At 37.9% G+C, this 144,179-nt stretch overlaps 2 long non-coding RNA genes across 2 annotated transcripts; both read left to right on the plus strand.

Moving 5' to 3' along the window:
- Nucleotides 1–21,709: 21,709 nt before the first annotated feature.
- LOC309628367 lies at nucleotides 21,710–80,351 on the plus strand. The gene is made up of 3 exons (XR_014244457.1): nucleotides 21,710–22,385; nucleotides 51,782–51,990; nucleotides 77,404–80,351. It is a non-coding gene; the product is annotated as an uncharacterized lncRNA (long non-coding RNA).
- A 47,254-nt stretch (nucleotides 80,352–127,605) lies between these two features.
- Nucleotides 127,606–137,232, plus strand: LOC309628377. The gene is made up of 2 exons (XR_014244467.1): nucleotides 127,606–134,808; nucleotides 134,841–137,232. It is a non-coding gene; the product is annotated as an uncharacterized lncRNA (long non-coding RNA).
- The last annotated feature ends 6,947 nt before the right edge of the window (nucleotides 137,233–144,179 follow it).

A 144,179-nucleotide genomic window follows, 5' to 3' on the forward strand; every position in this document is an offset into this window, starting at 1 on the left:
ATGAGGTATCTGAAAAAAAAAAAAAAACAGAATTCAAAGATGTACCATTGGGACAAAAAGCTGAAAGTGTTATTATTGTATGAATGAGAAACATTAATAATAAGAATTATGTAATAATAAACACAGCATAGCACAATAAGCCTAGATATTGTAGGGGAAAATCAGCCAGAGCATAATTAGACATAAGACATATTTAGAAGGCTGGGGCCTGAGAACAACCTGACAGCGTGTCCTAACTTGGGAGAGAGAGGGCAGGGATTTTATAGAGTATCAGCGAAAGGGGTTAGCTGAACCGCAGCTGCTTTGGGACTATTTGCTCAAAAATAGTCTCTTAAAATGCTCTCACAGCTTGATAACCACTGACCGGTAATTTGATTTAGCAAGAAGGGAGGGGAGGAACCCATGGGGGAGATGGGATCATATGACAGCAACAGTAGAAAATTTCAGTTCTTCAGGTTTTCTTATGTTGTCAGTCATACTTTACCACATGTGCTCATGCATTTGTATATGTCTGTCCAGAACAACGTTCATGCCTGTCTCTATTGGCCCTGCCCTCTATCCTCGACCTTAGACTCTATTCTTTCTTTACATCTTCCTCTCCCTGATCCATCCCCGCTTCCCTCTGCATCCCAAACTCCCTCTAAAATAACTAACGCACCAGTCCAGCTAATTGCGTGCTATGTGGGTGGAGGCCTGAAAAGTGAGCAAACACATGAAAAATCCCTTGAACAAGGAGGCCCTTTCCTTTGTGAATGTGACACCTTTCTTAACTTCGGAAAAAGTGACAGAATTTTATTAATTTCGATCATTTAAAATATGCAGTTCCTTCCAGTTCTAAAATGCATAGGTCCCGGGGATGGAATGTCCATGAGGGTGACTATAGTTAATAAGATTGGGTTATATATTTGAAAGTAGCTGAGAGAGTAGATCTTAAAAGTTCTCGTCACAAGAAAAAAAACTGTAACTATGTATGGTGATGCATGGTAACTATTGTGGTGATCATTTTGCAACTTATACAAATATCAAATCATTATGTTGTAAACCTGAAACGAATATAACATTATGTGTCAATTATCTCTCAATAAAAAAGAATAAAAATAAAATAAAATATGTAGCTCTTTACATGGAAAAATGAATTCTACATTATTCAGTTTGTTTTCCTTGACATCTCAGAAGCTCTTAATAATTTAAGTATCATGATCTCCTTCCTTCATATAATTTAAAAGCATATAATTGCTTTTTTAAAAATTACAAATATAAACCTTAAAAACAATTTTTTTAAAAATTCTAGTGAAACATGTTATGTACTAGGTAGGGAAAAGGACAAGGTTCACTCCATTTTTCTTACTTGTGGAAGGAAGAACTAAGTAAATCCATACATTAGTGAGGTTATTTAGGATGGCAGTGACTGCACTTTTCCTACAGATGACAAGTGGCCCAACTAAGATTTATTTACAATCTCTCTGACCCAAAGCCCCAGATTTTAATTTTATCCCTCATCCCACCTCCCAAATAGTCAACATTTATCTTCCTGATATGTACCCAGGGTCCTTTCCACTTGTTTTGCTCAGTGGGATTTGATTGATTGGTTTGGTTGTTTCCAATGGAGAGGAATCCTATCCTAGCAGTTAAGCCTGCATTACAGCACTGGGGCTGCCAGAAGCCTAACAATCTGTTTTTACATGAATATGTTTATGGACTCCTAGAGACTAGTAAAAAAGAGATGGAACTTAGCATAGAACCTCTTTAATCATACATCCACAGCTTGGGTACTGCTTTCTCCTTGCTCTGCCCCGTCCACAACCATTTTCGGGGTCTATTTGTGGAAAGAAAGCAGTGCTTAGGAGCTTTAGTATTTTTACCACAGCACCATGTGAAGCCAGGTTGCCTAAAATACTTTCTACTAGCTTAAACTAGCAGTCTCTGGAGACTCAAGTCTAGCATAAATATATTTTTTAAAGAAGGACTAAAAGATAAGAAGTCACATTATTTTGGAAAGTGTTATCGTTTTAAGAAGACAGCTTCATTTCTTAAAACGTACTTATGCTGTGGAGATCACTGATTTGTTTAGGAGGAAGATAGTTTCTATTTTCTTCCTATGAAAGATGCATTTTCCAAAATGTTTTACAAAAATGAAATTTTGAGCTACTAAATATGAAACTCTGGATCAAGCATGTTGTCATTACCGCTAAGATTCCTGTGGTTTTCATGGTTAGCCTTTGGCATCCACAGTTATGGAAACTCTGAAGTCCTAATTTTGGAAAATATGGGTGGGGTATTTTAGTCTAGTTGTGTTAAGCAATATTCTTGTCTTTATCAAAGCTTAAGCCTCAAAATATGTCTTTGCCATTTTGAAAGAACTTGGAACCCAGTGGAAGAAATAAATTACTTTAGATTTTATACTATGTATAAAGGAAGAAAGAGTTTACTAATTGGTATTTTAGCTGCTTCCATATTTAAATTGGAAAATCAAATAGGAGCTAAACCTCCTCTGTACAGCAGTATATACAATCTTCTTCAAGGCAAAAAGGTTAAGAGGTTTCTCGGGTACAGCTCATATTTGAATCAGAGCCCAGTTTAAAGTCTGCAGCAAAGGCAATTGTCACATCCTACCCTTTAATGAGATGCACTGAGATTAGAGTTTGCACTGAGATGTATTGGGATTAGGGCTGGGCTATGTGGTGGATTGCAAAGATGACCTCCAATCAGCCAATACTTTATGCAGCCCCATTTAAATGTTACTTTGCCTTTCTTCTCATCAAGAGATAAAGCTTGTTTCTTTACGCCTTGAACGTGGGCTTGGCCACAAGACTTGCTTCAGGCAACGGGACAGGAAAAAATACGATGCAAGGACTTGAAAGGTGATTTCACATTACACCGTTCCCCCTTGCTGCTCTTTGAAGCCAGATACCATGTGAATAAACTCAAGAGAATATTGAGAAAATTGGAGAATAAGAAACTCAGTCTAGGAGGACTGAGACATACCAGCGGACAGCCAACTCCTGCTGACCTGGAGACTTTACCGTGCTCTGCCCCCAGAAAAGGGAGGGATACACTGTGTCCCGGTAAATAGACTCCTGTTTTCAAAGTAAGATGTTAAAGCTGTTTAATTTTCCTCACCTTACATGAGGTAAGAAGAAAATCAGAATTTGCATAAAGTGCAGACCACTGCACACTGTCCTGAGAAAACTGGGCTAGACTTATGCAAAAACACGGTACAAGTTCAGGATCAAGAGGTGGCTTTCCAGGAGAAGCCTGTTTGCCATTGATAGGACTTCACTTGCCATGTGACTATTCTTGTTCTTTTTACAATCACGCATCATGCTTTTTTAAAACCTTATTTAATTCCCAAGAACACTGTGCATTCTATTTACATTCATATTTGTATTTGAATTACACGTTTCATAAAGCCAAGGGAGACTGGGTATCCAAAGGCTTTCTTATTCTGTGATCACAAAAGAAGTCAGGAGGCTATTAATGTACTGATAAACTGCCTCTATACAAGTCTCTGTTTTTGAAAGTACAAAAATGGGTACCAAAAATCATTTACCTCACACCCTATTACAGTGATATTTAGAAAATATGATGTTTAGATAAGTCAGTATGTAATAAAGAAGATGAAGGAGCAGTATAATTCTTAAAGAAGCTTAAAAATCACAGAGGATAAAACTATATCATATTTCAAAATGCAGAGGTGTTTGTACAATTCTACAAAATCATGGATAATGATACAAAATAATGAGATAGTAATAAACTTTTCAGTAAGGGCTATGATATTCTTCTTTTTGTGTATAATTTTATTTTTTTAATTACTGAGGATTAATAGTAAAGGAAGACAAAGTTTTTTAGATCAAGAGAACATGATTGACTCTACTTAACCTCTAAGGCTCTTAGTTTTTCTTTTCTTAAATATGGATTATACTACATTTTAATGTTAATATAAAAATGTTTACTTTTATGCAGTAATCTCAGCAAGAGACCTGTAACGTACTGTGAGCACTCAATCTAAGTGAATTCTCTGTACTTCTTAAATATAAAACAGCATCAACTTACTAGGGTTGAATAATGTCTTAAATATGATTAATCATGACAATATACTTTATACTTATAAAGAGTAATTGGTAATCAGTCAAATGTACATTGCAAGCAACACAGTGAAGAACTGAAGAAGAGTATTCAGAATCATTTAGATAAACAACCCTTATAATTTAGAAACAGGAGCTATTGAGATTCCAGTTCTCCTGACGTGGGATAAGAATTAATCATTCTGTGCCTCAGGATCACAACCTGTCTTAGTTCATCTTCCAAGGGACTTGAGACAGTTCAGCTGACATCCAGCTGCAATCATAAAATTACCTGTTTCAGAGAGACCAAGAGAAACCATGATGCTTCATTGATTTTCTGCAAAATACTGAGCCTGTAGTAATTACTACATGAACTTATGTATTTCTAGGAAAGATCCAGGCAGGAAAGCAATTAATCAAGGCACTGTCCACCTGAATCAGAGTTACCATTTGATAACTCTTTTACTTTATGGAGGTAACAGTAGGAGAATTACAGGTATGTCATGATGAAGATGATGAGGGGGAGGAGGATACTGTAGATAATTGAATACTTTGAATAGCACGCTTTGACTAATTACTTAGCATTTAGCTATTTTGTCAAGGCTTCTTTACTAAGCAAATGAACAGAAATAAAGATTACAAGAGAAATATTGATTCTATTTACTACAATGAGTTCTTAATCATTTTGGTAGTATATTATTCTAGACAATTTCATATAATTTAATTTTGGTCTTTCTTGTTATGTAAAAAATGTAATTCCTAAAAAGAATTCTATTAGACAAAACTTTATTACAAATCTGGATTGTGTACTAGGATTAAAATTGACAGAAGTGTATTATGCTCTACAAGTCTGTTCTTATACTATCAAGATATTTTATTAAGCCAGACAGGAAACATTTTCAATGAGGCCAAATCATTTATTTCCACTCTATTTTAATTATTTAAACATTTTAAGGCATGTGTTCCGTAGTGTGATATGGTAAGAAGTTCGCTTTATCTCAATGGTTCTTCCTTAAGACCCTTAGCCTGATCTAATTTTCCGACAAACCCAAACTGAGGGACATTCTACGAAATATCTAAGCAGCACTCCTCAAATGTCAAGTTCATTAAATACAAGGAAAGCCTGAGAAACCAGCACAGACCACAGAAGACTAAGATATGACCCTAACTGCAATGTGATATCCTGGATTCGATCCTGGGATGTAAAGAGGATATTAGTGGAAAAACTAGTGAAATCCAAATAAAGTGCACAGTTGGTTCATAATAATGTATCAATGTGAGCTTTTGATTGTGACAAAAGTGCCGGCTGTGGAAATGTAAGCTGATGACATCTCTGGAAGGCCAGGTGAGAGGGATTCAGGAGCTCTGCCTACTATCTTTGAAAGCTTTCAGTGAATCTAAAATTCCAAAATAAAAAGTTTACTAAAAAGTTCTACAGACTGTTATTTTGGATACACATATTTTTGCCTAAATGTGCATTTAGTTTCCTAATATGGAAATAAAAACCTTTGTTGCAATGCACAATGGAATGAGTATGGAGAATCCTAATTTTGCTCATGAGGCAAGGAAGGGCCCCGTTTTCAGCTTGTGACCTTGGGGACACCTGGAATGTGTGTCAAAGGCAGTCAGTTGTACTCAAAGGTCCGTTTCCCCCTTGCGTGTGATCCGTTCCCTCTTGCGTGTTATGTCTGCCTGGTACTTAGCCGGGAACATGGCTTCTCAGAATGAGGACCACGTAGTTCGGGGTCCCTGCAGGAGGAATGGTCTGGATTTGGAGATGGGAGTGGACTTGGTCTATGTGACTCCCAGCAAAGCATGTCCTCAAAAGTAAGGGTTCACCTTCCTTTGCCGTTTCCTCCTTCCCCTTGGCTGGCATGTACACGTCATGTCTAGGGTTCAAGAAGCTACTGGACAATGATGGGGGAGCCACATGTTAAAAATGGGTGGACAGAAGAAAACCAAGTGAACAACATGTCAGAGGTCTTTGTTTCCCTGAGGCCACCAAGAACCAATCTAGTCCTCAGCTTCCAAACTGCAGATTCCATTTTTGTAAGAGTGAAATAAATTCCCATCTTGTGTAAGTGTGTAATTTGGATTTTCTGTTCCTCCTGGCTGAAATTAATCATAAATAATATGAACTTCGCTTTATTTTCTTTAAGTATAATATTTTGGAATACCTAGTATTTACAAATCTTAACACTTTTTGGAAACAAGAGACTGTGTGACTTCTAGACATATTCTGAAAATATTTTAATCCTAAACATTCAAAAATTTTAATCAAAAGCGTTCTTTTCTCATTTGGTTTTATCAAAATATCTTGCTAGTGTTTTATTCTAATGTCACCTAGAAACGTATTTGATTTATATTCTAACTGTATTCTAATACTCTCTCGAACACAATCACACATACATCACAGACCACATGTCCAAACCCCTCCCGTACTTTCTCATATAGAAAATAAGAATAACATTTTCTTCAACTCAAAGTATAAATCAAATGATTCCAAAGTTTGGCAAATTACGGTTGGCCCTAGTTAGTGTCTACTCATTGCTTTAGCTGATGGTCTTTATATCAACATCCTGAGCAGCACTTATTTATCCTAGACATTATTTTATATTAAAAGCTGAGGCAGATTTTGGAAATACATTTCAGAAGCAAATTTCTGCCTTTTCATTTTAGGCCTGAATGAAGTTAACAAAGCCTTCTGTGGACTCTGGCTAATTCACTTACAATTGGCCCCCTTTCCCCACATCCTTTGTTTCTGTTGTGAATTGGGCATTCATGGAGCTCCCCCGTCTCGCTGTGGAAGAGCTCTGCTGCCGTGTAGAGTAGGTGTCAGCACAAACGCCAGCAGCCCTCAGCTCTCCACCGACAACTGCACGTGTGCAGTGACCCCTCGGGGTGAACGCTGCACTCCTTTCCCTCTGGGAAATACACCAGCATGTGAACGAGAACGGTACACGCTAGAGGAATAGCTTTTCATCTACTCTAATTGACTTTTCTAAAAATAAATCTTTTATCTATACCTAGATATTTCAATCATTGATGCCAGCAAACTTCTTGTGACACGACTGTGGCTTGTAACCCCTTAGGTGAAAATTGCTGATAGGTGGTTCATCAAGGTCCTCTCTATACATGGACACCCAACTTCAAAAGCTGATTACTGAAAACATCTCTTTATCTCAGGAAGATGGTAAAACCACCTAATTACATTCTACCAGTTCATAGCACTGCACAGATACATGTACAGCACTCGTCAAGCTTGTTCTTCCTCCCTTCCTTCCTTCCTCCTTTCCTTCCTTCTTTCCTTCCTTTCTTCCTTCCTTCCTTCCTTTCTCACTCTAAAAATAAATATTGAGAGACTACTATATGCAGGGCCCTAGGTGACTGAGAGACAAAGCAGACAAAATTCACTGCCCTTTTGGGATACAGAAAATAAAAAAAGTACACACAATAAATAAATAAAGTGTGTATTAACTGAGAAAATGAATGCTAAGGATAAAAGGGAAACAATGGGACCTGTAAACAGGAGTAATGGCACCTTCTTTCTTAATAGGTTTATGGTGAATGAAAGAATACATTATATAAAGCATGGTTTTATACAAATGCTTACAGTTATATCAGTATGAGGTGGAAATCTTTGAGTGATTTATAAATAAATGTATATATTTCCAAGGTGGAAAAACTCAATCATTAAGATTTTTTTTTTTAACATCTTTATTGAAGTATAATTGCCTTACAATGGTGTGTTAGCTTCTGCTTTATAACAAAGTGAATCAGTTATACATATACAATATGTTCCCATTTCTCTTCCCTCTTGCATCTCCCTCCCTCCCACCCTCCCCATCCAACCCCTCTAGGTGGTCACAAAGCACCGAGCTGATCTCCCTGTGCTAATCATTAAGATTTTTATCTTCTATAATTGTTAAAGTCATCAGAGGACCTTATAAAAATATTGTGTTTATATTTGTATTTAAATATTTGAATTTGAAGGAAGCAGTACAGTTAAGTGATAAGTGAAAGCAAGCAAATATATGTGAGCTAATTTTAATAGATAATTTTCTTCTATTGATCTATTTAACAGTTAACATTTGTTTTGGCCATCTTTTTGATTATCTAATTATTAAACTGACTTTTAAACAGTAAACCTCTACTGGAAGATACTTACTTGTTGTCACCATTTTAAAAATAGCATAAAATTTTAAAGCTATAATTCTAAAGAGTTATGGGTTTTTCAGGGATTATTAAAATAATAGGACCAAAAATAATAACTTTATAAAATTCAGACTTTTTTTTAAGAGAGTTTAAGATTCACAACAAAATAGAGAAGATAATGAGATTTCCTACTTGCCCCTTGCCCCCAAACATGCATAGCTTTTTCCAGTATCAATATCCCTACTGGATGGTACATTTGTTACAAATGTCAAACCTTCATTGACACATCATAGTCACCCATACAAAGTCCATATTTACATTATAGTTCCCTCTTGGTGTTATATTTCTATCATCCTTATGGTATCATACGGAGTATTTTCACTGCCTTAAAAATGCTCTGTGCTCTGCCTGTTCATCACTTTTCCACCCAACACCTGGCACCACTGATCCTTTTACTGTCTTCATAGTTTTGCCCTTCCAGAGTGTCATATGGTTGGAATTAAATGGTATGTAACTTTTTGAAACTAACTTCTTTCTCCTGGTCACATGCATTTAAGGTTCCTCCATGTCTTTCCATAACTTGATAGATCATTTTTTGTTGCTGAATGATACTCCATTTTATGGATATATCACAGTTTATTGAAATTTTCACCTATTGAAAGACGTCTTGGTTGCTTCCAAGTTTTGCCAATTATGAATAAAGAAGCTCTAAACATCCACACTCAGGTTTTAGGGTAGACGTACATTTTCATCTACTTTGGGGAATACCAAGGAGTATGATTGCTGAATTGTATTAAGAGTATTCTTAGTTTTATAAGAAATCGACACATTATCTTCCTAAGTAGCTGTACCATTTAACATTCCCACAAGCATGAATGAGAGCCCCTGTTGCTTCAAATCCTCACCAGCATTTGGTGCTGTCAGTATCCAGGTTGTGGCCATTCTCATAGGTGTATGGTAGGATCTCACTGCTGTTTTAATTTGCATTTCCCTAATGACACATGATACGAAGCCTCTTTTCATATGCTTATTTTCAAATAGTTTATCTTTTTTGGTGAGGTATCTATTCAGATTTTAATTTTAATGAAGTCCTGCTTATCCATTATTTCATTCATGGATCATGTCTTTAGTGTCATATCTAAAAAGTCATTGACATGCCCAACTTATCTAGGTTTTCTCCTATGTTCTACAGGCATTCTATGTTTTTACATTTTACTTTTAAGTCTGTGATCCATTTTGAGTTAATGTTTGCGAAGGGCGTATGGCTCGTGTTTAGATACTTTTTTTTTTTTTTTTTGCACATGTGGATATCCACTTGTTCCAGCACTATTTGTTAAAAAGACTATCTTTGCTTTATTGTATATGTTTTGCTCTTTTTTCAAAGATCAGTTGATTGTATGGATGTGGGTCTATTTCTGGGCTGTCTATTCTATTCCATTGATCTATTTGACTTTCCTTTCACCAGTACCACACTGTATTGATGACTATGTCTTTACAGAAAGTCTTGAAGTGGGCTAGTGTCAGTCATCCAACTTTGTTTTTCTCCTTCAACATTTTGCTGCTGTTCTGGATCTTCTGCCTCTCCGTGTAAACTTCAGAATAAGTGTGTTTATAGCCATAAAATAACTTACGGGGATTTTGATTGGTGTTACATTGAATATATAGAGCAAGTTGAGAAGAACTGACATCTTAATGATATTCTCTTCCTATCCATGAACATAAAATATCTACCCATTTATTTAGTTCTTTGATTCTGTTCATCAAAGTGTGTAGTTTCCTCATATAGATCTTGTATATATTTTGTTAGATTTATGCCTAAGTATTTCATTTCTTTGGATGTTAATGTGAATGGTATTGTGTTTCTAATTTTAAATTCGACTTGTTCATTTCTGGAATATAGGAAAGTGATTGACTTTTGCTCATTGACTTTGTATCCTGCAACACTGCTATAATCACTTATTAGTCCCAGGAGTTTTCAGGTCTATTCTTTCAGATTTTCTACATGGATGATCACATTGTTGGCAAGGATACTTCCTTTCTTACCTCTCAATCTGTATAACCCTTTTTTTTCCTTTTTTTTGTCTCATTGCATTAGTGAGGACTTACAGTACAGTGTTGGAAAGGGGTGGTGAGAGAGGACATCTTTGCCTTGGTCCTGAGCTTAATGGAAAACTTTGAGTTTCTCTCCAATAATTATCATGGTGCTCATTCTTTTTTTTTTTTAACATCTTTATTGGAGTACAATTGCTTTACAATGGTGTGCTTTAGTTTCTGCTTTAGAACAAAGTGAATCAGCTATACATATACATATATCCCCATATCTCCTCCCTCTTGTATCTCCCTCCCACTCTCCCTATCCAACCCCTCTAGGTGGACACAAAGCACCAAGATGATCTCCCTGTGCTATGCAGCTGCTTCCCACTAGCTATCTATTTTACATTTGGTAGTGTATATATATCCATGTCACTCTCTCACTTCTTCCCAGCTTACCCTTCCCCCTCCCCATGTCCTCAAGTCTATTTATTCCTGTCCTGCCCCTAGGTTCTTCATAACCACTTTTTTTTTTAGATGCCATATATATGTGTTAGCATACGGTATTTATTTTTCTCTTTCTGACTTACTTCACTCTGTATGACAGTCTCTAGGTCCATCCACCTCACTACAAAAAATTCAATTCCATTTCTTTTTATGGCTGAGTAATATTCCATTGTATATATGTGCCACATCTTCTTTATCCATTCATCTGTCTATGGACACTTAGGTTGCTTCCATGTCCTGGCGATTGTAAATAGAGCTGCAATGAACATTGTGGTACATGACTCTTTTTGAATTATGGTTTTCTCAGGGTATATGCCCAGTAGTGGGATTGCTGGGTTGTATGATAGTTCTATTTTTAGTTTTTTAAGGAACCTCCATACTGTTCTGCATAGTGGTTGTATCAATTTACATACCCACCAAGAGTGAAAGAGGGTTCCCTTTTCTCCACACCCTCTTCAGCATTTATTGTTTATAGATTTTTTGATGATGGCCATTCTGACTGATGTGAGGTGATACTTAATTGCACTTTTGATTTGCATTTCTCTAATGATTAGTGATGTTGAGCATCCTTTCATGTGTTTGTTGGCAATCTGTATATTTTCTTTGGAGAAATGTCTAATTAAGTCTTCTGCGCATTTGTGGATTGGGTTGTTTGTTTTTTTGATATTGAGCTGCATGAGATGCTTGTATATTTTGGAGATTAATCCTTTGTCCATTGATTTGTTTGCAAATATTTTCTCCCATTCTGAGGGTTGTCTTTTCGTCTTTTTTATGGTTTCCTTTGCTGTGCAAAAGCTGTTAAGTTTCATTAGGTCCCACTTGTTTATTTTTGTTTTTATTTCCATTTCTCTAGGACATGGTCAAAAAGGATCTTGCTGTGATTTATGTCATAGAGTGTTCTGCCTATGTTTTCCGCTAAGAGTTTTATAGTGTCTAGCCTTACATTTAGGTCTTTAATCCATTTGGAGCTTATTTTTGTGTATGGTATTAGGGAGTGTTCTAATTTCATTCTTTTACATGTAGCTGTCCAGTTTTCCAAGGACCACTTATTGAAGAGGCTGTCTTTTCTCCGTTGTATACTCTTGCCTCCTTTTTCAAAAATAAGGTGACCATATGTGTATAGGTTTATCTCTGGGCTTTCTATCTTGTTCCATTGATCTATATTTTTGTTTTTGTGCCAGTACCACACTGTCTTGATGACAGTAGCTTTGTAGTATAGTCTGAGATCAGGGAGCTTGATTTCTCCAGCTCCGTTTTTGCTTCTCAAGATTGATTTGTCTATTCGGGGTCTTTTGTGTTTCCATACAAATTGTGAAATTTTTTGTTCTAGTTTTGTCATAAATGCCATTGGTAGTTTGACAGGGATTTCACTGAATCTGTAGAGTGCTTTAGGTAGTATACTCATTTTCACAATGTTGATTCTTCCAATCCAAGAACATGGTATATCCTCCATCTGTTTGTATCATCTTTAATTTCTTTCATCAGTGTCTTATAGTTTTCTGCATACAGGTCTTTTGGCTCCTAAGGTATGTTTATTCCTAGGTATTTTATTCTTATTGTTGCAGTGGTAAATGGGAGTTTTTCCTTAATTTCTCTTTCAGATTTTCATCATTAGTGTATAGGAATGCAAGAGATTTCTGTGCATTAATTTTGTATCCTGCTACTTTACCAAATTCATTGATTAGCTCTAGTAGATTTCTGGTAACCTCTTTAGGATTCTCTATGTATAGTATCATGTCATCTGCAAACAGTGACAGCTTTACTTCTTTTCTGATTTGGATTCCATTTTCTTCTTTTTCTTCTCTGATTGCTGTGACTAAAACTTCCAAAACTATGTTGAATAATAGTGGTGCGGGTGGACAACCTTGTCTTTTCCTGATCTTAGAGGAAATGTTTTCAGTTTTTCACCATTGAAAATGATGTTGGCTGTGGGTTTGTCATATATGGCATTTATTATGTGGAGGTAAGTTCCCTCTATGCCTACTTTCTGGAGGGCTTTTATCATAAATAGGTGTTGAATTTTGTCAAAAGCTTTCTCTGCATCTATTGAGATGATCATATGGTTTTACTCCTTCAATTTGTTAATATGGCTTATCACATTGATTGATTTGCGTATAATGAAGAATCCTCGCATTCCTGGTCTAAACACTTAAGCATGGTGTATGATCCTTTTAATGTGCTGTTGGACTCTGTTTGCTAGTATTTTGTTGAGGATTTTTGCATCTGTGTTCATCAGTGATATTGGCCTGTAGTTTCCTTCCTTGTGACAACTTTGTCTGGTTTGGGTATCAACATGATCATGACCTCATAGAATGAGTTTGGGAGTGTTCCTCTGTCTGCTATATTTTGGAAGAGTTTGAGAAGGATAGGTGTTAGCTCTTCTCTAAATGTTTGATAGAATTCGCCTCTGGAGCCATCTGGTCCTGGGCTTTTGTTTGTTAGAAGATTTTTAATCACAGTCTCAAGTTCAGTGTTTGTGATTGGTCTGTGTATATTTTCTATTTCTTCCTGGTTCAGCCTCGGAAGGTTGTGATTTTCTAAGAATTTGTCCATTTCTTCTGGGTTGTTCATTTTATTGGCATTTAGTTTCTTGTAGTAATCTCTCATGTTCCTTTGTATTTCTGCAGTGTCAGTTGTTACTTCTCCTTTTTCATTTCTAATTCTGTTGGTTTGAGTCTTCTCCCTTTTTCTCTTGATGAGTCTGGCTAATGGTTTATCAATTTTGTTTATCTTCTCAAAGAACCAGTTTTTAGTTTCATTGATCTTTGCTATCGTTTCCTTCATCTCTTTTTCATTTGTTTCTGATCTGATCTTTATGATTTCTTTCCTTCTGCTGGCTTTGGGGTTTTTTTGGTTTTTCTTTCTCTAATTGCTTTAGGTGTAAGGTTAGGTAGTTTATTTGAGGTGTTTCTTTTTTCTTGAGGTAAGATTGTATTGATATAAACTTCCCTCTTAGAACTGCTTTTGCTGCATCCTATAGGTCTTGGGTTGTCATGTTTTCATTGTCATTTGTTTCTAGGTATTTTTTGATTTCCTCTTTGATTTCTTCAGTGATCTCTTGGTTATTAAGTAGTGTATTGTTTAGCCTCCATTTGTTTGTATTTTTTACAGTTTTTTTCCCCTGTAATTGATATCTAGTCTCATAGCATTGTGCTTGGAAAAGATACTTGATACGTTTTCAATTTTCTTAAATTTACCAGGGCTTGATTTGTGACCCAAGATATGATCTGTCCTGGAGAATGTTCCATGAGCACTTGAGAAGAGAGTGTATTCTGCTGTTTTTGGATGGAATGTCCTATAAATATCAATTAAGTCCATCTTGTTTAATGTATCATTTAAAGTTTGTGTTTCCTTATTTATTTTCATTTTGGATGATCTGTCCATTGGTGACAGTGGGGTTTTAAAGTCCCCTATTATGATTGTGTTACTGTCGATTTTCCCTTTTATGGCTGTTAACATTTGCCTTATGTATTGAGGTGCTCCTATGTTGGGTGCATAAAGATTTACAATTGTTGTATCTTCTTCTTGGATTGATCCCTTGATCATTATGTAGCGTCCTTCTTTGTCTCTTGCAATAGTCTTTATTTTAAAGTCTATTTTGTCTGATAGGAGAATTGCTACTCCAGCTTTCTTTTGATTTCTATTTGCATGGAATACCTTTTTCCATCCCCTCACTTTCAGTCTGTATGTGTCCCTAGGTCTGAAGTGGGTCTCTTGTAGACAGCATATATACAGGTCTTGTTTTTGTATCCATTCAGCCAGTCTATGTCTTTTGGTTGGAGCATTTAATCCATTTACATTTAAGGTAATTATCGATATGTATGTTCCTATTACCATTTTCTTAATTGTTTTGGGTTTGTTATTGTAGGTCTCCTCCTTCTCTTGTGTTTCCTGCCTAGAGAAGTTCCTTTAGCATTTGTTGTAAAGCTGGTTTGATGGTGCTGAATTCTCTTACCTTTTGCTTGTCTGAAAGGTTTTAATTTCTCTGTCGAATCTGAATGATATCCTTGCTGGGTAGAGTAATCTTGGTTGTAGGTTTTTCCCTTTCATCACTTTAAATATGTCTTGCCACTCCCTTCTGGCTTGCAGAGTTTCTGCTGAAAGATCAGCTGTTAACCTTATGGGGATTCCCTTTTATGTTATTTGTTGCTTTTAATATTTTTTGCTTGTATTTAATTTTTGATAGCTTGATTAATATGTGTCTTGGTGTGTTTCTCCTTGGATTTATCCTGTATGGGACTCTCTATGATTCCTGGACTTGATTAACTATTTCCTTTCCCATATTAGGGAAGTTTTTGACTATATTCTCTTCTTCAAATATTTTCTCAGACCCTTTCTTTTTCTCTTCTTCTTCTGGGACCCCTATAATTCAAATGTTGGTGCTTTTATTGTTGTCCCAGCGGTCTCTATGACTGTCCTCAATTCTTTTCATTCTTTTTTCTTTATTCTGCTCTGCAGTAGTTATTTCCACTATTTTATCTTCCAGGTCACTTACCCGTTCTTCTGCCTCAGTTATTCTGCTATAGATCCCTTCTAGAGTATTTTAAATTTCATTTATTGTGTTTTTCATCATTGCTTGGTTCCTCTTTAGTTCTTCTATGTTCCTGTTAAATGTTTCTTGCCTTTTGTCTATTCTATTTCCAAGATTTTGGATCATCTTTACTATCATTACTCTGAATTCTTTTTCAGGTAGACTGCCTATTTCCTCTTCATTTGTTTGGTCTGGTGGGTTTTTACCTTGCTCCTTCATCTGCTGTGTGTTTCTCTGTCTTCTCATTTTGCTTAACGTACTGTGTTTGGGGTCTCCTTTTCATGGGTTACAGGTTCATAGTTCCCGTTGTTTTTGGTGTCTGCCCCCAGTGGCTAAGGTTGGTCCAATGGGTTGTGTAGGCTTCCTGGTGGAGGGGACTGGTGTCTCTGTTCTGGTGGAAGAGGCTGGATCTTGTCTTTCTGGTGGACAGGACTGCATCTGGTGATGTGTTTTGGGGTGTCTGTGAACTTATCATGATTTTAGGCAGCCTCTTTGCTAATGGGTGGGGTTGTGTTCCTGTCTTGCTAGTTGTTTGGCATAGGGTGTCCACCACAGGAGCTTGCTGGTCATTGAGTAGAGCCCTGTCTTAGCATTGAGATGGAGATCTCTGGGAGAGCTCTCACCGTTTGATATTACGTGGAGCTGGGAGGTCTCTGGGGGATCAGTGTCCTGAACTCGGCTCTCCCACCTCAGAGGCACAGGCCTGACACCCGTTCGGAGCACCAAGACCCTGTTAGCCACACGGCCAGGTACGTGGGAAGTTTCTTGCCTTTTGGGAAGTCTGAGGTCTTCTGCCAGCGTTCAGTAGGTGTTCTGTAGGAGTTGTTCCACATGTAGATGTATTTCTGATCAATCTGTGGGGAGGAAGGTGATCTCCATGTCTTACTCCTCCGCCATCTTGAAGGTCTCCCTCTAGGCAAAGCCTTCAAAGCTCTGACTCCTCCACTCCTGCCCAGATACCATTGATGTCACGGGATTCCCACTATCTCATTGGTTGACATTTCCTCTCCCTGTTCGTGCGTGGGAAGGAGGGAGAGCTGTGGTCCCTGCGGGTCAGGGAAGCGGTTTCTGTGGTGACTGCAGATTGGCTGCACCCGAAGAGCCCATCATGGTGCTCATTCTTAAACTTTTAAGTGCAAAGAATGATTTCTATCCAAATTGATGATTCTTGCATTTGCAGAATCATATTCAGGTAGTTAACTCTATCTAAATGCAGTGATATGTTTAAAAAATACTTTTACATTAAAAAATAATAATATAGCACAAGAATTGACAGAAAGTTAAATTAGGGCCACGATCAGTAACTGCTGATACTAAAATTGAGTCTAAAACACAGAGTAGAGGTGCTACAAAATGTGAACTCAGACTCTAAGTTCCATGAAGAAAAGAACTATTGCTGGGATTCACTGATAGAAATCCTAGAACGTATATGTACTTTATAGCCTAGGATGAATTACTTATTGTATGTGTGAATGAACAAATAAGTGTCCTGGGTGGTAGATAGCAATTTTGCTTTCATTTTCCTTCCTGGAGAAACTATCCACAAAAAAAGAACTTCTTCCCAGAGAAGCTTAGTTGTATTGACTAAAGTAGTAAAGGGAAGAATCATTCCTACAGGCCACAGCTAATTGTTTCTTAGGAAAATTAAGGAATAAAAGGACAGAAGTGAGCAGTTTTTTGAAGTTCCATTATTTCACAAAAGTCAGTTCACCATAATTAAAGTTCTGAAGACTATATCATGTTTTTGATATTGTAAAAAGACATTCTCTGGCTGAGCCAAAGGGCCCTGGTAAGAAGACAAAGGCTTTGGAAAGAAGTAGTTTTGAGTGTACCTTGGTTGCCCCAGACCTGCAGGAGAAGCTCAGATTACTGCTGCCCATGCACCCTGGTATCACCTCTAATGAGGGAAGTTGCTACCAGCACCCAGAAACAGTGTTATGTTCTTGTTATCTTAGGTTTCCATGTGAGAAATGCTTATTTCACATACACACGGGTAGAGAATTATTTGCATGTATCAACTGTCAAATTTACAAAATAATGAACTGTGTTAATTGAAGTTGAAAGTATTAGAACCAAATCATCTTGCCTTGTTTACAGTGGAAAATAAAGTTTAACAAGGAGACATATATTACATTGTATATGTAACAAAACATAAAAATCAATATAATTGTATTTAGTATTAGTCGATCTTCAAGAATAGCCTTGATTTCTACTTTTATTTTTTCTTGGTACAATTGTATATCCGTTCAAATTTCTAAGGTTCCTAAGTCAGGATGGTCATCCCTTCTTGCTGGGCTTCAAGCTGAAACTATATAATAATAGCAAACATTGTACTATGTTACCTAAAGAATATTATAATAAGGATTTAAGTTATGCAGTACAGTTTAACATTAGTACTGGAACTGAGAAAATGGGAGATCAAAGTGGACCAATGGAATTATCAATAAAGTTTTATAGACTCTTTTTACTATCAGTCAAAAATTGAAGGAATTTCTACTTATTAACTTCTTATGGCATTGATACACTTTGATTTATATTTAAAGCCTGTATTTAATTTCTATCAACTAAATGTAGACTTCAAACTTGTAATTTCCCCATAAGTAAGCTTTCTAATGAAATTAATCATCCTGTTTCTTTAATTATAAAGATCTGATGGAATTTCACACATGTTATCACAGTGGGACTTGCAAATATGCAAATATTAAGAATGTATATGTACTTTTTGACCCATTACCTAATTTGACACCATTAATTGAGTACTTCTGTGGTCGCAGTCTGAGAATGATCTCAGTAAAATTGTCTGAAACACTCCACAAGAGGTGTTATAAGTCTAGGATTCCCATTCCCATCATTAATTTTCAGATTATTTATTTCACATGAAAAGAATACTAAAGGCTTTCAAAATGCATATTATACTTTTAAATGTGCTCACTTTTATTAAACAGCCCTGAACAATTCTATAGTTAAATCTTTATTAAGTAAATATCATTTTCCCCAGAAAATTGACATTGCACTTAAACGTTGTCATATTTTTAAAATATCTCTTTAAATGATTGATATTCACAGAAGTTGGAGGCTTCTAGTGGTTTGTAAATTTGGTTGACGATCCAAGTAAGAAGGAGTGGGAACAAAAACACGTCAGAGAAAATGTAGAGCAGAAGCTGAAAACCTATCAGGAAACAAAACATCAATTACATGCAGGTCTCAAAATTTAGGGTCACTAGGTAATAAAAATGGAGGGTCGAATTTTACCGAATGAAATGGAGGAATGCATTCAGCAAGTGACCTGATTAAATTCACAGACCATATTGATTTCAAATTTTATTTTTTAAATATCTAGATGTAAATTAAAAATTACACTTTGAGATTTGTGTTTATTTCTTCTTGCTTTTTAAACAATGGTTTGAGTATCATCAGGTAAATGCAGTTGGGGCCTTTTAGAGAAAATTGCTGTTTGACAAGAAATAACTTGGCAGTTTCATTACATTCGAATGTGTTGTCCATCCACCCAACCGCACCTTCAAACGTGTTAGGGAGTCGGCTTCCTGCGTTGCCTTAACCCTAGATAAAGTGAGGTCGGTACAAGTAGGAAAGAAAATTTTGTTTCATGCAGACAATTTTACTTAACATTTAATGCATCAGTAAATTTAATTTAAGATAGCCTTCCATGCAAAATATACTGAATGTCTTACGTGTTGGAGACATTTAGAAGTTTCAGTGATTTATTTTGTGCTGACACCAGAAATTCAATGCATAAATTTATGAGATTGAAACATGTGCTGTGTTAGTCTAGCCAAACCCTTTCCCAGCAAGGGCTTTCAACCCTGGATACATGTCAGAAACTCACTTAGAATTTTAAGATACCTAATGCCCATTCCCAGGCTCCAAAACAGAGCAATTCCATGAAAATCACTTTTTGTTAAGGACCTCAGGTGCACCCGGGATGGCAAACCATTCACCTGAGAAATGAACTGAAGTGACAGCCTTCTCTACCATCTTTCTTCACCCAGAGCAGTGATTTTCAACTGGGGACAGTTGTGTCCCTCAGGGGACAGTTGGCAAAGTCTGGAAACATTCTTGGTTGTTACAGTTTGGGGGCATGGTCGGCATCTGGAAGGGAGAGGCCAATACTGTGGCTGAACATCCTACAAGGCACAGTCGCATGCAGGAAGAATTGACTTGGACCAGAACATCAATAGGCTGAAAAATCACCAAGGCTGAAAAGTCACTAGTTTCTCATGACCTGGGAGACCGAAGACCAAATCTATGTATCTATAATAATTTTTAAAATACCTGCTATTTATTTTCTCACTCTAAAAACTCTAAGAAACAATAAGAAAAAGAGAATTTCCCCTTTACTTTTGACTTTAATTTGCTGTTTCTACTGATGCTTATCTTCCCTGCTGAAAGCGGCTCTTTTGTCCCTTTCCTCTTTACCCATTTCTGTCCCCCTCTAACCTTAAAAACCTAATTATAGGAATGAGATCATTGGGCAATTTAACCTAACTCTTGACTTACACTCTCCTGAATGCACACCATGTCTTGCCTAACCTGTTGATTCCTTTCCTAGATAGAAAGAAGGAAGAAAGAAGAATTCAGTAGTTAAAGAATGAGTAGCTCTCCACCCCCAACTGCCCCCTTAGCAATCTTGCAGGCAGATCACGTGGGCAAGATGACATCTGAAGAACGTCAGCCAGCCTGCACACAATGGGGAAGGATGCAGAACCCAACCTCCTGCCTCATTGATTCACTGAGATTCTTCCCCCATTTCTCCCTTGGAACACCGTCCTGGCTGAGCAGAATCTTCAGAGTTGGTCTCTGGACACGAGTCCGCCTTCTCCCCAGGCTGCCAGCTTTTCTGATTAAAGCATCTTTCTTTTCTATTGACACTTGCGTCTCGAATTATTGGCTTTTGAGCAGCGAGCAGCCTAACCTGAGTTCAATAGCAAGGAGAACAGCCAGTCTGAAAGTGGATGGATACGAAAAAAGTTGCAGGCAACTCCGCCCTCCCTTCCTCCCTTCCTTCCCTCATTTCTTCCTTTCTTCCTTCCTTCATTGTTTTTGAATATTTAACCATTACTTATATGTTGCCAAAGCAATTGCATTGTTAGGTTAAATAATAACTACAATTTTAAAAAAAAGAAACCAAGCAACCATGATGGAGAGAGCTGAATACAGACTGCACTATTGATTACCTGCCCGTAGATCCTTATTGTGATCTTGTATAGGTAGCCAAGAAAAGAATACACTTTCAGAGGAAAGCACATTTTAGCACTGATATGAAAAAAATAAATAAATGAAAATAAATAAATAAATATATAAATAGCCATCTAATTATGAAAAAATGTACTAATTTTTTTTTTACATAATAAGCTTGTCAAAAAATAGATAAATTATAAGTTACCGCTGTGAGGCAGTTTCAGGTAGGAGATGAGAGAAGCTGGTCAGACATGAAATAATTCGAACTTGAAAGGAAGGTCAGGGTTAGAGAATTTAGATGCTGTTTGCTTGGTGGGAAAGAATTGCCTTCAGTGAAGACAGTGTAAGGAAGAGCAGAAAAGATGAGAAAACAGCTTTGGTAAAGGGACAATTTTTATGTTAAAAAAATGAACATCAAGTCTATACACAAAGGGAAAACACTAATCAAAATTTGTACAATTATTTGATGTTTTAGTTGATGAGTAGAATTCAAGCCAAATGGGTATATTTCCTCCATCGTCAGATATTTTATCACAGGGAGGAAAAGAGGCAGTTTAAATTATCTAGATATTTATTTTACCCCTATTGTATTAAATTAGCATTCCTAAAGCCTCAATGGTCTTTTGCTTGTAGAGTGAAGTAAGTCAGAAAGAGAAAAACAAATACCGTATGCTAACACATATATATGGAATCTAAAAAAAAAATTGGTCTGATAAACCAAGGGGCAGGACAGGAATAAAGACGCAGATGTACAGAATGGACTTGAGGACACGGGGAGGGGGAAGGGTAAGCTGGGATGAAGTGAGAGAGTGGCATGGACATATATACACTACCAAATGTAAAATAGATAGCTAGTGGGAAGCAGCCGCATAGCACAGGGAGATCAGCTCGGTGCTTTGTGACCACCTAGAGGGGTGGGATAGGGAGGGTGGGAGGGAGACGCAAGAGGGAAGAGATATGGGGATATATGTATACGTATAACTGATTCACTTTGTTATACAGCAGAAATTAACACACCATTGTAAAGCAGTTAGACGCCAATAAAGATGTTAATAATAATAATATGACCCCAGTTTCCTTCAGTAAAGGGAATTGTAGACTTGACCTCCTAGTGATTAATTACAAACCCGAGGTAACTCAGGGTCTCAGAGCTTCCATGAGGACCTGCGGTTGGACAGGACCAGCCATGTCCAGGGCTGGCGCCAGATTTCCAGGCACTCAGCTGTCAGCAGGCTCACACCCCATCAGGGGTAAATGTTAATTGGTGCAACTCTATGTTGCTCATACACTTAGGCTAAAACTTTTCTTAAAGATCTTTGTTTCTATGTCATAATTGCCCTGCTCTTGGGACTGTGCTTTGCCTTGTTTTCTGGTTTGAACCCTTTGCTGAGGCTGCAGACCCGTGCTGGCTCCCAGCCCCAAGCAGCTCTCGTTGCCCCCTCCTCCCTGCAACACAGCCTCTGGTCTCTGAAGCGGCCAGCGGAGGAGAGTGAGGTACATGCAGTGAGCGATAGTAATGAACTCAAGCTCTCCAGGTGAGTGAGTGAGTGAAAACACAACATCTAAAGAACAAACACTTGGTAAAGTAGTCCGTGATTCTTGACCCCAAACTAAGTCTTTTCTAGATCATAAGAGAACAAGGCAGCTTTCATCATTTGGATCTTGCATGTAAAAAACAGAATGAAATATTCACAATGATGCAAGTTGGCTTTGAAATTAGCAAGCCTTGGCTGACACCAGTCAGCAAATTGGCACATTCACTGGAAATGATGTTCAACGCAGCTCACCGGAGGACTGGGGAAAGCAGGTCCGGCTTCTCTGACAGAATACACGGCAGCGCTGCCTTTGGAATTCACGTTCACGCTTGACATTCTAAACTTGGAGATGTGCAGAAAGATGTGAGTGCCCTACATTCAAATTTAATTAATTTATTTCTTTGTATGAGCTGATTGATCTAATAACAAGTCTACTTACCTCAGATTTTAAAATAGCCCATGGATTGCCTCGTTTCACGCCGTGAAGTACTTCAGGGTGGAGTCTCAAAGAAACTTAAATCCATGCATCTTACGGTTGGGGGTAGCTCACTAGGAAGATGCTGATAGAACAGCTATGGGCCAGAAGGAAGATGAGGCTGGTCTTTGGCTCAGGGCTTCCTCCACACAGCCTTTTACTCTCCCCAACTGTCACCATCCCGATCTGCAGACTTCCGTAACACCGGGCAATTAAATAACAAGTGGGCCTTAGAACAGTAAAATTCTGGAGATCCTCCTTCTATAGCCATCCTCAAAGAAATATACATTTAAAGATGAGAATTTCAAGTTAAAATTATGGGGGCAAGCTTCAGGGGGATGCAGCTGAGGGAGGTGAGGTCTCTTATTGTTGATTAGTAGGACCAGCTTATATTTAGATTGATAGAATATTGCAGTCGGTATAGTCAAAATTATGAGTCACGTGTGTAGCGCCACCAATTGCAAATACATTTCTGTTCCAACGCTTTCTTAATTCAGCACAATAATGTTTGTGTCATGATGCTGCACTCCCAGGAAATTACTATTCTTATTATCACTGCAAGTAAACATTTCATATTCAATGTTGAATCCCTAACTCAACACACCACTCAAATTTTTAAAGCTTTGATTTCAAAACTTGGATTACAGCATCAAACAATTATTGGAATTAACTGTTTTTTTCTATTTTAAGCATCATATGATAATAATATAAAACTGGCATCTTTTACATTTTTGAAATTCTTCTTCTGTTAATGGAACCAACTATCCCTTCCCTGTTTGTAAATGCATAAAGAAAACTTGCAATAAAATATGAGCTGAGTTTAGAACAGCCAATTGTTTTAAGTGAAACGTCACCTTTACAGGATGATATGTGAATGCAGGTGTCTCACCTTCCATCATGGTATTAATACAACTCCTAAGTTTTGAAGTTAGAGCTGACATTTTTTCAGCAGTATTTTGTCTTTGGTTTTATATGCGGTCCATGACACAACCTTGATGATGGATATTAAATATCCACAAATATTTTTGCAGGTTACATGCTTATCCTCATCTTCCTTGAGGACTGAAAACTGAGTTTACAAATTCTTCTTATGCTTGCAATTTTGTTTTTGAGTTCATTACTGTGGAAAGGTTTATTCGACTGGAATTGAATGAAAACAGGATGAACACAGAATGAACACAGGATGAACACAGAATGAACACAGGATGGGGACACACGAGGACCAAAGAGACCATTCTAGACACTGGGAGGGGGAAGGGTAAGCTGGGATGAAATGAGAGAGTAACATGGACATATATACACTACCAAATGTAAAATAGATAGCTAGTGGGAAGCAGCCGTATAGCACAGGGAGATCAGCTGGGTGCTCTGTGACCACCTAGAGGGGTGAGATAGGGAGGGTGGGAGAGAGACGCAAGAGGGAGGAGATATGAGGATATATGTATATGTATAGCTGATTCATTTTGTTATACAGCAGAAACTAACACACCCCTGTAAAACAATTATACTCCAATAAAGATGTTAAAAAAAAATAATAGAGTAAGGCTTCCTAGAGGAAATGAGTTGCCTCATGATCTTTATTAACTTTCATTTTTAAGGTATAAGAAAGATAGAAATAATTAACTAATCCAATATTTCTCTCAAATATGGTTTTGTTTAGGGCCCTAACTTTTAAAACATGCCTTTACAAAACAAAACAAGAAAGAAAAGAACAAAACTCTTCCGAGGATATGCCCAGGAACTACTGTCAAGTCTCAAAATGAAAGATGGAAGAGACCAAGTTCCTTTATTAATATTGTGTGATCTCAAAAAGTGTGTCAAAGTGCCTTCATTTCGAAAGTGAAATATTTGTCATCTTTCATTAAACTTGATGCTGCCCATTTTGGAGTACCTAAGAAGTGATGTGCTGGGCCTTTTGCCTAATTCCTACTCCTGTTCCTGCAACTTTATGGGTTTTTAAAATGAAAGTTAAAATCATGGAACTAGTTGAATTAACCCCTTAATTTTCATAACTTCAGTCAATCTTTTTTTTTAAGTCTTATGTCCAGAATTGTGCGTACAGGTGATTTGCACTACAAAAATCACACCACAGTACACCCTACAACTCCCCTGATGGTTAAAAGAAACACAAAAATGTAGAAGACAGCAATTCTTAGAAACTTGGATCCTGCTGATATGCTGCATTTATCTTTTATAACACCCACAGTCTCTTTACCATAATTAAATCATACTGCCACTACATTTTCTTTTTGAATTAAGCAATTGTTTTAGGGTAAGATATTCATTTTTTGCTGAAAGTTGCATTTAGAGAGAAATCATTAAAAACAGCCTAGTTCTTAAAGACACATAATTTGTTCAGGCAAAATATGCCAGAATATAAGACTTTAGGAGAATGGCCCATGCATATGCAACAAATAATCATTGGACAGAGTTAGAAATTTCAAGAGAACTAGCTGTCAACCTTTGAAATATTTCTTCTGCTCAAATTCACTTATTCATTCGTTGATTCATTGTTAAAAATGAACAAAACTGGTATTTATAGAATGCTCTGCCTTAAGGACGACTCAGAACAATGTTGACATTGCCACAAAATTCAAGAAAGGTTGAACCTGAAGTGTCACCAAGTGTGACTAAGTTTCACATGCAAACATGCTTTGAACAGTGAGAGAGATGTCATAACTAATATTTTAGCCAAATATCATGGATTGGTGATTTTTTTACTTTAGTAACAATTTATACATTAATTTTTTCCATAAAATACTTGATCTTCACATTAATATGAGTTAGCTGGACTTCTACCTCAATCCTTTGGAAGCTATCTTCTTATTTTACTTTACTTGTAATAAGAAAATTCCTTTTTCATGTAGGTATGTTCAAATCATCTTCTACTTTTCAGTGCCCTGTGTGAAAAAAAAAAAGGGTAGATGTAAAGTTTAAGTGTCTTTGAATGCCTATAGAAAACGACGGCGCATAGGCAAATGTGCTGTTTACACCCTTCCACGCATCTACGAGTGAGGGTTTGGTTCATTTTTAACAACGACAATTCTCTTAGAAGTGGACATGGTATCGTCAGATGAGGGTGACTGACCTCCCACCAGAAGAGTGCGTGTTTTGTTTTTCCAGTAGAGTGGATGAGTTTGCAGATTCACATCTACACTCTGTCTTGTTTCTCCCTATGACCAGTGACACATGTGTAAGAGTTAACCATGAACTTGAGACATGAAAGATACAGCAATGGCAAAAAGCCAAACTAACCAGCCAACAAAGAGATCAAACCTGTGATCTGGCCCTTATTAGCACCACGCTCAAAGCAAGTGAGCTAATCATTCACAGACTAATTGGGTCCAGACGACATTAGTTAGCTTGTCTTTAAGTTTCTCCTAGCTTAGCCTCATGTATGGGTAAGCCATTAGTAAATGCTATCCTATCACAACGTATTTAAGTACAATATTTTTTAACCAAATATTTGTAATTTTTCTTGTTCCCAAACTTGTATGTTGCAAATTTTCCATATGTTAATAGTCATAAACTTATTTTAAATATTTAAATATGAATATTTTCATTTCTGGGAAACTCATGGACACAAGCAGTTTTAAAAAAGCTTACTATTCGTTTTATGAAAACAAGTAAGGATAAGTGACCATTACTTGGGAAATCAACCAAACAATGTCCCCTGTGTTAGACTTTCCCACTGAAAGTACCATATTTTCAGGACATGAGCTGTCCCAGAGCAACCCTACAATATTACTTACAATATTATACAATGAGGAAAACTAATACAATTGAGCAGGGCAGAGACTTCATCTTTGGGGAGAAAATGACTTTATGTATTTATGTATGTATGCATACATTTATTTTTTTAAATGCAAACATTTATTTTTAGGAAAATAATTAGAAAATTCATGAGGTGAGAAATGTAGAGCCTAAAAGGAATAAAGTTCAAATTTTTTAACAAATGTACAGGAGTTCCTGGTATGAAGAGAAGATCTGGCCACTTGGCAAGAATACAGAGCAAGAGATGGAAAAATTACCTGAGGACTTTTTAACAGCAGGACAGTATAATATTAAATTTTAAAGATGTTGTTTTCTGGTGTTATAATGTGAGCTCTAATACAATGGTCTTAAGCTCTGGCAGACAGTTTTACAGAGATCCCTTATTGAAATATAACGCATGTTTGTGGGAATATTCATGATGATGATGATGATGATGATATTTATGTTATGTTATCATGATGAAATTAAGGTTAAATAATAATCTACTATTATTAAGTGCTCACTAGATGTCAGGCATTGTTTTGACTGCCTTAAATCATCAATCCTCATATAGCCCTTGAGATGGTAGAATTTTTATATCTCTTTTACAAATGAAGAAACTGAGACATAAAAAAGGTTAAAATGCATGTTTTTTGTTTGTTTTATTTTTCCAAATATCATTTTTTTATTTTGGAAGATTCACCATCTTGTGAGTCTTTTTAAATTTTTTGTAAATTAAAGTATTGTTGATTTACAATGTTGCATTAGTTTCAGGTGTACAGGAAAGTGATTCATTTATGCATACATATATATCTATCTTTTTCAGATTCTTTTCCCTTATAGGTTATTACAATATACTGAGTAGAGCTCCCTGTGCTATACAGTAGGTCCTTGTTGGTTATCTATTTTATATACAGTAGTGTGTATATGTTAATCCCAAACTCCTAATTTATTCCTCCCCTCCCTTTCCCCTTTGGTAACATAAGTTTGTTTTCTACAACTGTGAGTCTTTCTGTTTTGTGTATAATTTCATGTATATCATTTTTTAAAGTTTCAATAAGTGATATCATATGATATTTGTTTTCCTCTGACTTACTTCACTTAGTATGACAATCTCTAGGTCCATCTATTTTGCTGCAAATGGCATCATTTCATTCCTTTTTATGGCTGAGTAGTATTCCATTGTATAAATATACCACAAGTCTTTGAAAGACAAGGCTTTAGTTCCTCTACAGAAAGCAAACGTTTACACCCCATTGATTTAGGTACTAAAAGGCACTGAGGTTTAGCAGATGAAAGGCTCCAGCCAGGATGTTGAATCCCCAGCAAGCAATGAAAAGAGGCAGGACTTCTCAAAATCCTTTCATGGTTGCATGTTCACAGGGCCATCTATTAACCGGCAGGTCTGATTTCTGTCACTTTACTTCCTGTCTTGGTTCCTGGGTCTCAAGGTTACCCAGAGGTACAGCGATTCTCTAAATTGATAGCCACGTAATCCATTTTCTGCTTTGGTTATTTGACTAATATGGCTTTGGTAGGAATGAATGAAAAGCCACAAGGGACTGTTAAAGAAAGTAATTGTGCAGAAGCAGAAGATGGGAGCTGACTTTGAACAGCGATTTGTCAAAGAAAAAATGATGTGTGAAAAAGAAGCAAAACAACAAGAAGAAAAGATTGAAAAAATGAAAATCGAAGATGTGAAAATTATGCTATTAAAAAGCAGGCAGAGATCCCGCAAGAGTCTTGGATAACGATCCCAGGTTGCCAGCGCGGGTTGGAAGCTGCATATACTGACCTTCTGCAGTTATTAGAAAGTGAAAAAGACTTGGAAGAAGCTGAGGAAGATAAGGAGGTGCATTTAGTACTGGATTCAGTGAAGTTAGAAGCCTGAAGTTTTTCTATATAGGGTGTTTTTTTGCATTAAGTCCTGGGATCCATTCCACAATTCTTTATTTTGGGGAACTCATAGATATTTCCAGGGCACCAGGGTTGATGCGCCAGCTGGTACGGCACAGCTCTGGGGTGCCCCCATGGTGGCTCGTGGCCGGGACCACCACGGTTGGCTGCATTGCACTGTGACGTTTCAGTGTCATGCCACTCGTGGGATATCTTAAATGTCACTGCTGAGCAGGCCATGGATTCCTTAGCATGTGGGAGAGAACTCACTTGACAGTGTCTCTAACTTATATATAGGTTACCTGCATGAGGTCAGAAACTGGACTCCTTCTAATCGAGGCATTTATCGGAGAAGAAATTGATTCAGTAGTGATACCGACCAGAGTTCTTGGCCTCCTTGATCAATAGAAATTGACTAGAGGCCAGAGGAGAAATTGAGGCAAGGCTGTCCTGGGGCCCCTGGTGCAGCACGAGGGAAGGAGAACAAAGGACAGTCTCCCTTGCTGGCTGGCTCCCTGAGGGGGGGGCGAGCTGGTTCCTTATAAGGGGTGAGGGCAGGGGTGTGTCCAGGGCTGGGGTCGGAGGGGCGGCTTAGGTGATCTGCCCGCCCCTTAGGTGGTGCTGAGTGCAGGCGGCGTGTGCAGCTCCCTGCTTTTGCTCCTGAACCCCTGCTTTTGCTCCCGGCTCTTCAGAAGTGGCAGTTGTTTTGTTGTTCTCTTTGTATCTTCTTGTCCATAATTTGCCCCAACTGCTCATGCATGCAGTTATTTTTACTCCCTCACGGTTTCTTTGTATCTGTTGCTAGAGGAGACATATGTCCAGGTACAAACATGGCAGCAAAGGGTCCCAGGTCCCAGCCTGTCTCAATAGCATTTATATTTAAAGTGAAAATAAAGCAACAGTACAGATGAACATGACCCCATGAGACTGACTGTTCATAATCACAATTCGTATCTCCACATCTTCAGTTACAAGTGGGTACTTTTAGGTCTACCCGACCTCCTCTGAAGAACTTTGTGCCTTGTTTCATCATTGTGTGTTGTGTGTTTTTGGTTTGAGTGAGACGGGAGGGGCAGGAAGCATTTGGGGAAGAGTCAGGAACTACCCTCAATCATCCCACCCCAGTCCTTGAACAGACGAATGTCCTTAAGTTGCTAAAAGCAAGCACAACTGCCTGTGGGTAGCAACGAGGGTGCCTGGATGTGGCCTCAGGTGCGTGAAGCGGAGGATCCCTGTTTCCTCCCCATCGTGAGCAAAGCGTCTGCTTCCAGGCAGAACCTGCCCTGCACCTGCAGCTCCCTGCCCTTGTCTTGCTCAGCTCCTAGCCCACGAGTCCCGGGACGCACTGCTTCCCCTGGGACAACTCTTTGATTGACAGCTATGGAAAATAGTGCCATTCTGCCATAGGTTCGTCTGCAAACATTGTGTTCTATAACCGCAAACAATTCTGCAAAACGAAAACCTGTTGTTTCATTTACAGCTGTCTTTTTGTGCAGAGATCTTATAATACCCCTTTCAAAATTTTCCTCTTCTGTCAAGGATAATTCTGAGACCATTTTATAGTAGTGAAACACTGTGGTTTTTTTGTTTTGTTTTGTTTGTTTGTTTTGTTTTTCCATTTTGAACTGGATGTTTGTTCTCTGATGATACTTCCTGGCCTCAAAAGCCTAAAGAAAATCACAGGGAATAAAATAGAGCTCTCTTCCTTTGATGTCTATCCAAGAGCATGGAAAAACTATCACTTCTTTCACCGAAAATTCCTTTAATTTATTCCCTTGACTGCTAAGAGATGACAAAGCATTCAGCCTCTAAAATGGAATCAAACAGTATAATAAAAAACCAAAAGAAGTATTCTGAGAAATACTCTTTAAAGCTTCACCATGGTTACAAATGTAAGATTAAGTTTTTGTGTCAAAAAAATAGTACAATAAAGAACAGATAGAATTTTTTCATAATTCAGGCCAAAAATATTTAGCCTGTAGTGTATTTTAAGTTTTCTTGATGATTCCTCATTATAGTTTTAATTCTATGTTATAAAATTAGGCATACTATAACTTTGAACTTGCTTCAATATATAAATTCTATCTCTTTTATAAAACAAATCATCTAAATTTCCCAATTTAGAGTGGTTTAATTTAAATAATAGTTAAAATATGATAACAGCGTATGTTTGTGTAGTTGAAGGGAGGTTATACAACCTGTAACACAAGAGGTGCCGTGTGAATGATAACCCCGCCCACCAAACATCCCACTGCCCCCGCCTTTCTCTTGCAACTATTTGCTTATAGATAAAAATAATATTCCCGGAATATTATGTATAGTACTCTGTTACTCTCTTGTTGATCATCAGAGTATTTAAGTACATTTAAGTACATGGCATCTGCCTGAGGTTTAGATACAAGTTGGGGCAAACAAGAGTCTGGCCAAAAATGCAGAAAAAGACCTGGGGAGTGAGATTCCATAAAGAATTTTGAAAGCTCTGATATAAACCTAGAAAACCAGAAACTCACATGCATATGCAGGGCTGTGGGTTTGCCCAGAAAATGCCTAAGAGGATTCCAGTCTCTCACCTCTGGGCGACCTTGAGGCCCTGCACAAGGAGGAAGTTAAGGTTAAGTCAGAGTGGTAAACAACCTGAGTACTGAGGCCCCTGCCCACCACACGCACACATACACACACACACGCCCTCAGCAGAGATTGGAAGACGTATAATTTCAAAGCATTTCAGGAAATATCTGTACACAAATTCACTGACCAGAGTAAACCATGCAGAGATTTCTGTGTACGCTGATTCTTTTTGTTGACCCTATGGGTAATTATCTCTCAAATTGGAGTCATCCAATGGGAGAAAATGTATTATAAAATTTTATCTAACTTTAGTGGCGGTGATCAGTGAAACTACCTTGGTCCCCAAAGGCATTTAGATCAGTCTTTTTTTTTTTTTTTCTCTTTAAACATCTTTATTGGAGTATAATTGCTTTACAATGGTGTGTTAGTTTCTGCTTTATAACAAAGTGAATCAGTTATACATATACATATGTCCCCATATCTCATATCTCATAGATCAGTCTTAATTCACTGGTTTGGGCTGTTATGAGACAATTGTCTGAGACTTTGGCCTTACAGTTCCAGGTAGAGGCCATGCAGGCACCAATACATCCTGCTGTACCTGAAATAATGCCTCAGGCCAGGTAAAAGGTGCATACAGCTGCTACAGGAAACTGGCCTGATGGTTGGTTCCGTTGGTTGGTCCATGAACTTGGAGGTCGTCACTGCAGGTGGGCCTCATTCTGCTGTTTGGAGTTCTGTTGATAGTGCAGGACATAATTAAATGCTGCACTGGAAAAAATGGAACAAATTTGGTCTCACACACTGTAAGTAAATTAATTAGAGTGGGTGACGGGGGTATACTCATGGGAAAATTCAGCAGAAGCCAAGAAAATATAGAAACCATGGATGAACATCATTTTGAGATGATTCATGGTGGGTCTCTCATGTTTCTGTATATCTTACAAGGAGGCACACTGGTTACCTTTGTTCCAGACTATCTTTTCAAGGATGTTTTTTATAACAAATGGCCTTACAAGATAGAGCTAGTACTTCCCTCTGGAGCAAATGGAAGGTTTTTATACTGTCCATGTAACAAAGACAATGTGTCCATCTGAGACAATAGATCAGCAGGTTTCCTGCATGCTGTAGAAGATTTGGACTCCTCGGCTAAGACGCAAACTCATTACTTCTGTGTCACCTGCCAGGTCTCTCTCCATCACTCCTCTGGGGAAACGGGAATCAACACAGTATTTTTCTCATGGAACTCGTGGGTCCATGAGTAATAAAATCCTTTGTATCTAACTCAGAAATCTCCTATATTCTGTCAGTATCTATGAAATATAACAAATAACTTCTCAGTTTGTAACTAAAGTCTGACTTTTACAAGTTCTTGGCAAACAGATGAAACCCAAGAAAATTAGTAAATTGTTTTGAGAAATACTTAGCAAGTTTTCAAGAAAGACATACATTCATAATAAATCCAAACCGAAGTCACCTTATGGAAACAAAAAAGGAAAGCAGAGCAGCTTTACATCTGTTAATAAGGAAATACCTGTGGAATAGGGTACATGCTGCCAAAAATATAGTATTTGGGTTCTTGTGGCATCTAACCTGCCAATAATAAATAGTAAACTACATTTTCAACCAAAAATTACAAATCGCATTTATCTCATCTAAACTTTAAAATAAAATGTACTATTCTTTTATGAAAATAAACTTTCATCTAAAATTACAAAATAAATATACAAAAATCACTAAATGGGTAAAAAGTACAAAGGAGATAAGTAATCTTTACATAATATAAATATTCTAATTCTCTTTGACAAAAGCAGTTTACAAAAACCTTACTTTTTTTTTTTAAAGACTTTAGAGCATTTTAGTGTATGGCAAAATTGAGAGGAAGTTGGAGAGTGCCTATACACACTAAACACATTTTTAAATCTACATTTTTACTCAGGTGATGTTGAAAAAATGATACATGTCTTTCTGTCTTCAAAGCCTTCTATTACATTGAAATTCCCTGTCTTTCAGGTTTCCAAAAACACTAACAATGAGAAGGTAAAAGACCATTCCATGAAAACGACTTGGGAAGCATGACTGGATCCCATGTGCCGAGCCATCCGTGACATAATTCACGCTCATTAGGGTAACCATGCGCACTTCTCTTCCCCTTTCCTATTCTTAGGTTTGAGTGATTAGAGAATCTGAACTAAGCAAGATAAAATGATATTATTTTCAATCTCCCACACACACCAGGGTTTAAGAATTTTATTCAATGTACCAAATTTCCTGGGTGTTGTCCTGAATTGGATTGTTCATTTCTGCCAAATTCAACATTAGAAGACAAAAATCCTGAAATCACTTCTCCCACCAATCGCCCCCATCTCCTAAGCCTGCTCCCAAGACCTAAAGAGAAAATATAGGAAATGAATATAATTTGGGGGCTGGAGAAAATGACAGTATTGATTGATTTATTTGTAAATGAACATAGTGTGCAGAAAGAAACTTATACAACTATGTTTTTATAGTTTGAAATAGCAACAAATCTAAAATCTAAATATTCATTGGTGATAAAATGAAATAATATACTTCAGAATATTTTGCAGTGAAATATTATGGAGAAGTGAAAATGAATAAACCACAGCTATGTGTGTCTACGGATAAATCTCAAAAATGTGATATTAGAAAAATAAAGGTTTCAGAAGGATACATACAGCGTCACAATTTTTTAATGAAATTTAAGGCCAACAGGCACATGAAAAGATGCACAACATCAATAATTATAGAGAAATGCAAATCAGAACTACAATGAGGTACCACCTCACACCGGTCAGAATGGCCATCATCAAAAAATCTACAAACAATAAATGCTGGAGAGGGTGTGGAGAAAAGGGAATCCTCTTACACTGCTGGTGGGAATGTAAATTGATACAGTCACTACGGAGAACAGTATGGAGGTTCCTTAAAAAACTAAGGAATAGAATTACCATATGACCCAGCAATCCCACTCCTGGGCATATATCCGGCAAAACCCATAATTCTAAAACATTCATGTATCCCCATGTTCATTGCTGCACTATTTACAATAGCTAAGACATGGAAGCAAGCTAAATACCCATTGACAGATGAATGGATAAAGAAGATGTGGTACATAAATACAATGGAATATTACCCAGGCGTAGAAAAAGAACAAAATGCCATTTGCAGCAACATGGATGGACCTAGAGACTGTCATACTGAGTGAAGTGAGTCAGACAAAGAAAGACAAATATCATATGATATCACTTACATGTGGAATCTAAAAAATGTTACAAATGAACTTATTTACAAAACAGAAATGGAGTCACAGTTTTAGAAAACAAACTTATGGTTACCAAGGGGGAAAGGAGGGTGGGATGAATTGGGAGGTTGGGACTGACATATACACACTAGTTTATATAAAACAGATAACTAATGAGAACCTACTGTATAGCACAGGGAAGTCTACTCAGTGCTCTATAATGACCTATATGGAAATAGATCTAAAAATAGTGGATATATGTATATGTATAACTGATTCACTTTGCTGTGCATTTGAAACTAATACAACATTGTAAATCAGCTATACTCCAATAAAAAATTAATTAAAAATAAAAAACCACAGAAACCAAAGTACATGCCAATGAAGAATAATACATATAGAATAAAGTTGTGCTTCTGTAAATAGGGATAATGTAACCCAAATTCACAACAGTGGTTACAGGAAAGAAATACAATGCAATCGGGTAGAGGTACACAGAATGTTCTTGTTCCATTTGCAGTTTTCATTTTTTTGGTTAGCTTGGATATATTATTGTTTGTTATGTTACTCTTCATTTTTATATAATGAAATATTTATTTTTTAAAAAAATAGAAAATACAACCACAATTAGATAAATTAAATGGCTAAGAATTGCAAACATATATTGGGATGTGTCATGAAACTTCTGGATCTTGGCTAATGGTGGAGATGGATAAATGATATGATATTATCCTTGGTGTCATAATTGAATATTAGAATCTCCAAGCTCAGCCAATATATTTCTATCTTAACATTCTTTGAAATAAAGTACTGCCTCCTTATTTTCCTGCTTTCTTTAATTACCCACTGCATGGATTAATCTCAGCTTCATATACCCAAAACTATAAAATAATATGCAAAATCATATGTGTTTTTCATTCATGAAAAATAAGGTCGCTACCTTCTTGAAATCACAAGATTTCCTGATCCTTACAGCACTAAGCTCCCACACCTTGAGGGTGAAGTCCTCCTCCTCATGGTCCCTGATGAGGCTGTAACACCAATAACCACATTCACATTCTAGCCCAGAGGAGGGAGAAGGAGAAATGGTTTAGGGACATTGTCCAGCACGTGCAAACAGTATTTCCATTTATATCTCCGAGGAAACGTTTGTCACTTGACCACATAGACCTTCAAAGGAGCCTGGAAATTATGATTATTTTTATTGAAGTGTAGTTGATTTACAATATGGTGTTAGTTTCAGGTGTTCAGCATAGTGATTCTGTTTTTTTTTTTTTTTTTTAAGATTATATTCCATCATAGGTTATTACAAGATACTGAGTAGAGTTCCCTGTGCTATACAATAGGACCTTGTTGGTTATCTATTTTATATATAGTCGTGTGTATGTGTTAATCTCAAACTCCTAATTTATCCCTCTCCCCCTTTCCCCTTTGGTAACCATAAGTTTGTTTTCCATCTTTGTGAGTCTGTTTCTGTTTTGTATATAAGTTCATTTGTATTCGTTTTTAGATTCCACATGTAAGTGATATCATATAGTACTAGCCTTTCTTTGTCTTAAACTGGGCATATTGACACATGTATCTAAGATTCAGATTTTAAAGGCAAGTTGAGAATAGGACAGAAAGGTGCGGTCTTCGACACACCCAACAAGCAGCTTTCCTCACATCCAGGTGTTCTGGTTACTTATTTCTGCATAATGAACTACCCCCCCGCCCCAAAGTCAACGAATCAAAGCAACGATCCTTGATGTTCAAGATTGGTGGGTCAGGAGTTTAGTAGGACTCCACTGTGTGATTCCTCTGCTCCAGGGGTTGACTGGGGTCGTGTGGTGACATACAGCTGGCAGCTGGCTGGTCCCCAGGGTATGAGAAGGCTTTGCTTACAACAGAGACTTTGGTGGGCGTGAACTGAAAGTTGGCTGAGTTGGCGCCTTGGGCCTCTCCATGTATCCCCATAGTTTCTTCACATCATTTCTCCAGTGGGTAGTTGCTCTTTTACATGGCGGCTTAGACTTCAAGAGTGGACGCTCTTAAGAATCAGACTTTGAAACTGTCACGACATACCTTCAAACGCAAGAATGGACAAATGGGGCCTAGATGCCACCTCATGAGAGAGGAGCCGTCAGAGTGAGTGGCCATCTTACTCCTGCCCTCCAGACAAGACACTTTTCAGGGTTATTTTGTTTACTCTTATAAAATCCGAATCCCATTCCTCAAACTGTGAAAAATAAAAAGAAATACCCTGGAGAGTTTTCCCAGATACAGATTACTTACAAAAAGTAATTTATTGTTGTAACTACATTGTTGGCTTTTTACAATGTAAAGTTCTGGAAGTAATTACCAACTTTAAAAAATATTTTGCTTTTGAGTAAAAACAGTTTGTTATCTTCCTTTTGAGTCAGTCTGAGTGAAAAATTCTAGTGTCACACCTTTCATAATATAGTTTGAATAACAAGAAACTGTATTTTTGGGATATGTGTGTGTGTCTTCTAGTTTAGGAAGAGATTAGGACAAAAGGACAGGCAAGTGGTCTCACATCAGTTTGCTGTTAATTATAAGGAATTTTATATTTTCTTCTGGGATGAAAATAAAATTTTAAACTTCTAATTTGGTGTTAGATGCAGAAAACAAGATAATCTCAAAATAAACACAGAAGGCATACCACGTGCCATCCAAGATCATCCACAGACACTGCATAAACTATGTAACCTTCTTTAGTTAAATACACACCACATGAGTTCATTCTTTGCTGACTGGACTCATATTTTGCTACTTTGTAAGTAATAAAATAAGAAAGAGGCCATTTCTGAAAATGTTATTTGGAGATCCTGAATTTATCTAAACATTCAAATTCTTAATTGGAGATCACGTGCTTTTAAAAGCTGTCTCTCCACTATTCCATTGTTTTAACTTCATTTTGAAATTATTTCAGACTTACAAAAAAGGTTAAAAATATTACAAATAATTTCCATATATCCTTTACCCAGCTTCCCCAAAGACTAATATCTTATAAAGTCATAGCACAGTTATCGAGACCCAGGAAATTAACAGTAATAACACATTATTCACTAATCTACAAACTTTATTCAAGTGTTCCCATTTGTCCCACTAATGTCCTTTCCCTGCTCCAGGATTCAATCAGGACACACACTGGATTTGGTCATCCGCTGTCCTCAGCATCTTCCAATCTGTGACAGCTCCCAGCCATACTGCCCTTCATGAACGTGACACTTTGGAAGACTAGAGGCCAGTAATTTTGTATATCTCCCTTCATTTGGGTTAGTCTGATATTTCCTCATGTTTATGTTTAAGTTGCAAATTTTTTTTGCAAAAATACCAGAGAATTGATTCTGTGCTCTCCTAAGTGCATTATATTAAGGGGTATATGACACTTATTTGTCTTATTACTGGAGGTGTTAACACAAAGCTTGATTAAACTGATATCAGCCAGGATTCTCCACTGTAAAATTACAGTTTTTCTATTGATAATTGGAAAGTATTTTGGGGGGAGGCACAAATAGAGTATGAAAATATACTTTTTCTCATCATACTTCTGCCCACTGATTGTTTTTTCCTGTAAAAGTTATTACTGTGGTATATGCCAAAAAATGATTTTCTATTTCCATCATTCATTATACATGTATAAATGGGAAATACTACTAATTAATTAAAATCATTCTGGATTTTATTTTCCATTCTACTGTAGTTTTGTGATAACAGTTATTAACATTGATAACAATAACTAAATTTGAAAATAATCATGAGTTTTAGGTTTTGTTTCCTCTCTGATTTGGGGTAGCTATTGCTAACATTACATTGATTTATTTGTTATTAAGGCCATTTGGTAGGGAAATATTAAGGAAATTCCACCTTCTCCTTATCTGTCTTTTCTTCTCTTCAAAAACTTTTTATTTTTTTAAGTCATACTCCCTTTACATTTTCCACTTCTTTCTTTTTTCTCTATCATCTTCCTCATACTGAAGATACTAACCATAATATAAAGGCTTTGGATGTGATACCATTTGAAGAAAAATAAATTAAATGACAGAAGAGAAGAAAACAGAATCTTATTTTGGTTTTATTTCCTGAGCCAGAAAATTGACACAATCGTGAAATGAGCGAAAACTGCTTGACATGGCAAAAACTATCAGTAATGCAGTTCTGTTTGCTTCTACAGCCCCTAGAAAAACAAGTTGGAAGCAAAATTCAAACAAACCAAGGGACTAGTAGGAAAGGAATTAAGTGCACAAGTTCAAAACAGAGAGTAACTCTTCCCTAAAGGATTTTTAAAACAGAAGAATTTCAGCTGAATCTTGAAATGTGTCTGACATTGTTTGAGCAAAAGGAGAAGCAGCCCTCGGGCCATAGATCGAATGTTTTGAGGATTCAGGGAAGTGTCAGTTTGGAATTCCACCCACAAAAACAAAATGGGGCTGGGATGCTGGTAGAGGTGTGTAGCTGCACGATTACTGAGGACCAAATAATAGGGGTCATTGAAGAATGATTTCAATTAAAAAAGAAAACAGACCGGTAAATTAATTTTCATCTGAAGAATAGTTAAGAATAGTTAAGGAAGAATAGTGAAGTGAACTTGGCCATGGTCAAGTTCATCTCAAGGGAGAAAACAAAACATTTTAAGGAACAATCCTTCTGCGCCATCATTTTATCATGGGTACATGATAAGAACAAGTTATTTTGTGATTTCTCTGATAAAGTTAAATAGCCCAATAAACTGAATCATAACTGAACCTTGGCCCCATCCTTAACCTTTGCATACTTCTGGCCCTTCATCTGCACAATCTAAATGGCAAATGACCGGCCCATTAACTAGTCCCCGCCTACAAAGTGTTCCCAGCTCCCAAGATAACCTTCAGCTTGTACCAGAGATGGTGGCTCCGGGGAAGTCTCGCCCGATGCCATCTGCTGCTCAGGTGCCCTTGAACCTGTGTGGACCAGCTCTGCCCCATCCTGTGAAAGAGACCAGCAAGCACAGGGAGAAAGAAAAGTGACCTTGGATCATGCTGTTAAACTACGTGTACCTTAAAATCCATTTTCCAGAACACTGTATCCCACTCCTTAAATATTTTGTCACGTACTATTTTAACAATAATTCCCACGTTGTTCCCCCTTGAACTTGTTGAGACCAGTTTTGTGATTAAGGTAGCACTAGCAAGCCCAGAGCAAACTAACTTACAGCCCTAATGAGACTCAGGTTGGTGACTTGGTCATTAAACCGAACATCTATAAGTGCTCACTGTGTGCAGTTACTTTCTGAACTCTTTTTTTCTCTGCAAATTATCTCATGTATTCTTAAAAAAAAAAAAAAAAAAAAAAAAAACTTCACAAAGTAGGCATAATTGTGATTCCATTTTCATGGGAAACAAAAGTTAAGCAGCTTACCCCAGGTCATAGAGTTAATAACTGTGGAAGCCAGGATATGGACCCAGAGGTATAACATAATCTAATTAACCCGATTTTCTCTTGATATGTCTAATTTTTCATTTACAAGTTACAATTTTTCTCTACCATCAATGAGCACCATTCATGAAAGAGAAACACATACACTCACTTAATTCAGTTTCCTTAAATATTTTGTCACTTGATCAAGCATGTAAAGTACCTTTGTAAAATGCAGCCTAATATCATTTTTGAATGGAAAAAGGAAACTGCTATTTGATAAGTAGCTAAGTCCTAGAAAATCTGGGCGGGGCTGGGTCTGAGTGGGAAAGGAAGGGGCAGGAGACAGGAGCTGCATCGAGAGAGCCTAGCAGTGGCGATAAACACAGTTATAGGAGCGAATGCTACAATGGCAGAGAGAGGGACCATAAGCTACCACATTTGCAATTTTGCTTTTCTTTTGGCTCATGAGTTATTCTGAAGTGGTGTATTATTTTAAAATTCTGTTTTTTTCTAATTATATTGCTGCCACTTGCTCATGAAAAAAAGTAAGCTTGTGAAACCACACATAGACAAACACACAAAGTATGTCAACCGCAATCCCACCAAACAGACTTAACCTCTGTGAATAGTTTTGCCAACAGGCAGTGAAAGAGTTAATATTCTGACTGGGGTCTGGAACCCAGGGAATTCTCTGAGACACATAATAGAATGTGCCAATCCTGTGGTAAAAGTTAACGGTAAAATACAAAAAGTCAAAGAAGCAAGACCAATAATGACACAGGAATTCAAGGACTGAAAGTTTGGATCACCTAATAGTCTTTTATCAATGACAAATCTCCTAATTTGATCATTGTACTGAGGCTATGCAAGAAAATGGCCTTGTTCTTAGAAAAGATCTCTAAAGTGTTTAGTCATAAAAAGGCATAAAGTTCCAACTTAACTCTTGAATAGTCCAGAAAAATTTAATGTGCATACACATAAATAGAGAGATGATGAAAAAGTAAATGAAACAAAAATGTCAATAACTGGTAAATCTGAGTAAAAAGATATATGGGAGTTGTTTGTACTATTCTTGCAACTTTTCTGTAAATTTGAATTACATCAAAAAGTTACAAAAAAAAAAGATAGTTCAGATCACCTGACCAGGTGAAGAGGTTAAGATCACTTCACTACATAAGATGCTGACTGAGGCTACAGACTGAATGAACTGGTTCCTGGAAGAAGGAGGTTATAAATGCAATTACGGCCAGTTTGCAGAGATGAGAACTAAACAAGACACATGCATGTCCTTGCCGTACCTATACTCTTTCATACAAGACCTACGATTAATATTCAACTCGATACTTCAGGATTTTAGTGACAAGATATCAAAGGGAGACTGTGACTGAAAAATGAATAACACATAATCACCCAGAGTTAGGAATGCAATATATGGAACCATCCATAAATTGAAAAACTTAATAAGCCTATAATCGAGTCATATCTTGTAAAACTTGTGAGCGAGGTTATGGACACATAGAACTGATGTGAGTAACAGAGACAAAAATTCAACAAAGTTTTTGAGAAGGTATCACTTCCAAATGAACCACTTGCCAGAATTAAAAGAGGCAGACTGTCTAAGACTTAAAATAGCCTTTTCGATGCTCTACCTCCCCAAACTTCAATAAACAGGAGTCAGGTTAAAACTTTCTGCACTCACCCAAAATAGCATGTTCCTCAATGTTTTCTAATCTGTGGAAGAGGAAGATAATGTCTTCCAGGAGAAAGAGTCAAAAGCCAGAGAGAACCATGGCACCCCTCCCAGGGAGGGGACATTTCCCACCCTTGGGGTAAGACCCGCACATTCTCCCCATGGGGTTCCAGATTCGCTATGTCCTAGGGATGACCTGGGCCTCCATGGTTCTCTTCCTGAAAGGAATGTTTAGTGGGGTTTTCTGGATCTGTTCAACCCTTGCTTTTGGTGTGTGCGGGGAAAGAAGGAAAACCATCTGTATAGTTAATAGGTTTATAGATAAAGAAGATCCATGTAGAGACAATGTTCAGATGATCACAAATCCTGGAACTGTGGCTTTAGGGTTAGCTCCTCTGAGAAGGGGGTGAGAATAGTTTATGTGCATGGGAAGAAAAGCAAATATTTTTATCAAGAGGGCAAGTGCATTAGGTGGTATTATTGTCGAAGTATCCCCTCTCCTACTGAGCCCATTCTCACAAGATGTCAAGTTGAGCCAAGTAGCAGCTGGGGGCCAAGAAATAGCTGTAGAAATTTATGTGATAGCAAGTGGTTCTGACGTTGCTCTTTCAGTTGTGCTGAGATTGTCCTAGATGTTGGCGGCTCATCTCACCTGGGTCCATCAGTGGAGGAAAACAGAGTGAGGGCCATCTTTAGCCTACTTGTAACGACGGTGAGAATTATATCTATGCTTCTGTTCGCCACTGAGATTTTGAGATTGTTTATTACTGCAGCATAATGTAGGAGAATCTAACCAATACACTGGAAGGTTAGTTAGGGAGAATCAGTTTCTACACGACAGGAAAGAAGACTAGTATTAGTGGTGATGGTCACTGAACATGGAAAGCAGATGTGTTATTTGTCTACTAATTCAACAGACACTTCTTGAAGACAGCAGCTGTATTCAGGAATGGTGCGATTGTCGCTATTTTTTCTGATGTCCAGAAATGCATGTGACTGAGGTTTTCTTATTGTGAAATGTGGGAAATTGGTGATCTAGGACAAGAAGAACAATAGCTTTGCAGGAGAAATTTAAAAATTATTGTTTTATTGTGGTCAGCATATGCCAGTGTGAACCAAGTACAAAAGTATGCAGACTATTTCGGATAAAAATCAAGAATCTGTCATTAAATCTGGCAGTTATTTGGAAGGATGTCCCACACAGGCAGCTTAAAGAACAATCAGCAGAAGATCCAGCAAGAAAGTCTTTTCCTCTTGGACTTGAAGCTCTGTGGGCCTCATGAACATACATGAGTTTAGCAAGTCCCAAGGAAAGACAGCCATGAATTTCCATAATTGACTTAACAGTTGGTGGCCTGAAAGTAAGTCTAATGGCATCCCTAATTCTACACTAACATCCTTTTGGAAGAGACAATAAACAGAGAAGGCCCAAAACTGATGTAAGACACACAGCATATATGAAGACAGTAAAGGTAAATGCCCCAGTGAGTGTGAGATAAACAGACATCATAGCACAGTTACCAGTTGGTCATGAAATTTAGTGCAATCTTAAAGAGAGAAGCACTCACATGGCCAAAAATCAATATATTTCTATTAGTTCATTTATATAAGGAAGTGAATTGAATGACTAAATGAAAAACTCACATAAGGCAACAAAGAACAAATATTTTTTGATGTTACAAAAAGAATTATAGGAAAAAAGAATTTTATAATATGGAAGGTACCAAGGGAATTGTAGATTAACCTACTAGGCAAGTTGAAGGGACTTAAATGTAAACTCCAGAGAGAGATTTTCTCTATGGAGTGAGATGAAGGACTTCAGGACTCAGAAAAAGAGGAGCCCATCGAACTGACCTGGAAAAAAGGAATGTCATTTAGAAAAAATCAAACCATGAGAGGAATCTCACAAATTCCATTATTGTAAACAAAGTAACATCAAGGAAAAAAAAATAAACAGAGGGGAGAGGATCAAGACGGCAGAGTAGGAGGACAAGGAGCTTGCCTTCTCCCAGACACAACTAAATTACTTCTACATGAGGAACAGTTCTCACTGCAGACAAACTGGAGACGGGCAGAAAGACTCATTCACAGCCAAGGCTGTGAAGAAAGAGCCACACGCAATCAGGGAGGAAGGGAGGAGAAACGGTCAGATCAGGACCTGTGCCTGCAGGAGGGGGCACAGAAGGTGGGGTTACATGGGCTCAGAGATCCTCCCTGGGGAGAGACGGGTTCAAATCACAAATTGGACGGCCCAGCCCTGGGGTCCAACACCAGGAAGATGAGCGCCCTTAGCTGGATTGGAAACCAGTGGGAGTTACAGGAGGGGTGTAAGGCCTCTAGACTCTGCTCTTGAAGAGCACACACACACATGCTTACTCTTGGGAACAGTGCAGGGGAAGCAGGTTGAAACTGCTTGGGGCTCTGGCTGGTTTCCTGTGACCACCCCAGCACATGCCCTGGCCCACACCGGGTGCCTGCTCCAGCCCCTCTTGCTCCAGTGCAGTTTCCTACTAGGGTGAATGTTCCTGTTGCCAAGGGGAGTGAGCATTTGGGGGCAATGAAGATGGCTGAGACCCTGCACTGCCTCTAAATTGGGCAAGGATGGCCAATGCTGGTCCTCATAGAGGCAGCAGATCAGGAGCAGTCTGGAGCTCTGACGGGTGTGCTGGCACCAAGTGCATGATCCACCCCCTCTTGCTCTGCCACGGCACCCCCCTGGGGCAAAGGTGCAATTGCTGGGAGGTGGGGGAGACACACACATAGAAGGAATAGAACCAGTGTGGACCTGACCCTCAGGACTTCTGCTCCAGCAACTTGGGACAAGCAAGCTGTGATGGTCACTGAGCAGAGGCAAAGCGCAGATCATACTTGCCTGGGGCTCTAGGCCCTCCATCTCCAGCCCCACCTCCCACCAAGGTGAGAGCTGCCAGCACACCTTGGGGGAAGATGTGACCCATGCTCACTACAGATCCAGCTCTCCCCAAAGCCACTGGGCACATGCAGGCTGCATAAGAATGCTATCACACAAGGATACCACTTCGATAACAGGATAAGTAACTGTTTTATCTAATTTCATAAAGACAGAGAAGGTTAAACAACATGAGAAGAGAGAGGAATTTGTTTCAAATAAAAGAACAAGAATAAATCCCTGAAAAAGAACAACTAATGAAATAGATAAATCATTTGCCAGATAAAGAGTTCAAAGCATTAGTAATAGGAATGTTAAATGAACTTGGGAAAAGAATAGGTGAAAATAGTAAAATTTTTAATTGGGAACTAGTAAATGTAAAAAAGAACTAGTCAAAGTTGAAGAATAAAATAACTGAAATTAAACAAGCATATAAAAATGCATTAGAAGGAATCAACAGCAGATTAAGTGATACAGAAAAATGCATAGGTGATCTGAAAGATAGAATAATGGAACTCACCCAATCAGAACATCAAAAAGAAAACCAAATTTTAAAAACTTGAGGACAGTTTAAGGGACCTCTGGGGCAACATTAAGCATACAGATGTTTGCATTATAGGGGACCCAGAAGGAGAAGAGAGGGAGGAATTAGAGAAATGCACTTTATGAAATTATGGCTGAAAACTCTCCAAACCTGAAGAAGGAAACATATCCAGGTTCAGGAAGCACAGAGAGTCCAAACGAGATGAACCCAAAGAGATGCACACCAAGACGTCATAGTTAAAATGGTAAAGGTTTACTATAAATAGAGAATTTTGAAGGCAGCAAGAGAAAACAAAGACTTACATATAAGGAAACTCCATAAAGGCTATTAGATGAGTTTTCTGCAGAAACTTTGCAGGCCAAAATGGGGTGGCAAGATATATTTAAAGTGCTGAAAGGGAAAAAACTACAACCTAGGACACTCTACCCAGCAAGATTATCATTCAGATTTGAAGCAGAGACAAAGAACTTCTCAGACAAAAACTAAAATTGTTCGTCAACACTAATCTACATGACAAGAGGTGTTAAAGGGTCTTCTGTAATTGGAAAAGAAAAGGTCATGAAAAAAAGTAAAAATCTATAGGAAAGGAAAAATCACACTACTAAAATCAAATATATAGAAAAGGCTGTGAATCAACCACTTAAATAAGCTAGCACAAATACTAAAAGACAAAAACTGTAAAATCAATTATACCTACAATAAACAGTTAAGAGATAGACATGAAGACATAAAATATGGCATCAAAAACACAAAATGTGGGCGAGGGAAGTAAAAAATGTAGATCTTTTAGAATGTGTTTGAATTAAAATGACTACAAGTTTAAAACAAGTAGATATAGCTATAGGTCAGCATATATGAACCCCATGGTAACCACGGATCAATTGGGAACAAGAGATACACAAGAACAGAGTGAAAGGAACACAAGCATACTACTAAAGAAAATCATCAAACCACAGGGAAGAAGCTAAAAGAAGAAAAGAATAGAGAACTACAAAAATAACCAGAAAACAAGTAACAAAATGGCAAAAAGTGCATATATATCAATAATCACCTTAAATATCAATGGTTAAACTCCAATTGAAAGATATAGGGTAGCTGACTGAATAAAAAACAAGACCCATCTATATGCTGCTTATAAGAGACTCACTTCAGAGCTAGAGATACACAGAGACTGAAGATGAGGAGATGGAAAAAGATATTTTATGTAAATGGAAAATACCTTGAGACAAATGAAAATAAAAACAACTTTCCAAAATCTATGGGATGCAGCAAAAGCAGTTCTAAGTTCTACAAAGGAAGTTTATAGCTATACAGGCCTATCTCAAGAAACAAGAAAAGTCTCAAATAAACAACATAACCTACCATCTAAAGAAATTAGAAAAAGAAGAACAAACAAAGGCCAGAGTCAGCAGAAGGATTGTAACAATAAAGATCGGAGAGGAAATAAATAAAATAGAGACCAAAAAAATTAGAAAAGACCAATAAAGTGAAGAATTGGGGTTTTTTTGAAAAGATGAACAAAATAGATAAGTGTTTAGCCAGGCTCATTAAGATAAAAAAAAGAGGAGTACCCAAAAATAAGAAATGAAAGAAGAGAAATTACAACTGACATCACAGAGATACAAAAAATCATAAGAGAATACTATGAACAGTTATTTGCCAACAAATTGGACAATCTAGAAGAAATGGACACTCTTCTGGAAACACACAATTTTCTAAGACTGAATTAGGAAGAAATAGATAATCTGAACAGACTGATCACTAGTAGTAAAACTGAATTAGCAATTAAACACCCCCAGCAAACAGAAGTCCAGGACATGACAGCTTCACAGGGGAATTCTACCAAACATTTAAAGAAGAGTTGATACCTATTCTTCTCAAACTATTCCCTCAAATTAAAGAGGATGGGACACTCCCAAATTCATGCTACAGGGCAACAATTATCCTGACACCAAAACCAGACAAAGACACTACAAAAAAAGAAAATTATAGGACATTATCTCTGCTGAGTATAGATGCAATAATTCTCAACAAAATACTCACAAACCAAATTCAACAATATATTTAAAGGATCATACATCATGATCAAGTGGGATTTATTCCAGGGATGCAAGGATGGTTTATTATCCACAAAGCATTCAATGTGATACACCACATTAACAAAAGGAAAGATAAAATCACATGATCATCTCATTAGATGTAGAAAAAGCATTTGACAAAATTCAACAGTCTTTTATGATAACAACTCTCATCAAAGTTGGTATAGAGGGAACACATCTGAACATAATAAAGGTCATTTATGACAAACCCACAGCTGACATCATACTCCATAGTGAAAAGCATTTCCTTTTCACTATGTTGTCAAATGTAACAATCTTTTCTTTTATTGCCTTTGGATTTTGAATCACATTTACAAAGCCTTTTCCAACACTAAAACTAAAGAGAAATTCACCAATGTTTCTTTCTAGTACATCCATTGTTTCATTTTTTACGTTTAGATACATTATCTATTCTTATGTATGGTGTGAGATATAATTTTAACTTTTTCCAAATGGTGACCTAGTTGTCCTTCACCATTTATTAATGTCAATCTTGACTCCAGTGAACTGAAATACCAATTTGTCATACATTAAATTTCCATATGTATTTGAGGTTAATTTTGGACTTTCTATTTGATTATTCTATTTGTCTATCCATATATATTTTAAATATTAAAATTTTTTTCATCGTATAGATTTTGCACACTTTTTGTGAAATTTATCTCTATATATTTATTCTTCTTTGTTGTGACCTTAAATGGTATTATCTTTGCTATTGTATCCTCTGTTTATTATTTGTGTATATGAAGATTACTGGTTTTCTATGTTAATTTTATATACTGCTAACTCAATTCATTGATATCTGAGTTAGTTTTAGTGTTGATTTGATGGAGTTTCTACCTAGACCATCATATCTGAAAAATAGAGATAGTTTTCTTCTGTCTTTACCCATTTTTATGTCTCCAACTGATTTCCCTTATTTAATTGTCTTGGTTAATAATATTTCTACTACAATGCCAAAGAGTAGCAGAGATAGATATAGATATAAGTACAGATAAACACGTAATAATGTTAAGAAAGTATAATTCCATTCCTATTTTCTTTAGAGTTTTCATTATGAATGTATATTGAATCTTTTTAAGAGCTTTTTCAGTGTCTATAGAAATAGTCTTGTGATGTTGTATTGAATTAAGATGAAGGAAGAAATGAATGTGGACCAGTGAGAAGGCAAGTTATGGAGGAAATTTAGGGGAAAGATCGAATGTAGAAATTCTCACAGACAAGAAAGGGTAAACCTGTGTGGTTTGTATTGGCACAAAGGAGCCATTCTTAATGCACGTAAATCTATCAGTTTTCTAAAAATGGTAATTATTTTTCTGAGGTATATATGTATTTCTGAAAGCATAAAAAGAAGATACTTTATGAAGTACTAAAGACTAGTGAAGCAGAGACCTGTCTTTTTATTCCTCCTGTTGCTATGGAAACTTTTCAGCATCAAAAGCTGATTTCACAATGAATACTTCGGAACAATTACACACAATAACCAATCTGCTGTATAATTTATCTGAGGTTTTAGAAGCCACCCAGATGTCTCAAATTCTTAAACTTTTGAAAATAATTTCTTGTGTATTTTATTATTATGAAATAAGATGATAAAAATGTTGCTATTTGGATAGTTCAACATCTATCAAAATTTAAATTAAATGTAAGAATAAAATGGAGATTGCATCTAAGTCATATCTTGGGCTTTAGGAATTTTTTTTTTTTCATTTTTGTTTAACATGTTTGGCGGCATCATTTCTTATGAATCAAATACTTCATATTCAAGAAAAAGCACCTTAGTCTACTTTGCAGTACGTGACCTTTACTTAGAACTCAATTTTAATTTTAACTAGATTTGTCCAAAATATCTTTCAAAATGTAAATGTACATGCCCTCTGTCAAAAATTATTCTAATCTAGATATGACTTTAAATAATCCAAAATTAAATTAAAATGTCAATGGAATAACTGAGAACTAGTCTCTCTTATTAAACTAAAACACCTCTGTATAATTAATGTATAGCCCTAAGAGTTAAATAGGATATTACAATAAAATCATCATTGCACTTTAACAGGTTCTGTGATATGTCAGGTATGCCTCCGGTTTGTAGAAATATGAATTCTAAAGAGTTTCTAATAGAGTACCTCATTATAAGAAACTAGTTACAATAGCCAGGACATGGAAACAGCCTAAGTGTCCATCAACAGATGAATGAATAAAGAAGATGTGGCACATATACACAATGGAATATTAGCCATAAAAAGGAATGAAATTGGGTCATTTGTAGAGCTATGGATGGGCATAGAGTCTGTCATACAGAGTGAGGTAAGCCAGAAAGAGGAAAACAAATATCGTATATTAACACATATATGTGGAATCTAGAAAAATGGTACAGATGAACCTAGTTCCAGGGCAGGAATAGAGATGTCGATGTAGAGAACAGGCGTGTGGATGCGAAGGGGGGGAAGGGGGGGTGGGATGATTTGGGAGATTAGGATTGACATAAATACACTACCATGTGTAAAATAGGTAGCTAGTGGGAACCTGCTGTATAACACAGGGAGCTCAGCTTGGTGCTCTGTGATGACCTAGGTGGGTGAGATGGGGGGGTGGGAGGGAGGTCCAAGAGGGAGGGGATATGGGGATATATGTATACAAATAACTGATTCAATTCGTTGTACAACAGAAAGTAACACAACATTGTAAAGCAATTATACTCCAGTAAAAAAAAAAAAAACTAGAAAACAAATACAAATTGAATTCATCAGTAGACCTGGTTTAGATATTCAGTAATAAATCAGCCAACAGTAGAAGGAGTCATGAAGTATTAAAAAATACATACAGAAATCTGCTAATAAAAGTGCATACAGAATTTTGAAACTTAGAATCAATACTGTGGAATTAGATCAATATCGTTAAAAAGACCATGTTACAAATACTGTCATTTTATTTCTCCAAGAATAATAAATGCTAATAACCTTTGAAAAGAGTATTCAGCACTATTAAAAATACTACAGTAAAAATTGAAAGATAAAAGTCATTTACCAAATAATAATGGTATAAATTAAGTAAAATTTCAACAGAAATGTCGAGGACGTACAAGATCAATGACAAATCATAAGCTTCTACTACTTTTCTCTTGGCTCAGCTTTCCCTACCTTTTGAGCTGTAATTTCAAACTTTTATTATAACTCTTACAGTATTATTATCATGTGACTTGATCAAGATGCTGACACATGGCAACTTAGCACCTTTGCTGCACATGAAAAATATAAAATGATATAAAATTCACAATGACATAGTGAAGTGAATTTTTCTCATTACAAGTTAGAAACTGATAGAAAAATGTTAAAAATTTGACAATTTTTTAAAATATCTGTTTCATTGGAATACATAAAAAAACTTCTAAATTATCCATTTATAAAAATGCCTTGACAGGATACTATTGCTATCCTCATATCTCAACCTGAAATTTTAATAAAAATTAAAAAAGACAAAGAATACTGGAAATAAGGAAGGTAGGAAAGAGAAAGGAAGAGAGGGGGAGGGAGAACAAGAGGAAAGAAAGAAAGAAAGAAAGAAAGAAAGAAAGAAAGAAAGAAAGAAAGAAAAGAAAAGAAAGAAAAGAAAGAAAGAAAGAAAGAAAGAAAGAAAGAAAGAAAGAAAAGAAAGAGAAAGAAAGAAAGAAAGGAAGGAAGGAAGGAAGGAAGAAAGAAAGAAAGAAAGAAAGAAAGGAAGGAAGGAAGGAGAGAGAGAGAAAGAGAGAGAAAGAAAGAAAGAAAAAGAAAGAAAGAAAGGAAGAAAGAAGAGAGAAAAAAGGAAAAGAAGGAATGAATCATATATTTTGACCATAGATAACTGGGCCAGATGTTGGCCAGAAGTTGCTGAATCTTCAAGTAAGCCCAAGCCTTTGGATCCTTTCCATGGCTGATGCGGGGTAAAGCCCAGGAAGCAGGCATACGTCCAAGTATAGCGTTTACCTGAGTATCGCACCTCATACACCATTTAGGACACCTTAAGCATTGGACTATAGTGATGGCTAGTGATACTGAGTCACGTGGCTAGGAAATTATCTTACGGTGATTGCCAAAGGTTTTAAGTAGATCGTCTAAGGTAGACTCTTTAGATTAATATTTCTACTTTGTTCCTTCCCTAACACATTCCCACGGGGAAATCGAAAGACAAAAACGGTCTAGTCATACATCACCAAATACTTCTATCAGGTTGTAGTTATCCTTAGAAAAATAAATCACGGCAGAGAAACTCCACCCCCGACCCCATGTAATTATGTGGCTAAAATAATCCATGAAAAAACTTCTGAAGCTGTGACAACACAGCATAGATTTGAAGGTGTGATTAATCTTGCTAATGTAAGCAGTTCAACAGAAAATTAAGGACATTTTCATGCTTTTTTAATAGACATTTCAGTAAGTCTTCCTGTTCTGGTATGCTAAAGGACAAGTTCGAATGTGTGCTTATTTCCTATTCAGAACAAACTCATTAGACTCCTTGGGAGACATAAGATGTGTCTTAGCCTAGAGTTAATTCCTCTTCCCGGAGGAGACCTAAATGAGGAAGGGGGAAGGGCAGTAATTAAGAGGAGGCACTCTGGAGTGGGGATGTCTTAGCGACCAGCTCAGCTTTGCTGCTTGACCGCAAGAACACCAGCGTCTCAATGCTGCGGGTAAAACCTCAGTTTCTGCATGTGTACGGGTAGATTTAACGGTGCTTGAGGCTACAATAATATGTGAGACCTGGCCAGCTGTGTAAATCTGAGCAAGTCTGGGTTTCACATTCTTCATCGGCAAAAAATAAATTTTGTGTTTTGAATATGTACCCACCTTACGGGACTATTGTAAAGATTAAAGTAGATAAGACATGTGCCTGGCTAAAATGGGCACTTCCAACAAACAGCTAATTTTATTATTGTTTTCCAAACGGAAATTAAAATGTAGTCTCAGTAGAAATATAATTTAAACTACTGAAGGACTTTTATGTAAGGTTGCCTTTGAAACACTGATCAAAGAGAAGCTCTTGATATGAAAAACTTCTGGAATTAAAGAAATACCTCTATGATCTAGCTTATATTGATCGAGCTGTTATTCCCATTGGAAGCCCTAATGTTCACAAATGTCTCTGCCAAGGTAGAACAGCAATTGACAATGGCATTGTTCATCCACAGTCTCTTAGCTGGGAAAAGCCCCAGGAGCTGAAGTACAGAATACCTGCCTGATCTGCTGTGTACCTGCACCCTTTCTCATCCCCACGCTGCGTGGCCCTGATTGCTGGGAAGTGGAAAGCTGTTACCTGCGCATGAACCTTGAACAGTGTGTTACATTGCCCCCTGATGCCTTGCAGGAGCTCATGGGTGAAGTCTAAGGCTTGGCTTGGGTGAGAGCTTGCACGCTCCTGGTACTGGGATTCTGTCTCTTTCAGGATGTTCAAAACTAATCCTGCCCTTATAAACCATTTGTATGTCTCACGTGTTTAATGTCTTCTGCGCCTTTGTCTACTGATTTGTTTGTTTTTCTGTTATATATGTGAATGATGTACACATTTTAAGGAAGGTAGCTATTTGATACATTTTTCTTCAAATCTTTTCTTTCTTGCCTTCTAATTGGTTTTGATTTCCAAACTTTCATTTTACTATGTCCTCATAACTACTATGAAAATGAAAAGAACTTATATATATTATAAATGTAGGATTTATCACATAGGGAAAACTAAGTATCATGAAGATTATAATTATTACATGAACAATGAACAAACTTGAATACATCAACATTGTTTAATTATATGTGATTATCAAACATTTTAATTTGATTAGTAAATATTTGATTACTATAAATACTTTATATTTTTAAAATGTAGGCACATTTACATGCATACCTATTTACATAGCTGCATACTTAAATTTTGTATATATATATACAAACATGTTTGTATATATACACACATATTACAGTTAGTAAAACCAAACATGATAGAGAAAAGGAGTTTTTATCTATAAAAATTTAAGTTCTCATGTACAGATATGTTTATTTTTCATTTTTATGTTAGTAATTTTTTGACATATTTTTAAATGAAGAACAGAAATTTAGACATAAAATTTAATAAAATATTTAAACAATTTTAGATATTTTGATCCTGCAGAAATTCATATTTAACTGATAAATGCCTAATCTCAGATTATGCCTTCTAAAAAATTATTTCTCAACAATAATGAATTATCTTAACCCAAATACTTTCAATAGAAGTGAAGAAATATATGAAAGTTATATATACATTTTTAGAAACAGAAGCCCATTCACTCTTAATACAATTACAAAACAGAAATCTATTATTTAAAGTATTCAGATGTTTTCAATACTATAGCATATATAGAGAATGAAGGTATGAATTTTCCCATTGTAAAGACAGTTTTTCCCTTGTTAAATCATAATAAAATAGAATTCTGTATCACTAATTAATGAAATATATCACACAGATTTTTTAATTAGTTCCCGTTATAGTTCAGCACTAAGTTCTTCTCCTCATTTTACTCTGTTATTTACATTTACACAAAGATAACAGGGGAAAGAAAAGGTGAGAGGAGTCACAGGACACACAAAAATGTAGAATATACTAGAGCGTCCCATAGTGAAAAATATTATAGATGTAAGGCAAGTCAAGGGAACATTTATCAGAACTTCAGGTTCAGAAAGATCTGGGTAAATATACTTCAATTCTGGAAAATTTTACAAGAAAATATTCTAAATTAACAATGAAATGTGTACTAATAAATGCCTAAGAATAAGTAGTTTGATGATTTTACTTTTTTTCCCCATTCATTTGTAGTTAAATGAATTACTGAAAATATTTTTTAAAAGATCTTACTGAGAAAATAATTGCCATTACGCATTTAAAATTTGGAGTTCAGTACACATAAAGTCCAAATGGGGAAAAGTAAATAAAATTAAAATTTGGCTCTATATAACACCAAAAATTATGTTTCTCTTCACCTCATATCTCTATCACTAAGAGGTAACCTTGATTAATACTATAAGAATTTCAAAATGTGTGATTTGAAATTTTAAAAAATAGAATGTTTCAGCCTTAAGCAGTAAAGATTTTAATTACTCTTAACGGCTAAAATTTCTGCTCATAGACAAAATGTCTTTTGAAATGGAGTTTCTCATTTCTCCTGGCAGTAATTAACAATCCAAGTAATTTCAGAATTGTTTCTGTGGATAACCCATGTCTTTTTGTTACATTAATCTGTCAATATTTAATTAAAAAATTAATCCCCTCTGATATTTTTAAATGTCAGAGAATAATGCGTAAATTGATTACTTACAAGTGCAACAAATTGCTTCTGTCTTATCAGATTTTCATAATGAAATATAGGTGAATAGTGGATCTTTTAATATATATTGTTGTTCCATGGCATTTTGTGTCAGATGGTATTTTTACAGTACATAATAGTATTCATATCTATTAGCAGTTAGCTTTTCATGTATTTATAGGTGATAAGAACAAAGGGAAAATTTCTTGTAGTGTGTACACACTCAAAGCTAATAAAATAGCCATTTGCCCCAAGTCACAATAATATAAAGATGAGTGGTCTAGTACATATCATTTTTAACCTCTTCCTTAGACTGTACTTTATCATGAGTTTCTACTCCCCAAATAGTGGCATATAGGAAATGTTCAGCACCAAACAAAAAGATTATGAAGACCAGAGAGCTGTCTCTACCCTCCCGTTTTACAGCTAACTAATCCATTCAATTTTATGCTTTGAAAAGAGTAAAGATGAATTGCCTAAAGCAATTCATGTCAAAATCATTTTGGAAAAAAAAAAAAAAAATCATTTTGGATGAGACAACATAAAAACCCAGGGTCATGAATTTCTTTAAATGTCACAAGGTTTCTGCATTCCTATTGCATCATAAGTGTCCTTGCTTTCTTGTTTCACTCTAGAAAAACAAAAACTGAAAACCATAGTGATGCAAGGTGGGTGTAGTTTATGCAAGAAAGATGACAGCAAAGAGGTAAATAAAAGCCTTTGGCTCTAAGTCAAAAAAGAGACAAGTTACTCAACATCACTAATCATTAGAGAAATGTAAATTAAAACTACAATGAGGTATCACCTCACACCAGTCAGAATGGCCATCATCAAAAAATCTACGAACAATAAATGCTGGAGAGGGTGTGGAGAAAAGCGAACCCTCCTACACCATTGGTGGGAATGTAAACTGGTACAGCCACTATGGAGAACAGCATGGAGGTTCCTTAAAAAACTAAAAATAGCACTACCATATGACCCAGCAGTCCCACTATTGGGCATATACCCTGAGAAAACCATAATTCAAAAAGATACATGCACCCCAATATTCATTGCAGCACTATTTACAATAGCCAGGTCATGGAAGCCACCTAAATGTCCATCAACAGAGGAATGGATAAAGAAGATGTGGTACATATATATAATGGAATATTACTCAGCCATAAAAAGGAACAAAATTGTGCCATTTGCAGAGATGTGGATGGACCTAGAGAGTGTCACACAGAGTGAAGTAAGTCAGAAAGAGAAAAACAAATATCATATAATATCGTTTATATGTGAAATCTAGAAAAATGATACAGATGAACCTATCTGCAAAGCAGAAATAGAGACACAGATGTAGAGAACAAATGTATGGATACCAAGGGGGAAGGGGTGTGGGATGAACTGGGAGATTGGGATTGACATATATACACTACTATGTATTAAATAGATAACTAGTGAGAACTTGCTGTATAGCTCAGGGAACTCGACTCAGTGCACTGTGGTGACCTAAACGGGAAGGAAATCCAAAAAATAGGGGATATATGTATATGTATAACTGATTCACTTTGCTGTACATCAGAAACTAACACAACATTGTAAAGCAACGTTACTCCAATAAAAAATTAATTAAAAAAAGGACTCTGATGAAGATTTGACTATTACTGTAAGATGTAAATATGAAATTACAATGTTATAAAGCAATGCTTTTGTTTTAATAATACCAAATAAAACATCTCTTATTCACATACCAAAAAAAAAAAAGAGGCAAGTTAATGTGCATATTACATTTCAAGTTGATATAAAATTTATAAAGTAGGTGTGAATATATGTTTTATGGTTCCCACTTTAACTGGCTTTTCTAATCAACCAATGGCTTTTCTAGTCTGATATTGTCAAATGATAATATCATAAATAAATGATTGCTGGCAGAACTAAGGCAGCCAGTGTCACACACTAGTGGCAGAGCATAAATTGGTCAAGGTGTATAGAAAACAATTTGACCTTGAAAATGATGGTACATTTTGAGCCTTTCTAGGAATCTCTCCTAAGGAAATAATTCCTTAAAATTTGGGGAAAAGATTGTACGAGAAAATGTTTAAAAGCCATCATTTATATATGTTATAACAAATCACTGGGATAAATGCTGGTGGTGCTCTCACACACACACACACGTGCGCACACACACACACACACACACACACAGGAGGTGACATATCCATATGATCAAATTTTATTCAACTATTGAAGGAAACTGAACATTAATTAAAAGGCATAGAAAAGATGTCCTAAGGTAATGTTTAGATGACAGAGTAGGTTACAAACCTATATATTGAAAATTATTCCAATAAATGTAAGAATAAGTGGGAGAAACTGCATCGAAATGTATTGTTGGATGCTGAATGGTTTTCTTTTACTTCCCTTTATAAAGTTTTTGTCTTTTCCACATTTTATAGGTGTATAATGTTTCTTTGAAACAAAAAAAAACCTAGAAGTTTTAAAATTATTTCATAATAAAATAGTCTGAGAAAACAGATTAATAGCTTTATTCAAATGAATAATTAGATCTTTTTTCTAAATTTTCAAATTTTCCTCAATCTGGGAACATTTCACATTGAGCAGTTTGGGAGGGAGGTAAGTTTGCAGAAAAATAATTTTTGTTCTTTGTAGAACCCTGTCTATGTAAGCATAGGTAAAACACTCTAGAACAGAAAGAATATATATTGAAACTTTGTGCCAGGAACAAGTAGTAACGATTAAGAACAAAGAAAGTAGAATTAAGAGATATTTTGAAGACAGATACACTTTTAATAATGAATATCTCAGTTTTCCCTTTTGTAAAATTAGGGATTTGGACTGATTGAGCTCTATATTCTTTCAGTTCCAACAGATTATGCTTCTATGATGTTATCTCCAAAAACTGTAATTTGTCCCCAGAGTTGCCTTTGCACAAATAATCTCTCTGGAGTTATTGCTCTGGGAAGGAGGGATTAAGATTCTGGTGCCTTATAAATGTTCTCAGCTGCACAAGCTTTTTCCCTGTGGTCCACACTCTCCTTCCAAATCTCTCAGCTTCAGCGTTCAGAGGCTTTTACACTTAGGGGAAGTGGAATTATTTTTTAGGAATCATTTGTTTAAGCTTTGAGAAGTTATCTTTTGGACTTGAAACCACATTATTTTCTCCTCACCATTTCATTTTATTTTGTTTTCCTTCAGACGCTGGTATGCATTTCCCTCCCTGTTTTGATTGCTTTGCACTCCATTCTTTCCTTGGTGACTGTTGGGTGCTCCACATGTGTTTCACATAAAGTCACCAGCTTCCTCTGGTGTTAGATGACAGCCTCCTTGAAAGTTGAAGACAAGGTGCTTGCACTTTGTCTAAAAAGAAGCATAATTGGAACTAACAGAAATTTACAGTAGCCAAGGTTACGTCACAGTAGAGAACCCTGCAGTCCTGGATGAAGGAACAGTCTTAAAGAGCAACCTGCAAGGTGAAATATATTGATGTCTGTAACAGGATGTGAGCGCCTGCCATGCATATATCTGGGAAGCTTTAGGAGTTAGAGAGAAAAGAAGATCAGGAAACAGAGGCTGATTAAATGTTGCATTGCTCTCAATAGGCAAATCAAATTAAAAACAATCTTGAAGTCCTGAGTAAAGTAAATAGAATCACACTTTATAAGGCAAGAAGCAGCTGTGTAGCTGAGGGGAGCTTCCTGTGGCTGTGAACGTTTTATGTGAGGTCCCCAAATCCTCTTTAGACAAACGCTTCCTTCTGGACTGTTTCCAAGGTCTAATTGTTTTAGTAAGCATATGAACCCCAGAGGACAGGATTCATAGGAGTGCTACAAACAGAAGGGAGGTTTAAAGTAGAATTATACCCACTTAAAAGTGAGGTGCTTTTACCCCATTTCCTCTATTCTATTGAAAACAGTCTTCAGTGACGGAGTGAAAGCCTGGAGCAGAGAGAGAATCGAACTGAATACGGGCAGGAAAAAAGAAATTCAAGATGAAACATTAAAGAAGAGTCAGGAGAGAGGGATGAAGGTGGAAAAGTGTAAGGAGATGAGCTCAGGGCTCACCTGGGAAATAATAAATGTCCCTGGATTAATAATGTTAATCCACTTTTTTTCTAATACATTCAAGGGAACATTAGCATCAATATTTATTAAAAATGATTCCATTGTCCAGTTTGTTCAAGAGCTTTTATCTCCAAAGAAGAAGAAATCTTTTAAAGAGTTTGACTCTAAGACATAGTGAATTTTTGAGACTATTTAGAGATGCCCAAATGATAGCCTTCATGATACAACCTTGGTGTCCAGCATTAACACACAAGACGAAGGGGCTTCAACAAGGGTCACTGTGCTTTAGGATGAGTAAAGGATAATGGTCGTCTTACATATGTGTCTGATACCCCATGGATAGTGGGGGAAACCTTTTACTTTCACAGGAATTTGGAAGTTTTGACTGCTACATGGGACCAGACACTTTAATTCCTGAACTGAGATTTGGGGGAGGACCAAAGACCCTGGAAAATATTTTCTGAAAGTGACCAGAAAACTCATGGGAGTTCACCTATAATTTATCCAAGGAGAAAGAAAATTAGAAGAAGTTTGAACAGGTAGTGTGAGACAAGATTTAAGTTTTCTGATAGCATCATACAGGATACTTCTTTGGTCCATGTAACACATACTTGAGTAAATTTCAAGGCAGGTTAATGATGTCACATTTTGTAAACATGTAACAATGGGCATTAATAATAAAAACAATCCAAGAAAAATACTGAAATTAACAGAGTCTCCAACTGAGGTCAAAAGAATCCTAAGGCCAAGAAGGGGACCGGAGGCCTGTATGGTCCATGAAACACTTAGAGGGGATGGCACATCTATGCAATATTTCTGGAAACTGTTTCTACCACAGAATCTGTACCAAGTGAGAAGACGCAGGGGAAATAGTTACTCTCAAACCATTGTTGTAAAAATGGTAAAAAGTGAGGAGGCCCTCGTGACTCTCTTTTGCATACCATATGAAATGTTTTTAATTATTCCTTTTTGCAAAGATGAGAAATTGCTGAGCACAAATGTGGCTGCTTCCACCTTCCTAACCAGGAACTCTCCTGAAACTATTAAACACTCAGGAGAATTTATGGCTGAATCTAAACTTCTTCAATAAAGCCCTCATCGTGACATGACAGATTTGGAATTTCAGGCAGAATTAATGTCAACATGCACTATCAGGAAAGCACACACTTCTCCCTGTGAGCACAAGAAAATACTAGAAAAATCATGAGAGAGGTGAAAGGATCCCTTGTGTTGAAAGAATAGTTTCCTTTGCAACAGAACAACATCTATGGCCAAAAGAAAAAAAGAAAGAGAAGATCTTAAGGAACCTCCCTACTGTTCTCCATAGTGGCTGTATCAATTTACTTTCCCACCAACAGTGCAGGAGGGTTCCCTTTTCTCCACACCCTCTCCAGCATTTATTATTTATAGACTTTTTGATGATGGCCATTCTGACTGGTGTGAGTTGATACTTCATTGTAGTTTTAATTTGCATTTCTCTAATATTAGTGATGTTGATCATCTTTCCATGTGCCTCTTTCTTGGCCATCTGCATGTCTTCTTTGGAGAAATGTCTATTTAGGTCTTCTGCCCATTTCTTTTTGGATTGGGTTGTTTGTTTTTATGGTATTGAGCCGCATAAGCTGTTTGTAAATTTTGGAGACTACCCTTCATCAGTCGCAGCATTTGCAAATATTTTCTCCCATTCTGTGGGTTGTCTTTTCATTTTGTTTACGGTTTCCTCTGCTGGGCAAAAGCTTTTGAGTTTAATTAGGTCCCATTTGTTTATTTTAGTTTTTATTTCCATTACTCTGGGGAATGGAACTAAGACTGTAAAAATGAACTAAAAGATTGATGAATAAAATCGGCCATGGAAGCCCTGAGCAGCAAACTGGGTGTTTTTACAGAAACTGGTGTTAACAAATTAGAAAATCTGGAGAGGTTCCAACAGGATACAGATTGCACTCTTGAAATAGTTGGAGAAGGGTATATTTTCCAAAGGATCATTCAAAAGTGCGGCTATAGGGGGCCCCAAAGGATGGAGCATTGACCTGAGGCCCAGAAACTTCCACAGCCCTACTAATCGTGACGGGACGAGGAAGGCCAGGGGCATGTCCACCACCCAGGAGGGGAGGGCTTGCACGTAGACTCAGGGACACAGGAAGTGGGACCAGCGCAATAAATCACCTGATCGCACACTGTCCCTTCCCTCACACTTCCTCCTGAAGCCAGACAGTTAGGGACTCATGGATGTGTTTCCGACAGGTCAGCCTCCCCAGGCAGGGTACGGATGGACAAAGGTTGAGGGCGGGCTCTGAGGAGGCATGTGGAGAATACCCAGCCCACAGACAAGCTCCAGAGTTTCTCCAAGGACCTAAGGGAAACTTACATAAACAGTGAGATTCTATACGAAACATGGGTGGCAGATACGACCAACCCAATCAAAAACAAATCACTGTTCAAGGCAGTTTTGAAAAGTAGAGGGAACAGATGATAGAGCAAAACAATAATGGGAGAAATCTTTCCTAGGTCAAATGGCTGATTTTGAGCCCAAAGGTGCATACTTCATACACACGAGGTCACTGAAAAATAAAATATGATAAAGAGTTCGGGAGTAGGAAAGTGGCATCTCAAAAGAATAGACCTTAGCAAATAAACCAGGACACCATTACGGGCATCATGCACGTGGTGGGCAAGAGAAGGCCTCTCCCCTGCACAAAGATGTCCACGGAAGATTTTGCAGATGTGATTAGATTAAGGGTCTTGAGATGGGAAGGTGATTCTCGATTGTCTGGGTGGTCTCAATGTGATCACCCACTGCAGTGAAAGAAACCACACTCCAGAGGAAACACGGGCCATGCCACCAAACAGAGGAAAAGGCCCCTTCGTCAGTGGGTCAGAGGGAGGAAATGGGAGGATGAGAGCGGGTTGGAAGGGCGCTCTTGAAGACAGGAAGTAGCCACAAGGCTAGGAAAGCAGGCGGCCTCTAGAATCCGGAAAAGACAGGGAACGGATTCACCCTACAGCCTCTAGAAAAAATGCAGCCTGCCAGCCCGTGATTTTATCTTGATTTAATAAGACACATTTCAGACTTCTAACCTATAAGACTATTAGACAATAAACGTGTTACCTAAGCCACTTAATTTGTGGTAGCTTGTTATAGCAGCAATAAGAAACTAATGCATGCTGCTAATTGAATCACAATATTTGACAACATTAAAATTAATTATTATAAAAATGCATAATATTATGTACACACATAGTTTGTAAACCATATAAACTGGGTTAGCTTATTCTTGCCTGGAAACCAGTCTCAGCACCATAGTTACATTTTTAAAAATATTGCAACTAAAATAAGGTGAAAAGTAATTTCAGTCTTACTAAAGCTTCTCTAATGAGGCCACAGAGAGATTCCATAAAACACAAGGCAACTTTTTTATTTTTATTTTTTGGCAGGCAGTAAGTGATTGATTGACTGATTGATTGATTATTTTTATTTTATATTGGAGTATATTTACAGTGTTGTGTTAGTTTCAGGTGTACAGCAAAGTGGCTCAGTTTTACATATACATACATCTATTCTTTTTCAGATTCTTTTCCCTTATAGGTTATTACAGAATACTGAGTATAGTTCCCTGTGCTATACAAGAGGTCCTTGTTGAGTTATCTATTTTATATTTAGTAGTGTGTATATGTTAATCCCAAACTCCTAATGTATCCCTCTCCCACCCCTTTCCCCTTTGGTAACCGTAAGTTTGTTTTCTATGTCTGTGAGTCTGTTTCTTTTTGTAAATAAGTTCATTTGTATCATATTTTAGATTACACATATACGTAATATCCTATGATATTTGTCTCTCTCTGTCTGACTTACTTCACTTAGTATGATCATCTCTAGGTCCATCCACGTTGCTGCAAATGGCATTACTTCATTTCTTTTTATGGGTGAGTAATATCCCATTGTATAGATGCACCACATCATCTTTGTCCATTCGTCTGTCGATGGACACTTAGGTTGCTTCCACGTCCTGGCTGTTGTGAATAGTGTTGCTATGAACACTGGGGTGTGTGTGTCTTTTCAAATTATGTCTACAACCTAACTTCTTAAAAAAACCCTCGCTCTCTCTCTCCAACCAACCCCACTCAAAGCTCTTTAAACTCAGCCCCAGAAGCTTCTTGTCACTCTAACCTCCTTCCTTTTTTTGAGGGAAAACCCATCTTACGATCTCCCAGCTTCATTCCCACCCCTTAACCGTGACCCTTGTTAATGCCATGAAAAACCCAGACAGTTACAGCTGCCCATCCTCCTTTTCAAATACCCCATGGCGTCTGGTTCTCATCATGGCATCAATAACGGTGTTAATAACAATAATGAGAATAGTTAGGCAATGTCATATCAGGAGTGACGCTGAGGGAACCATTGGCCTCGGTGCAGGCTATAAAGAGACTGTATTAGCTGTTGGGAATTTCGGAACAATAGAAAAGAAACTAAAGTTTATTTTGCTTTTTGCTGTCACCGCATAGTGTCCACGATAGCTTACACCCCTGCTGGGGCCCCCACTTACACCAACACCCCCATTACAGACCACGCGTGTCCTGAGCGTACAGTCCCCACTGTCAAGTGGGGTCTATAATTCTCCAATATAGAGATGACAACAGAGATATTAGAAGAGGAGATAACACTCTGTTTAATTTCACGTACGACTGCGTTTGTCTTGTGTTCACATGCAGCTTTTCAGTGCCCCCTGCCTCCAAAGAACTCAGTTTTCTAATCTTCTGTTTGAATTGAAATCTCTGAACCCAGGTCCAACCAAATGATTAGTTACTTTCTTTGTACCTTAACAGGGTACAGAAATTTTCACAAGCATTTTTTATCATATTTGAATAGGGCAAATGTGACGCAAAAAAATAATTTTTGTTTATTTGGTTTTTTGTTTGTTTTTTACTTAGTGACGCAGCTTTATATAGCTACATCCTTGGTACAGAAGATTTGTTTCAAATAGTAGTGCATAATTGTAGGGTGTGTGTGTGTGTCTGTGTGTGTAAATTTGCTGGCCCTTTATCTTTTTTATTCCTTAAACTCTATTTTCCACCTTTATATAGTCAGGAAAGAGTAAATTCCATGTAGAACAATGTTTTTTTTCTATAGAGAGGCTATTTAGAAGCTGTGAATAGAAGGCGTATCCATATAAAGATGGATTTCTTTAGGTTGAAATGATTCAATTATTACAAATTATTTTCAAAAACGTTTACCACATTTGTGTTTATACTTCAAAAAACAAGGAGAAATATAATTTTAACTTCTGTCTTCTTTTGGCAACAAAGTGCACTCGTGGTTGTAGTCTTTTATTCAGCCTGAGACTTTTGATTTGTGCCAAAAAATATCAAATTTTAACATGTAGAATCAAATGTTGCCTTAGAGACACAAGGTTTGTTACATGTGTCCCAACAGTATCAGAATTTTATTTCATTCTGTACTCGTCAGCATAAGACGGACGAATCTCCAAGTTACTATATGTTAGTGACAAGCAAGTGATGCTGACCTACCACCATTGAATTTGGGAGTTAAGACATAATGAGCTTGCCAGGCATAAAATTCTAGATTTGGTTAAGAGATAAAAGTTCTCTTACAGATATGCTCTATGATTTTACAATGGAGAATCAGGAAGTCAATAGAAAATGTGGCCAGATGTCAATAAATAAAATGTCCACATTTTTCTTGGGTAACTTATAAAGCTTTCAGAATAGTTGACATATACTTTTAGGCCACAGGTCATTTTTTGGTTAAATGGCCTGATAATACTGGTAATCCAAATATTTGGGAACTACATAAAAATTTTTCACAAATCTCCTTTGCCAATGCAAATTACCTCACAATAGCTATATAGATACCAAAAATGAGAATGTTTCAGTCTGAAGAGAAGACAATTTAAAAGTCTGAGAAAACATGTCATCACGATTTTTTTGAGTTCCTATATATGTAATATAAAGCTTTCTGTTTTTTTCTTCTTTTATAATAATTATATATCAGTCACATCATTTTATTTGTGCACACAGTAGAAGATAGGAAACATAGTGTGGAGTAAAGGTGCCAAATTCATTTGTTAATGAATGAATGAAACATTTATTTTAAAAAAAGCAGAAGGAGGAAGGAAGTAAAGAAAGAAGGAAGGGAAAGAAAGAAAGAGAGAGGGGTAAGGAGAGAAGGACGACAATAAAAAAGTATTCACTGAGTTTTCCTGAAGAAGAAGGTATTCTCATGACTATAACATTATCTAAATGTCCAGCCTGTTGGGCCACCATACAGATCTTGGATTGCCAGCCTCCACGTCACGTGACCCAATTCCTTAAAACAACTCGAGAGAGAGACAGAGACAGAGAGAGAGACAGAGAGAGCACACACTTGATTGATCTCTATATCTATCTATCTACCTATCTATCTCTTATATTGGTTCTGTTTCTCTGGAGAACCTTGACCAATACACATTTTTAAGTTTAATAGTTTAATATTAGTTAATTTAATAACTTAAATTAACTTAATTTAAGTTAAATTGATAGTTTAACAATTGAGGAGCTGCACATTATGCATTCACAATTCTAGCAATACCAGGCAGTCTCTACAGGGACTTAAAGCTGGTCCATGAACTCTTCCTTGGCCACCTGATCCGACTACCAAAAAAAGTTTATTTCCAGACATTCTCAGGTATCATTAAGCTGCAAGAAATGGATGATATGGTAGAAAAATGTGAGCAAATCTAGCAGGTGTAAGTAGGAAAAAAATCAGAATATATAGTACAGTAAAGGAGAATGTCCTATTAATAAGTAATCAGATTGATTTCCTTATTTGTAGTTAATAATCCCTGAAAACATTTGTAAAGAAGTTTTTTTGTTTTTTAAATAAGAATCATAAGCAAGAATGACATTGTTTTGGACCGGTCTTGTTTAGGAAATAAATCTCTTTTATTAGCTTAATTATACCTACTGGAAAAAGTTTTCTTGTTCCTTAACATCATCATATTACCATAATCCTAAAAGCAATATGTCTTAAAATCTTTCATTTTCCACACCAATAAGGTTTCTTTCAATAAACACACGGCATATTCCTCATCATAAAGCCCTTTATGGATTAGCTAAAATATTAGAAAATTATTCTTGTTCTAATGTAATGTTAAAAGATTTTTATACCAGAAACACAATGTGACAGTAACTTGCACATTAAGTGAGAAGATGCATATAGATGTTTAAGGTTCCTGGAAATCTCACCCTGCAAATCATTTAACTCTTCAACAACTGCCAAGCAACAACAGTTTAACATTTACAGCCATAATCCTAACTTCAGTGCCACAGAGAAGAGAAAATTAAACAGAGTTAAATTCACAGGACTTCTATGGTCTATTACGGGAAAGATTTCCAGTTTGGAAAATGGAAAAATTTTAATTAACTCTGTGACTTTGAGAAAGATAGCTGTCTTCCCAAACTTTAGTTTTTCAACAATAAAAATGAAAAAGGCTTCTATGCCTTGATGCCTTTCCACCAGCAGTTCTTGTGCCAATAAATGTGTAAACCACTGGAATAGAAGCAAAAATCATAGCTCAGAGATATTGCAATAGTCTAGATGAAAGGTCAAGAGCCTGCAATAAGACAGGTGGTAATAAGAACACGAAAGGAGATGCACAAACATGAAGGCTAGTGATTTAGGGACACAGATAGTCAATGATTAGATTTGGAGGCTGAGGAATGAGAGACAACCGTTTGGCTACACAGAACGTAGTACAATCACCAAGAACAGGGAGATAGAAGGTGGAGAAGGAAATACGGGAGGACAATAAATTCAGCTTTTATAGTTCACCTAAGATGCCTATGAAACATTAGGTTAATATGTCTATTAAGCCGCTAGAAATGCGGAACAGGATTGCAGAAGAGAGACCTCAACGAGCTGGCACTATAGAGAGAATTGAAGAAAAAGAGGAGGAGGAGGAGAAAGTAGTAATAAAGAGAACTTGTAGGAAGTAGATAGTATTATTCTGAATGGGTATGTATACTTTTATATAACTGTCATCTTAGTAAATATACTAGTATGCAATCTTTTTCACTCAATAAAAGATTTTGTACAGCAGAAAGTTATACAACATTGTAAATCAACTGTATTTCAATAAAATAAATTTTTTAAAAGATCAGGAACAAAGAAAAAACAAGATACATGCACCCTATGTTCATAGCAGCACTATGTACAATAGCCAAGACATGGAAATAATCTAAATGCCCATCAACAGAGGAATGGATAAAGAAGATGTGGTATATATATACTATGGAATATTACTCAGGTATAAAAAAGCTATGCTTCCAGTTTGGGTAATCATGCTTATCACAACCGACAATCTGAATGCACATATTGATGTGAGATGAACAAGCAAAAGAACAAAAAGCAAGGTCTCTCCATCTTTGGTCTCTAAAAGAGATGAAATCTTAAATATTTCATGTTAAGACATTGACTCCCTAACAGCAAATAACTTTATCTCTGATTTTTATAGTACTGATGTCCAAAAATATGTAAAGCCTTTGCTATCTGAGATAATCATCTGAGAACGTGCCATTTTCCCATCTAGAATGGAACTGTAAGCTCAGTAATCTTGGTAAGCGTGTGTGGGTGTGTGTGTGTCTTTTATTGTGTGTGTTGTATTTTTTATTTGGTAACCTCGTGCTGCTAACACTTGGACTCCCTCCTAGATGTTCTTTCTCAGTAAACTACTCTTTCCTAAATAGCTTTGTTTCTGATCTAAACCTTAACTTCTAAACTACCATTCCTTTACCTAAATTTTGACAATTCTTCCCTCAAATGGTTTCCTGAAGCAACTGCCACCTGTAATTCTAGCAGTTGCCTTACAGCTCAGGCTCTGAGCCCCTGATGGTGCACAGCTTCCAATGCCTGTAAATCTTCCCAACACATCACATACCGCGATCTACAAATGCCTTTGCCAGAAGAATCCATTTCAAATTCCTCAGACTGATACTCAGAAAGGTCTAAAGACTGGCATCCCCTTTACTGCCTCATAAGGAATATTTATGACATCAACTACCCCTTCACGCCAGGTCACCCACCATCTTCTCTCTCATGTCCACGCAGAGTAAAATTCTGCAGCTCCTATGCTCACACATTCTGTCCCTTCCTCTGTGCCCACACACTCTAAATACATTCTGATTCTTCTTTTAGAAAATATTTATTGGTATGGGGAAAAGCACATGGTACATTGTTGAATTTAAAAAGTTATTAAACCATATACACAGATGACATACTTTTTGAAAAATGAAGGAAGATTGGAAGAGAGCAAAAACTTGGGGAGACTGGTTTCAGATAATGAGGTTCATGTTGTCAAATCATGTTTTATTCCCTTTGCATTTTTTGTATTTATTGTATTTTTTTAACATCTTTATTGGAGTATAACTGTTTTACAATGGTGTGTTAGTTTCTGCTTTATAACAAAGTGAATCAGCTATACGTATACATATATCCCCATATCCCCTCCCTCATGCGTCACCATCCCACCCTCCCTATCCCACCCCTCTAGGTGGTCACAAAGCACCGAGCTGATCTCCCTGTGCTATGCGGCTGCTTCCCACTAGCTATCTATTTTACATTTGGTAGTGTATATATGTCCATGCCACTCTCTCACTTCATCCCAGCTTACCCTTCCCCCTCCCCTTGTCCTCAAGTCCATTCTGTAGTCTGCGTCTTTATTCCTGTCCTGCCCCTAGGTTCTTCAGAATTTTTTTTTTGTTTTTAGATTCCATACATATGTGTTAGCATACAGTATTTGTTTTTCTCTTTCTGACTTACTTCACTCTGTATGACAGACTCTAAGTCCATCCACTTCACTACAAATAACTCAATTTTGTTTCCTTTTACGGCCAAGTAATATTCCATTGTATAAATGTGCCACATGTTCTTTATCCATTCATCTGTCTATGGACACTTAGGTTGCTTCCATGTCCTGGCTATTGTAAATAGAGCTGCAATGAACACTGTGGTACATGACTCTTTTTGAATTATGGTTTTCTCAGGGTATATGCCAAGAAGTGGGATTGTTGGGTCATATGGTAGTTCTGTTTTTAGTTTTTTAAGGCACCTCCATACTGTTCTCTATAGTGGCTGTATCAAATTACATTCCCACCAACAGTGCAGGAGGGTTCCCTTTTCTCCACACCCTCTCCAGTATGTATTATTTGTATATTTTTTGAGATGATGCCCATTCTGACTGGTGTGAGGTGATACCTCATTGTAGTTTTGATTTGCATTTCTCTAATGATTAGTGATGTTGAGCATTCTTTCATGTATTAGTTGGCAATCTGTATTATCTTCTTTGGAGAAATGTCTATTTAGGTCTTCTGCCCATTTTTTTTATTGGGTTGTTTGTTTTTTTGATATTGAGCTGCATGAGCTGCTTGTAAATTTTGGAGATTAATCCTTCGTTAGTTGCTTCATTTGCAAATATTTCCTCCGATTCTGAGTGTTGTCTTTTCGCTGTGTTTATGGTTTCCTTTGCTGTGGAAAAGCTTTTAAGTTCCATTAGGTCTCATTTATTTATTTTTGTTTTTATTTCCATTTCTCTAGGAGGTGGATCAAAAGTATCTTGCTGTCATTTATGTCATAGAGTATTCTGCCTATGTTTTCCTCTAAGAGTTTTATAGTGTCTGGCCTTACATTTAGGCCTTCAATCCATCTTGAGTTTATTTTTGTGTATGGTGTTAGGGAGTGTTCTACTTTCTTTCTTTACACGTAGCTGTCCAGTTTTCCCAGCACCACATATTGAAGAGGCTGTCTTTTCTCCATTGTATATTCTTGCCTCCTTTACCAAAGATAAGGTGACCATATGTGCATGGGTTTATCTCTGGGCTTTCTATCCTGTTCCATTGACCTATATTTCTGGTTTTGTGCTAGAACCATATTATCTTGATTACTGTAGCTTTGTAGTATAGTCTGAAGTCAGGGAGCCTGATTCCCCCAGCTCTGTTTTTTCTTTGTCAAGATTGCTTTGGCTATTCGGAGTCTTTTGTGTTTCCATACAAATTGTGAAATTTTTTGTTTTAGTTCTGTGAAAAATGCCATTGGTAGTTTGATAGGGACTGCATTGAATCTGTAGATTGCTTTGGGTAGTATAGTCATTTTCACAACATTGATTCTTCCAATCCAAGAACATGGTATATCTCTCCATCTGTTTATATCATCTTTAATTTCTTTTATCAGTGTCTTGTAGTTTTCTGCATACAGGTCTTTTGTCTCCTTAGGTAGGTTTATTCCTAGGTATCTTATTCTTTTTTGTTACAATGGTAAATGGAAGTGTTTTCTTAATTTCTCTTTCAGATTTTTCATCATTAGTGTATAGGAATGCAAGAGATTTCTGTGCATTAATTTCGTATCCTGCTACTTTACCAAATTCGTTGATTAGCTCTAGTAGTTTTCTGGTAGCATCTTTAGGATTCTCTATGTATAGTATCATGTCATCTGCAAACAGTGACAGCTTTACTTCTTCTTTTCCAATTTGGATTCCTTTTATTTCTTTCTGTCTACATTTTAACAACTCCAAATTCATTTCCTATCTCTTCTCTTAGTTCCATAATTACATGATTCTTTACTTTCTGTGCTTTTTTTTTTTTTAAATAGAAGGGAAGAGCTTAGTGGTATAGAAAGGAGGCCTAGGGAACTGACTAACTGTGTGCCCATCCTGCTCCAACATATGCTAACAGGGTGAACCCAGGCAAGTTGTTCAGCTCCGTGCCTGCTCCCTCCTGTGTGTCACAGGGGTATGAACAATATACCCACGGATTATTGTGAGAACCAATTCACACAGATAAAGGATCAAAAACAGTATCTGGCTTGTAGAGAGTGCCCAATAAGGATAATTATTAATAAATGCAGAGAGGGTGTGGAGAAAAGGGAAACCTCCTACACTGTTGGTAGGAATGTTAATTGGTGCAGCCACTATGGAGAACAGTACGGAGGTTCCTTAAAAAACTAAAAATAGAGCTACCATATGAGCCAGCAATCCCACTCCTGGGCATATATCCAGAGAAAAACAAAATTTGAAAAGATACATGCACCCCAATGTTCATAGCAGCACAATAGCAAAGACATGGAAGCAACCTAAGTGTCCATTGACAGAGGAACGGATAAAGGATATATGGTACATATATACAATGGAATATTACTCAGCCATAACAAAGAATGAAATAATGTCATTTGCAGCAACATGGGTGGATCTAAAGATGATCATACTAAGTGAATTAAGTCAGAACGAGAAAGACAGATATCATATGATATCTCTTATATGTGAAATCTAAAAAAATGATACAAATGAACTGATTTACAAAACAGAAAAAGACTCACAAGAAAGACTCACAGAAAAAGACATAGAAGACAAACTTATGGTTACCAAAGGGGAAGGTTTGGGGGAGGGATAAATTAGGAGATTGGGATTGACATATACACACTACTATATATAAAATAGATAACCAACAAGGACCTACTGTATAGCACAGGGAATTATACTCAGTATCTTGTAACAATCCATAAAGGAAAAGAATCTGAAAAAGAATATTTATATATATTATATACATATAACTGAACCACTTTGCTGTATAACTGAAACTCACACATTATAAATCAACGATACTTCAGTAAAAAGTTTTAAAAAGATAAGAACTGTTACGGTTATGATTATGGTTATTTGACATCTGTATTTGGATAATGGACATACATCTCAAGTGCAGCGCATCAAAACCCATACTCATGCTTCCACTCAGCTCCAATGACTGATCCTCCTCTCCTGCTGTGTCACCTATCTCAGTCCTTGGCAATAAGACCCCTGACAGGAATCATCTGATGCCTCTTTTTCCCTCACTTTCCCAGTATCCAATCCAGCAGCAGATCTTGACAACTTCATCTCTCAAATGTAATGTGAATCTCTTCATTGTTCTTCACATCTGTTGCAAACCCCAGTTTAATTTGCACTGTCACCCCTGATTGGGCAGTAGCAGTAACCACCCTTGTTCCACAACTGTCTCTCAACAATCCATTTTTCCAGTAGCAGCCAACAAGAACTTCTTAGAGTTTAATCAGAACAGGACGCTCTGCTACTTCCACTCTAATCACTTCCAACAAATAGTTAACATCATATTGAACTGCCTTCCCACTGCACTTAGGATGTATCCACGTGATTCCATCCTATGTGGTTCTTCTTCAGCCCCCTTGTTCTAGCCCAAGCTGGCCTCATGAGGACTTTGTTCCCACCTCGGGTCCCCTGCACGGATGACTCTCTGTCTAGATGTTTGCGTGGCTGGGGCCTTCCCTTCATTCAAGTTCCAACTCAACTCTCACTTTTTAACACACCCTTAGGCTCTTCCTATCAAACACTGTGTTTCCCATTCCCAGTAAGTGTAATTTTCTATCATTTTCCTCTGGCTTATTTTCTTCACGGCATTTCTCTGTGACTAATAGCTTCTTTGTGTGTTTGTTTTTCATTGCTTGACTCTAAAAATTAGCTTTGAGAGATCGAGGATCTGATTTGTCTTGTTGACTCTTGTATCTCCACTTCCAAGAATGAATGAGAGGAAATAAAATATTAGTGTTTTGTATTACTTTGTCTTGTCTTTTAATTTTCGTGCATGTATGGCGTGTCACTTTATAGATTTATTCTTCTCATTAATGTGTTAATTCATTCAACAAATATTCATCAAGTACATACTTTTGTCCCAGACCACTGTTAGCTTTTAGTAAGTCAAAGACAATTAAAACAGTTTCTTTGCTCAATGAACTAATAATGTAAACCAACCTAAGGATTCTATTGGATCTAATAAAGCCCTTTACACGTGGCTACATATTTAGATTAATGGTATTTAGATTAATTATTCAATTAAAGAAGTAAAGAAAATCTTTCATAAACCTCTCAGTGGGTAACTTCAGCTTTTTAAATATTAGGATAAAAATTAGTAATGTGATTTAACTGATAAAGTAAGGATTTCTTTTTCTTATTTCTTTTTGCAGGTATGTGTGCCTGTGTGTGTGTGTGCATGGAAATATATTTTGACTACTATCATTAAAGGGATTCTCGAGTGTGATAATATTTTTAAATAATTTTCAGTAATTTACTTAAAAGAAAAATAAAGTACTTCCTTACTTAATATAGTCAGGAAATAAATTATTCTGGATAAGTAAATAGCCTTGAGAGTTATAATAGATGTAATACATTTTTAGTATTATGCAAGTAAAAATGTCTCAGAAATTGTGTCTTTCAGCCCCCTAAGTTTATTGAAGCAGTAAGAAATTACTCAGAGAATGTTTAAGAAATTTCCCTAGTATCCAATAGCAACATTGCTGAGAAAAGAAACTGTTCATTATAAATTTATAAATTCATTACCTTTAGTTAAAGCTTACAGTGTTAAGTGCCCAAACACTGTTAAAGTTCTTATTTTATTAAGTGACCTCATGTTGTCCTAAAAATAGTATGAGTTTCGGTAACAGGCAGATGGGGCTTGTGATCTCAATTTAGTCATTTAATAGCTATGTAACCTCAAGCAAGTCACTTAAATATTTATTTTGACATTTAGTTTCCTTGTCTTTGAAATGAGAGCAAAAATATCTTACCAGGTTATTTTCAGAATTGAGAAAAATACATGTAAAAGACTTAGCACTTCAAATATGTACTCAATACTGCTTTTTATGAAAATATTTCTAAATTATTAGTAGTATGCATTCACCTTCTCCTAAGTAAACTACTAAGTGTAATAATCTCATAATATCTGTGTTGCAAGGTAGGAATTAACTGATTAAATAAACATAAACATGAGAGTGAATCCCACTCTGTCATTAATTCACTGTGCTACATCCAACCAGCTATGCCCCCTCTGGCACAGAATTTCTTCTGTAACTTGAAGAGGTTGGGATAGACAATTCATAAGTTCTGTTCAAGCTCTAATATGCTAAGATTCAAGTGAGCCAGTAATTATTTTGGGATGTGACACTCTGATGCTCTAAGGTTTTGTTACAGATTGAATTGTATCCCCAGAAAGACACGTTGAAGCCCTAACCCCCAGTACCTGTGAATTGGTCTTATTTGGAAGTAGGATCCTTGCAGATGTAAGCAAGCTAAGGTGAGGTTCTTAGGGTGAGCCCTAACTTAACATGACTGGTGACCTCATAGGAAGCGGGAAACACCGTGCAAAGGCAGAAACACCCAGTGAGAATGCCATGTGGTGACAGAGGCAAAGATTGGAGTGATGCAGAGACAAGCCAGGGAAGCCTGGGGACCTCCTGCCACCACCAGAAGCTAGCAAGAGGCAAGAAAGGACTGCACACAGAGTCTAGACAGAAGCTGACCCCACAGGCACCTTGATTTTGGACTTCCAGCCTCCAAAACTATAAGAGAATACATTTCTGTTGTGTAAGCCACCAACCTTCTGGTGTTTTGGTACAGCACCAACATAATAAAACCCACCTCAAATCCTCATGGCCAATATCAGGCTCACTGATGAAATAATACTTACATTCCTATGGCAAGAAGCATCACCGATAAACTTCAGCATTGCTCAGTAAGTTGTTTACATGATAATAGCTAAGAAATTTAAACAAGGAGAGTAAATATTAAGAAAATGCTTCAAATTTATCATTATTTGCCTTATCGTGGTGTTCAGAAATAAAGTGGAATTTTGCAGGAAATGTACAACCAATTTAAAAACACTGTATTGGTCTTCTCAAGCTGCCCTAATAAAATAACATAGATCGCATGGCTTACACAACAGAAGTTTATTTTCTCAGAATTCTGGAGGCTAGAAGTTCAAGATCAAGGTTCCGGCTGACTCAGGTTCTGGTGAGGGCCTGTTTCCTGGCCCGTAGATGGCCATTATTGGCTCACTGTGTCCTCACATGGCCTTTCCTTGAGAGAGATTCCTCTTCTTATAAGAACACCAGTTCTGCCAAATTAAGACCCCACACTTAGGACCTTATTTAACTTTAATTACCCCTTAAATGCCAGATCTCTAAATATAGTCACATTGGGGGTTGAGGTGCCAACATATGAATTTTGATGGAACACAATTCAGTGCATAACAAACACTATCTTGAATTTTATTGCAAAATATAAAAGGAGATATGAATAATTGAAATAATAAATCTTATTCTTATGACAAATCAATTTTGCAAAGATAATCAATTCTCCTCAAAATAAGGTGTACATACGCACAATTCCAATCAAAACTCCAAGTAGATATTATTTTATAACATATTTCTTCTTAGATGAGTTTTTTGGTGAGACTAAAAACCAAAGCCAAACAAAGTTGTTTAATCGTTTTCTTAAAATATTTATCTCTTGTAATTTATATAACACCTTATAATTTATAAAGTTCTTTTCATGTTGATTACCTTACACCATCCTTAGGCAATCCTGCTAAAACACTGTCCCAAAGGAAAAGTACTCCTCAGTGAAATTATAAGAAAAACAGGCTATTAAATGCAACCTTCAGGCAATTCCTATATGACAAACAGTATAGTTAACTCAGGAGGGAATTAATCCATGTAAAAAGCTACATGCCAATTTACCTTAACATTAGCATATTTTTCTAATGTATGTGAAAGTTTTGGATGCCAATATTTTCCCTTTTCTCATCCTGTTTGATATTAAATACAACAGTAATACATTAAATGAAGTATTACACTGAGTTTGTAGGTAGCATTTACTTGCTGTGCTCACTAAATGCCTCATAAGATATGAATAAATTGAAAGTAACACTTTAGTAAAATAAAAGAAGGAGAAATACAAAGAGAATAGAAACATTCAAGTCTCATCGGGTCAGTAGGAGCCCTTCCTGTTGACACGGAGGAACCAAAACTTTCCTGACGTTTACTTCAATATTTTTCTAATTTAGTTGTCCTCTTGACTCCTTCTTTTCTCCCACCCATTAAGCATATGTTCCACCCCTGCAGTCCAATTCATGATCATGTTTCTGTTCAAAAATCCACCATGCAGAATTCTAGATCGCTGTAGCCTGGGTACCATGTGAAGTAAAAGGTTCTGTGGAGACCCATTGCCACGTGACTTCACTGAGCACATCAAAATTCCTTCCACTGTTGATCATTTCTGAATAAAGTCCCGCTAATAGCTCTATTATAAGACCATATTACTCTGAAACTACACCAGTTACATAAAAGGGAGGGAAAGTATTGCAGTTCTAGCTCTCAGTGGTAATTCTGAAGAATGCCATGCATACATCAGCTATGAAAATGCTGTTCAATCTAGCCAAAGTAGTCTTTTTTTGAAGTAGCAAGTTAAAAGTCTATGCCCAATTTGAAGGGAAACAGAGAGGTTACCAGCATTCAGGCTCAATACCCGAGGGTGCCAGTGTTACCGAGTCCAAGCTCATACTGCTTACCACACAACAGACCAGTAGATCCAAAGACGAGGTGCTGGGGCAAAGGATAGGGACTTTATTCAGAAAGCCAGCAGACTGGGAAGATGGTGGACTTGTGTCCCAAAGAAACGTGTTGCCTGGGTTAGAATTAGCCTACTCTTATTCTAAAAGGGGAGAGGGTGTGGTTGGTCATTGTAAACTTCTTGGTGTTGGAATCCTTTGTTCTTTTTTTTTCTGGCCACACCATGTGGCATGCAGGATCTTAGCTCCCTGGCCAGCAATTGAACCTCTGCCCCCTGCAGTGGAAGCGCGAAGCCCTAGCCGCTGGACCACTAGGGAAGTCCCTGGAATCCTTTGTTCTTGCGGCTGTCCATGTAGGTCAGGTCACAATGTTCCTGTAAACTTCCAACAAGACATCTATTCTTCTCTGTTCTGCAACTTTTTAACTCTATATGAATGGAAAGTGCTATACCTTTAAAGGTTGTCAACTGAAAAAAATACACAACGTGAGAGTGGCGAGCTAAGTTTTATTTGGGGCAAAATGAGGACTATAGCCTGAGACACAGCCTCTCAGAGGAGCTGCTCCAAAGAGGGAGGTGGGGAAGGTCAGTGTATATGTGATTCTAGTGAAGGGGGTACGTGCAACCAACCATACATACTGGCAGAAGTTGGGTGCTAGTCACGAAGAGCAGATGTCTTCATTAGTAATTTTAGTGCTTTTCTACATATAAGAAGGTGTAAGAAATGGAGCCCATAAAGTCTTCTCCTGAAAATATCCAACTGTCTGAAAGCCTGTTCTGCAAGTTTTCCCAGAGCACAGGTACCTCAACCCTGATCTCCACCCTGAACTCCTTTCAGGGGGTGTTTAAGGTCAAAGACTGCAGTAGCCAGTGACCTCATCCTTGTAGAGGCATGTGGCCAGTGACAATTTTTCATCCACAAGGTCAAGCCTGGGAGGCAGAGCCTTGAGAATGGGCTATGCTGTGTGTCTCAGGCTCTGGGCAACATTGTTTCACAAGGTGCAGAGCCAGCAGGACTAAGCACAGGCAACAGAGCCCAAGGCTTAGAGCTCAGGGTTAGATCCAATAAGGAGGCAGGTCTGCTCTTTGTTACCCCAAGAGTTCCACTATGAAATTCTCCTAATATCTATTTCTAACTATGAACCATTTCCCAAGTCATTTTAAATGACAGCAAATTATTTTGTCAAACCTATTACAAATTCCCTTTCACTGCAAATGATCCAGTGAATGGGAGAGAAAAGAAAATAAACATTTTGAGTCAAATTATTCAGCAAATATAGAAAGTGCAGTAGGTAAATACATTCAAAAAGTACAGAGGAGATTTTAGAGAGGAGTGAAAAATAAGAGAACATGGTTCTCAGAAATGCACAGAGAGGTTTCTGTAACTTTTCAATTTGGAATCTGTGTAACTGATCCAAGTGTTCTTTTCCCCAGGCATGCCCTTTCCTTTCTACTTCTCTAAAAGATCTGGCTCAAATGGCCTCACTTCCAGGAAGCTTTTCTGAGTTTTTTCCATTGCCCCCAATAGCAGCAAAATAAACTTTTCACTCTGTCATTCTCTTATGCTCTCAAACTTTGTGTTTCACGTATGCACTTGACCTTCTTTAATCACCGTCCATGGGCAGGCTTGTGGAGGTCGCACAAGGAAAGGTTATAGCCCACCTTAAGAAGTTTAGACTAGTAGTAAGAGTATCGCATAATAAAACTAATCTCGCTGTGATGTGTAACAGCACGATGCTGTGGGGGCAGCCTCCTTCCTCCCTGACTCTGGAAAGAGGAACACAATCTGCCTAACGGAGATTCCACTGAGCAGTTCGAATGAGTCTAAAGATGAATGATAGTAAAGAACATTTCGCAGAGCTGAAGGAGAGTGTGTCAACTGAAAGGCAGAGAGAGAGAATGAAGACATTGGGCCTCTTATCATACATGTTTTGACAATGTTTTTTACTCAAGGGTTGATGCGTCTGAGACCTGACTTGGTTATGAGGTCTTTGCATTCACATTTGTTTCGTTTTTTACCCAGGTCCTCAGCCCAATGTTCTCCAACCGAGAAGCCTTCAATTGATTTTGTTTGAATGAATAAGTCAATAGCAGGAGGAACTGCAATATTGGTTGAAGATGAGACATGTCAATACATTTAATAAAAAACAATTTGATTTAGCTTGTACGTTGTTATGCACAAATCAGGCATTTCCCAATCTTCTTAAATGAATACAGGTCTAGTGGAAGAAAAAACAACCAAACTGACAAGAAATTTCATTGTATGTCAAGTCAGATCTGATGAACTATGTTGAAAAGATGGAAATTTTCCAGTAACAAAAACTATATTTCTCTTTGTTGGACCACTTAATAAGGTCACTCCAGCATTCCACAAAGTCGTCCTGAGATTAATCACTTTATGATAGATGCATATTGAATACAAGACAGAGTGGGAGAGCCAAGGACTTTGCACTTATAGTTAAACTGAAATATGACTCATAAAAAGACCTTTTCAAAACTGGATTGCTTACAGATATTTCTCAGGGATCAAGTACAGTGAATCTCATAGATTGTTGTTTTTATTCTCATAGAAGATAAGGTTTATATTTTACATTTTATTGTCTCTTTTTTCCTGTCCTGAAAGCCTGCATGAAGCTCCTATTTCTTCTTTTTTTTTTTTTTTATTGAGGGAAAGTTGGTATATAACATTGTATTAATTTCAGATGTACAACATAATAATTTAATATTTGTATACACTATAAAGTGATCACCAAAATAAGTCTAGTTATCATCTATCACCATACATATAATTGAACCCATTCACCCATTTCTCACACCCCACCCCCTTCTCCTTTGGTGACCACCAATCTGTTCTCTGTATCTGAGTTTATTTTGTTTTGTTTGTTCATTTATTTTGGTTTTTTTAGATTCCACATATAAGTGAAATCATACAGTATTTGTCTTTCTCTGTTGTCTATTTTTAACAAGAGCAGAAGTCTCATTAATTGCTTTGGGGCAGTTATTTTCTGTCCATTATAGAAACACAGACAACAATAATACCTCAATTTTGAAAAGTTATGTCACTGAGTAAAGTGAAATTATACAAGGAGTTGTAATCTGCAAAATAAGAACAGGAAATTAATAATATTATTATCATTAGTCCCAAAGAGACCAGGTTAGTTTATCATTGATTACTGGCCGTGAATCCCTCCAAATGGAAAAGTAGCTCAAAGCTCACACCCACTAACAGATGAGAGAAGTATCAGCATTATGTAACAAAAGAACAATATCATATACTCTTAAAAGTTTTAAACTTGTAGTGAAGTACTAGTCTTACCAAATAGGTAAGAAAAAAAAAAAAAAATAGAAGGCATCCAGATTGGAAAGGAAGAAGTAAGAAGCAAAGTTATCTCTATTCACAGAAGATATGATTTTATATGTAGAGAACCCTAAAGATTTCACACATAAAAAACTTAGACCTCATAAACAGATACAGCAAAGTTGCAGGATACAAAAATCAACACACAAAAATTAACTGCATTTTTATACACTAACAATGAACAACCTAAAAAGGAAATTGAGAAAACAATCCCCTTAACAATAACATAAAAAAGGATAAAATACTTAAGAATAATCTTAATCAAGAAGGCAAAAAACTTGTACACTGAAAAATACAAAACATTGCTGAAAGAAATTAGGCACAAATAAATGGAAAGGCATCTTGTATCCATAGATTGAAAGATTTAATATTGTGAAAATGCCCACATTACCCACAGCAATCTACAGATACAATATCATGCAATTCCAGTGCAATTCCAATGGAATTTTTTGAAGAAATTCTGATAGAATTTTCTGAAGAAATAGAAAAAGCATCCTAAATTCATATGGAATATCAAATAACTCTTGAATAGCTGAACCAATCTTGAGAAAGAAAAGCAAAGTTGGAGGCCTCACACTCCCTGATTTCAAACATATTGCAAAGCTACAGTAATCAAAACAGTATTGTGCTGGCCTAAAGCCAGGCATATAGACCAATGAAACACAATAGAGAGCTGAGGAATAAACCCTCACATACATCGTGGATGGGTCTTCCACAAGTGTGTTAAGGCTACATGGTGGGGAAAAGGTAGTTTCTTCAACAAATGGTAGTTTTATGGGATTCATCAATCCCAATTCTGGGTATTTATCAAAATAATTGAAATTACTATCTTGAAGAGATATCTGTACTCCTATGTTTATTTCAGCATTATTCACAATAGCCAAGAGGTGCAGCATCCAAAATGTCTATTGATGATGAATGGATTAAAAAAATGTGTCATATATATAGATATATAGATATAAAATGAAATATTATTCATCCTTTAAAAAAGGGAGGAAATGGGACTTCCCTGGTGAAGCTGTGGTTAAGAATCTGTCTGAAATGCAGGGGACAAGGGTTTGATCCCTGGTGCAGGAAGATCCCACATGAGGTGGAGCAACTAAGCCCATGTGCCACAACTACTGAGCCTGCACTCTAGAGGCTGCAAGCCACAACTACTGAGCCCACGTGCCACAACTACTGAAGCCTATGTGCCTAGAGCCCATGCTGCAACAAGAGAAGCCACTGCAATAAGATGCCCCTGCACAGCAACAAAGACCCAATGCAGCAAAAAATAAATAAATAAATAAATAAATAAATAAAGGAGGAGAGGACCTTCAAGATGGTGGAGGAGTAAGATGTGGAGATCACCTTCCTCTCCACAAATACATCAGAAATACATCTACATGTGGAACAACTTCTACAGAACACCTACTGAACGCTGGCAGAGACCTCAGACTTCCCAAAAGGTAAGAAACTCCCCACATACCTGGGTAGGGCAAAAGAAAAAAGAAAACACAGAGACAAAAGAATAGGGACGGGACCTGCACCTCTGGGAGGGAGCTGTGAAGGAGGAAAAGTTTCCACACACTAAGAAGCCCCTTCACTGGAGGAGACGGGAGGTGACGGGGGGAAGCTTCACAGCCACAGAGGAGAGCACAGCCACAGGGGTGCAGAGGGCAAAGCAGAGAGATTCCCGCATGGAGGATTGGTGCCGACCAGCACTCACCAGCCCGAGAGGCTTCTCTGATCACCCGCCGGGGCGGTCGGGGCTGGGAGCTGAGGCTCGGGCTTCAGAGGTCAGATCCCAGGGAGGGGACTGGGGTTGGCCGCATGAACACAGCCTGAAGGGGGCTAGTGCACCACAACTAGCCAGAAGGGAGTCCGGGAAAAAATCTGGACCAGCCTAAGAGGCAAGAGACCATTGTTTCGGGGTGCGTGAGGAGAGGGGATTCAGAGCACAATCTAAACAAGCTAGAGAGACGGGCACGAGCTGCGGCCATCAGCACGGACCCCAGAGACGGGCATGAGACGCTAAGGCTGCTGCAGCCACCAAGAAGCCTGTGTGCGAGCACAGGTCACTCTCCACACCGCCCCTCCTGGGAGCCGGTGCAGCCCACCAGTGCCAGGGTCCCGTGATCCACGGACAACTTCCCCCGGAGAACCACAGCGCGCCTCAGGCTGTTGCAACGTCACGCTGGCCTCTGCTGCCACAGGCTCGCCCCGCATTCCAATTATGATTACCGAACCCCTCCCTCCCCAAACAAAGAAGAGAAAGGGAAATTTCTCCGTGCAGCCTCAGGAGCAGCGGATTAAATCCCCGCAATCAACTTGACATATCTTGCATCTGTGGAATACCTGAATAGACAACAAATCATCCCAAAATTGAGGCAGTGAATTTTGGGAGCAACTGTAGATTTGGGGTTTGCTGTCTGTGGCTGATTTGATTCTGATTTTTATGTTTATCTTAGTTTAGTTTTTAGTGCTTGTTATCATTGGTGATTTCTTTATTGGTTTGTTTGCTCTCTTTTTTTTTAATTATTATTTTTTATTATTTTAATAATTTTTAAAATTTTTATATTATGTTTTATTTATTTTTTTCTTTCTTTTTTCCTCCTTTTCTTCTGAGCCCTGTGGTTGACAGGGTCTTGGTGCTCCAGCCTGGTGTCAGGCCTAAGCCTCTGAGGTGGGAGAGCCAAGTTCAGGACATTAGACCACCAGAGACCTCCCGGCCCCATGTAATATCAATTGGCAAGAGCTCTCCCAGAGATGTCCATCTCAACACTAAGACCCAGCTCCACCCAATGGCCAGCAAGCTCCAGTGCTGTACGCCCCATGCCAAACAACGAGCAAGACAGGAACACAACTCCACCCATTAGCAGAGAGGCTGCCTAAAATCATACTATGTTAACAGACACCCCAAAACACACCAGAAGACACGGCCATGACCACCAGAAAGAAAAGATCCAGCTCCATCCACCAGAACACAGGCATGAGTCCCCTCCACCAGAAAGCTGACACAAGCCACGGAACCAACCTCATCAACTGGGGGCAGACACCAAAAACAATGGGAACTACAAAACTGCAGCCTGAAAAAAGGAGATCCCACACACAGTAAGTTAAACAAAATGAAAAGACAGAGAAATATGCAGCAGATGAAGGAACAAGGTAAAAACCCACCAGAACAAACAAATGAAGAGGAAATAGGCAGTCTACCTGAAAAAGAATTCAGAGTAATGATAGTAGAGATGATCCAAAATCTTGAAAATAGAATGGAGAAAATACAAGAAACATTTAACAAGGACCTAGAAAAACTAAAGACCAAACAAACAATAATGAATAACAAAATAAATGAAATTAAGAATGCTCTGGAAGGAATCAATAACAGAATAACTGAGGCAGAACAGATAAGTGACCTGGAAAATAAAATAGTAGAAATAACTACCACAGAGCAGAATAAACAAAAAAGAATGAAAAGAATTGAGGACAGTCTCAGAGACCTCAGGGACAACATTAAACACACCAACATTCGAATTATAGGGGTCCCAGAAGAAGAAGAGAAAAAGAAAGGGTCTGAGAAAATATTTGAAGAAGAGATTATAGTCAAAAACTTCCCTAATATGGGAAAGGAAATAGATAATCAAGTCCAGGAATCATAGAGTCCCATACAGGATAAATCCAAGGAGAAACATGCCAAGACACATATTAATTAAAATATCAAAAATGAAATACAAACAAAAAATATTAAAACCAGCAAGGGAAAAGCAACAAATAAAATATAAGGTAATCCCCATAAGGTTAACAGCTTATCTTTCAGCAAAAACGCTGCAAGCCAGAAGGGAGTGGCAGGACATATTTAAAGTGATGAAAAGGAAAAACCTACAAACAAGATGACTCTACCCAGCAAGGATCTCATTCAGATTTGATGGAGAAATTAATACCTTTACAGACAAGCAAAAGTTAAGAGAATTCAGCACCACCAAACCAGCTTTACAACAAATGCTAAAGGAACGTGTCTAGGCAGGAAACACAAGGGAAAGAAAAGACCTATAATAGCAAACCCAAAACAATTAAGAAAATGGTAATAGGAATACACATACCGATAATTATCTTAAATGTAAATGGATTAAATGTTCCAACCAAAACATATAGACCGGCTGAATGGATAAAAAAACAAGACCCATATATATGCTGTCTACAAGAGACCCACTTCAGACCTAAGGACACATACAGACTGAAAGTGGGGGGATGGAAAAAGACATTCCATGTAAATGGAAATCAAAAGAAAGCTGGAGTAGCAATTCTCATATCAGACAAAATAGACTTTAAAATAAAGAATATTATAAGAGACAAAGAAGGACACTACATAATGATCAAGGGATCAATCCAAGAAGAAGATATAACAATTGTAAATCTTTATGCACCCAACATAGGAGCACCTCAATACATAAGGCAAATGCTAACAGCCATAAAAGGGGAAATCGATAGTAACACAATCATAATAGGGGACTTTAACACCCCACTTTCACCAATGAACACATCATCCAAAATGAAAATAAATAAGGAAACACAAACTTTAAATGATACATTAAACAAGATGGACTTAATTGATATTTATAGGACATTCCATCCAAAAACAACAGAATACACTCTCTTCTCAAGTGCTCATGGAACATTCTCCAGAACAGATCATATCTTGAGTCACAAATCAAGCCCTTGTAAATTTAAGAAAATTGAAATCGTATCAAGTATCTTTTCCGACCACAATGCTATGAGAATAGATATCAATGACAGGAAAAAAAACTGTAAAAAATACAAACACATGGAGGCTAAACAATACACTACTAAATAACCAAAAGAACACTGAGGAAATCAAACAGGAAGTAAAAAAAATACCTAGAAACAAATGAGAATGAAAACACGACGACCCAAAACCTATGGTATGCAGCAAAAGCAGATCTAAGAGGGAAGTTTATACCAATACAATCTTACCTCAAGAAACAAGAAAAATCTCAAATAAACACCCTAAACTTACACCTAAATCAATTAGAGAAAGAACAAAAATAAAACCCCAAAGCCGGCAGAAGGAAAGAAATCATAAAGATGAGATCAGAAATAAATGAAAGAGAAATGAAGGAAATAATAGCAAAGATCAATAAAACTAAAAGCTGGTTTTTTGAGAAGATAAACAAAATTGATAAACAGTAAGCCAGACTCATCAAGAAAAAAATGGAGAAGACTCAAATCAATAGAATTAGAAATGAATAAGGATAAGTAACAACTGACACTGCAGAAATACAAAGGAACATGAGAGATTACTACAAGCAACTATATGCCAATAAAATGGACAACCTGGAAGAAATGGACACATTCTAAGAAAAACACAACCTTCTGAAACTGAACCAGGAAGAAATAGAAAATATAAACAGACCAATCACAAGCACTGAAATAGAAACTGTGATTAAAAATCTTCCAACAAACAAAAACCCAGGACCAGAAGGATTCACAGGCAAATTGTATCAAACATTACCAAAGATCCAACATCTATTCTTCTCAAACTCTTCCAAAATATAGCAGAAGGAGGAACACTCCCAAACTCATTCTATGAGGCCACCATCACGCTGATACCAAAACCAGACAAAGATGTCACAAAGAAAGAAAACTACAGGTCAATATCACTGATGAACATAGATGCAAAAATCCTCAACAAATACTAGCAAACAGAATCCAACAGCACATTAAAAGGATCATACACCACGATCAAGTGGGGTTTATCCCAGGGATGCAAGGATTCTTCAATATACGCAAATCAATCAATGTGATACACCGTATTAACAAATTGAAGGATAAAAACCATATGATCATCTCAATATATGCAAAAATGCTTTCAACAAAATTCAACACCCATTTATCATAAAAACCCTCCAGAAAGTAGGCATAGACGGAATTTACCTCAACATAATAAAGGCCATATATGACAAACCCACAGCCAACATCATTCTCAGTGGTGAAAAACTGAAACCATTTCCACTAAATCAGGAAAAAGACAAGGTTGCCCACTCTCACCGCTATTATTCAACATAGTTTTGGAAGTTTTAGCCACAACAATCAGAGAAGAAAAAGAAATAAAAGGAATCCAAATTGGAAAAGAAGAAGTAAAGCTGTCACTGTTTGCAGATGACATCATACTATACATGGAGAATCCTAAAGTTCCTACCAGAAAATTACCAGAGCTAATCAATGAATTTGGTGAAGCAGCGGGATACAAAATTAATTTCACAGAAAACTCTTGCATTCTTATACACTAATGATGAAAAATCTGAAAGAGAAATTAAGGAAACACTCTCATTTACCACTGCAACAAAAAGAATAAAACACCCAGGAATAAACCTACCTTAGGAGACAATAGACCTGTATGCAGAAAACTATAAGACACTGAAGAAAGAAATTAAAGATGATACAAACAGATGGAGAGATATACCATGTTCTTGGATTGGAAGAATCAACATTGTGAAAATGACTATACTACCCAAAGCAATGTACAGATTCTATGCCATCCCTATCAAACTACCAATGGCATTTTTCACAGAACTAAAACAAAAAATTTCACAATTTGTATGGAAACACAAAAGACCCCGAATAGCCAAAGCAATCTTGACAAAGAAAAAACAGAGCTGGAGGAATCAGGCTCCCTGACTTCAGACTATACTACAAAGCTACAGTAATCAAGATAATATGGTTCTAGCACAAAACCAGAAATATAGATCAATGGAACAGGATAGAAAGCCCAGAGATAAACCCATGCACATATGGTCACCTTATTTTTTATAAAGGAGGCAAGAATACACAGTGGAGAAAAGACAGCCTCTTCAATAAGTGGTGCTGGTTGGGCTTCCCTGGTGGCACAGTGGTTGAGAATCTGCCTGCCAATGCAGGGGAAACGGGTTCGAGCCCTGGTCTGGGAAGATCCCACATGCCGCGAAGCAACTGGGCCCGTGAGCCACAACTGCTGAGCCTGTGCGTCTGGAGCCTGTGCTCCGCAACAAGAGAGGCCGTGACAGTGAGAGGCCTGCGCACCGCAATGAAGAGTGGCCCCCGCTCGCCGCAACTAGAGAAAGCCCTTGCACAGAAACGAAGACCCAACACAGCCATAAATAAATAAATAAATAAATAAATAAATTTATAAAAATAAATAAATAAATAAGTGGTGCTGGGAAAACTGGACAGCACCATGTAAAAGAATTAATTTACAACACTCCCCAACACCATACACAAAAATAAACTCAAAATGGATTAAAGACCTAAATGTAAGGCCAGACACTATAAAACTCTTAGAGGAAAACATAGGCCGAACACTCTATGATATAAATAACAGCAAGATCCTTTTTGACCCACCTCCTAGAGAAATGGAAATAAAAACAAAAATAAACAAATGGGACCTAATGAAACTTAAAAGCTTTTGCACAGTGAAGGAAACCATAAACAAGATGAAAAGACAACCCTCAGAACGGGAGAAAATATTTGTAAAGGAAGCAACTGGCAAAGGATTAATCTCTTAAAATATACAAGAAGTTCATGCAGCTCAACATCAAAAAAAAACCAAACAACCCAATCCAAAAATGGGCAGAAGACCTAAATAGACATTTCTCCAAAGAAGATGTACAGATTGCCAACAAACACATGAAAGAATGCTCAAAATCACTAATCATTAGAGAAATGCAAATCAAAACTACAATGAGATATCATCTCACACCGGTCAGAATGGCCATCATCAAAAAATCTAGAAACAATAAATGCTGGAGAGGGTGTGGAGAAAAGGCAACCCTCTTGCACTGTTGGTGGGAATGTAAATTGTTATAGCCACTATGGAGAACAGTATGGAGGTTCCTTAAAAAAACTAAAAATAGAACTACCATACAACCAGCAATCCCACTACTAGGCATATATCCTGAGAAAACCATAATTCAAAAAGAGTCATGTACCAAAATGTTCACTGCGGCTCTATTTACAATAGCCAGGACATGGAAGCAACCTAAGTGTCCATCGACAGATGAATGGAAAAAGAACATGTGGCACATATATAGAATGGAATATTACTAAGCCATAAAAAGAAACGAAATTGAGTTATTTGTAGTGAGGTGGATGGACCTAGAGACTGTCATACAGAGTGAAGTAAGTCAGCAAGAGAGAAACAAATACCATATGCTAACACATATATGGCATCTAAAAAACAAAAACAAAAATGGTTCTGAAGAACCTAGGGGCAGGACAGGAATAAAGACGCAGATGTAGTGAATGGACTTGAGGACACGGGGAGGGGGAAGGGTAAGCTGGGATGAAGTGAGAGAGTGGCATGGACATATATACACTACCAAATAGATAGCTAGTGGGAAGCAGCTGCATAGCACAGGGAGATCAGCTCGGTGCTTTGTGACCACCTAGAGGGGTGGGATAGGGAGGGTGGGAGGGAGACGCAAGAGGGAGGGGATATGGGGATGTATGTATATGTATAGCTGACTCACTTTGTTATACAGCAGAAACTAACACACCATTGTAAAGCAATTATACTCCAATAAAGATGTTCAAAAAATAAAAAAGGCAGGAAATCCTGTCATGTGCTGCAACACTGATGAACCTCGAGGACATTAAGCTGAGTGAAAGAAACCAGTCACAAAAGACAAATACTGCATGAATCCACTCATGTGAGGTATCTAAAATAGTCAAACTCTTAGAAACAGAGAGTAAAATGGTGGTTTCCAGGAGCAGGGGGAGCGGGTGAAAGGGGAGAAGTTCAGTGGGTGTAGTTTCTGTTTTCACAGATGAAAATTTTCCAGAGATATGCTACAATGTGCATATAGTTAACACTGTTTTACTGTAAGTTAAGATGGTAAATTTTATGTTATATATTTTTTACCACAGTACCAAAATGTTCTAAACTTACCTCTTGCATGAAAAATTTGGAATAAGGACTTCCCTGGTGGCGCAGTGGTTAAGAATCCTCCTGCCAATGCAGGGGACACAGGTTCGAGCCCTGGTCCGGGAAGATCCCACATGCCACGGAGCAACTAAGCCCGTGTGCCACAACTACTGAGCCTGCGCTCTAGAGCCTGCAAGCCACAACTACTGAGCCCACGAGCCACAACTACTGAAGCCCACGCACGTAAAGCCCGTGTTCCGCAACAAGAGGAGCCACCGCAATGAGAAGCTAGTGCACCGCAACGAAGAGTAGCCCCCGCTCGCCGCAACTGGAGAAAGCTCATGTGCAGCAATGAAGACCCAACACAGCCAAAAATAAATTAATTAATTAATTTTAAAAATTTGGAATAAAAATTGAAATTAGTATAGTAAGAAACACGAAATAACTCTCTTGGATTTTTTCACTTCAGCCTGCCATTCAAGTATATACAATCTCCTGTAATATGATTGAAAGCCAATGGGGAAGAATTATACAGAGAAAAATAAATGTTTGTCTTTCTCTCCATAACTATGGGGAAAGGCTGGTTAGGAAAAACCCAGAGTCCACAGAGGAAAAGACACACTGGTAAGTTCTTTCAGATCACTGGGCTCTACCGAATCATTCGTCTCTGCCAGATCATGCCAGAAGGGCAAATAGAAAATATTGACAGGTAAACAATCAAACAGATTCTATAGGGCCTGAGATTTTACATTTATATTCCGTAACTTTGTCTCACCTGGAAGTGTTTCAGTGAGTACAAGGGCTTTCTCGGCTGATCAAGGAAAAAAAAAAAAAAAGATGTGACCATGAGGTGGCACCAGGACACAACAATCTCTGTGACAGGTTTGCCTGCGGGGATGTCCTTCGTAGCAGGGGACTTCCCAGAGGTCATCAGTCAGGAGGGGATGAGGCAGAGGGGCCCCTGAGGGAGAGGACGATCAGAAAGGGAACTCACAGGTCTCCATGACGTCACTCAGCAGTGAGATGGGGCACCTGTGGGTCAGAGCTCCAAAGGTCAGAGGTCAGGGTCTTCCAAGCTCAGGCCAGCAGATGTTGGATGTAGTTTTGTGGGGTAGAACAGGTAGGTCTAAGTGGCTAAAATTCTCTATATTGAGGTTATATTTAAGCCAACTGAATGTGTAGAAATTTGGGTTTGGTACCAGTGAGTTTTTGAGCTAATGGGTCCCAGCCTGCTGTGAGGAAATAGACAATATAGGACAATACATAAGGGGCTGTCTTGAACCCATCTCTGTACCCAGTACGTCACAAGGTGTCACTTCAACAATAGAGGACCGGAACCTGCATTAGCATCTCAGGAAAATCATTGTTCCCCTAAGTGTTTTCAAATGAAGCCATGCTATTTTCAAAGGAAGAAAATACATGTCATTTAGTCAACTTTGGGAAATATAAACATATTTTTGTGACATAAAAAATACTTCATGTTTATGATGGTGTGACTCATCTATCTTTATGGCCTCTGAGTTTTTTGTTTCCTTGATTGTATTGAAGCCAAATATTTTTTATCATCATTTTGAGATTTCTGAAAAACTTTTAGAACACAAGACTGTGGACTGTGGAAATGGATCAATTTACAATTAAATTTTGGTTTTGAAACTTTGGTTTTAGTTGCAAAAGCCGTGCTTGAATTAGCTCACTCTTTAAGGTGTCTTTAATAAAACTATTTGTAAATAAGATTAGCCTGCTATGAAATCAAAACACTTATATGTGATTTAATACATATGTAAATTTATACTTGAAGACCAACTCAATATGCTTTAAAAATACGCTATGTCTGTTTTATGTAGTGAAGTGATTTTCATTAAGTAGTTTATTACTTTTACCTTTATTTACTTTTTTGCTCTTCATGGAACTCACCTCAATGTAATTAATTATAAAATGCAAATATGTATTTGTTCCTAGATATAAATTTTATTATGTGTTGTGACACTGAAAAAAATAAGAGTACTGATCTGTACATTTGTGAATATTTAAGATATTTATTATATAATGATGTGTAAGAACTACATTAAAATACTATTGTGGTGGAGTCTTTTTTAATAATAATAATGTCGTTCTACTCACCAAAATGCAGAAGGCATTAGGTTACATTCTGCAACTGATAATATTAGAGTTTCGAAAATACAGGAAAAGGAACCCTGTTGCCTTTACAGAAGCACAGATATACACCGAAACCAAATAAAAGGAAGTATTTCAGATATACATTCAAGAAACCCCATACGACTACATCCTGGAAAGGACGATCCTATCTAATGCAATGCCTTGAGTCCTAGACTCATATGTAGCACATCCTGTCATTTCTAATAAGTATTTAGAGCCCTGAGTCATGGAGACAGCTGAAATTAGAGAACTCTGGAACCTTAAGCAGAAGCAGTTAACCCCAATCAAGGCTCAATAATTCATGTCAGCCGTGGGCAGCTGAGCCTGGTGTCACCCTGTATTACAGGTGATGAGGCCACAGTGAATTACATCTCATCGTTGATGAGGTCGCTTTCCCCAGGCTTGGGAAAATTTCATACTTCATCGTTCCACCAGGTATGTGGCTTTCACCACTCAAGCAATGGGGCCACACTTGGGATTTGCAAAATGAGTTTAAAAGTGAGTTGGGAGTCATGGGCCACTTAAACCTTCGCCGTCCCAAAGTGAAATTCCGAAAGCAATGGAGCCTCAACGGCTTCCAGCAGCTTCCATGATCAAGGTCACAGCCAGCGCGGCCCCGTCCTGCCCACCCCGTCCCCCAGGGATCCGCCTTTGCGTGCCCAGCCTCATGGCTTTGCTCATCTCTCTGCAGCCTTCAGCCTTAAATTTAAGGCTTCAGAAGGCCATGCTTTCGATTGCTAGGCTTCTTACTGGGAAAGCTTTTCAAAATCAACTATGAGACTACCTGGAATGTTAGCGGTAGGGTTAGGGTTAGGGTAAAATTTAGCTGACAGTGAAGACCTTGATGGGCAGGTTGAAACCCTGAATTCTGTGAATCACCCAATGTGGCTGAATTTATTTTTCCAGCCTCATTATGGACTGCCTTACTACATTTTTCACGTTCATGAGCTAGGACACGAAATCACAATGCTCAGAGAAAACATGAGAGCTGATTGGGGTAGTCACATAGCTTACACGTCTATTACCTTCTTTCTTTACAATGATTTTTTGTCGCTGGTGGTAGTTCTATCATGTTTTCAAAAGCCTTATCAGCACTGTGGACAGGGTATGTCAGTCGTAAAAATGAACATTTAACCAACTAGGAAGTCAGTCTGGCTCTGCAAGCCATTCAGACCGGTACTTCGTCTGCGCTCAGAGAGTGAGCTGAGAGAAATACGTTCTATTTTAAAACAAATACATGAAGAACGTTTCAAGATCTTCAACATCTGGATAATATAACCCAGTGACTGGATTTTAAATGCATGCTTTAGAGGAGAAAAGGTGCAGTTCTAGCCTGGAATGCACAGGGAACTCGGGGTATGAAGAAGACAGAGCTTGCTTATAGTTTAAGTTTCGGAAGCATCAACGCCATTAGCCCTTCATTCACCTCTGTTCCTCCCAACTCTCGTTCCCTTCTTGCTTAGCTCAGCTCCGAGGCAGCGGCAGATTCAAGCACAGCAGGGCAGAGAAGACATATAGACTTACTTCCATAGGAATCGGGTTCACCTGATCCAAGGTAAGCGCTCAAGATTCATGAGAAAAGAAAGTAAATATGGGTTTTCTTATAGCCACATTGAAAAGAATGCGGTGATAGAAAGCATGGAACAATAAAGAATGATTTTTGATTGTATTTTCTCCATACATTTAATTCCACGTGTGTTCTTTCTGTAACATGCATAAAATGCGGGTAAAATACACTGAATGCATTTGGAATAGGCTAGAAACACACAAAAGTTTTACCCTGCTTTGTTATCATTTTGAAATGTAAATGTGCGTTTGAGCTCTAAGGATATTATGCCCTCGGAATAAACAACAATTTGTATTTTAAACATATAAACGTTAGGAGAGCTGGATTACAATTCTTTCAGTCCTCCTTTCTGGATAATTTAGGATCAAATTAACAAAGCACCTACTATGCACAGATGGTTGTTTTGAGCCTTATAGAGACCAGGAAAAGCAGGCAGTGTGGCTCTCGTCCTCAAGGTGTTTCACCTGGAAGATAAACAGGTGGAAATTTAAATGACAGGAAACATTGAAGTGGGTTCAAGAAAAATGTGATATTGCTTCACATCATAATGACTTCCTGGCAAATGAGCTGCACAGAGAGTAATTCAAGTGTTAGAGGGTCAGGGGTTCATAAAGTCTGCAATGGATGAAGGTAGAAGGGGATGTGTTGAGCAGCCTTGAAGGTCAAGGAGATTTAAATAGACAGGTAGGAGGGGGAGAAGATACTAATCCAATATCCCATCTCTCTAGCAGCAGAACATTGTGTTCTGTTTTAAAGAGAAAAGATATTGCAGATGACCAAATCTCCAAAGCCTGAGTTTGTAATGACCAGTTGATTTCATTACAGCAGGGTTCTTGAGAAAAGTAATATATTTTAAATCCAAAAGACATCAATGCTGAGCTTATAACTGGCATGTTACTAGCCAGAGGACGTGAAAAATTCCGTTAACCTTTTCTGACTTTCAGTTCCTAACATTGTAAAATAGAGACGCTAAGAGAAAGGCCAAGATGACCAGCACCAACCTGGGCTCCAGCGAAACACGAGACAAACATGCGCTTGGGTTATAAACACGGTGAAATGGTATGAGCTATTTTTAAGGGCATATTCCTTAAATATCCCCACCCACTCATGTAATGAGTTGCTGCTGTGTGTCATGACATGCAAAGATTAAGATATAAATGTTAAAATCTTTTTCTTTATTCTTGCTAACAGTACCCAATCCATATCGAGAAGTGAGCGATTTTGTCTGTAAGTTGTACATAAACTGCATTTTATAATGACTTTTTCTCCCCCAAAAAGACGAAGAGGAGAACGACAAGGGAGCATTCTGCTGTTGATAGGTCCAGCCACAGGGGGTCATTCTCGCTGTACAGTAAGCCTGTCTGGCAGCAGGGACCAAGCATCACATCGTATTCAGTTTATTGAATAAATACTGAAAACTCTTATCCGAATTTAATACTTAATTGCTACACTCGGCAAAGTACATTAGATTTTTTTCCTAGATCTATTTGTACTTTTAAATTATTTTATCTTTAGAATAAAATGTGAAGACCCTAAACTATACTTTCTGCAGTTGACTCAACCTTAGTGAATTAGATTAGTCATTGCTTGCCTTGGGAATACAGTGAGAGAAAACTTGACGGTTACCGTCTCATATTCAGAGGCAGTTCTAAAGAAAAGCAAGCAAGTTGACTAAGAACCATATTTATAAATTGTTTTCCTTTAAAACTGTGTTTCCATTTAATCCATCAAACTATTAGGCTATGTCGCACCAGTTCCTGAATCAAGTACAATCCAGGCATAGTTGATGCTGCTAATTTACACTGAATCTGTGAACCCTCTTAGCCCAGAGGGAACACAGACTCTGAAACGACAGTCTTGCCCAAATCAGCTTAAACTCAGCACCCAATAGCCACATTGCCATCTCCTTTATCTGGTGCAACTCATTAATCTGAAAAAGGATAGCTTAACCGTTGTGGGAAAACAGGGTAAAAATGGCTTAGAAAGATCCGTGCAATCATGAAAGCAGGTTAGGGTTTATAAGAGGTAATATTGGCCTGACACTGCACCTTGCTTCTTCACTCACTGGTCACTCGGGGAGACTTAAGCCTCTTTTAGAAATTTGAGAGGAAAAATTGGATATGTGTAAAAAAAAAAAAAAAAAAAAAAAAAAAAATATATATATATATATATATATATATATATATAAAAGAAAATGTACCAATAAAGCAGATGGCTATATGGTCTAGAATAACAAGGAAGGACGGAAGGGAGGGAGGGAGTGAGGGAGGGAGGGAGGGAGGGAGGAAAGAAGGAAGAAATGTTAGAGGGAAGCTCCCTCATGTCTACTTATACTGTTTACCCGGCCAATTTCCATGCATAGAAAATCAATGTTTTATTCACTTATTCAGCAAGCATTTTTGAGATGCTTTGCCACAATGGAGAGGAAACCAGACATGATTCTTGCACTCATTCTGTTAGCCTTTTTGGGCTAGAGAGACGTGAATCAAATAACCACAGGAGACGTCATGTGTCCATGTGGTTAGCTGGGCAGCAGAGGTCCACCGCAGCGCTGCGGATGTTCCTGTGATTGGGGCCTTGACCTCGTCCCAGAGGTCAAACAGGGCATCCTGAGGAAACCCAGGCGAGGCTGGGCATGACCAGTGAGCATGGCCACCAGTCAAGTAGGGGTCAGCTCTGGTGCCGGGTCAGGGGACAGCAGGGTGACTCCAGGGACTTGGTCCTTCATCTCTGGTCTTCATCCTAGGAACCAGCGGAAGACAGTGAGAGGGTCTGGCAAGAGCAAGGGTGGCGGAGGGGAAAGAGGCGACTGTCCCAGGATCAGACTCGTAATTTGGGAAAGATTGTTCTGACTTTAGGATGCAGAAGTGGTCCCAAGGAAACTAGGGAGCAGCTCTCTGATAGGAGGTTGGGTTAGGGAAGCAGAAATGAAAAATCAAAAGAAGAGCATGGACGTGAGCCGTACAGAAAGAAGTACCTTTTCTGTTTAGAGATTCCGTGAGGGGCTAGAGCTTTGATTTCATCTTCTTAATGGCCAGCGATACGCCATCCCACAAAAAAGTTAGCTCAAGGGCTTAAACCTTTCTATTACCACCCCACAGAAAGTAAAAGGAGATTTCCTGACATTATGATGCTGTATTTTAATGACTCGTGTTCATATTAATATCCCCACTTACTCCTGCAAATTATCATTATACCAATTTAGACTTTCACAAAAAGTGTGTGAGTCTCAATTTTCCCACATTCTTGATAACTTTGAGCACTGTCAATATTTTTTAACTTTGCTTATAAAGCTTAGTTAAAAAAATCATTATGTTGACCTTTCTTCAATGATCAAAACAATTGACATATTTTCACATGCTTATTAGCTACTTCTATGAAGTATGTACTTGGGTCAGTTGTCCAGTGCTACTGCAGTATTTGTCTTTTTCAGAAAGATCTGTAAGAGCTCTAGTCTTTATGTATTTTGCAATTTATCTTCCTGTTTGTAATTGTACTTGATCTTACAGCTTCTGCTTCCTCAAAATTTTCAATTTCCTTATTACTTTACCTAGGTCATGGCCGCTTAAGAACAATTATCATCTCTCCGGAGGATTGCCAGCTTTAGCAAATAAAATATAGGACACCTAATTAAATTTGAATTTCAGATAAGCAACACACAATTTTTTTAGTATGACCATGTCCTTAGCAATATTCAGGACACACAATACTGAAATATGAAGTATTATTTATCTGAAATTCAAATTTAGTTGACTGTCCTATGTTTTTTCTGGCAACTTTATCTCTGTTTCAATTCCATGTGTCACTACAAGCTGCCTAATAATATTATCCCAGGGCTTCCTTGGTGGCGCAGTGGTTGAGAATCTGCCTGCCAATTCAGGGGACACGGGTTCGAGCCCTGGTCTGGGAAGATCCCACATGCCGCAGAGCAACTAGGCCCGTGAGCCACAATTACTGAGCCTGCGCATCTGGAGCCTGTGCTCCGCAACAAGAGAGGACGCGATAATGAGAGGCCCGCGCACCGCGATGAAGAGTGGCCCCCACTTACCGCAACTAGAGAAAGCCCTCGCACAGAAACGAAGACCCAACACAGCCATAAATATAAATAAATAATAAATTAAAAAAAAAATTATCGCAGACCATTTCAATTTGGAGGGAGATTTTTGTAAGGTTAGCTTGTGAGCTGCAGTTCTTCTAATAGATCGATTGCCTTAGGGTGATTTCCCCACAACAGCTCTGAGCTCTGATCAATCGAATGAGGAGTTTCTCTCAGACAAGAATGGAAAAGTTACAGGCTTCATGATTATTAAGTTTAAAAAAAATCACCTTACCACTTGGGATCTTCTGAAAAATCTAAAAGAATAGTCATGTTTATTTTGATGTTCTGAGTTTTAAAATACAATCATATTATTTGATAAAGGCCCTACATATCTAGGTATTTCAGGAACATCAAGCATATTGTGCTAGGCTGAATAATGTCCCCTAAATTCTTAGAGGCTTCCTAATCCTTAGAACCCATAGGTGGTAAAAGGGACTTTGCAGACGTGATTCGGTAAAAGAACTTGAGGTGGGAGGATTTTCCTGCATATCAGGTGGGCCCAGGATATACTCACAAGCATACCTACGAGTGGGGGGCGGTAGAATCAGGATCAGAGGCGGATGCAGAGTCAGAGAGCAAGACCGCGGGATGCTGAGAGGTCACGAGCCTAGGAACGCAGGCTGCACGGACGCTAGAAAAGGCAGGGGAATGACGCTCCCTTGGAACCACCAGAAGGAAGGCGGTCCTTCTAACAACGTGACTTTAGCCCACAAGACCCATTTTTGGTGTCCGACCTCCAGAACTGTGAGATTACAAACGTGTTACTGTCAGCCGCTAGATCTGCGATCACTTGTTACAGCAGTAACAGCAGGAACCTCACATGATGACCACGCTCAGAGGATTTCCAGGTTTCCTCGTATGTTAGTACATTTCATGCAATATAAACAAAAGCAATGTAGAAAGAAATCTTCATGTTACTTATTTATTTTAACTGCTATATTTTTGCCTATTTAAAGGTAACCATGTTTGAAAATAGGATTGCTACAAGAGAACCTCATGCTCTGTTCTCTCCCATCATATGTCAACTGAAATTTGGCTCTTTTTTAAAGGTGCACTTTTTCGTTTTTGGTTTTCACTATTAAACATTACCCAAGGGCAAATGTTTTTGTATTATGAAATTTGGATTGTATTTGTAAAATAGATGCCATAAATGTAAACATTTTTTCATGTTACTCTTCTAAAGATTGATGCATATAAAGTTTAGTCAGTTTGACCATACATAAGAGTTTTTGAAAATCAAGCAGGGAAATACTAAATGTTGTTTAAATAGTACTATTAAAATACTCTATTTTGAAAAGAAAGTGTTAGTTTCTGATATACAAAAACACTGACATGTCAATATTCTATTTTAGAAAATTTTGGGGTCTTCTGTTTTGCATTCAATTTACAGTAACATGCTTTAAAAAGAGTTTCAGAGGAAAAAAATTGTATAACTTACTGTTGTGTTCCTAATAAAACAGAAAAATGACATGTTACAAAGAGCCATAATTATAGGGAGTTTCAGAAGATATATTTGAAAAGGTCTGGTGGATTAGTCTTTAAAATGGTCCAGCTGCTGTTGTGTTTGCCTTTAATGTTAGATTGAATATATTTTCAGGCACAACACATTTGGTTACCAAGCATATTGTATTTGATCCAAACAATTCCATGTTTATAACATTATACACTCTGCAAATCTGGAATTAAAAAAAAATCATAACAGAAATCTTTCTTTAGGTTGAAATTTATTTTACTAAATTTCAAGAACTGCATATGACACGGATTTTTTCCACTCAAGAATGTGTTTTCATTGTAAAAACTGATGGATTCCTAAGATATTTATTTGGTTAGTGAGTTGGTAAACTTTTTGAATAACGTTGATTGATTTCCTATGCAATAGACACTATGATAACACATATTAATTCTTGCAATGAACTTATGGAAAACATATTCATTATATACATAAGGAAAATGAGGCTGACAGAACTTATCTTGTTCCAAAGGCTGTGATTTCAGCAAATATATATTTCTATCTCAACTTTCAATAATATTCTGAATTACAAAGCGTAATTCAGAATATTCACTTTGAATATCGTTTAGCCATGGTCTTTAAGCCTGACACAAGTGATCGTTATTAACAGTATTTAAGCATTTTATTTAGCAGAATATTATCTCTCTAAACAGTAATATGTCTGTATCAGCCAAGCAATGCTAGATTATGCTGTGTAACGAATAATACCACAAATCTCAGTGGGACTGTTTACTGCTTATTCATGTGCAATTGACGTTGGATATATTTTCTTCTCCATTTGTTCAGCATTCCAGCCTGCTCTGTATGTAGTTTTGTACTTTCTCTACCACGAACACACACACACACACACACACACACACACACATGCACGCACACACACACACACCCCTAAAGTAAACTCTATAAAGGCCAAGAAGGGAAATGAAAAGCAAGAGGATGGGGGAGATTAATATAAAAAGAGATTTAATAAAGGTCAAGAAACAGTGACAAAAATCTGTAAAAGCAAAAATAGTGCACAAAAATAGAGACCTGTTGCATAAATATCAAGCGCCTCTAAGTTAAACAAGGTATTTAAGATAAATAAGCAATATAAAAGGTGGTTTAAAAAAGGAACCTACTATCCTAAGAGGTTGCTACTGACTGATAAAACATATGCAGGGGAATGAAATCATTTTCAGGAGGTTCTTGAATAGAAAAGTCTTGAATAACTTCTAAAATACACTAGAATATATTTAAGCTTGAAAACTGGTTTCAGACAAAACAATCAGGCCTTCAGGAGCACCTCCCATGACCTTGCTTTTGGCTGAGAAATGCAGGCTTGATAGCCTGACCCAGTAAGGCTCTTCATTCCTGTTTAATTAGCATTGAGAATGAGGATCTTCTGTCTTCTTGTGTTACAACTTCTTTTTTTCCCTTTGACATAAGCATGACAGAAAGATATGTGGGCTGCACAATGTGTTGTTCATATTTACAAGTCCGTCTCACTCCCACGTACATACACATAATAACCCAACAGTCTCAGAAAGAATTCAGAAATTTAAAGTTTTAACTCTCGCACTTCCACAGATTTAGGGTATTATTCACCCCTTGCCTTGTTGGCTTAATCTTTTATCTTTTTCTTGTACTTAAAAGACTTCATTTTTAAAAATCAGATTAAAAAAAATAGTGCATTGTGTTGGTTGTTTTGTCATTATTTATCTCCAGTCACTTTATTCACCATTAGATCAACTCACACAGGAACTTTGCATCAAAGCAGAATGGCTAAGTAGAGAGAAAGCATACTGTGCTCTTTATTGAGGTATATGTGTATAAAACTAATAAGAAATATTAAAACCCCACATTCTCCCCTGCCTGGGTTAAGTTCTCTTAATGTATGTGACCAGTATTTTGCAAATTTGTTAAAAATATAATGTAGGTATATATAATGTGCATGCATTTAATATTGTATTTCATCTTAAAATATAAATGTCCGTTCATTCAAAATCTTTTGCTGATATGCCAAGATCTTATTCAGGTACAGTTTTCTAACTGAATAACCAGCTCTTTCTAGTTTCATTTTCCTTTAACTGGAATAAGAATGTAAGAAACTTTTTAAGCTATACGAGTATAGGGTCCTTCTATATTTTTCCGCAGTCTTTTCTAGTTGTCTTGTCCACACCTAATTTATGAACCATATTTTTTTCTTTTTGGTTTTTGTTGTTGTTGTTTAGCAATTAGCAATTATAGTTAAAGAAAATTCTTGTTTTGTTTCAAAGTAACCAAAATCCTACGTCTTTATTATGTTACAAATTTTAAATCAATAGTATCCTTACTGAGAACATTTCTTTGAAATTGTATGTAAGGTGCCCCCTCACTTCCCTCTGGTCTCTGCTGAAATCCCAACTCCACAGAAAGCCTTCATTGCCCAGCCTGTCTAAAATGGCACCCACATAAAGCTATGTCCCTTATCCTATTTATCTGCCACAGCACTTAACACCACCTGACATGTTCTATTTTTATCTGTGTATTTTCTGTGTTTCTCCTCCTACCTTAGAATCAAAGCTCCATGGGTGCTGGTTTATGACTGTTTCTCTTTCCCACTACGGTACCCAAGTGCCCAGAAAAATCACTGATTCATAGTAGGTGATCAAAAGTATCTGTTGAATTAATTCATGAAATAATCTTGAGTTCCCATTTCTGCTTAATAGCAGAATAATTAGATACTCCCAAATAAATGCAGACAAATTCAAAATTTTAATCATCATTTCTGACTTGAGCTCAGTCAGGTTCATGGGTTGCTGCCTCTTGTCACTTGTCCCAGGATGGCTTCTCAGTTCTGGTTGTGCGTAAGAAGATGGGCTTACCTGCTACCGCAGCATGGGGGTGTGGGGAGCGGAGAGGCACCTCAGCCTTTGCAGCTCTGCACCAACTCCCGCTGAGATGGAACAATTCCACCTGACACCTGATTTGGTCCTCTTTTTCCTTGGAAGCTCCTGCTGATGTCTGAGGTCTGCCATGGCCTTTGTTGACTCTAAGTGGTAGCCAAGCTCCTCTGGGTCTGCAGACCACACCGATGACTGGGGACGGAGGGCTGAGCCAGTGATGAGCACAGAAGAACCAAGGAAGCTTGTGAACAGACAAACCAAGTTCCCTGTGATCATTTGATGTTCCCACATCACTGCCCAGCAGATGTGTCAGGCTGTTCATCCAAGGGTTCCAAGGAGGAAACAGGGTACAAGCCCCCTCTCTTCTTGCATCTGAGGGTCACTATCATTTCCCACTTTGGAACGTGGCCTAAGATCCCTTCTCAGGAACGCTTAATACGCAAGATCCAGTCGTTTCAGCCATATCTCCCCCTCCACCATCATCTTCCCTTTATCTCCCACCCCATGGACACATACTTCTTGTGTTCTCTTCTATCAGTAGAAATGTTAGGAAATGAGGCCTTCAGGTTCCTAGTGTTTAGAATGGAATGACCATTTTTTTCTCTCGACATACTCATCTTTTGCTTTTAAACCTTGGCAAGACTATTTTCTGTGTCATGTATTTTGAAAGCTAATTGGAAAATCTTGTTTATCTGCCCAACAACTAGGTCAATGAGTATCACTTTCGATGGATTGGCTGGTCTCTGGAGCAACTACCTGGGAAAAGGGTGGGGAGGCTTCACAAGTCTAAAACTTTGACCCAGTACGTGGGCTCCACTCAATCGACGCACACAACACATACATACATACATATAAACATACATACGTATATACAGGGTTGTTTTAAGTTTAGGAAGGAAGGAGAAAAGAGGAAAGGAAAGAAAAGTGGCATGCACAAGACTGGCTTTGCCTGACAATGTCTGAACATGAGAATACACCTTAGATAATAACATATTTATGCTTTTAGTTATAACAGTTTATATAAAACACTACCATCAAGACAACTGAGAAGAGAACTGTTGAAGTGAGGGCTTTTAATGCCTAAGAGGAAAGAAGGACATATTTTGAAGCATGAATTCCTGCCGCCAGGGATAAACAGCTGTGAAGGGAGTGAGGTGGTTGGGAATTCGGAGGTCATGAAAGAATGTCCACAGTTTTCTCCCAAAGATCCTTAGCTATTAGCTAACGTAGGGCATTAGGAACATCAGGAATTAAAAAAAAAGTTCTGATACACTTGCCTCTCAAAACAGAAACTTCCGATTCCAATGCGTGACGTTAATATTACTGAATTCTGAACTTACAGAAATTTTGTAAGATACAGAAACTAAAAATCAAACCAAGAATATTTCCATGTCCCAAATATAAAGCTACATTAATATAGTCATTTAATTGCCTCTTTTTTTGAAATTTTAGTGAAGTTCTCTGTCTACTTTACACAGCTGTGGTAACAGTACATATGCAATAATAAATCTTGAAGGTGTGGTTCACTTAATATTATAACATAAGCTTTCCACATTATTATAAGTTCTTCACTAAAATTTATTTGCTAGATAATACTCAATATTGAAAATCATGGCATCAATTAGTAAGGGATTTTAAATATATAAATTTCAGTATTATATGCATGAGATTATTTTTCCCCAAACTTTTTATATCATTCCTTAGAAATCTCAGAAAACAGTCTTTCTGGAATACAGTCACACCACTTATAGTCTAAAATTTAAAAAGTCCTAAAGCATTAATATTTGCCACCTAAACTGTTTAAATACCGTTTGAAATAGTAGAAGTCCCTGATCACACACAGATATGTATACTTTTTAATGCTTCCGTGTAATTCTTTATGTCTCTGTCCATTCAGCTCCCCCCAAATTACAGACCAACCATTTCCTTCAAATCTTTACACCAACTTTCTTTTTAATAAATTGAATAATAATAATATTCTACTATCATCCATGAGGAACAAAACAACTTTAGAAATAACTCTTCTATGGTTAATCTTTGCTACAATGCTTCGTTCAGTTGTGAAAATGCTTAAGATTTAAGATCTTCCAAACATTTTTCAATCTATCTTCAATGATTTACAGCCAAGCAATAGTAATCTCCAGGTTCAGCAGTGTAATCTTGATGCAAAATCTGTCCCGAAGCATATTCACACGTCTTATCACAGCACCATTTTCGGGTCAGCATGCTGGGATTCGAGCCCTTGGCGGAGCAAATTCCTGCCCAGAATGGTGTAATGCAGAGCTATGTCATAGCTTTCTCCTTCCTCTTCCCTGTTAAAATAATCAGAGAAAGAATTCTGGATAATTGATATATGCTCTCTCACGGAATTTACAGCGTGAGTTAGTTAGCATTGAAATTATGTTCTAAAAATGTAGGCTTATCTTCTCTGCATCAAACCAATTTTAGTAATGATGAATGTTAGCTCATTCTTTCTTTTTCATTCCTGTTGTAACAGTGAAAATTTCCTCTGAGGCCGATGGATGCCTCGTTTTTATCGGAAAGAAAAGATAAAGTGCAAATAAATGCAAATGAGAAATACACACTCATGTAGAATATTTTAAAACATTGCTGCACCATCACATGCTCCCTTGAGTGAATCCATGTGGTCCTATAATGAGCACTTACTACGATCCCAAAGTCTATCTCCTTCCAAGAAATTGAGGGCTAGGTCTTTATCCAAAATGTGTTTTCCCCGGTTTAAGAATCGATCTCACAGGCAGCCCTGCACACTTAGCGGGAGTCTCCCAATGCATAATGTGTGAGAACTTGGTCCTCTTGGAGGCTCAGCTCCCTTTGCACTGGCCGTTTCCCCATTGGGCGTGAGCACAGATGTGTTCTCAGGCAGACATTGCATGGATTTAAACTCAGGGCGAGCATTTGACTGCGAGGCCACCAGAAGTGTAGGAGAGATTTCATCCTGACCTCCCCTCCGTCCCTGATCCAATCCCCAAATCACTGACCAGCTTCTGGCCTCAGACACTTGCCTTGAGAAGGAAGTGTGCACTGGTTTTCATGAGAACAGCATGTCTGCACAGTTTGCCTAGACCTCTCAACCTGGTCGGGCTTGAATGTAACTAGTTGTAGGTTCTTTTTCAGACTTGGTTCTGGAGTTTACCTTTCTCCAGAGTACACACCTTCCAAACACATCCCAGACACTGTGTATATGGCTTGAGTTGCCATTGCTGACTCTAAGATCCTCCATATGAAAAAGTCATAATCCAAGAAGGGACCTTTATATGCATTTTTCACGACCCTGCTTTCCTTACCTTCATCTGTTGATTATCCTGCATCTCACTATGTTGTCCTTCATCTCTCTCAGGATTCCATCCATGGACCCAAGGTACCTTGCTGCTTTAATTTAGACCACAGGTTTGTTATGAGCTTTGGGTGCAGTGATATGCGCACAAAGATCTTTAAAGATGCCAAGCAATCTTCCTAAATGAGACAGGGTAAAATTATTAACCATACGACAGTCAAAAGAACAGAGAATTCCTATAAAATCATCTGGCCTTCCTTCAGAGTTGCAGAGGAAATAAATAAGCCTGTATTTTGTCCAGTCAGATAATCTAAAATCAATCCAACCACTGGAACTGCCTTCTTGGGCATTCCCAACTCTGTGTGGCGAGTTCAGATAAATCCTCTCTCACGATGGCATGAGGTGGCCTGCTAGTGTATGAGGCTACCGTCGTTTCACGGGACCTAACAGTTGCAGAGAAGAGACGTGTTCCTTGAAGCCATGTGGCAGCTTTGGGATCCTTCCTGGTATTTGCCGTCCACTAGCTGCCAAGGCTTCTCCCTAGACTGGTGACCACTGGTCTGAGGGACGACTGACCTTGCCCCAAGCAGGAAGCTGCTGGTAACAACTCCAGTGTAACTTGGAATTCATGGTCTGTGGTCTCTCGTAGAGACAATGCTGCTTGGTCCTCCCCCTCGGCTTATCCTCACTTGGTGACTGCTCTTCCCAATTAGATCCGCATTAGGTCTGTGACTTTCACATGATTTCCCAGCTAATGGCCTACACTGGATTCCCAAGTTTGTGGATACAATTTAGAGAAAACATTGCCCAGCCCCCATGACTCTCTCTGACAAGAACCATTGGCCAGACTCTTAATTCCATGCCCTTCAGAAGCAAGAGAGGAAATCTTGTCCCATCCTTATTATATAGGAAGAAAACCTCCAGGCTTCTGTCAACTGAACAATTAAAATTCCACTGAATTTATGTTGAAGTGGCTTCCCTGAGGTTAGTATAAGGCGCTTGGAAGGTTGTCTGTTCCCAGACGCCAAGTGTAAAGTGGGGTTTCTATTCCCACACTTCTCTTTCCAAGGGTTTTAACACGGGGGAGATGCGTTACTCCTGCTTATTCTTCTTCTTTCAACAGTTCTCCGGGCTAAATCAAGAAGGATTAGATGTCCTCTTCCCCGTCCCTAGACTAACCCTGACTCTACAGTACCTGGTCTGACATATAACAAGTTTTCAGAGTGTCCTGGGGAGAGAGGAGTAAGATGACCATTTTCCATGTCGACGCCTTATTTTCAACACCATAACCTAATGATGATTTTAAGAAAGGTACAGAAACTGTTGTTCATTTACTGTCAGAAAAAATAAAAATAACTCACCAACTATGCCAAAACAACAAGCTATAAATCTTGGAAGACTGTTCTTAGTATTCAGGTGGAATAGACCCAAAAAAAACCTAAACTCAACATGTGAGGCTATTTATTCATCTGAGGAATTACTTTTGAGCTAACTTTTCTCAGCAGGCCAAATCTGTTCAAAATAAAAACATTTATACAAGTTTTACTAAAATATTTTTGTAATACCTGAAGACAGTTGAATATCCCTATTCTCCAGGCCATTCCAAACATTTTTCAGTGTCTTAACATGGAAAATATTGGGGTTTAGATCAAGTGTTTATTTGATAATTTGAAGAGATACAAAACACCTTTGGCCAAAATATCATTGATCCCATCCACACAAAAGTCCCTATACCATTTTCATGAAAGTTTGAATAGTAGTCAAAAACACATTTCAGTATCTTCACCTATTTTTCCACAAAATGTCAACTTTGCTTCCTCAATTACAGAACTTCCACACTATGAGCAAATACCCAGAGATTTCAATATTAAGTTACTTACCACCATTTCCTTCCAAACATCCATATAAAGTATAGATATGAGAAATTTTAACTTTTTATTCTTTTAGATTCTTTGTGAATCACCATAGGGAAACATATTTATGTGCTTTAAATTCACTATGGTAATGCTAAAAATTAACCAGATGACTTTATGTTTTGTTGAGGACCAGCATGGAAAAAGGCATATGAAAACTGTCTGCATCTTTTATAATTTTCTGTTGAAGACTTGGTCCTTATATGTGTTGAAAAATTCTCCATATATAAATGTCTGCCTAATAACTTCCTCTGAAAAAATTTGCTTGACTCTTTTTTTAAGACAACTTTTTAGAGCAGTTTAAGGTTCCCAGCAAAATTGAGAGGGAAATACAGAGATTTCCATATACTCCCTGCCCCAGATCCTGCACCAGAGGGTACATTTGTTGTAACTAATGAACCTACATTGTTTCATCATAATCACTCAAAGTCTATAGGTCGCATTAGGGTTCACTCTTGGTGTTGTACATTCGGTGGGTTTAGACAAAGGTAACAGGGTGTGTATCCATCATCATAGTATCATACAGTGTATTTCACTGCCTCAGAAATCCTCTGGGCTCTGACTATGTATCCCTCCACACCCCTAACCCCTGGCAACCACAGATCTTTTTACTTTCATCATAGTTCTGCCTTTTCCATAATGTCTTATAGTTGGAGCTTCCCTCACTTAGTCATACACATTTAAGTTTTCTCCATGTCTTTCCATGGCTTGATAGCTCATTTCTTTTCAGCACTGGATAATGTTCCATCGTCTGGATGTACCATAGTTTATTTATCCAGTCACCTACTGAAGGACATCATGGTTACTTCCAAGTTTGGAAAATTATGAATAAAGATGTTCCAAATATCCATGTGCAGGTTTTTGTGGGAACTTAATGTTTCAACTCTTTTAAGTAAAGACCAAGGAGCATGATTGCAGATCATGCAGTAAGAATATGTTTAGTTTTGTAAGAAAGCACCAAACTGTTTTCCAAAGTGTTTGCGTTTAACTCCTTGTAAGATAAATTATAGCCTGGAAGTTGCTTTAAGTCCTCATATGTTCTCTCTCACACCCACTTCTTCTCTCTGTTTTGACACATGAACAGTCATAAAGTACATGCTACGTACATGTGTCATGTTATTTTGATGACCTTACAGTTAATAAGGAGTTTTCAAAATTAACATTCAATTCATTAAAATATTAATTCAAAACCATAGCTTTTTCTAAATCATTGAGTTCAACTATAAAGTTTTTTACACTTTATAAATGTAATGAATATAATATATAACAGGGTCTTTAATTAATGAATTATCAACTCTCTTTTTAAAAATTTTATTGGGGTATAGTTGATTTACAATGTTGTGTTAGTTTCAGGTGTACAGCAAAATGAATCAGTTATACATACATATATATATATATATATATATATATATATATATTCATTCTTTTTTAGATTTTTTTCTCATATAGGTTATCACAGAATATTGAGTAGTGTTCCCTGTGCTATACAGTAGGTCCTTGTTGCTTATCTATTGCATATATATTAGTATGTGTATGCTAATCCCAAGCTCCTGATTTATCCCTCCCCACCATGTTTCCCCTTTGGTGACCACAAGTTTGTTTTTGATATCTGTAAGTCTGTTTCCCTTTTGTAAATATATTCATTTTGTATCATTTTTAATTAGATTCCACATATGAGTGATATCATATGATATTTATCTTTCTCTGTCTGCCTTACTTCAAGTTTTCCTAACCATTTATTGAATAGACTGTCTTTTCCCCACTGTATATTCTTGTCTCCTTTGTTGTAGATTAATTGACTATATAAGCATGAGTTTATCTCTGAGCTCTCTATCCTGTTCCATTGATCTATGTGTCTGTGTTCGTGTCAGCACCATACTCTTTTGATTACTCTCCCTTTGTAGTGTAGATTGCAATCAAGAAGCATGATACCTCCAGCTTCTTTCTTCTTTCTCAAGATGTATTGACTGTTAGTGATCTTTTGTGGCTCCATACAGATTATAGAATTATCTGTTCTATGTCTATAAAAAATGCCCTGTGTATCTTAATAGGGATTGCACTGAATCTGTAGATTGCATTGGGTAGTATGGACATTTTAACAATATTAATTCTTCCAATCCAGGACCATGGTGTATCTCTCCATTTATTTGTGTTGTTGTCAATATCTTTCATCAATGTCTTGTAGTTTTCAGAGTATAAGTCTTTCACCTCCTTGGTTAAATTAATTCCTAGATATTTCATTCTTTTTGATGCTATTGAAAATTGGATTGTTTTTTAATTTCTCTTTCTAGTAGTTTATTATTAGTTTATAGAAACACAAGAGATTTTTGTATATTAATTTTGTATTCTGCAACCACACTGAATTCATTTACTAGTTCTAATAGTTTTTTAGCGGAGTCTTTAGGATTTTCTCTATATAACATCATGTCATCTGCAAATAATGACAGTTTTACTTCTTCACTTCCAATTTTAATTCCTTTTATTTTTCTTGTCTGATTGCTGTAGCTAGGACTTCCAATATGTTTTGAATGAAAGCGGCGAGTGTGGGCCTCCTTGGCTTGTCCCAATCTTAGATGAAAAGCTTTCAGCTGTTCACTATTGATCTGTTCAGATTTTCTATTTGTGCATGATTCAGTTGTGGAAGATTGTGTGTTTCTAGCAATTTATCCATTTCTGCTAGGTTGTCCAATTTGTTGGCCTATAATTGTAGCAGACTCATGATTCATCATAGCCTTTGAAAAGCAAGTTATTAGTCTTTAAAAATGCAGTGCTCTAGGCAAAATTTTTCTAAAAATTATAGTGCCTTTTTTTGAAATGAAAAAAGACAGCATATATTCTCAAATCAAACTCTTTGATTTTGAACTATAGTTTAATCCCTTTCTTAGTCCATATCCTTGGGCAAGTCATGTAAGTTCTCTGAGTTTCAGTTACCTCATCTATGAAATGGGAATAATTAATGAACCACCAACCTCAGAGTTATTATAGGAATTAATTTAGTTTATGGATGGGCAGAAAATAGTAAGCACTTAGTGTTAGTGGTTACTTTTTAAAAATTCCTCAAAACCACAGGGAAAAAATGGCTTTAGTATATTGGGAAGATATTAATGACAGAGTACATTTTATTTGCAGTTTTGTTTATAAAAAGTGCATGGGTTTTTATGTTCTCACATACTTACTAGAGTGTTGGAGACTGGCAGGTATCTTGGAAAGGCCGTAGTGATTGCATTTTGACAGAAGAAGAGATGAAAAGTTATCAGTGACCAGAAGAGGAATATTTTAATGTGGTATCCTAGGTAGTTTGGGATTTTGAACTTGAAGAAGAGAGATCCATTCACAGACTTTAAGAAAAATAATAATGTGATTATATTTACATTTTGGAAATATCGGACTGTTGACAATGAAAGTCATGCCATATAGAATAACAACATTCACCATAGCAAGAAGATGGGCAGAAATCATGTAGAATGGTATCCTAAATGTTAAAGGTATTAAAGTAAATCATACTAGGAAAGTCTCTCCTCAGTGACAGTTACTTACCTACAGTCAACAAGATGTTCTCCCAGGTAGTAAAATACCCAAACTCCCTTTGGCAATCTGCAGAGTTTGGGCAGCTGTCTCTAAAGTGCTCTCAGAACTAACTGATAGAGATCAGAAGCAAACTTCTTACTAAAATATTAAATTGAAATTGCATGTATGACTAGGAAAGATATGCAGAAATGTTCATTCACATTGAACTGTTTAGATCGATTCAGTTGGTTTGCAGAGTCACTCTTGCCAGTCGCCACTTCCAAGCAGCACTTTATTTCATGTCCTTTGCTCACACAGCCACAAATACTAGATGCAGCAGACACCCAAATGCGGAACAAAGGCAACCTTCGCTAAATGAATTTTTAAATAACCTGTGAATACAGCTATTTTTTTCCACCCTAGGCCAGATTATGCAATATTATAATAGTCACACATCTGATCTCTCAAGGCTACAAGGATACATTATGTTCTGCATTTAAGGTTTGTTCTTGAGATGAACGTTTGACTTTTGAATTGTTGGACACGAATTTGTACCAGGCTTCCATGGCTCAACTACTGAAGACACAAACACTCATTCTTCAGCCAAATGTTTTCTCAACTCATTTCAGGGGAATTCTGACTCAGTGTAGAAGCTGTGAATTATCTAGCGCTCACATAGCAAGAACTAATGGCTTCCCAAACACCATGTGATCCCAGCTCAGGTAAAAACAGACACCAATACTCATGAAATTGTCTCCTTGTTAAATTGAACTATAAGTTTGCTAAATCACTCAGAACTTAATGCAATAAAACCTGTGAAATTAATTTCTCTATGTATTGATCTTTCATAAAATGTCATACATTTTTCAAAGCATTCTAAACCTAAGAAGAAAACATGGCATTAACTTACATTATTTGTTCCTTTACAGTTTCAAAGCATGTAGTATATTATTATAGCTCTTCAAACATTTCTCATTTTCCAGAAGCTAAGGCTTAAAAGAGTTAAATTCATTTTGTACAAGTAAATAAAATGAGTGAAACAGGTCTTTTCAATTCTGGTGATAAAAATCAAAATCAAATTTAAAGAAAATTAATTTAGTGAGAGTTGTCACTATACTTGAATTTTATAGCCACATCTTTAGTAAATAACTGATTTATTCATTACACAAATGTTTATTTAAAAACTAGACCTGTGATAGACTGTAGGAGAGATGGAGAGATATATAAAACTGTCCCTATTTTCCAAAAATAGTGTGTTCATCAGGAAAGAAGGGTGTGTGTTTGTGCATGCATGTGTGTGCATGTGCAGTGTGTTTAATCTTATTAAAATCACTATCAGATGAACTAGATGAACTATCTTTTTCTTTCAAACTTCCTAATGAATACAAAGTTTCATGGTATTTGGCCTTTCCCAAGGTGGTACTTGCAAGCTTCTTAAACACTTTCTTACATACCAATTTTTACTTTTCCTCTGGAAATTCTAAAGTAAACAAGGTTAAACAATATCTAAGAGGTGCTATGATATAATCAACAAATATATTGAAAAAACATCAATTGCCACCTGAAAAAAAATGCATTTTCCTTCTGTAAAATATTTAATGTTTATACTCAAGGCATAATTTAGAGATGGATTAACTTATTTTTTCCTTTATAAGTAAACCACTATGTCTCCCAGGAGAGTTTTGTGAGCAAGTTCATAGTCTGTGCTTTTGGCAGACAGATCACTGTTTAGTACAGTTTTATAACTTCAACACTATTGAATTACTCTTTTAAAAGTATGTTTTCCCTTGTAACCACCGTGTGCCCTGGGACATTCACCAAACAGTATCTTTAAGCAAGATTTTCCATGTCCGCACTGTTTGACACATTGTATTCTTAGTAGTTGTTCTCTGCAAAGGCAACTTTGAAATGCTTTGATGACATAACCAATATGTATGATTCATTTCTTAAACATCACCTACAACTTGCTACCCATCTGCTACTTACCTGCACAGGGTAAAATCAAGACACGTATTAAAAATTGGTAAATGCCTTTAAGTCTGGGACTGCAGTATCATGGATTTTAGTGTTTAATGCAATGATTTCCAAATCTCCATGTGCTATCTGATAACGGTCCCATGACATTTTTAATACAGCAAGAGTTTGCAAAGCATTCAGAAAATTGGAGAGTTGGCTGGGCCTGGGTTTGATAAGAGGGCCTAGATAACTAATCTTTCTGGCCTATTCTCACTAAATGTGGGAGTTCAGGCACAGCAATTTTGGCCACATGAATCTTCTGGTTAGTGTTTTTATTTTTTAATTTTTAAATTTTTTTAAATTTTTATTTTATATTGGAGTATAGTTGATTAACAATGTTGTGTTAGTTTCAGGTGTACAGCAAAGCGATTCAGTTATACATATACATGTACCTATTCTTTTTCAAATTCTTTTCCCATTTAGGTTATTAGAGTATATTGAGCAGAGTTCCCTGTGCTATACAGCAGGTCCTTGTTGGTTTTAAATAATTTTAAATGGTCCTTGTCCATTTTAAATATGCAGTGTGTACATGTCAATCCCAAACTCCCAATCTATCCTTCCCCCTCCACCCTTCCCCCCGGTAACCATAAGTTTGTTCTCTAAGTCTGTGAGTCTGTTTCTGTTTTGTAAATAAATTCATTTGTATCATATTTTTTAGACTATGCATATAAGCGATACCATATGATATTTGTCTTTCTCTGTCTGACTTACTTCACTTAATATGACAATCTCTTGGTCCATCCATGTTGCTGCAGATGACATTATTTCATTCTTTTTAATGGCTGAGTAATAATAGACATTTCTCCAAAGCAGACATACAGATGGCTAAGAGGCACAAGAAAAGATGCTCAACATGACTAATTGTCAGAGAAATGCAAATCAATACTACAGTGAGGTATCACCACATACTGGTCAGAATGCCCATCATCAAAAAATCTACAAACAACAAATGCTGGAGAGGGTGCAGAGAAAAAGGAACCCTCCTACACTGTTGGTGGGAATGTAAATTGATGCGACCATATGGAGAATGGTATGGAGGTTTCTTAAAAAACTAAAAATAGAGCTACCATATGATCCAGCAATGCCACTCCTGGGCATATATCCAAAGAAAAACTTGGTTTGAAAATATAGGTGCACCCCGATGTTCATTGCAGTGCTGCTTACAATAGCCAGGACATGGAAGCAACTTAAATGTCCATCAACAGATAAATGGATAAAGATGTGGTTAGTGGTTTTAAACACAACAGCCAAGAAGTTGGCATCCATACTTCTTTTGGACATTAGCACTGCATTTTGTATAAAATGAGGTAAGACACACACTTCCTATTCAGATACAAAATACGATGTAACAGTAGATTTCTTTCATTCTTTCTCTAGTGGCACAGTTCTGCCTCCAAAGCAAAAGGCATTTATGGGAAATGGTGTTTACCTTTCTCTACTCAACTGGCATCTGAGAAAGGAGAAGGACTGCAGGTTTTATCCAACAGTCAGGCCCAACTTTGCTCCATTTGTTGTAATTCCACGTTGTCACAAAAGGAAGCAGGTCAATAAACATGAAATTTGCCCTGAGGACTCTTCCTGTGAAAACTCTTACAGGCTTTGTTCTTTCATGAAGGAAAACAGAACTTCTACATTAATCCCAACCCTGCCATTAGCACAATGACAACAGGAAATCCATATAATTTTGGAAATTTCTAACATTATTTTTAATTTTTTAAAAGTGTGTGGACATTGATATCCCAAGTAGAATATAGCTTTCTAGAGACTGCGTAGCACATTAATGCTTCCACTTTATGGTAATTTGGCAATGAAATAACATTAGCAATTGTTAGCATTGTTGATTATAAAGAGATGTTTCCTCACGTGTTTTTACCCCAAAATCTTGACTCTTTCTATCACCTGTTTTCCCCTACCTCATCCTTCTACTACAGGAAGGGACAAGCATGAAAGAATGATTTCACTCTTCTTTTCTATCATTTGAAGATTAATAAGGTGTCACCTACGCTTTTGTTTGTCAAATACATATGAGACCAAGGAAAAAACAAACTGAGAAGAAAGAGGCAGGATGGAAGGTGATGCTAATAACAGTTGTAGTAAAAGAAGAGAGAAGAGTTGGAAAAGGAGGAGATACAACTGGAGTTAGAGGGGCGGCAGTGCTCTGGTGTCAGAGCCCAGTGGAGTATCCTGGTCATCCCCAGAGCAAGTTTACTCATTATGTAATATCATCCCGAACAGACTTTCCCTATCCTTGCCACACTTGTTAAATTTTACTTATTGAATACCACTGAAATGTAGAAGTCAATGAATATATATTTTTTGAAGACTTAAGAAAGCAATTCATAGAGCAAAATTTGCTGCCATGAATTGGATGAAAACTTTGCTGGAACCTACAATGAATAGTCCAAAAATGACTCTGTGTTTTGATTCCAAAACCATAGATCTGGCTGACCTAGACTGTCCCAGTTATAGTTTTCCTGGCCATCTCTTCAAATGCTACTAGCTGTCTTCTGTTATGGCTATTATTTCCAAAAATATTATCTTTCTCATCACCCACACATTTCAATTTTCTTTTCATTCCCAAGTGCCACTGTGAGGTTGGAGATGGTCAGTTATAAAACTAAGAAGATTCTGGCATCATAACATGATTATCTCTGATTCTTTGAAAAACAACTACTAACATAAGTCTTTGTCAGCCAGATTTTCAAATTCAAAGACATTTAGTATTCGACTTGTGTTTGCCTTCCCAATGTGTTCTTATTTTCCACAGTTCCGCCACTTGCTTTTCCAGTTCAACAACTATTAGAAGACTTTTTGAAACGCAAGAGAGGTTACAAACATATTCACATGTAAAGTACATCATTTTGACCATCAAATCAAAACCTACCCATAGGCTAGATAATAGAGTCAAACTTGTGAACAAAATTGCTTCTGGTCTCCCTTGCACTTTCAGTAACATAACGCAGTTTATCACTTAATTATCCTCTAACTGCTTCTCGTAAATCATTAATATTGACCCAAACTGTTTGCTGTAGTCCTTAAGGGAAAGGAGCCTTAGGACCTCACAGGATCTGACCACAGTATCAGGAAGGTAATGGGCATTCACTCAGTGTCTTCTGAGCAACAGCTGGTTGCTGTAATACACTTATTTCTGAATCACTGAAATTGTTTCCGTCCACTGGTTCCCGCTTCTCATTAAAGACCAAGATGCCATTGAGACAACGGCATGTAACTGCCTGCCGGGTGTGGCTTGCGGAAGTCCAGCCCCCAGAGACTTGCAGTCTGATGAGGACACCTGACACCAGGACTTCTGTTTCAGATGCTCTACAATTTGGATTACTTAAATCCCATGAAAACGGCCCCTTTTATGGACCAAGAGCACTTACTTTGATTCACATATACATTAACACACAAAGTCTACACGTGAGTAAAAGACTTTAATAAACATTCAAGTGGGAGGGGCATTAGACTGCAATAAGAAAAGGCACCCGAAATCTAAACTTAGCCATCCCTCCTCCAAAGAATCCTTAGCACTGTTACCCCTGCCCACTTCCCCGCCTCACCACTGCACCAGCGTGCATGCCCTCGGTCACCTTTACATTCCCTCCTGCTTTCTTCCATCTCTCCTGCTCCCTTATGCTCTACCGGATCATTCCCAAAGCTACTCCTTTTTAATATTCTATGGTGAAGCAAAATTAAGCTCTCCAAGTGTCGTTAGACAGTAAATTCTAGGTCCTTGGCTGCACAAACGCTTTTAACAGCCCCTCTACGGAGAGCTTTCAATAGCAATTTATTCTTCCCTTCTACTCCAGAATTTCCTTCACTGTCAATAGCTCTAATTGCTAGGAATCATGTAGAGGAAATGTTAAATAACATGTCAATGTTGTAAAAGATGATTCTGGATTTAAAGAATATCTTTTAAATCCTTAAAAAAAAAAATAGATGTACACCATCACAAAGTCAAAGGAGACGTCATAGATGGCGTGACAGTCTTCAGAATAAGTTCATAATAAAGAAATCTGCTGGGGAGGAGAAGGTGTGCCCGGGGTGGCCTTTGCTGTAAGGGGAGGGTCGTGAGAACAAACATTTCTGCAGCATCCACCACGCCAGACGCAAACTTACCACTGAGCGTAAGGAGGACCTGAGGTGTCCACAGAAGATCAAACACGTGAGTCTGAGCAAAGCTGGGATTCAAACAACTCAGGTGTCACTCAAAAGTGGAAGCAATGAGAGGTATGACTTTCTCAGCCAACAATCCCTCAGTGAGCAGTTGTTGAGTTTCCAGTTCTAAACTAGTACACGTTTCCATCAAACTATTTTATCCAGATGTATCTTGCCATTACACATAAAAGATTTGAGGTGGGTTGTAATAAAAAAGAAAATAGCAGAGCCATTGAAATTTAGCTAGATACAAGCAATATTACCAGAAGTAAACATTATATAGAAATATAAGTTAAAGGATGCTACACAAATAAAATACTGATATTAAATTGCACTAAGCCTCTTGACTAGACAAGTATGAGAACTCAATTCATTATAAAATTTACATCTTGTATTGTCAAAAAATGAAACTGAAACTGAGGTCCCCTAAAACTGAGTTCTTCTGCTGAGTTGACAATTAACCTCTTTATCCAAAACTTTACTTTCTTTATTTTCCTGAACCCGTTCCCCTCAAGATTGAGGAGACTCAAAGAGAAGGGGGATTGAACCCGTATACAAGCCCCTGTGTCCCTGTCCTTTGAAGTAAAAGCCTTTTGCTTTAGTCTCCCAGGCCTCCCCTGAGTCTCTAAAGGCTGCTCCAGTGTTAATGTTTAGGAATGTGAAGATGTAGAAGCAAAGAATAGCTGTTGGACCGGGAAACTGGTAAGGATTTAGACTATAAACCAGCCACATGGCAGAATCACTGAACTCCCAGTTCCCTGAAAGATACAGATAAAGGTCTGACACACAGTCCTAGGTTGATTTTGCAGGAAGCAGACCCACCAGATGAAAACTGCTGAGCACAAGCACATAGACCCTAAGCCGTTTGAAACCAGGAGGTTGATGATGCTTGAAACCTCACCTTGATGCCAACCAAGCCGAGAATCGTGCACGAGCTGATCGCTCACCCTGCAGCCCCTCCCTCGGATGACCTTTAAAAACCCTCCCTGAAAGCCATCAGGGAGTTTGGGTGTTTTGAGCATGAGCTGCCCGTTCTCTTGCTTGGAGCCGTGCTTGACGTCATCGCCAAGAGATGCATGAATGAGCCCACAGGACAAGATGGAAACCGAAGGGCCCAGGCACTGAAGGGGTTTTGACTTGTGTCAAGAAAATTACAAGAAGGGATACTCAGTGATGGAGTATCTCCAAGTGCCCATGGGACGGTCCACTTTTAAAATGTGCCACAACCAACAAAATCAGCCTTAGCTTGAGGACTGTTTAGTAGGGCTTTTCCCTCCCTGACCCCAAACTTGGAACAAGCAAGTATGGGGTAGGAGATGTCAGAACAAAAAATGAAAGACTGATTGTGGCCCCTTTTCCACTTCCAAAGGGAGCTTTTGCTGGCCTGAGATAGGATGGGCCCAGAGGATGAGAGAATTTTGAATTGAATTTGGAATTTTGTCAAATTAATTAAAGAAATGAAGGTCCTTTGAGTACTAAAGAAACAGAATATCATCTAAAAATTATCTAATAGCAAACAAACTAAACTAACTGCCAACCATTTAGCACAGGGAAGGAAAAATCCAACACAAACAGCCAGTTTACAGGAGAAGGCAAGAGAAAAATTTAAATTGCTTTAAAATTGCACCCTATGAATCATTTTCTCTCAATGTTCATGGTATGTATTCCAGGTGCATAAGTTACTAAATCATTAAATGTATGCATTAGTATTAATGTGAGCATTTCTAAAGCACTAGAACAAGCTACAGAATATATGTAAGGTGAAATACGTGCTCAGTTTGTGTGTACAGAGCACAAGCAAAGGTGCTAATTCTTTTGCTTAATTAGTTTCAGTTCTTGCAAAGTAAAACATATTTCAATGGCAAAAATGAGTTTGGTATTTCACCTTTGCTTTTGTGTTGGTGCGTAGAAGCATCTTAATTAAATGATGAAATATCTGATATCCAGGTGTTTATTTTCTTAAGAGTTAGCTATCTGCCACATTTAGACTTACATGACCTCCAGGGAGATGACAGACAGCTCAAGAACCCTCTGGAGTTGCTGAGAGGTTAGCTCAGTTCAGAGATGGGAAGCGTGAAGGGCACCCTCCTCCAGCACGGGACTGCCCAGAGCTTGGCCGAATGAAAAAGTGTGCCAATCAGACGCTTGATTTGTGTCAGAGTAGAACTGAACAAACAATAACTGCTTTTTAATAATTTTTCATGTACATAACTATCTGCTCCATGTCAGATAGTCACAAGGTCTACATTCCTCCGTTATTACAAATCAAGAACTTGGAAGCTTATTAAATTAGACGCTTACCATGTAATAAATATTTCTAAAGAGTTAATATAGTTTCATAATCAGAGATTAGCATACTTCTTTTTTTTAACCTTTGCCCATAAACTGCCCGTTTTGCCTATTTTTGAAATTAAAAATATTGATAACAACCTAGTGTCTCTGTACAAGAAAATAAGCTGGAATCATTCACTTGTGGATTTACATGTAATGTCTAAAAGTCCACAAGTTCTACTAAAGTAAATATGCATCGAACTGTCGATTAAGTACGGTTCAAAACATAGACTGATATGACAACAACTAAACCAAGACTCATTGATACGGAAAGGGAAAACAAAAGGACAGCCACGCCTCCCCAAGGTCACGGTTAACGATGCTGAGAACACGGACAAGCCAACCGCCAGGTCCTCGGCGCATGCGCACAGACGCCGCCCCCGTGGCCATTGCGCATGCGTCAGGACTCCGCATCCTGAGCTCCTGGGAAGTTCTGTAAACAAGTTGGCTTTGCTGCACTCGTTCCAAAGTGTTCATTATCAACAACTCGCTTATTGCTATACTAATAAGTAACCCTTATTCATGTTTTACAAAAGAAAATACAGAATTGTGGTCTGCGCATCAGCAGAGGGGACCTGGCAGTGTTTGTTAGAAGTCAATATTCAAAACGCAGTTTAATTATTCAAGTTCAGTGTATTGTGTCCAGTAATGAGGAGAGAGCGCTGCGGACGCTGTGGATGGCAGTGAATTCCCCTTACAAGGCCTCCCCGTGAAGCCTGTTCGTAAGGGTCCCAGCTAAGGAGCCCATAAATGCTGCTGTCATGAGTAAAATCTGTGTTCGTTTCTGTCTTCTTAGTGAAATCCTTCTGAATGCACTAGCTTGACACACATCTAACAACTTCGGTGCTCTTGAAAATGTAGTGAAAATCTCCATAGATTCAGGGAAGGAGCACGATTATCAAGGTATGAATTAAAATCATGATATGCAAAGTTTTACAGATATGCAAAAATTTGCTTTTAAATGAATTATTCAACTGTAATATTTGTTTAACTAATTTAAAGAAATTTAAATTTACATGTAAATTGTTTTGAAAAGGACATTGGCTGGCTTACAAACTTAAGTTATCATGTAGAAGTTTAAAAAATAAAAAATAATGATAATTCACATTCCTATCTGTCATACCCAAGTTATATCCATTTTTCATATCTTAGGTTTTTGTCCGTAAGTACACATAATTTGCTGATATTTTGTTTCTTTCGCTTATATCATTACAGATAATTTATTTAGCCTATTCATTCACTCAATACACTGGATTATGCTGTGGTAACATTCAGGTCCAAAATGTTAGCAGTTTATTATCAGAAAGGTTTACTTCTCACTCATTCTGTGCCCATGGTGGGTTTCCAAGGGCTCCAGGACTTCCTTGGAGAGGTCGGCTGAGGAGGGATCCGGGGGGACTCACACGCAGGTTTAAAGCTTCTAATGGAGGGGAAGCTGCCGTCCACGTCCGTCCACATCTGCTCGGCTCTGCCCGACTTCACGGTGCAGCGAGACGCGAGTCTACCGCGGGACCGAAAAGGAGAAGGAGAATGGTTTTTGAACAGTACTAATGACTGTCTCATCTATTTCTGGACAATGAATTTGTTTTCAGTCTTTCTACAATTTTAAAGAGTGCTACAATGGATATTCTCAAATACATTTTTCGTGTTGTTATTTCTTCATGGCAAATTCCCAGGAGTGGAATTGCTGGGTCAAGAACACAAATATTGTAATGACCCAATACATGTTACCATTTTGCTTTTCAATATTATAGGAAATAAATGGATCTATTTTATTCTCCAGGAACTACTTGCTATTCATCGCAGTACGCCTGTTGTCTTAAATTACAGACAATCCAGTCTTCACGGAGTAAATAAATAATACATTCGAGCCTATGATTTTACAAATATCTCTTTGTTTTGAGATATCATGACTTTACACTAAGAAACTGAAATTATTTTAACTAAGAAAATATTTTGGAGAGTCATAATAGTTAGAAACCTATCATTCTTTTGTTTCATATCAATTTGCAATTCCTGCCTCACATTGTTGATAAAGGAGATTCAGTGCAATCTTTCTGGTTCTATCTATCTATCAGACCGTATGAAAGATAGAACTAGAAAGTACCATCTATATGTGTATGTATTACATGGTACTCTCTTAGGGACAATAAAACAGTACCTAGATTTACCTAGCATTTTTGATAATGACTGAATCACTTAAAGTTCTCACTTGTATTCAATAACAGACTCTGGCTAATTGAAAGAAATATTCTGAAAGGAAATTGGGTAGCTTACTGAATCACTAGGAAGACTGGGGGAAAATACCAAAAAAAACTGTTTCAAAAAAATAGGCAGAATCCCTTATAGCCAAAATCTGCCCTTGCAAACAGCCGGACTGAGGCCACTCTGCTGTAATCGCTGCTCCCTCGGTACACCCTTTGGCACATGTGCCTCTGTGGGCAGGTGACGCGGGCTCAGGTCCTACCCCAGTCCCACGACTGCCTTTGGAGACCAGAAGTTGGTGCTGCGGCCTCTGCCTCCCGGCTCCTCTCCTCTGGATTCAGACATTTAGGTGGAGGCATGTGATGGGCCAAGAACAGTGTAAGTGTCCCAAACTGCAAGACAGGGGGTTCAGTGTCTCTATAGTCAGAGCGGGAACCTGTCCCACCAAGGCTCACACAGCAAGGTGTTCCCCAGACACAATGAGGGGCTTCAGAAGAGGGGGGCACAGAACCACAGACTGAACAAGTACCAGCACGAATGGAGCACACATTTACTACAAGCAGCGCACTGAGACATCTTCTACAATTCCCTTGCATATATTCCGCCCCCCTGCACCCGCCCCCGACCATCAAAGCCCGATTGAGATTGTTCTGTTCACTTCCTCTGCCCTTTAACCTGCGGAATTGAAAAAGCCTTGCTTTGCTCTGTTTTCAGCTTATAAAGAGAGCATTCATTTCACACCTCCTTTGATGAGTCTCATCCTTCTGCTTTTACAGTCTCTGATGCATTCCCTTTCTTATATTTGTGGTTCTGTCATCCCGTATAAAATCTGTGTCGTATATCCAGAAAGGTAGTGCAAGTCATTCACGAGATTCCCTTTCTCTGGCTTAGGGAAAGAAGAACATGTAGATGGAAATTGCCAATATGTCAGGAATGAAGGCACATAAAGAAACGGGGCTTTATTCCTCCAATTTGTCTAGTAGAAAAGACGAACAATCCCAATACAAACGTAGTTGCTGTATAAAAGAAGTAAGTACAGAGTCTACTGTAGGCACATGAAAAAGGCAGTGACTAGTCCTACTTAGGAAAAGTTTCAGAGGAGAGATATTTGATCTGAGGTTTTCTTTTAGCATGAAGTCTATCACGTAAAGAAAGGATTAAGCGCCTATAGGGAGATTTTCCACATTGATTTCCTTAAGAAGTTTCCTCTGATATGTACATTTTATAAGAAGAGCATAATTTAATAATGAACCATCACCTCATTCAAAAATCTCTCTTTAGCATGCTTTATCTAATGCTGAATAATTTTCTAAGCTTCTGGTACAAACTCATCATTGCCCCAAATAATTATTTTTGAAGTAATAGAAGTTTTTAAAAAGAAAAGAGAACATTCAAATTAGAGATTCATATTTCAAACTTTGCCTCCTTTAAAGCCAAATAAGCCCAGCTTTAACTTTATGTCCTTTTTATCATTGAAATAATGAGATGTTTGCTTTCAATACAAATATCTCAATACCATATAAACCACCAAAACAGTTTTGAAAGAGCTCAAAGTAAAGTTTACAAAATTCCTAACTTTTAAAACAAGAGGTCCTGCCTCTGGTCTAAGGCCAGCCAAGTTCAAATACTAGCACCTGCACCCAGTTCTCTGTCCCCTTCCTTCTCATACACCCTCTGACTCATTACCCCTGATAATTACTTTGCAATCCAGTTTGGGTTGGGAAACATCAATCAGATCTAACTACCTCATTTTTTAGAGGATGACATTCAAATTGAGAGACATTAAGTGACTCAAATCTACTCAGTTGCAAAGTCAAGTCCAAGGCAATGATGGTGAAAACTAGGAAATCTATCTCACATTGAGATTAGTTGAATATTTAGTTGGGAGTTTGGTTTAGTTAAATATTTCTTTGGCCAGCAAACTTGAACTCAAACGTCTGAAGGCTTCAGGAAGACATTTTCAGCTCAACTTTACAAATAACTAAAAGCTAGTGTTCCCTAAGACATAGTGCTCCCAGTGGGATAAACTGACTTTCATGATGGTGAATTCCTATGTATTTGTTGTATTCCTGAGCATAATAAATTATGAGGACTCAAGGTGGCTTGGAAACGGTCTTGGCTTTGGACTAAAGATTCTCCTGGAAGACGCTTGGTCAGATGACCAACCCATGTGGGAGTCCCATTTCTGCTGCTGCTGAATTCTTCAATCTAGGGAAAATCACTTATTTGTCCTCACCAGATTTTTGTTATGGTCATCTGAGGTTATACATGGAAAATCACAGGGATATTTGTACACCACTTCACAATTTGTGATTTGCACTGTTATTACTCACCCAACACTTTATCCAATATATTATTATTTTAAATAATTGGCACTGAACTTAGAACATTTTGACTGTTTGGGCTGCTCTAAGAAAATAACAGTAACAAGAATGACAGCAAAAGCATCCCTCGTGTTTTGCTTGGAAATGAATTTTTAAGGCACATATTGAGAGATTCTCCTCCAACCCTTGGGAGTCTGTTCAACTCCCATCACCTGTGTCTAAATCAGTGGGTTATCCTGTCAACTAATGACGAGTAATAAGGTGACAGAATGTGTATCATTATGTTTCATCTCACTGCCTCATTATTTTGAGTTAGTGGAGGTACAGACACAAACACAAATTGGCACTATTACGCACAGTACTCTACTGTGTTAAAGGGGCAGGAACGTCCACCCGTGTATAAATATGATGCTGTCCTTTAGAAATTATGGGAAGAACAGAGCGAGAAGAGGCATTTCTAACTCTTTAAAATCCAGAAATGTGGAAGAAAGAGGGAGACAGACAGACAGAGAAGGAGGGAGGGAGAAAAGCCTTTGACAAAAGCAGAGAACTTGAAGAGGCCCATTTTCATAATATGAAATGCAGTATTTATTTTTCTCTAGTTGGCAATAAAGGAACACAGCATGTAAGGATTAGCTCAAATTGATTTGAAGGCACGGATCTCTTTCTGAAAGAGCTTTCAAAGGAAAAACATGACATGCTCTGGCACTAGGAAGACGGTGCCAGGAAGGATGGTGCCCCCCATTCACATTCCAAGAAGGAAATATTCATTAGCTCTAAATACCAAGTTGCTTGCAGAACACGTTCCTGCACAAACTTTTTCCTAACACTGTTGCATATTATCTCCGTCTGGCCTTCTATCAGGGATTGCTTAGAATATTGTCTTTCAGCTTTATTCCTGATAGATATTAACTCAGTATAGGAATATGCACAGCGCAGTGAAACTTGGTAACTTGTCCTTTATGAATCAGACATATAGGAACACCATAAGCAGGAAAAATTCAACAATTTATCTAATCCAAACTCTATTATATTATGGGAAAATCAATAAAACTCCTATTGATGTAACCAAAAAAAACCCATTGAAATAGTATATTAAAGTTGCATTTTATGAAAGAAGAGTAAAGAAACACTTATTTTTAGGAAATGCCTACAATAGTTAAAACTTATTCAGATTTCTTGCTTAAAGAAAGAGTGAGAAAAAAAAACTTTAAATATTCGCTGAGTCAGTCTTACAGAAGAAATATTTATGAATCTCACTATTATAAAATATGATAAAACATCATCTGTACTCTGGCTAAATGATTCATAAATAGTTACTTATTACAGTAAAAATAAATTTCTAAAGAGTCAGAAATATTTGCCACCTTCATGACCACATCTTTCCAAAGTGTTACCTGTGGAAAGACACATGCCCCCAAAATCGGGATCTCAGAATCATGCCTCCTGCTTTGTCATACCCAAAGGCATGATGATCTAATACCGTACAAACCACACCCTGTTTATGCGTTGCCACTGCTCCCTAGAGAGAGATTTATGTTCTGGTTCCTCCTAAGGTTATTAAAGATAAGAACCAGACGCTATAAGGAAAAGAAAATGACAGATTTGAATATTGTGGGAAATAGATGAACTGCCTTACAGGAAAATTAAAAGAAATGATAAATAGTTATTTAACAATAAAATAAAATCGAGTAATATATGGTATGTACATAACTGAGAGACAGGAACCCTGGTAGCATTATAATATTAAATTAAACACATACTTAACATGGTTAGACATGGTCCCTTTCTCCTGGTCCGGGAAGAGACCCCCAAACACAGCACGGACAGCTGGTGTAGGTTCACATGTGTTAACATCTTCCACCATCAAGTGGCCTCAGGGGTGCTAAGTGGGTCAAGATTCTGAGGGCCTAGAGTCTCACGTGGTCCAGAACGTGCCCTAAGTCAGCCTCCCAATGTCCTCTCATTCACTGTGACCCTCACTCCATCCCTCATTGTCCCCTCTTCCAACTGGAAACAACACAAATAGTAGAGCAGTGACAATTGCATCAACTGCCTCAGTCGTTCAGTAACCGATGCACAGAAAAAACACTTATTGACCACCTCCGGCGCTCCAGACTCAGCTCTGAGTGCATCGTAACCATCGGCGGAAGAAGCCAAGATCTTTGTCCTCGTGGAGTTTACATTCTGGAGGAAGCCTACAGTGAACACAATGTTTCAGCGAGAAAAAGTCATCTAAACAAGCGAGGGTGAGAGAGTGAGGCCATGGTTAAACTAGAAGGTGGAGCGGGGTAAATCAGGGCTCAACGAGCGGGGGGGTTGTGATGCTGAGCAGAGGGGAAGAGGGTTTAAGAGAGATATTGGATAGGACACCCTTGAAAAGAATCTGGAAAGAGGAACGATATTCATCACAACAATCAGCGTATCTTGAACAGAAGGGAAATGGGAACAAAACATAGACCTGGGATCCGGGAAAGCACTGTAGGATGAGTGCAGGCAGCTTGGTGGTGGGAGCAGGGTGTCATAGGGTCTCTGGTCTCTGCGCATCACGTGAGAGAGGCATTAGCTGCCCTTTTGCTCCAAACTCCCTTTCTGAGGACCCTTCTGTAGCAAATCACCTTGGAAGAGAGAAGTAGGGACCCCTTCCAGAGCAAATGGCAGGTCTGTGTTCAGCCTTGGGAGATGAGTGTTTTCTGGGTAGGCATGTTCACCTTCCAGTATAAAAGATGAAAGTTCCCCAAGTTCAGGGTCCTCAGCTGTGCTTCAAGCCTGCTCTCTGCAGCATCCCCTGGGACCCCTCCAAGTGCCCCCATGGGGGGAGGGGGAGGAGGGGTAGAATTGAAGGGTTCCAGACACAGAGCTTCTGGCTGTCTCCTCCCAGTGGGTCCCAGGTCTCTTCACTCCTCCCAGTAACGATGTGTGATAATACACACTGAGTATCCCCAGCTAGGGGAGCTCACCTGAGCCCTGATATGCAGAGTCTTGTCATGTAGACACTGTTGGCTGTTCACATGGCCAACCTTAGTCCCCAGCCCTTCTAGGGGTCTAGCTGATATGACAAGACCCAGACCCCTATCATAAATCACATCCTTACAACACCCAGCGTGGCTCGAGGCTCCCAGGTAAACAAACATACTTTTTTCAAGCGGTACATGACCAGAGCTTAGAGATTACCTACAAGGACTTGAGAACAAAAGCCATACCTCTGCGCAAGGTTAAATTCTTCACTACACACCCAAAACCAGGGGTCTCACGCGTTCTGCCAATATCCATGCAATGGTGGCAGGCTACCTTGTTTGCTTGCAATTAGGGCAAAACCTCAGACTTTACGGCTCTTGACAGGAAAATGAAGAGGGATTTACTGAACAATGTATCGAGAAAGAAAGGTAAGCAGGGGTCACATCACAGATTCCTTTTATGTTTTGCTGAGAGGCTGAATTTTATTCTTTAGCCAATTCAGTTTATATATCTGTAGAGACACCAGTCTACATCAGAAATGTGTTTTTTCTTAAGAATCATTCAACATCCCCTATGTAGAGGCAAAAACTGCAAGTTTTCAGAAAGTGTTTTGGAAATCTAGAGGGTAAAACATTGAAGATGTTGGCAATAAACAGAGTTAATTAAAGATCCAGACGCCATCAGCTGGATCAGTCAGTCATGAGGGAAGTCTACCAATGATCGTGGGAAAAGATAGGTCCAGAGGAACAGTAAACAAAGAACAGGTGTCAGAGGCATAAAGGGGGAAGATCAGGAATGACAGAAAAATATGATGAGGCACTGGAATGCTAGAGTTTAAAACTTCATAAACTGATCAGATAAACTAACATCAATATTCAGGATCTACTATAAGTGTGGGTCGTTAAGGCTGAATAGGAGCAAAATTTTAGGCTGTAAAAGCACAGTATAGGTGTACCTTCATTTCATTGCACTTTGCAGATATTGCACTGTTCACATATTGAAGGTTTGTGGCAACCCCGTGTGGAGCAAGTCTATTTTTCTAACAGCATTTGCTCACTCCATGTCTCTCTGTCACATTTTGGTAATTCTCACAATATTTCAAACCCTCCAGCAGCAAAAAGATTACACCTTGCTGAAAGCTCAGGTGATGGTTAGCATATTTTGACAATAAAGTATTTTTTTAATTAAGGTGTGTACCTTGTTTTTTTAGACATAATGCTATTGTGCACTTAATAGGCTATAGTATAGTGTAAATATACGTTTTAATTGAAGTATACTTAACTTACAACATTGTGCTAGTTTATGGTGTACACCAAAGTGATTCATTTACATACACACACACATATATATATATTCTTTTTCATATTCTTTGCCATTATAGTTTATTACAAGATACTGAATGTAGTTCCTTGTGCTATACAGTAGGTCCTTGTTGTTTATCTCTTTTATATATAGTAGTTTGTATCTGCTAATCCCAAACTCCTAATTCATGCACTGGGAAACCAAAAAAATGTATGTGACTTGCTTTATTTTAATATTTGCTTTATTGTGATGGTCTGGAACAAAATGTGCAGTATCTCCGAGGTGTACCTGTAAATTAGGCACTAGGATTAATCATATACAAAGACATTAATGGATGTAAGACATCACGAGAAAGGAACATAACATACACTGGAAGCCCAAATCCTAAGTGAATGTGGAGGGTGAAGTCTGTAAATGACAACCTAGAAGGGCTCGAGGTGTCACTTCTGTGACAAGAACCTCAATGAAGAAGGGGTAACAATTGTTGGATCTCTCGGTGGAGAGTTAGAGGAACACCTGTATTTCCCCTTTGTTGTCTGATGATTGAACACCCTGGATTTGAGTGGACTTCCAGGGAAAGTTCTGGAAAGTGGATGAACCTCTGGTCTCAAAATAGAGAAGGAGTGAGTGTGGAGGGTGGTATTGAGTGTTCTCTGAAGAAACCAAAGACAGGAATGTTTGCCCACAGTGCGCCTTGTGGAAAGAGTACAAACATCCATGGTGTGATGGTTAATTTTATGGTTGGACTTGGTGTGGCCATGAGGGTGGCAGTGGGGTGGGTGCCCGCATGTGTGGTTAAACATCATTCGGGATGTACTTTTGAGGGTGTCTTTGGATAAGATTAACATTTGAATTGAATTGAAGTGAGGCAGCTTGCCTTCCCTAAGAGGGTTGACCCCCATGGAACCCACTGAAGGCCTGGATAGCACAAAAGGCTCTGGAAGGAAGAAGTCACTCTCTGACTAGGTGTCTCTGATCTGAGACATCCGTCGGGTGTCACCTGCCTTTGGACCTGGTCGTGGACCGGGAGGACTCACGCCACCAGCTCTCCCAGGGCTCCAGCTCGCCACGTGAATCAGCTTCTAATACATCATATATCAATAGATCGTCTATATTTATATATAATATATCCTATTGGTTCTGTTTCTCTGGAGAACCCAGTCCTACTACACATGGGGAGATGCTCTCAATGGAGGACGACGGAGGAGACTCTGGGTAAAGCAGCGTGGTGTGACTGTGTGGGGTCACGCGGCTACGTGGACGCAGGGAAGAGATGCATCCTGGGACGGGCTTCCTCACAAGCTTGAGGTCCCAGCTGCAGACGAAGCACTGCTAAGCTATCAGAGTTTAATCTTTGCCAAAGTTTCCAGTGGGATGGTATGAAAACTAATTAGGAGTTGCTGAAAGGCTGAGCTGGTTTCCTACACGCTGTCTCCCGGGAAAACTGACGCACATACTGTTGTTTGGCTTAAGCATCAGCAGTAGAGATTATAGTGGTACCCAGTAAGAAGGCCAGATATCCCCTGTGGTGAATGGGGACAAAGATATTCTTTAAAATGGAATTACTGCTTGTAGCCAGTAGTGATAAGTCATAGAGATGTAACGTACCATGTAGTGGATATAGACAGTAATTTTGTCCTATAACTATGTAATGTGCTAAATATCACTGCAACCAGCAATCATATTACAGTGTGTACATGTGTCAAAGTAACACACTGTACACCTTAAATTTACACAATGTTTTATATCGTTATTCAATAAAAACTTTCAAAAATGTAAATGGAATCATTGTAATCAGACGCACCCATATAGTTTCATTCAAAAGCCTAAATCGTAGAAGAATTCAGGAACATGATAATATCCACCTGAAATAATGAGAATAAAGAGAGATGAAAGACATTAAATGGGGAAACAGACATTCAGATGAGAGACAGTTTTCTTAAGAGGGCCGTTACCAAGGAAACTGACAATGCATCTTTTCAAGTCTTCGTGTTTTCCTTCGATTTCTGCTTGTACTTGAGAACTATAATGTGATTCTTTGAATTATGGGATGGTGCTACTCACACATTAAGAGGTGTGGTCTCCAAGGATATCTGGGCTTCAACAAAAACAGGTGAACATCAGGCTAACATCAAAGTGACATCGCTTCATTTTCAATTAACAAATCGTCTCTGAGGACATGATATTTCTGGTACTTTGAGAGGTTACAGGAAGGCCTCTCAGGGAGTGGAAGAAACAGAGGGAAGGTTTAAGAGCTAATATTTAACAGCGTTCTTCACCTTTCTTGTGCCATTAACCTCTGGTGTATCCTTTGATCTCCTTATCAGGATAAAGCATAAAAATGCAGAGGAGGATAAAAGAATTCAAGTATATTGAAATACATTTACCAAAATATATTTTTAAAATATTGATGTTCTACTATGCATACTTCCTCAGTAAGGCATTAGATAATAAGATATATGGATGGATCTAATAATCACCATAATTTTAAAGTAGTGGTAAATATTAGAGATATTTTAAGACATCTGCAACAGCTGTAATGCAATATGAAAATATCTTTGCCTTCTGTCGGTGACAAGATCACAGGTCCTGGTAATGCTACTTTTTTAAGCCTCAATTTATGATTAAAGTAAATAATCAATTTCATTTAGACCTTAGGAAAAATACAGATGTAAATTTTCCATGCAACACATGTGCCCCCTGAATTCTATCCACTGAATTCTATCCCAAGAAGTTAGAAAACTGACTGAATGCAGCCTTTTCTGTGACAGACATTCTACCATAGGGGATACAAAAATTACTGAGAGCATATCTTGGCTTCAGGCATGTTGAAATCTCGTAAAGTAACCTAGACCAAAAGGGATCTAAGCAGTAAGGAGTAAGACAGCCGTCTTGTAAAATGGCCCAGAGATTCCACGTGGATACATATTCTAGACTCTGGGCTGAGTGAAATTGTCCTATATGTGCACAAGGAGCAACTACTTTATTACAGTATTCTTAGTAAAGTATAAAGTATAAAACTGTAAGTAACCTAACAGCCCATAAATAAATAAAAGGAGGTTTTATATAAAGTAGGATTTATTACTAAGATGAAATATTACAAAGCAGTTAAATGTTATAATATTTGCTATGATAGTGTTATGGGTATTAATACCAATGGTCACAGGTACACTACGCATAATGGTCATCAACATTAGTAGTAATAGCCATGGACCCAGGGGGAAATCGCTAAGACGTATATTGAACAGGGGACGGGAGAGGGAGGAGAGCAAGGAAGGTATGATTCATTCTTGTAATGAAAAAACCCACAGTCAAAACAATGCTAATTATTTCTTGTGGAATACACATAGACATCAGAATGGAGGAACCTACAGACAGACCTCAGAGATATCCTGGGTTTGGTTCCAGACACTGCAGTAAAGCAAAAATCAAATAAAGCAAGTCACAGGAATTTTTTGGATTCCCAGGGCAAATAAAAGTCATATTTATGCCAGTCTCAATTCCATCACATGTGCAATAGCATTAGGTCTAAAAAATACCTTAGGATAAAAATACTTTATTGCTAAAAAATGCCAGCCATCATCTGAGCCTTTAGTGAGTGGTAATCCTTTTGCTGGTGGAGGGTCTTGCCTAGATGGGTGTCTGCTGACTGATCGGGGTGATGGTGGGTGAAGGCTGCAGCAATTTCTTAAATGAAACAGTAAAGTCTGCTGCATCAATTGACTTTTCCTTTCACCAGCGATTTCTCCGTAGCACGCAATGCTGTTTGATACCATTTTACCCACAGAAGATCTTTCTTTCAAAATTGGGGTCAGTCCCCTCAAATCTTGCTGCTGCTCTATCAACGAAGTCTATGTAACATTCTAAATCCTTTGTTGTCATTTCAACAATCTTCACGTCATCTTCGCCAAGACTAGGTCCCATCTCAAGAAACCATTTTCTTTGCTCATCCATAAGAAGTAGCTTCTCATCTGTTTAAGTTTTATCCTGAGATTGCGGCATTTCAGTCCCATCTTCAGGCTCCACTTCGAATTCTAGTTCTCTTGCTGTTTCTTGAAGTCTTGAACCCCTCCACTGAAGTCTTGAACCCCTCCAAGTCATCCAGGAGGGCTGGAATCAACTTCTTCCAAACTCCTGTTAATGTTGATATTTTGACCTCTTTCCATGAATCACAAATGTTCTAAAAGGTGTCTAGAATAGTAAATCCTTTCCAGAAGGTGTTCAACTTATTTTGCTCAGATCCATCAGAGGAATCCCTATCAATGGCAGCCATAACCTTACAAAAATTTCTTAAGTAATAAGACTTGAAAGTCAAAATTGCTCCTTAATCCATGAGCTGCAGGACGGATGTTGGGTCAGCAGCCATGAAAACGACATTCATCTCATTGTGCATCTCCATCAGAGCTCCTGGGTGACCAGGTGCATCGTCAATGAGCAGTAATATTTGGAAAGGAATCTTCTTTTTCTGAGCAGAAGTTCTCAACCGTGGGCTTAAAATATTCAGTAAACCATGTTGTAAACAGATGTGTTGTCATCTGGGCTTTGTTGTGCCATGTATAGAGCACAGGCAGAGTAGATTTAGCATAATTTTCAAGGGCCCTAGGATTTTCAGTTGGTAAATGAGCACTGGCTTCAACTGCAAGTCACCAGCTGTTTTAGCCCCTAACAAGAGAGGCAGGCTGTCCTTTTGAAGCTTTAAAGCCAGGTCTTGACTTCTCCTCTTTAGCTATGAAAGTCCTAGATGGCATCTACTTCCAATATAAGGCTGTTTCATCGCCATTGAAAATGTGTTGTTTAGTGTAGTCACCTTCATTAGTTATCTTAGCTAGATCTTCTAAATAATTTGCTGCAGCTTCTACATCAGCACTTGCTGCTTCACTCTTCACTTTTACATTATGGAGGTGGTTTCTTTCCTTAAACCTCATGAACCAACCTCTGCTGGCTTCACACTTTTCTTCTGCAGCTCCCTTACCTCGCTCAGCCTTCACAGAATTGAAGAGAGTTAGGGCCTGGCTCCGGGATTGGGTTTTGGCTTAAGGGAATATTGTGTCTGGTTTGATCTTCTATCCAGGTCACTCAAACTTCCTGTGTATCAGCAATAAGGCTGTTTTGCTTTCTTATCATTCGTGTGTTCACCGGAACAGCACTTTTAATTTCCTTGAAAAACTTTTCCTTTGCCTTCACAACTTGGCTAACTGTTTGGTGCAAGAGGTCCAGCTTTTGGCCTGTCTTGGCTTTCCACAGGCCTTCCTCACTAAGCTTAATCTTGTCTAGCTTTCGATCTGAATTGAGAGACATGGGGCTCTTCCTTTCACTTGAACATTTAGAGGTTATTAATTGTCCTAATTCCAATATTGTTACGTCTTAGGGAACAGGGAGGCCTGAGGATGGGGAGGGAGACGGGGGAATGGTTGATCTGTGGAGCAGTCAGAATACACACGACATTTATTGATTAGGTTCACAGTCTTATATGGGAGTGGTTCATGGTGCCCCACCCAAAACAATTACAATACTAAGTAAAGATCACTAATCACAGATCACCATAACAAATATAGTAATGATGAAAAAGTTTGAAATATTGTGAGAATTACCGAAAGGTGACACAGACATGAAGTGAGCAAATACTGTTAGAAGAAAATGGCACCAACAGACTTGCTCGATGCAAGGTTGCCACAAACATTCAATGTAAAAAAATGCAGTATCGGTAAAGTGTAATAAAGTGAAGTGCAATAAAACAAGTTACGTCTGTATATGAACTTAAGGTAGCTGTTACCCTGTGGAAGGACGGGGCTAAGGACGGCATGGTAAAATAGCCTTTAGCAATATCTGGGAAACAGTACAACTAAATATTGATTTTGATTATTGTTTATTCTGAAATGTGGGAACATGGATGCCTGTTATAAGAACTGAGAAGTAGATGGAAAAAAATATCAAAAGTTTGATGATTAAAAAAAATAAAGAAAAAAATAAAAGAAACTCTTCCCTACTGAAGCTTCTCGATGGTAGGTTTGGCGACTTTCAGGAGAAGAATTCGTAACACAATAGTCTGTACAGGAAACTAGGCTTTTGAGGAATCATAATGCTCCCCCCAGATGTGATCGGTAATGATGTTTGAATGCTCTGTCTTCACAGAGTAGGAATATGATTGAAAATTTAAAATTTGGATGATAAAGTATAGTAATGTTTAGTTACCATTACAGGCACTGGGTTTTGTAGTGATTTAGTCCACACTAAACCCTATGAGGTTATTTTGTTGGTCAGGACATTCAGGTCAGATGGGTCCAATGACTTGCCAAAGCTCACCCAGCAAACAAGAGGAGGTGATAAGATGTGACCTCCCGCAGACAAGCTCCAGGATGCAGTGCCCTGGGATGTGCAGACGCAACACTGCAACACTTCGAAGACAATTGAATGAGTACCTATTGCCTGCAAGGTAATGAGCTGTCGACTCACAAGTAAGTTAGAAATAACTCCAGCCCGCATGGAACGTTTTCATATTTCTCCTGCTTCACCCCTTTTGTTCATGCCTATTGCTATTTCTATGAAAAATGAATAGTTAACTCTTCATAAAATTGAGGATATTATTCACTCTCATGTCAGTACAACAAATACCACTTCAACCTAGTAAATTTGGGTAAATAGCAAAATCAACATTCATTCTTAAAATAGAACTATCTTATTATTTACATGTTCTGAGCTGTTTTCATGCTCCAAACTATTCCTGCCTATTTCCCACCCACTTCTAAAGCTCTCAGGAAACAGTCTTTCAACATCTGAAGGTAACTGGGTTTACATTCTTCAACAGGGAATTTATAAATTTTTCTGAAGTTTCTTCTACTAAAGTTTCTGGATAACATTAAAAGAAGGAAAGAGCATGCTATGGTCAAATAATGTGGGGAAGGAATGGATTGATGCCTCCTAAACAGATACTGTATATTTACTGTAGAATCTCTCAGACCCTGTAAGAGGCTAGTGTATATCGCGTCTCCAAAGAAAGTATATAGGATGCAAAATTTCAGCAAATTATTTGACTTTGGAGCACTTGATCCAATGTTCTACAGGACTAGTTTTCTGAGAAATATATTTGTGGGGAAAAGGAGCTGGTACAGGTACGTAGAAAGAAAAATGGTGACTTCTAAGAGCAAACATGGGCTGAGTGAGAAGCCCTTCAACTCGGGCAATCCCAGGACCAGAGAGTGTTACTGGGACGCTTGTGAGTGTGCAGAGAGCACACTTGGACTCCAGCAAGGCCTTCCTCAGCACAGCAGGAAATGCGGCTGAAAGACAGTTTCATTACTTGAGAACACACAAGGCTAAATGGATTAATACAAAAATAACGATTTCTGTCTGTTCAGTTGGATTCTTTCCTCTCATGGTCTTACTCCTTCCAACATTTTAATCCACAGTCTTCATGAGGACATGAACATATTCTCACTAAATCTTCAGGAAAGAAGGGACGGTTGATGTACTAGCTCAGCTTTGGGAAAATATTTTCTATAAATGGCAAGATAGTAAATATTTCATGTTCTGTGGGTCAGAGTCTTTGTCAAAAGTACTCAACTTTGCTGAGTTTCTCTTACAGTGTGAAAGCAGCCATAGGCGATGCACTAGAAAATGAACATGGTTGTGTTTCAATGAAACATTGTTCACAGGACAGGCAGGGAGCTGGCTTTGGCCCACAGGCCAAAGTTGATGACCCTTTTATTAGTTATCAAAGATGGAGCAAAAATATTCAATAGTGTAGTACAATTTGTTAGATCTATGAAATTGGAATGTACTAGCTACAGTATTTTGCATTCTCAGGTCAGCAGCTCAACTTCATAAGTGTTAGAAGGAAGACACGTGGTTTATCAGTACACGCTTGAGTTGATTGAAAGCTCAGTGTTCCTCCTTTTAATGTACTTTCCGAGAAAGACAGGGCTACACCTCTAGCAGTGCCCAGAGGAACTCCCAATAAAGCTTTGCCTGAGTCAAACCACACTTGGAGTTTTGCATCACATTCTAGAAACTTCCACTTGCAAGCTGACTTGCAGACAGGAGTGTGCCTGGTGAGGTGAGATAACGGATAATGTTTTAAGAGAAATACGTTCAAAAAAAGGGGCTATTTAGCCTGGAGAACAGAAGACGTCAGTGACACAGTATAGCTGTCATCAGACAGACTAACAGTTGTTACATGAAAGATGGATTAGACTTCCCCTCAGCTGTTCCCAAAATCACAGGTGTAAAATTTAGGCAAAGTTTAGGTTTAACCCAAGGAAGATTTTTTTTTTTTTTTTTTAACAAATGTAACTGCCTCCTGCAAATAAACTACAAATAAACCACTTTGGCAGGCAGCGATTCTCCCTGTGAAGGAACCCTTCTGGTAGTGAAGGGCTTTCTCTGATCACGTGTTGTAACATTACGGAGAGATTCAGTTATTAACTAAGAGATGGAGTGCTCAAGTTTCTATTCAACTCTAATATTCTCTGACTTTATAAACTGGTGAAATTTAAGTCACCAATTTTCTTAATTGGTGATCACAAGTGATCACGCAGGACGCTTTATGGCTGGGCCTGGGGATGCAGGAGGGTGCTACTTTTCTTGTAACGTGGGCCCAAACTTACCACACTGTTCCACTGAGATACAAGGAAGCCGGGGGATGTAGAATATCGGGAGTTAAGAAGTTGAAGGGAACTGGATATTTGGCAACATGAACAAAAATTATTTGTACTGATTCTTTAATAAACTTTTTTGGGGTTTGGGGCGTGTCTCGCAGCCAGGGAATTCCCCCCACTGATTCTTTAAATTAATGGTTTAATTGTTCTTTACTTTCAAGTTTAAATATTATGTTTGGAAAGTGCAAGAGTATCAGAGCATTTGCAGGTCAAAGGTTAAGGAACGAAATTATTTTAGATCTGATTTAATATATAATTCTCATCAAATTTTAAGAAACTGTGTGTGTGTGTGTGTGTGTGGGTGTGTGTGTGTGGATATGTGTGTGTGTGTGTGTGTGTGTAGCAACTTCAGATGTCCAGATTTTAAAGCCTTCTTAGTAAAATATCTCTAACATTTCTAATAGCATTTCCTGACAAGTAGCTAAGCAGTCATGATAGTTTTGATCATAGCAATTAAAAGATTTTGGAGGAAAAACTGATTTTTATTGAGTATATATAACTTAAATTGATAGTTATCATATATTGTGTGGTTTTATATGTATAAAGTGACATAGTACTTGGACACCCATATATATAGACCACATATTTAAATGGATAATTACAGTATATGGCTAATTGTTTTACTCTTGCTAATATGTGACTCCATCCGTTCTAAGAACGAAGTAAGTACATATACCCACAAAGAGCACACCCGCAAAGCAAACTGAAGTGAAAATTAATTTTCAATTCTGGCCAAAATCACCAAAAGGCAAAAAAACAAGAGTTTTATCAGTAAATACACATAATCCCTTCACTATTGGGATTCATTTTAAAAATTAGTTATTTCTATTTTGATCACAATCAGACGCCTGGAACAACAATTAAGTAGAAAAATAATAATGATCCAAGTAGGAAGTAGCATACATCTTCAGTGTAGTCCCTAGATCGGTGCTTCTCGTAACACCCTTAAAAACCTTTCACATGAATCCCCAGCCCCAGAGGGACCTTGTACCCTACTTTACTCGCTTTCCCGCCCGAGCAGGTATTTCCGTCCAATAAATGGGTCCACGTGGTCCTTGCTCCCTGTGTCCCTCCAAGCTGTCGCCCGGTGTCTTCTCTCCTCTGCGGTCACGTCACTCGGGAGGCATCGGCACCCAAGGCTGCAGCCGTCCCACCACCCACCCTTCCCGGCCCCTCCTTGCGACCCGTCTTCTCTGCTTGTCTTCCGAGACTCCGCTTACTAGGTGCCCATCGCTTCCTCACCTGCAGGCCGGAAGTCTTCTCCTAGGTCTTCTCATCCTGTGTCTCGGCCTCCACGACAGACTCATTTGATTTTTCACCCCATGCGACTTTGCCTTTTCCTTTTCAGTTGCTGTGCAATTCTAGGGTCGCTCTTCCCACCCCCGCTCACACGCACCTCCCCAGGATGAGTTTCTCACTATGCGTCTCTCCCCTCCGTACTCTACCCCTCGCTTCTACCTGTCCTTGCGGGGTTTAGCCCTCGTGGCTGTGGAATGACTCCCTCCTTCCACCTGCAGGGCAGACGTCCGCGCTCCCAGGCTGGAGCCTGAGGTTAAACAGAAAGTCAGACGTTGTCTGCTGCGCACGAAGTTCACAGGACCAGAGAGGAGGCGGCCTTGGCCCTCGGAGCTCGCTCCCCTTCTGACCTCTGGCTCTTTCAAAGATGCCTCTATTTGCTCATTCACCGAAGCACAAGCCTTTGATCATTTATGACATTTGGAGCCGTGTCCACACAATTGAAAAGTCCACGGGGCCTTTCAATTCTACTTAAACCACAATGTTTATTGCAAATCTTCCTAAATTGCTTTCTTACCTGCAGGGCTTTCTGCAATAATCCACTGTAAACGCCGTTGCCCAATTATTATTTTTAGGTACCAGGTCTCTTCTTAAGGACACTCACTCGCCTCTTTGAGTGCGTGCAATCACACATGAAAGTCCTCTCCAAGGTGGTCTCTTCTTCCTTTTCTAGCTTTATATCGCTCTGATCCCCAGTGAATGTCCGATAACCCGGTTATGCTCAGCTACCAACGTGTCCCCGTCATTCTCCTCTCCTGAGACATTACTCACACTCCAGCCATCCTCAGGAATCCTCTGCACCTCCTCCTCCCTCCCAGACGCCATGTCAACTCGACTTATGCCTAACGACCACCAGCTCAAATTTCACCCCCTTCAACTGTGTCTTTTCTGATCCTCTCAACCATTTTAAAACCCCTGTATAATGGCAGTTAGCCTGTTCCGACTTGGATTTCAGGTGAACTGCCCCAACTACATACATTATAAGCTTCTTGAGTGACTATTATTCTATCTGCATCTGTGACATTAGACAAAAGACCTTGAACACGGTAGTTGTTCGGTAAATATTTGTTGAATCTAAAAACCTTTCAAATTTTCACTCGAACTGTGATTCCGAATCTGGAATTTAGAAATATAGAATCTTAAACAGTTTCAGAAACTTTAGATAACAAAACTGACATGTTTAGTTAAGCAAGCACTAAAAACTTTCTCAATGAGTTTAAATCACAGGAAAAATGGTTAAGAGTCAAAGAAGAAATCTAATGAGCAAAACGAATTGGAAGATTCTATAGAAAAGTCGAAATTTCTAAAAGGCAGAAGACGTGGATGAAAAAACGTTCAGAAGTGAGAGAAACATCTTTTCTTTTTAAATGTTACTGGAAATGTGCTGTCTTTTATAATTCTTCAATATTACCAAGAGAGAGATTAAGACTTTTAAATATGCATATGTCCTCATTCTGTTTTGATTTATTTCCTTTTATAGGCCTTTAGTAGATTTGCTGCCAAGAAAACCTGTGCTGTTTAGGGTCAAGGATTTATTTAGAATCTTAAAAACTTACAACTAACTTTAGATGAATCCCCAAATTAGCATTCACCAGTAAGTTTTCAATGACTGGAATAAAAATATCATGTCTCAGGTCAAAAGTTAGGGAAGTTCCAAAGGGGTGAAAGTTTTTGATAATAATAATCTTGGGGAGCTGATGAGAACAAAGGAAAACAATTAGTGATAGAATGTGGAGATGATTCCTTCAATAAATGTTGGTCTATTTAACCACAGATTTTTGGTTTTCCTTGCAAACATTTGGGCTTGAACAATCTGTCATGGAATGATACACATTTATGTGATTTGAACACGACTCATATAACTGAATTCGGTCAAGTCACTGCTCAAAAGTGACAGCAACTCAACTGCAATGATGACAGTGTCTAAAAATTTAAGGCACAAATAAATGCTCCAAATAATACTATAGAATCTATTATAAAAAACAATTCTCGAAGCTCCGTAGAAATAACCCCACCAGGTTTGAGATCTTGTACCTATGTACAAATAAAACTTGGGTTTTTTGCAATTACAGATAATAGTATAGCAAAATATATTTGAAAAAATATTAAGAACACAGCAGTCTGTGGAAGCGGACAAATCTCTGGTTCCTACAGCACTTGTGTTGGGCAAAGTGTTAAAGTTACCCTACTTTTCTAAAATTCAAGAGTTAGTAAAACTCAGTAGTATTTAGCCTTTGACTCACCTATTTCTTACCGTAAACTGTTTTAGGTGTTTCACCTCATTTCATACCTTTTAATGCCCCCCCAAAAAATTCTCATCTCTTTTCTTATTTTAGAAGGTATTTCAAACAGAATATTATTTAGAATTTTTTTCAAGGTTAATTTTATTTGTCTTGATTTTTAAACTTATGAACATTTTGACCTTTCAACACTTTCCCAGAACCTTCTTTCCCCTACATTGAGAAGCAAAAGCATAGACTGTTTCCTCTCACAGCTTTTTCCCTCTCCCGACACACACAGTGGAGGACTGTCAGAAAGCATGTGATGTATAATTACGGCATGGATTTGGAATCACACTGTCTAAAATATTTATTTATTTTTAAATTGAAGTAGAGCTGATTTACAATGTTGTGCTAGGTTCTGGTGTACAGCAAAGTGTTCAGCTATACTTATACATATAAATATATATATATCCTTTTTTTACATTCTCTCCCATAATAGGTTATTACAAGATACTGAGTAGAGTTCCCTGTGCTGTACACTAGGTCCTTGTTGTTTATCTGTTTTATATACAGTAGTGTGTATCTGCTAATCCCAAACTCCTAATCCCACCCACCCCACTCCCACCCCCATGCTATCCATGCTGGTAAAAAATGATACAAGTGAATTTATTTACAAAACAGAAATAGACTCACAGACATAGAAAACACACTTATGAGCCACACTTTTTAAAGTCTTTTCTTCAAAAGTACATTTTTTAAAGGTCGCCAACACTTTCTTTGACAGACTGGATAAATCAAAGCAAAAATTTTTATCTAATTGCTGATTCTCATTCCTACTCTATAAAATCCAGTTAATAATCCAGGATTCAGGAACTGTACGAAATATGCTATATAGAGAAATGAAGATCAGAACATTCCATATGAAGTGATCCAACAAATACTTCTTTCTCGGGGCTGAAATAGCTCACTTATAAATTGCCTGCTTTTGAAAGACTGGCTGAACTGAGAACTTGATCTATCAGTTTTGAAACCTGCCGGGAGGCACAAACACAAAGCAGGGGACCTCAGCACAGGAATGAGGTCTGCATCGCACCTGGCAGGGCGCCTGATGGAAGCTTCAAAGAGGGAAAGGAGCTGTTTTCGGGCTGCAGAAAGCATGAGCCAACTCAATAAAGCCATTTTTTAAGCTTTTAAAAAAATCTTTCACCGAAGCTCTAAAGACTTCCATGATTCTCTCAGGTGCTGAAGCCTGGGAAAAATTTTTAATTGACTTTAATTAAAACCTTGTATGCTCTATGAGCTAAATGAGGGGGGGGGGGGGAAAGACAGGACATTTTCCTTCCTTTCCCTGCCCTTCTTTATCTTCCCTCAATGTGATTTTTCGTGCTGCTATTGTATAGATTTCTTAACAACGATCATCTCTCCCCAGGTAAAATAAAGATATTTGCTGGATCCTCACTGAAAAAGAATCTGGAATTCTTAAAATGAAGAGCTGAATATCAAACATATGACAAGTAGAAAAAGAAACACGCAAAAGGGAGGGGATATGGGGATATATGTATACGTATAGCTGATTCACTTTGTTATACAGCAGCAACTAAGACAACGATGTAAAGCAATTATACTCCAATAAAGATGTTAAAAAAAATTCTTCTACAAATTCATTAAAGAAATACTTAGAAATAATGGTGATGGATCTTCAATAAAGTGCAGAGGGATGCTTATACTCTTGGCCAGTTAAGGCCATTGAAATTTCTTATACAAGGCGTACTTGGAGACCTTGTCCTCCTCTGCAGCCTGCAGTCCAGTACATTGGCCAACCAGTAAGACGTGTTGCAGGCATCCTAAAAATACACCATTTTATTAAGTAACGCAAGCTGTACTCTCACAAAAATAATAACTGTGCTAGAATGGCCAAAGTCGTACCAAAAAATCAGACAACACGATATTTATATACTGGAGGCAGATAAAGAATCAGAAATTGAAAATGTAAGAATAAAATTCTATATTTTCAACTGATAATTACAAAACCTTGTGGTCATCCAATTTGTGCTACTCAGACAAGTCTGTTACATTTTTCTATTTTCACTGAAACTTTTCCAATGATAGTATACATGTACTTGCTCCTTCATTCAGCCTAGAGCCCCATACAATCTTCTTTCCCTGTAGCCCAGAAGGTCTGATACCCAAATATCACCAAGTGTCACCGATCAGACCTTATCCTCCAACTAATGGGGTTAACAAGCCCTTTCCTTTCTACATGGCTCCAGAACTTTGGTTGATGCCCATCCTACTGTACTTTCATGGTTTTCATCCTAACTCTGATTTCTTCTCCTTCCCTTTACTATAAACAGTCCCAAGGTTTTGATTTTTTTTGTCGGTTTGCTTGCTGTGCCCTATTTCCTTGGCAACCTCCATACTATCTTCTTATCAATCTAAATGCCATTCTCCTTCAGGAGCCAATGGTCTCAAGTTTCAACCAACTGTATCCGCGCTGTAGACCACCATACTGATCTTCTTTTAATCTCTTTCTTGAACTTCACCTTTGCTTTTATAACTGTGTGCTAGAGAGATCTCCCTGGATGTTTTGTGAGCAAATCAAACTTATCACGTCTGAAAGCATATCTAAAAGGAAATCCTCTTAACTAGAAATTCCTTCCCTTTTGTCATGTCTGTAATTGTCATCAATATCCTGTCAAGCCTCAAGGCTCTACACTGTGCTCCCTCCATGCCCTTGTTCATGCTGTTTCTTGATCCTCCCAGTCAGAAGTAAGCCACTGAATTCCTAAGAATTGTTTAAAATATTTTCGTGACCCTTATCAAGTTTTGATTTACTATGTTATTAGATTCCATCTGACCTTGTCTTACTGTGCTAAATACTCTTGAAATCCAGTATCACATCTTCCTAACACAGAGCTTCCCTCACTACAAAGTGTCCAGATTATGTTCGTTTTCTGAGTAAATGAATCTGATCATTGTTATTTCAGTTTACTCAGAAAGCCACTCACAGAAGGCACAATTAATTTTGAGCTCATCTACATATACAGCCTCTTCTAAATTATTTACGGCTCTCCTGACCCTGCAGTAGGAGGTAGCAGCGGGGAAGTGCAGTCCTCACTGTGGAATGTGAATTCCAAAAGATTCACTCTGGGGCACATGCCAGGTAAGAGGGAGAGTGTTTAATGATAACAAGTTTGCTGACCCAGGTTGAGGCTATGAATCAGTACTTTTGGCCACGTAATTGATTTTAAAGACAAGGCCCTGGGGATATTAATCCTTGCTGATTCCTCTGAATGATGAACACTCATATTTCAACACAACCCCTACCTGTCAGGATTCTTTACATCTGATCTTTGGCTCTTTCTTCTGTGCATTTTACCTGGTGAGGATGACATACTCTTTGTCTGAAAGGCAAATAAACAGCTAAGTCAAGGTCTTTATGAAAGGGATTAAGAACATAATTATATGGCAGGATGAGGGTGAAAGGATAGAGTCCTTCATCTCATTGTGTGTGAAAAAGGTACAAAGGCTCAACTAGGAATTCAAGGAAGACTGAAGTCTTGATAGAACTGACATTACTTGAAGGAGCAGTGATTTACATGAGGAAGTTGAAAAGGCAGGTGTGAGTTCACAAAGCCCTTCACAATAGCAGAACTCTGTGGCCATGTGCTGAACCTGGAAAATAACATCTTAGTAAAACAAACATCATTCACTATTTTCAGATTGTAAATTACCTCCATTGAACATTTTTTAATCGAGAGTGTCTAACTGCTCCCCAGTTATTTTCTGAATATTAGAGCGACTAGTGTAAAGGATGGTGTATTCACAGTATGAAGTATTAACTTTGATCTTCATAAGCAGTAAACATGTGTCTCTTTCTGTGTGTGTATGCAATGTCCTTACATACAGCGCGATAGCAGATGTGACATTTAGAGGAAGACAAGATGGCTGAAATACTGTTTCCATGGCAACAGTTTATAAAGAAGGGTACAGAAACTTAACAAGCTAAGACAATTTTAAATTCAAACAAGGCATATTTGACTTATAGTAGCTAAATAATCAAAAAGAATTCTGTGTATTCTCTGAAATAAATAAGGGAAAGCTTGCTGCCAATGTCACATTTAGTGACCTATCTCAGAAATGTCCTAATTCACACCTAGAAAAATTAAAGTAAAATGCTTTTGCATTTGCCTCCTTCTCACCAGATGGTCTGCAGCACGATAATTTTATCTTCACTGGGAGTAGACATTTTCATTGTTCATTTGGATTTCAAATTTCATGTACATTCTTAATTTATAATCTTAAAACACAAACTAATATTTAGTTTAGTACATGCACCAGACATTGAATTAGACAATGATGAAGATACAGAGATGATTGCTTCCAGTGTAGTAAGGAAGAAAAGATAAAGACTGCAAATAATATAGTACAACTCCAAAGGCATCAAGGAATGCAAGAACGTTCCAAGCAAGGTGCACGATGAAAGAAATTCCTTTGGGCTGATGATCAAATCAGTTTTCATGGGGGCAGTTGCAGTTAATCTGGACCTTAACAAATGTGATGGTTACGACAGGCAGAGACGCAGGTAATTATCTTTTGAGGACAGTCTTGTAGTGAAGACAAAGAACAAAAACAAAAACAAAGAAAAACATGGTACATTTGAAAAATTGGGTCAGTTGGGAGTAAACAATAAAAAGTAATATGAATGAGGACTAAGAAATGTAGACATTTAATAAATCTTGGTTAAATGGAATTTAAATTACATTGAATCTAATTGAACAAATTGAAATGAATTAATAGGCTTATTCACGGAGGCTTTGAAAATCAAACTGTAGATTTTAGAATGTTTTCTGCTGGAAGGTAATTTACTCATTTAATACATATTTATTAACTGCTGAACACAAATAGAGCATTTCAAGAGTTTCTAGGAATTCACAGATAAACATGACAGTTTTGGGGGGTACTGTAGAACTGCTTGACATGATTTTAAAGGATCAGTGAGGCTTAGGCAGACAAAGAGAGGAAGAAATAGAATTCCAGGAAGAGGTGACTTGTGGCCTAAAGGCACAGAGGCTAGAGTATGTTAGGGTAGTTCTGGTTTTCCCCAGACTTGCCCAACTTTAGCAGTGAAAATTTTGAGTTCTGGGAATCCCCTCCATCCTGGACAAATTGGGACAGTTGGTTGGGAGGGGGTGGACGAGGGAAGACTGTAAGTTTTATGAGACAGAATATAAAGTTAAGGCAGGGAGTGGCAGAAAATGATACCGAATCTAGGCACATGCTGGGTCGCAGAGGGTTTAGATTCAAGGCTAAAAATCCAGGACTTTATCCCAAGAAACCATTGTGATGAGTTCTAGACAGAGAAATGGCATTTCTATAACTACTCATGAGATAAAACATCCAGCAGTAGGAAGGTTATTGACACACACCTCCCAATAAGAAATAATGAGGGCTGAGCAGGTTGATGGTCGAAAGCACAGAAAGGAGAAAGGAGAGACAATTAGGGAATAAAATACCCAGAATTTAGTGATTGTGATAGAGATGGAAGATGACGTTGTTCATTCGTTCATTTATTCAAAAATATTCCCTTAGTGCCTGCTGATGACAAAGCCTCTTCTCGGAGGTAAGGGTACAGCAAGGAAGAAAACAAATATGTAGCTTACGTTCCACTGGGGATGCTGTCACATGACATGGAGAACGCAAGGGAAGAAACTAGTTGTTGGATAAGATAATGAGCTCATTTTGGTGCATTGGTTGTCACACCTGCAGAGTGGCAGGGAAAGAAATTCTACATTAGTCACTCATACTTCCTATAGATCAGCCTTGCTACAATAAGTAAGATAGATTTCATGGGATAACTTCAGGAAAGAAATAGAGCAAAGTAGAGCTCTGTTCATGAACTCTGAGGCCATGACCTACAGAGATTTGGTAGGAAAGTAAAAGAGAGGCTAAAAAGGGGAGACACCACAGAGGCTGTTTGGACCCGGTGACTTCTTGGCGACCAGGTGATGGAGGTGGTGGTGACGGAGCTTTGGGGATGAGGAGACAGACTCTTGACACGTTGATTGTAGAGATTCTTGGGGTCATCCATGGATGATCTGATGCGGATGTCCAGCAGAGAAATAAAAATGCCAGGTTGGACATCCAGGAAACGTTAGCCTGTT

This window comes from Balaenoptera borealis, assembly GCF_965194805.1.
Source record: "Balaenoptera borealis genome assembly, chromosome: 4".
NCBI classification, from domain to species: Eukaryota; Metazoa; Chordata; class Mammalia; order Artiodactyla; family Balaenopteridae; genus Balaenoptera; species Balaenoptera borealis.